Source organism: Parus major, chromosome 5, assembly GCF_001522545.3.
Source record: "Parus major isolate Abel chromosome 5, Parus_major1.1, whole genome shotgun sequence".
Taxonomy (NCBI): domain Eukaryota; kingdom Metazoa; phylum Chordata; class Aves; order Passeriformes; family Paridae; genus Parus; species Parus major.
In genome coordinates, this window is record NC_031774.1 from 18767329 (window position 1) to 18902483 (window position 135155).

Below are 135155 nucleotides of genomic sequence, written 5' to 3' on the forward strand. Positions count from 1 at the left end.
GGCAGCGGGGCCGGGCCGGCGCTGGCGCCAACGGGCCGAACCGGGCGTCGAAGTCACCGCCGGGCCGAAGGGGCCGCAGCTCCGCCGACACGTCCCGGGGCGGGCCCCCTTCTCCTCTGCGAGGTCGCCTCGGGGCGAGGGAGGCCGTGGCGGGTGCGGGCGACTCTCCGCCGCTGGGCCCGCGGCCGGGTATGGCCAAGTGAAGCGCTCGGGTCCTGCCTGGCTTTACTTGGGGTGCGGAAAGGGGATTTCATACTTCATCTGTATAGAAACTTCCTCCCCGCCACGGTCGGCATATGCCCGTCAGAATTGGCGAGTTGATGATGTTTTGTGCAGCTTTGCTGCAGGTGTGAATTATTTCTGCAACATGATCTTAGCGGGCGCTTTTCCAGACAGTGTAAGTAGCCTGGCTGCACGCTGCTGTGTCTGTTTCCGAATCACGCCTTGGCGATGAAGTGATGACATACAGTGTGTAAAACTCAGATTATCAAGATCAAATTATTTTCATTTCTTCTCTTTTTAAGAGTATTTGTTGTCATGAAGAACTTGTAAGTCTCACAGCTTCCATGGTAAAAGTTCGAGTTCGGTGTAGACGGGTAGGAAGGAGGAGAAGAGTTAGAGGACTTGCACTGTTTTGAAATTACACAACTGCAAACTTTGTGATATTCATAAGTCTTCGGAGGTTTAGGTGTCTTTGCAAAACTATTTCCACCGTTTCATTTTTGGGAGGCTTCAGATGAAGCTCAGATTTGTTTATCTGGATTGTGTTGCTTTCCTCTTTATTAATTTCCATTCTACTACTGCCAAAATTTCATCTAATTATTCACAGCAAATTATATGTTTCCCTATGCTGAATATATTTGCTTGTAATACCACTCTTAGATTAACATGGAGAGTTCCCATCTACAAGATACTAATCTTTACATCTGAAGGTTTCCCAGCCTCCCACACACACCCCATGTTCCTGCTCTGCTTTGGCTTGGGAGCAGTGACCAAGACCTGTCTCTTGTGTGGAAGTTGGTATTTCAGATTTTTGACTGTTGACTGCCATTCTTGCACAACATTCTTGCAGTTACTTAACCAGAGGCTGGCTTATTTTGGGGCAGATTCAAAGAAATTTCTGAAACTTTTTTTTTTCATGCGTTCTGTTTTTCTTTTGAAAAATAAAGTAGGGGGTCTTCAGGGATTTGATTTTTAGCTGTTGCTTCCTCTGTATATTTTGGCACCCCTGCAGCTTCCCACAGGGAGCGTAAGTTTGTCTCTGGCTGGCCTTCACAATGTTTTGAATTTTACTTCTGGTAACTGCTGATATAAAACATAAATACTTCTTTTCCTATTGAATCTTTTTTGGGTACAGATGGAAAACCTTGAAACCCTAGGGATGAATTTCAGTTAACAGAGGATGAACAGTGTCTAGTGACTCTGTCTAAACAGTTGCTCTGCTAGCAGAAGCAGTTGTTCTACTTCTGCAGAAGTAACTGTTGACTTGCATTGGCAGTGAATATTTGCAAGGCAAAGTTGATTTTTTTTTTTTGTCTTTATTCATAATATTATAGTTGTATCAAATAGTGCTTTTCATCCTGAAAGAGCCTATCTGCATGGGAAAGGTTTTACTTTGTTATGATACTCGAGTTTGATCTTACACCAGGCTGGTTCATTTCAGTTGGTAACTAACTGGTGATTGATCAGAAAGAGACTATTGATCTGAAGTTTCAGCCTCTGTTCCCTGTGCAGGAGCTTCCTGATTACCTTCCTTTCTTTTTCTAGTCCGTACCTCATTTCAAGTCTCATCAAGCTCTTGGGCAGCTCACACCATGCACACCCAGTTTCTTTCATCTCTAGTGCTCTTGCCAGTATAAGCAGGTCAGGCTCAGCTCTGATCCCCTCCTGCTGCCCTGTACATGTCATAGTGTGACCCAGTTTCCAGCACTTTACTTTGGCTCAGTGTCAGCCCAGGAGTTCCTGGATGTAGGTTAGGTCCTGCAAGGATTCCTGTTTCCAGCTCAGACTGTTACAACATTATCAGGTTAAGTTAATATAGAAGAAGGTCTGTTAGTTAGCAAACAGACATCTATGTTTATCTTCTTCTACTGCTTGTATGAAGTAATGCAAGCTGATCTACACACAGTTACAGTGAGTTTTGGAAAGGGTTGTTTCAGAGTTGCAAGTACACTATAGCTGAAAAACCAATAAAATGTAAACAGTCCCTAACAGAAAAATGAGTTCTGTAATCCTGACTGCCACTGTACTGTGTATTCAAGACAATTTTATTATTCAGAGAAACCTAAATCTACCAATATGTTTTGAACATAGATTTATGTATTTTTTTCTTCAACCTGTATATGATCCATTAAGGAGAGAAATGATGGCAGGAGTCACAACACTTAGGTAAATTACTGCTATCAGAAGTATGATTGCAAAGTGAGCAGAAAATGGACATTGTTTCTTTTGACAATTACAGACCTTTCTGCTTTAACTGAAGAAGGTTTTAAAATGTTTGTCTTCAAATGACTGGAGAATCAAAATGCAATGTACAGCTGGAATTTCTGATTATCATCCCCAGGTGTCATAGTTCAGTGTAAGGGCCTTTCTGACGTGTAAATCAAATATATAATGTAGATATTATGCCTCTTAAAATATAAGCTTGCTCTGTATTAAGGGGAGGCTTCTATGTCTTATTCTCTCCAGTCTTTTGGTCTAATATGGTTAGAATCAGGACCCATTCCACAGACAGCATAAACACAAAGTGAAGTGCCACACGTGTGCTTTCATTACATTTTGCAACTTCACCTCAAAAGCTTGCAAAAAAACCAGAACATCCCTAAAATCAAGCAGGGGTAGGAGCTGTTTAAGTCATGTTACCACATCAGTCTGCATTGTATAATATCTGCTAACTTAAAATTTCTACATGTGTTAAGGAAATATCCATTATTTCCTTACATGGAAATTCCTTCATTTGTACTGACATTTAGAGGTATTGCTAATAGTAGAATTTCCTTGCTAAAAACCTTATGTACTGCGTGGCAGGAGTAATCAGCACTGCTGATTAGTGGTCTCTAGTACTGGATAAGCAGAGAGAGAAGAAAACCACTCTCTACTTGTAGACTCATGTCTGTATTGTGTATTCAGTAGGTCTGGTCTGTATTTTTCAGGCAGTCCTCTTAAAAACTCTTAAACTGAGTCTAGTGCTTCATAACCAGTGTTTGTCTTTCTTGGTACGTAAGCCACCTGTGGGTGTGGGTAGCACATCAGTGTGGGAGACATGGAGAAGGATTCTTGCAGTTGGCAAGTCAAGAAACTTCCAGCTTGGGACAGTAATAAATACACTGGATGTTTGCTGAAGATGTGAGTCTGCCAGTGATCATAATGAGAGCAGCCAGGAGTAATCACTTTAATGTGAAGCTCCACAGCCGTACTGAGGAAAATGTGGGATTTCTCTCAGGAGCCTGTGCCCACGCACCAGTTGTCTTGAATCATTTTCTGGTTATTGGACATTTGATGTTTGAGGCTGTTGTCAGACTTTACTCTTGCAAGCACATTTTTTGTGCAAGGACTGAAATAAGCAGAGGATGATTTGGAGGGGGAGGGGGGTGTGTGTCCTTGGCTAGATTTAAACAGATTTCTCTTACTCACTGAATGTGGGGAGTTGCAGGGCCTGGGAGCTTTCAGCCATCCCATCTCACTTGGGATAATAGCTGCAAAGAGTCTGCAGTTGCCAGGTTGAGAGGGTGGAAGCATGACTGCAATGCTGCAGTCACGTTGTGATAGGAAATGGAGATTGTCATGAAGAAAATAAGTAGTAAAAATGCACCTTTCATACAAATGTGAAATAAATTGCTACAAGCAGGCAGTCAGTCTGTAGTGCCTGATACACTGAGACCAGCAAGCTCCATACCTCTTTAGAGGAAAAAGTTTCCTGATGATGCTATAATATTTTTATTGTGACAATAGGAACCTGCATCCTGCTTTCATTTGCACACTGGTGAGGAATAAAATAGCTGTCTTTGCTGCAAAACTGGTAGACTGAAACAGGTATATATTGATTTGTTAGGTAGCTGTGCTGAATTGAGCTGAGATGCAAGCATCTCTGTGTTTCAGGGCAGTGTGGGAAAGCCTAATTAAAAATTAGCTTGTCACCTGGAGAAAGAATTTGTTTTGGTTTTTGCTTGTGTTATTTATGTTTTTTAAATTTTAATTTATTTTTCCAAACTGGTACATTTTGCCAGAGTAGTGTCTGTCATGTGTCCTGTTCTGTGGTTGCTCTCTCTGGCCATGTGATCAGAAATGCAATAATGGAGTAGGCCTGAAAAATCTGTAGAGTGACATCTGCTGCGATGGCAGCAGCACTCTCCATTTCAGTATCTTATCTGTTGTGGAAGCTGATGAGTTTTATCAATTGCTTGAAACCCTTGCTGTTCAGTCCTGCCTGCTGTAGATTGGAGCTGTGGATATTCTACCTTTGACACAAGGCACTCTGTGATAACTATTTCAGCTGGCATTTTCAGGGTCTGAATTTGAAAACAGTTTCATTGTCAGCTGGCAGGTTTTGAAGATGAGGAAGGAGAAACATCTTGGGTCTCAATAGTAGGGTTTTGGCATTTTTGTCTTTTCAAGTATTAAAACATAACTCTTCTGCTTTGCCAGGATCTCTTATTGGGCTATGTCTAAGATGCAGAATGGAATATTTCAAGTGAAAGCAGTTTTAATTATGTATTTTAAGGTAGCTCTCAAGTGAAACATAGAATGACAGATTGCCCTTTGCTTGCAATGTAAATAGATAGTGGCTGGAGGTAATTGCATAGTCAGCCATTAGGATAATCAGTTTATCATACATTTACTGACTGGTATAGAATTTTTGAGGAGGAGTTCATATATATTAAGAAACCAAAAAAAAAAAATCCCCAACAACAAAGATTGAAAATTAAACAAATAGCTTAAGAAAAACAAGCAAACAGAGCACCATGGCAGAAAGCATTTGTCTAAATTAGTCTAATGCCTAATTTCTCTGATAGTGAAACTTTTGATTTATATGGTCACTGGGGTTTTGCATTTGCATGGGCTGTGTATGTGTCCAGATACTTGATTATTTGACATGTAGAATCTTGTAAGCTGCCGTAACTTGATCTGATGTTTAGTTTCTTTCATGCAGCCTCTTGTGCTAGTGAAACTGTCAGACTAAAAGGCATTTTAGGCCAACCTCACCTTGCATGCAGTGCTGTCTGTCAGGACAGAAAAATCCTTCTAGGGGAGAAGATGGTATAATAGTAGTTGGCTTGGTGTGTGTGTGAATTTTAATTTGCACATGGGAAATGCTGAGGCAATGAGATTTCTAAATGGAGCCATTCGTGTCTCCTTGTTCTTGTTCTCAGCTGCTTATGCAGATGCCCACTTACCACTTCTTGGTTGCAGAGGAACTTGTGGAATCACGTACTTTAGTTGCAGCTTACAGAAATGTGTACTCTTTGGAAGTTGGAGAGAAGCCGCAACAGCTCCTGTTAGTGTGAGAAATGTGTTGAAGGATTGGGGAATCATGTGGGTGGATAATCAAAAAGGCCCAGATGAAGAAAATTAAAATGGAAGCAATTTGGAGGGGGTGGGGTGACTGCTGATAACTTTTTCCTCTGTGTTCCTTAAGCCTTCTAGCCATGGGCTGGACACCTGTGAACTTGTCACAATTAAAACACATCAAGCAAAGCTGCTCTTTGTCTATGTGTAAATGGTTGAGTAAGTTGCTGTGTCACATGTCAGAGTAAACAGGGAGCTGAGGTAATGAATGGAAGATGATGCGGCTGTGAAAATCTGGGATCATTTAGGACTGGGAGCAAATGAATCCGAGGTCCTGATACTATGTCCTCTTAGCCAAAGGATTTCCATGTTAAAATGGTTCTGGTGTCTCTCAAGGAGCCTGTGAGATCATAAAGATTGGGAAGTGTGTAAGTTGAATATGGTTGAAGTATGCTGTTGTGTTATGAAATAGCTTGTTTCAATAGGGGAAAAAATACATTTTTTCAGGTTTTATTACTATTTTTGTTCTTTAGTAGGGATTCTGATTAGTTTTTTCCTTTTTAATTAAAGGAGAAATCCCCAAGTGCCACACCTTGCTATGCGTCTCTGGTTTGTGTTGTCATCTTTCATCTGCTTAAACAGATTCCAGATGGCTCCTAGGGAATGTAATGGGGGAGATTCCTGGTTCAGGGTTCTCTTATTGAAAATTTTAGATGCAAACCAGCTACATTACACGAGATAGCCTATGTTTGTCTATTTTGAGACTGTTTGGTTTGTTGGATGAAAAGTTCCATTTTAGGTAACATTTTCCTGTGAGGATTTATCTCCATTTTGATAAAATGTAATAATGTTACTGCAGCAAGTAGGTTGTGGTGCCATTAAAAATTAAGATATGAATTCTGGCTACTAAGTATCACTTTGTGCTCAGATGCCTTCATTCCTTGGAGTAATTTCTCTTGCTTTATGTATTTTGGATGAATTTATCACTTCAATTGTGAATGAGTCAGATGATGCTTATAGCTCCAGACAGAACACCATTGCCAGCCATATGTATCTGTGCCAACTGAAGGCTTGTATTCCTCTGGGCGAAGCTGCTCAGGGTCTTAGTGCTGCAGGATCTACTCCAGGTTGTGTTACTGATCAGCAGTATGACTTTGGGCAAGATGTAATTCTTTCCTCAATGTATTCCCTCCCCTTTTACCTGTTTAAACTTTCTTTTGGACACCAGCTCTCTTCCCATCTTTCTCTGCTGCTGTTAGTGCGACCCTAGTTTTAGTCAAGAGCTATATGCCACAAATATCAGGCACGTGTTTTTACAGCTCAAAATGGTGTTTGTTGCCTTTAAGAAGTGTTCTGCCTCCCCTGGTATGGATTTGATGTGAGGTAAATAAATTTTTCTTCATATGATAATTTTTAGTCAAGTATTCTTGGCTTTTTCTTTATTTTTGTTGTTGTTAGCGTAAAGGCACTAAGATTCCTCAAACACAGGAGTGTTAGGTGTACAAAAATGTGAAGTACAATAGAGACACACAAACTGATACACTTGTGAAAATCCATGTATCTGTCAAGTTGCATTTTCTCTCCCTTTTGTAAGGCAGGGCAAGGGTTGGCAACTTAAAGTATTGTTGTTTGTCTGGGTGCTCTGCAGGTAACCCGTGGTGCAGGCCCGTGTTGAACCTGCTAAATAGTGGCTGCTTGACAGGGAATGTGGTCATTGCTCACATGTGGCTACACAAGGTAATACTTCAGCTTGTGCTTTTGAGTTCTGAGGCTGCTGATTCAGGGCTGGTATTCTGCTACTGTCTCCCAATGCAAGAAGAAGTTACGTTAAGAACTATTAAATGTTTCTGCTGCTCTTTCTATAAGCTTAGCTAGAATTGTGCAGCTAAAGATAGCCATTATTTCTCAGACTGTGAATCCCTTTCTTGTCAGATTCAAACTCCTTTCTTTTTCTTTCTTTGCCTGCATCCTTGTTCTCTTGTTGTGAAGCTGCATGCTGATGATTAGTCTTTACATGCTTCTTTTCATAGATGATTTGTGTCACTTCCTTCCTCCTCTCAATATCCTTTTCTCTTTTTTTTTTCCTTTGTGCCTCATGACCTCACCAAATTGTACCCATTGATGCATAGAGCTAGCCCTGGATTTCTTCATCATGCCTCTGTACTTAAAGAGAAAGATGCTGTTATGTATACTTACCTGCGCCAAACCTGCAGTTAGGAATTGTCATTTTTCCCTTGCATCTACCTATTGCAAGTACTCCACTTCACTCTGCCAGCAGTGCTGTGCTTGCTTTTCTCATCCCTGTCTGCCTGAGCCATTGTTCAGCTGTGCTGTGTGCTAAGGCTCAGCTTTAGGCTATGTGGGACTTCACTGCTGCTGAGTTTGGAAGGTGGAGTTTAGTAAGAGCAGACTACTTGGGACTTGATCTCAGTTTCTGGTTCAACTTACAAGTGAATTGTGCATCTCAAGCAAATGAGCCATTTCTCAGGGATCGTTTACGAAGGACAGGTAACATTTACTTGACACAATGCAAGGTGTGATTTATAAATGGCTATATTGTTAGCGAATGCATTGTTGAACATGTGCAGTCATAGACTATTTAGAGAGTTAAATATGTGGAGTTGCCGCACCTGCCACAGGTGCTGAAACACATCAGTTCTTCATAAACACATAAATTGGTAGAGTCAGCATGGGTGACCTTCCAAGGAGACGCTGCAATCAATGAGTTTCAAGGCCAAATAAGTCCTAACTTGTTAGCAAGTTTCCTGCCAATGGCACAAGTTGTTCTTGTGGCTGGGCCCAAAAGTGTGAAGTCTTAAAAGCTGGGTGGAGCTGCATACTCCTAAATGGATTATATGGTTATCTGGAACCTGAAGTGCATAGTTTTTGTCTTGAGGAAAATGGCTGTCCACCAGAAGACTTTGGGGCTCTCATGGTGATACTGGATAGGTGATCTTGAAAATGCCAAACCTAAATCTTCCGTGCTGATCAACAGGAAGAAACGTGTCTTCTCAAGGCCTTGGCATCATGTAAAATCTGAACACCTTTGCTTATTTGGGTAACTGAAAGGGCACAGTACAGATGCTGAGATCAAGATCTGCTCAGTCTGGCAGAAGGCAGGCTGCACTTGTGGAATCCTGGAGTCTGGAAGAACTTACTGCTCAGTAACTTAAAAGACCAAGACATTAAACTAAGTAGGCATAATTCAGAATTGGCTAAAGAAGAACACCAGTGTTTGTGGTGACTGCTGTCTTTCAAACTCAGAACAGCCTTCTTTTTCCTTTCAGCAAGTTTTTGAAAGGAAAAAAGAAGTTGGAGAGTGAGGAAAACAATCCGTATGGCTGAATTTCGGAGCCTCACTGTGAATGAAATGAATGGAGTTATAGGTAGAATTGTGAAAAAAACCAACCCAAAATATTGTGGACTTCTAAATGAAAAGATCATTCATTTTACTATGTAACCAGGGTTCTAGATATTAAACTTGCCCTTTATTGAATCGAGTCCTGTTGGAATTCTGATTTACGTTCGCTAAGAAGTGTTTGGTAGCTCTTTCTTAAAAGGTCAGATCTACCTACTCGTTTTAGGCATTTTCAGTCTTGTGAATATACTGGATTTCAATATCAGCAAGTGTGAGGGTAAGAGAAAAGTGAATCCCTGTGATATTTCAACTTACGTGTTCACAATCAAACCACAAGCATTTGTCCTTTTGCAGTCAGATGATGGACTTCTCTCTGTTATCTGCAAGTAGTATTTAAATTTCAGGAACCTATTCTTTTTATCTCCTCTAAAAATGGAGCTACCACATGCAGTATACAAATCAGGAATGTACTTCTGTCCAAAGATCAAAGCAGTGTGTCTAGAACATTAACTGAGTACCTGGAAGATAAAAAGGACATTGATAGTAGAGTTCCTCAGAGTATTTATAAACAATCCAAGTTGGCAGTACTGATTGTACCCTGAAAATCTTCCATTAGGAATGTGAGCTTCTAAATTGCAAGTTTGAAGTAGTGTTGTCAGATTTTTTCCCAGTAATAATTACTCACAGCATCATGGTTTTTGTGTTTTTCATTGCAACATTTCTTTTCAAAAAAAGAGTCCAGAATAGTTTCACTGACCTTATTTCATACTTGAGTTATATGCCCATTAAGAGCACAATAGCCATCTTTCTTCAAGTTTTCATAAAATGAGAGACAAAATGTTTTGCAGTGTAATTTCCTATTTGCACTCCAATTTCAAGTGACTGAAATGCCTGCCCTTTTCAATAGCTGAGGTATTAGACATTTACTAGAATACTCCTGATTCAGAGGTCCTGGATGTAGGCTCTTTTGAGGTATCATGTAAGAGTGTGTGTCTCTTAGTTACATCGAGTCCACGTAAAAGTGGTGGGTACTTGATGACTTTGGTCTGCACAACTGTACCTTTTCATCAGGGTTTGTCATCCTTATGCAAAATTGTGCATGTTACAGAGGAAAGGCCCAGTGTCTCTTCCTGCTGCAGCTTTGATAATGTTCAGGCTTTCAAAATTAAAGGCTCTTTACTTATTAATGACTTCTACACGAGATAGATTTCAGTGTCTAATCAGATTGAATATCCTTAAAATTTCTAATGGGATCCTTGAAAATTTGCCAATGGACTATATAGGTTTTCTGATGAATTGTTTTAATTGAGCTCTGCCTTGCTATTTGGTTAACAGTCTTCAGGGTAGCCTCAGGCTGCTTACTTTCCAATTTCCTTGTGTTATCTGTAGATAAATGTCCACCTCATTGGAGCTTAATGGCCAATTAGCTGAGTCAAATAAAATCTGGAAACACAAGAAACGGTGCTGATCATTGGCAGGATATTTGTGTCCTAACTGAGGTTGAATCCAGAGCTGCTGACCTGCTGACTGCCACTGCTCCTTGTGAGTAGTCTGGTGGGGAAACTTCAGCCTGTAGAGCATGGTTTACCTAATTTCTCCCTGCAGTGTTGGTGCTTTGTTTTCTTATCAGCAGTTGCAAAATTAGGCAGATCTCTATTGTGAGCAAACTTTCCAGTTGAAGAAGCAATCAGTGTAATTTCCTTTGGGCCTGTATCAAAAAGACCTCTGTAAGGCCTTTCAGATCCTGTTAAAATTAAGCCCACATACAATCATACACTCATCAAGGTTGGAAAAGCTTTCCAAGATCAAGTCCAGCCTTTGACTGAACACCACCACCACCACATTAACTGAACTATAGCACTAAGTGTCATGTCCAGTTGCTTCTTGAATACTCCCAGGGATGGTGACTCCACCATCTCCCTGGGCATCCCATTCCTGTGCTCACCCTTTCAGTGAAAAAATTCTTCCTAATGTCCAACCTGAACCTCTCCTCTCCTACGGCTTGAGGCTGTGTCCTCTTGTCCTGTCACTGGTTGCCTGGCAGAAGAGGCCAAACCCCACCTGGCTACAATGTCCTTTCAGGCATTTGTGGAGAGTGGTAAGGTCCCCCTGAGCCTCCTTTTCTCCAGGCTGAACAACACCAACCTCCCTCAGGACCCATAACTTCACCTTGTTGAGCGTCACACAGCTGGCTTTGGCACACTGATTCAGCCTGCCCAGCAGATCAACACTCCTGCCCAACTTAGCACTGTTTGCAGACTGGCTGACAAGACACTCATTCAGGTCATTAAGAGAGGTATTAAACAGGACTGACCCCAAGACTGAGCTCTGGGGAATATCACTAGTGACTGGTCACCAGCTGGATGTCTGTCCATTCCCCAGTGGGCCTGGCTATCCAGCTAGTTTTTAACCCGGTAAAGAGTACATGATTTAGACTTCTAAAATATAAGGTGGTTATCTCCATTTTGGAAAGGAAGCATGTCTGATATGGGATGTCTCAAAGGAGCAGTGACACTGAGGAAATAGAATGGTCTTTCACCTTTGCCAGTCTGGCCCTTGAAGATGGAATAAGTTGGGTGTTTGCAAACACCAGCCTTCCAAGCTACTTTGCCACATTCCTGTAAGAAAACTGACTTGGCATAGATTGAGTTACTGTTAGTGTTGTTTGCTTTGGTTTAGAAGGACTGTGTTGGCCTGTTGTGTTGGAAAAAATGTGTTACTGAAATGCTGTAGTAAATGTTTTGGTTAGAGAACAGTTTGAGTGAGCTCAGCTGTCAAAATTAAACCCTAGGTGTAAGCCGCTGTACCAAGAGCTAGTCATTGCATGTTTCCAGGACAGAGTGATTTTTGGATACTTTGAAAGGTATTCATAATCTGTTTTCAAACAAGCTTCCCAAGCTTTCCCATTCATCACACCCCAGCATTAAATGAAGTAAAGGATAGGTACAAAAGGAAAAGAGAAATTGAACCATGCGAGGTGTTCTTGTTGAACCTGTAAGTGTAAATAAGAGAGCAATTAATTTCTGTATCTGAAACGATTTGAGTTTCTTAGGTCTAGGGGATCACTTACCTCTAGAGAGTTACTATGAGAACTGAGTCTACTTGGTAGTTGAAGCTGCAATTTCCCAAACTCCTTCCTGCTTATCTGTTACAGGGTGGTCCTACCTATTTTAATCAGAATCCCAGAACTGGGTATTAGCTGCATACCTGCATACCTCAAAGACTTTTGGTTGTAAAAATATAAAAATGCCTGTTTACTGTTGAGGAATAAATGGAGTCTGCAGATAACATCAGGCTGGATGGGAGTGTTGATCTGCTGGAGGGCAGGAAGGCTCTGCAGAGGGATCTGGGCAGGCTGGATCAATGGGACAAAGCCAGCTGTGTGAAGTTCAACAAGGGGAGTTGCTGGGTCCTGAGGCCCTTGGGTCACAACAACCCCCTTGCAAGGCTTGGGCAAAGTGGCTGGAGAGATGCCCTGTGGAAAAGGACCTGGAGGTTTTGGTTGACAGCAGCTGAACGTGAACCAGCTTGGCAGACAAGAAGGCCAATGGCATCCTGGCCTGGATCAGCAATAGTGTGGCCAGCAGGACCAGAGCAATGGTTGTCCCCTTTCCTCTGCACAGGTGAGGTCACACCTTAAATCCTGTGTTCAGTTTTGGGCCACTCATTACAAGACAGACATTGAGGTAGTGGAATGAGTCCAGAGTGGGGTAATGAAGCTGGTGAAGGCTCTGGAGCACAAGTCTTGTAAGGAACAGCTGAAGGAGCTGGGGTAGTTTAACCTGTAGAAAAGGAGACTCGTTGTGGAATCTTACTGCACGCTGAAAAAACATTGTAGTGAGGTGAGGTAGACAGGGTAACAAGCAATAGGACAAGAGGAAGCAGCCTGAAGTTGTGCCAGGGCAGGTATATATTGGGAATAAGGAAAAAATTTCTTCACTGAAAGGGTGATCAAGCATTGGAACAGATTGCACAACAAAGTGGTGAAATCACAATCTCTGGAAGTGTTCAAAAACCATGTAGATGTGGTCCTTAGAGATATGGTGTAGTAGTGAACTTGTCAGTGCTGGGTTAATGTTTGGACTTGGTGATCATTGGGGCCTTTTTTTCCTCCTTAATGATTATATGATACACACTTTAATATTAATAGTTCGCATTTTTTATGATATTTCTTAAAATCAGTTTATATATTTGGCAAACAGCTCATCAGTGTATGTCTTCAGGTACCCATCTTCTCAGCATCCAAGCAGGGTGGAAACCTAAGTTATGGATGCTGGCAGTATTCCCATGGGATAGGAGAGCATTAGCAGTCATTAACAGATAAGGAAAACTGAAGCCAAGGAAAGCAGAATAATATAATCATGTAAGACATCTGTGGCAGGGCTTAACCTGATCTCTGGACATCTCAGATTCCTCACAGAAAGCTGCCCTTCCCTGAAAGGCATCCTGTCTGCAAGGCTGGACTATGTTGCAGGTACTGACATTCATCTTCCTCCTCCTGATGTCACCAGCATTCCTGTCCGAGAGCTGACTACGAGTCAGCACAGTGCATGCATGTAACCATTCTGGTGTTTGAAGGGGCATTGTGGTGTTTCATGCCAGTTGGATGACATATGGCTGCTAATTTGTAAAGCTGCATTTGTGTCTGCCTCAGCTCTGGCAGCTGCTGTTGAGGGTGAAAGCTGTAGAAGTGTGAGCGACTTACCTTTAAGTGCATGTAGACAATAGCCTGTCTGCTTGCTAAGTCTGATGAAAATTGTGAAGGGGCAGGATAGATAATAATGTGCAGGGAATGCTCACATCCTCCTTTGTCTGTTTGGTTTTCAATGGTATAAATAGATAATGGCATCAGTTGGAAAGCTCAGGTGTGAAGTATGGTAGGAGTAGAGTGAGCTCTCTTTCCTAGATCAGTTTTGTGTGTTAGTGATAGGAAATGTTCCTGTGTGGCATTACTGACAGCCTTGAGTGGCTGGCGAGAGTGTTTTAAATCCAAGACTGAATTCTTGGCTTTCTTCTGAGTTTCTAGTTGAATATATTTGCATTGGCAAAAAAAGTTGGCTGCCTTAAAGTCATGTTAAGCACAGACTTAAAGTATCTTGAAATAGTAGGGCTTGAATACCTTTGCTTTCTCAAGGGCAAATTCTGCCACTGAACATATGCTGTAGATCACATTTTAAAGTGGTTTTTCCCTGGCTCCAATATTGCTGCCCTTTCCTTTGGGCAGCTTTTCTTCCCCACCTCTGAAGAGATAGTAGGATGTGGTTACTGAAATTATTGAATTCTGTACCTGGAGTGTTCACTGTGCCTCTCTGAAGCAGGAAATGTTACAAATCAAGGTGATTTGTGACCATGTACAAACAGAACTGAGATAACATGCTAGAGATAAGTGATCCTCGGCAAGATGTAATGTCACGGAATTGTTTGCTGTCTGCCTGGCTTTGTGCTGTCTGCAAAATGGGGATGGCACTTACCCACCTCTTAGTGGGTAGGTTTCTTTAGTTTCATAAATGGTGGTAAATGCTCAGCTCCCCAAAGTGAGTGTCATCAATAATTCATTATCACTTAATTGCTGGAGCTGATTTCCGATTGACTTGCTAAGTAAGACGCTAGGAAGTGGTAGTTGCCACTGTCAGTTTCACTTCTCTACTTTTGCCAATGTTTTATGAGGTTGTTGTGCACATGCCTTTTCCCTTCTCCTCCATGAATTCTTTGCCCTCGAGCCACAATAAAAGTGGAGTAGCTTACAAAAAGAATGGAGCAAACAGCATCAAATGAGGTAGTGGATTTCTTTTTGCATCAGCAAGGCAGCAAGTCCAGAAAGGGCTGAAACTCAGGCTGAACTTGGAGGACTCAGCACTGTTGCTGTTTGTCACTCTTGCTTCTTTTCTTTGTTCAAGTAGGCTACTCCTAGACTGCTGTCTTTTCCTCTTGCTGGTGCTCAAAGTGCTTACAGGTTTGCTGCTTTTGTCCAGTGATGTTGTCTCTAAGCTTGTGTGAGAAGGCTGTTTCAGTTACCCCTTTTTTATAGCCCTACTTTGAATCACATGTGAGTTACTTCTGATTGTTTTTCATTATAATGGGAATATAGAGGTTGGGAGTCGATGACAGTTGCATATGTTTTGCTTTTTTATATGAGGAGTCTTAAGTGAGGATTTGGAATTGTGCAGGTTCTCCTTCCAGGGTTTCCTGATAGCAAAAAGTTAATGCCTCCTGTCTCCTAGGATGGAGTAATGGCAGATTTCTTTTCTGGGTGCTAGAGAGGGGAACTTTAAAATAGATGTCCTGGAAAATATGTGGTGCTTATTTTTATTAGCACAGGGTAGTCTCTGTTCTGTGTAAGATATGAGCTAAAATACAAATGAGGAAGCAGGGCATTATTACCCTCTCTCATACATAGAAATGAGAGATGGGGAAGGACTATTCATTTATCTATACAGCTTATCCCCTAGGACACTGCAGGCATCTTTCATCTACTTTCCTAGATGAAGCTCCAAAGATAAATAGCTACAGCTGGACTTCATTCATATGTTTTCTGATCACTTTCTTAAAATTTGGGACACTGCCTTACCTTGCAGAATCTGAACTGTGCACTTGTGCAGGGATTGGCAATGCCAAATATTATCAAATGCTGTGCTACATCCTCAAAACCAGTGCACAGTCTGTTGGACCATGTCTTTCATCTGAATGTGGTTTGCCAAGGAGGCATTAAAGGGAAATACATAGTTTGTTTTTTGGGGTGAGTTTTTGGGTTTTTTGTGTTAACATACATAGCTTCCAAATTGATTCAGTTCTATCTTAAACACACATCAAGAATGATTTTGTTACTATTTTTATACATTTATGAGAATTTGCATCATGATTCTTTAATAGAACCTAGATGAGTTTGTTTCAGTGCATTAACTTTTTGCTTTTAACTGCTGTGGGTGTAAAAATGAATTGACAGTTCTCAGAGATCACAGAATATCCTAATTTGGAAGGAACCCAAGGATCATGTCCAAATATTGGCCCTGCACAGGGCACCCCCAAGAATCACACTCTGTGCCTGAGAGTGTTGTCCAAATGTTTCTTGAACTCTCTCAGGCTTGGGACTGTGACCTCTTCCCTGGAGAGCCGATTCCAGTGCCTAGACACCCTTTGTTGGTTTTGTTTTCATGTGTTTTGATGTCTTTGAACTTCATTATAGGGATTGGGCCGGAAAGAATATCAGTGTCAATCAGCTGCTTTGTGAGATTCCTTAAAGACCTATTGCATTCTTGCTTCAGTTTCCATTTACCAAGCTTCCTTTAAAAAGTGATGGTTTCAAAATAATTTCACATGATGATATTTCATTAAAACTAAAAACTTAATCTTTTCAGCCTGTTGCACTTTGCTCTGTCTGTAGTAATTTTTACCTCTCCCCAGGGAAAAAGGAGGACACAAAAGGTGCTGCTACTTTGAGTAAATGGAAGAGGTGTCAAACGGAGAGTTTTAACTTGAATGTGTTGCAGCTAGGATGTTTTGCACAGCAATATCCTGTCTTATCTTCCTGAATTTGTTCTTCCATGTATTAAAGGGAATATTTATCCTCGACCTTTCTAGGCAGCAAATTGAGAAAGGCAAGAGTCTGAGTACAAAGGCTTAAAACTTTACTTTCCACAAACAAAATAATCCTTGAATCTGCTTTTCTCAGGTGAGATTTTAAGAGCTTCAGTGGAGCAGCTGTGATATAAAGGTGCAGCAGAAGGAAGACTTAAGACTTGGGGAAGGAGTAATTAGTTTCCATTGGCTGGCACAATGAACTTTGTGCTTTTGGTTTGGGAATATGTGGGGGAAGGAAAATTTTTCTGTCTTACATTTAAAGTTTTACTGTGGTTTTGATCTTACCATACAGATTTTTTCAGGGCTAAGTAAGTGTTTGATCACAAAGCATCTCTGTCAGTGTGTGCTTCTTGTTGCCAAGATGCTTCTGAAACACAGAAAGTATGTGGACGTACTGGAAAAGTTGTGTCACCACCCTTTCCTGGCAGTTGCTGTGATTGACTGTCTGTTGTGTCTTAGTGTGATGAAGAATGTCAGCCAGGTACAGGGTTATCTGCAATACACTGAAAAAATTCATAATGGCCGCTCAGATGATGACAGTGATGAAGCTGCAAAGTTACCTTGTTGTAGCAGTCTCTGTGAGGACATCTTCCTGCTTTTCAGATAAAGCTTCCAGCCTGCTGAAGGATACTCTGTACAATTTCTGATCATATAAATGAACTTGGTGATTGGCCAAGGTGAAGGGAGCTTTTTTCCTCATCTTAAGGATGTCTATGTTTGGGATGTTGTATCATAGACATTTTTACATGACCCTCTTTTGAGTTTACACATGAATGTATATGAATGAATGGATGTTGTTTGGTGGAGGTAACGCTTCCTGGAGTTAAGTTTGTTGTGCAGTCATCAGCTGTAATGCAGTCTGTAGTTAGCATATAACTTGTAAATTTATTTCATGGAAAACCTGGAGAAAACACAGCCATAGTTCAAAGAGCTCATAGATACTATTAAGTGCTTCTGGTTGAGCCATATAATCTGCTTTGTGTATGAAACACAACAACATGATCTAGGACCCTAGATCTAGAGCTTGAACAAAGTTTCTTGGTCCTGGGTGAATTTTATCACTCCATTATATTTTCTGTGTTAATTTTCCCTGCATACTTTCAGATTGCTCACAGAATATGGGTCAGTGTACATGGTGAAAAGTAACGCTATTCTTATGTTAACCCCCTAAATCAGAAATATCCATACACAAAACTTGTAGTGAAGCAACAAGTGCATAAATATTTCCTTTCTATGATATAGACTATATTGTGATTGAATATGTGAAAATTAATTGCAAGCAGATGGGGAAAATGGGAAAGACTATAGTAATCACATTCAGCCTTTCTTGAGTGATTAAAAATGAAGTTAAATTAATTCTGTTTATTAGTTGAGCTTCATGAGCTTCATCTTTTTTTTTTTTTTTTTTTTCCAAAGGGACTAACCCTTGAAGAGAAGCCCCATTGCCTAAGTAGAAAGCAAACACAGTTGAAGTGCTTTCAGTATAACAGACACTATACAGTTAATTTTTCCTGCAGACACTCCAGTTACATGGCTGTTAACAGTTAAATTATGAATGAGGTGTTCTGAAGGAAGCCTTTCCTGGCTCTCCGCTTTCTCTTTTGTTTGGGCTGGTCACTAGGGTCACAGGAGTCTCATTCCACATGAAGCAGTATGAGATGCAGACAGGTTTTCTTCCAGACTTGAAGATAATGTGACTGAGTTGTCATTCACAAAACTCAATTCTTCTAGGTCTTGAATGAAAGGAGTTTACATTCTGTTACAATGAATGATGAGCATCCTCGTACATACTGATGAGCAAAGGCGTGTCTGGAATGACTGGGGCTGTGAGGCACTGGCTTGGGGGTCTCTGAAAACAGAACAGCCTGATGTCTTCTCTAATATATGAGGTCACAGGTTAGCCAGTGACATCACCATTCTCATCATGTTGCTTACCCTGCGTCCTAGACAGTATGGCTTATTGTCTTTTTGTGTTGTGTAATGTCTCCTGCTAACAGGATGGCACAGCTGTCCTGTTAAATTGAGCATTAGTGGTAATAACAATGAAAGCATCCTTTTTTTGGAGGCATCTTGAAGGATAGTGACTTTTTTGTGTGTAATAAAAAAAATATTAAAAGTGGTCCCAAGTTAATTGTCGTTATAAGGGCAGGATTTGTCTTCTTGGCCAAGTATTTTTTGCTTTTGTGAAAGTGATTTTTTTGCTAAAGTGCTGGTCTCCACATACTTCAGTAACTTGCCAAAAGTGAAGGGAAAATTTAGGGAAGATAATTGTGTTAAATGAAAGCCCCCCTCCTACTTGTCTTGTAGAAGGAAAGTCTTTGCTCTTTTTAATTTTTTTTTTTCCATTTGCTTTACATATTCTCTGATGCAAAGTATTTTGCAGTGAAATGTTTAACTGATTTTCCAAAGTTATAGCAGGGTCTGTTACCTCAGAGCTTTGTACCTCATGTGTGAGGCCTTCTTTTTCTGGTGCTTTTGGAGTGGCTTCAGAGGACAGGCAAAGCCTCAGTGTATGGATGGTTGGAGTTTACTGGGCTTCCCAGCAGTGAAGGTGGGAGCTGGGACTGCAACTCTCCAACAGAAGATCTGAGCAGAATGTGTCATCTTGACTTTTAAGAAAATTACTGCAGTAACTGGGAATCAAAATTAGAGAAACGAGTCTGTGAAGAATCTCAGATGCCTTTTTAAGAACTTTATTGCTCCCAAGGGTCTTCAGGTTTCCCCAGGAGAAGAGTGACTTTTGAATGTTCGGCAAGATTCCTGTTCTTTTAAATACTGGCCTGTGCTTTTAAGGAGAGGCTGTGTGACAGAGACTCTGGTGCTAAAAGACTGAAAATCTCAGTAAGTCTGGAGTAAGCCTGCTTAGGTGTTTGGTTACAAAATCCAAGCCCAAATGAGCAGAAGCAAGTCAGGACTGTGAGTGGGTTGAGACATTGTTCTGCCAAGGAAGAATCAGTTGTCATAACAGCAGTGATGCACTGCCATGCTGATTCGCGAAAATGCAAAGGCTGGAGGCTGCTTTGCTTTTGTGCTTTTGTTGCTTCTGTTGCACACTTCTGTTAAGTAGGAGAAACCTTGGCTAGTGTCTGTGTGCATTACACTGGTGGTCTCTTTTCATGGCAGTGTTTGTCAGTCTGGCACTGTGTATTACTTAACAGTGTCCTTAAAATTGCCTATTATGTACAATTTTTGTTGTCTTTTGAACTTCTTGTAGTGTGTGAGAAGGACAGGAAGGTGGAAATGTGTATGTGAGTAGTAGTGGGAGAGCCACAATTAGAGCTAGCCAGTCGCTGATTTCTTGAGGTTTTGAAAGAAAATTGAACATTGTTGTTACAGAGAAAATATGTTCAGGTTGTCCTTGTATTCCAAAGATGTCTCCTGCTGCTTGTTTTGTCTTACCAAGATTTGATAGCTGCTTGGCAGAAGTCTTGGCATTGCTTGGCAGTAGCAGTTCTCTGCTTATCAACTCAAAAAAAAATGACTGCTGAAACTCAGAAATGCACAGTTTTGAGATGCACTGTTTTCATCATTATCAAGTCAATACAGCTTGATTTTTCTTACTTCTTTCTTTCCAGAGATTTGGGGGAAAACCAGAGAAGCTTTCATAAAGCGTGGTATCATTCTTTTAATTCTCATTAATCAAATACAGTCTCCAGCAGTAAAAACTTGATGTGAGACCCACTATGCTAAATTTACACCCTGCAATTTTCAAACATTAGCTGCCACTAAATTGGCAGAGTGACTGGAACCAAATGTACCTGCTTTGCAATTATATCTGCTGGGTTGGTATTTATGGGAATAGCCAACCAGGCCGACAAAAGTCAAAATTAAAATTAACCCTTAATGGCAGCATGCTGAAACTGGTTGCTGTTCATTACTGTGTTGAGTAGTGTGCTGAAGAACCTCTGTTCTGGGCAGCCCCAGGTGCCACTGCAGTGATAATGTTTACTTTCCAAGAAGCTTAAAAGATTGGCAAATTTGTCAGCTTGGTGCACCCTAAGTTCCAGTTTGGATTTTTTGTGAAAACAAATGTATCCTTCCTTGGAATCAAGTAGTAGGCACTTTGAGAATCAAAAAATTTATTACTGAGTATGTAGAACCCATGTCTTTGGTCTGTGCTTTTGTGTTCTCTGGCTTACTGGGATATTAAGATTTTTGTTTTGTCGAAAATTTTCATGAGGTTCCTGAGATCTTGTGAGTTTCTTCTGATCCCAGTCTGTGCAGCTCAGTAGGTGATTCCCCAGCTCACAGGTTTGCTCCACAGCCCTCACAGCATTTGCCAGTTTGGTATGCTCTGTCTGGACATGTCTTCACCCCAGCTTCTACAGAATGTAGACTTTGCAGCATACATAAATATGATGGGTGCCAGAAGGAATGTGGATCTTTCAGTTTGTTTAGCCAGGAAAATGATGTATGGGGTTTTTGAGATCTCCTGAGTTTTGATTTGGCTCAGTGGAGAATACCTGATGCAAAAAATATTGAATGAAGCCTTAAAAGGCAAGAATGGTTTTCTGGTTAACCTGAAATACGTTCATTTTTGTTAGCTGAGTTTGTCCCTGGGATTGACTCATCTGAATGAAACACATCCAGGTTTGGAAGCTGCAAGAGGGCTGAAGTGAGACACCCAAAATATTTGGATTAGGGGCTGAAGTATGTAATCTTTCTTAAGTAGAGCATACTGAGAATTTTTTTTCTGAAACTTTTTGTCTCATGGGCGCTGTGAGTAGGGTTGATAGGATATTTTTTAATTTGAGACCAGGGTAGGTATCTAAGAAGCAGGTGCCACTTTTTTTTTTTTTTTTTTTTTTTTTTTTTTTTTTTTGAGAAATTTTACTGAGGATTTTAGGAAACAAAGGGAACAGAACTGTCAGGAAGCAAAAAGTGGGAAAAGGAAGAAAATTAGTGCATCACACTGACTGAATCTTGTTTTTTTTTTTGTTTTGGGGGCCTTTTTGGAGTCACTTGTCTGCAGTTGCATCCACTGTTCCCAGGGAAAGTTCATTTTTCTCACGCTCTCATGAAAAGCTTTTCTGCTTTTTGCTAAATCTTCCTCTGTCTACCTTCACTCCAGTATTCTTCACTCTTTGCTGTGCTGTTAAATACAGCAACTGTTGAAAATGCCAAAATCCAAGATTACCTGTGTTGCAGTCAACCCCCTGCTTTTACTGCTAGCTCAAAAGCAGTTTGAAGTATATGGTGTGTGGAATGGTACCTTGCTGTGGCAGTATTTGCTGGAAAGAATCGGTCACCAGTGCCTTGCAGGAAGATTGCACAGTCCCACTGTGCTCCCTATGTAAATGTCCTGTTGTGTGGAGGCACTCTTACATTCCTCTACAGGGAAGCATCATTGCTCTTGGCTGTGGCTTCTGGTACAATAAGTGAAAGACAAGGTGAAACTAAACTTCAGTGACAAGAGTGAGACCCTCACTTCAATATAATCCCTACCATTTATCTGCCTAACAGCATGTTTCCTATTCACAAAATGCAAATTACTTTTATTTTTCTGGTTTTGATTTGCTTACAGAAAGCAGCAGCAGTCTAATCCATTCAGCAAACACCGAGTAACTTTATCTTCTGGATAAATTTTTATTATTGCTGTATAAAGCACATCAAAGAGCTCAGTTTGAATGGGAGAAAATCATACTTTAAGTAAGTGGTTATAAAAGCTGCTATTTTTCAGTTGAAATGATGATTTTCTATGTCTCTGGTAGTGATGATGGGAAATTTCCAACTTCAAATAAATAACCATTACTTGTATACATCTGTCATTCCTGAGCCCCATCTTCTGCCCCCACTTAACTCTTTTTGAGGCTTACCTAGTGGAGGATATGTGACCAGCGATACAGGAAAAGAGCAAATACAGAGTCTTCTATAAAAAGAAACCTCTCAACTCTAAAGTAATGGCAAAATCTCTTCAAGTAGACCTGGGGCATGACATTTGAAGAGGCTTGTGTCCCGTGGTTAAATTAGACCAATATGTTAGCAGGGGTCTCCAAAATACTGTGAGAGTGGTGAGAGCTCCTGGACAATCTGAAGGGTGTTGCTGTTGCTGCCCCATGGCTTATCATGGTGTCATATATATATATATATATATAGTAGATGAAAATAATCTGATTATAGCTCTGAAATCAAGGCTCTGTTTTGGCTTGTTTTGTTGAAATTGTGTTTTCTAGCACGGTCCAGTTCTGCATTCTGCAGCTGGTGAGTAATGAGTTGCCTTTCTCCTTAAAGATTATGGGGTGTTCTAAGTTTGCTTTGCAGCATTGTCAACCCAGTACACATGGTCTTCATATAAGCCCTCTTTTCAGTCTCACCTATTTCTTGGATTTGCATGTATTTGAAGAGGTTATTACCTATTTCCAGATGATGCTTCTGTTTAGGAATACTATCCCATCTTCACTGTCTGTGTGCTGTCACTACCACCTACTATAGTCTTTCCCTTTTCTTAAACTATTGCCATTCCTTGATTCTGATTGTCTTCTGGTAATTCTCCTCATTTTAATTGTTGATTCAATGTATTTAGAAAAATATTCTTGTTCCTCTTCTAAATTTTTTAGGAGCCTCAGGAGAGAGGTTTTTGGTCTCCTTATTTTGTTTTCTTAGGGCAAGACTTCAGAGCAGTAGCTGAGTTCCCTTCCTAGGGTAGGGAATTCTGCAGATCTTTCTCTTGTCTAGATGAAAATCATGGTTATCTGTCATCAATCTCCTCACACTTGGAAATTAACTCAGTGTTGTTGAGCGAAGGGTTATGAGTTTTTTCATTATTGTTAAGGACAGTGTTGATGTTTTGTTTTGTTACTCTGTCCTGCATCCTCGCCTTCCTTGGGCTTGGTTCCCCTGTGGAGCCTCACAGACATCTGTCTCTTCCAGGCTTTTTTTGAGGCGTGACCTTTTCATGTAGTATCAGAGCCCACGTTCTCCCCTCATTACCAGTACCACAGCTTACCTTCCCCTCCTGATGTGCTGTCACATCCTAAACGCAAATTCTTCAGATGGGAGGGTCCCTCTGCCATCTCTATCATCAGGAAGATAATCATTAACACAACTTCGTCTTGGTTTGCTTTCTCCACCATTATTGCACAGCGAGGTTGCTTTCAGAGCCCTGCACTTCTTGTCTCTAGCACACCTTTGAAATTGTCGGTGACCAGTGCTGAGGGATACACCTGGAGCAGGTACTGGGTGTGCAGCTGCAGTGGGAGCTGTAGGTTGTGCCTGGGTGGGAGAAATGTTGGGAGCTCCACACAAGGAAGGGGCTGTGACCTGGTGCTGAACCACAGCAAAGGGCACAGGGACCTGTGGCACTGGCCAGGTGACCGGACACTGGGACACAGCAGGAGCCGAGGGCTCAGCAGGAAGACCCCAGACTATCACAGCACAGACTGAGGGTATGAAAGCACAGGGATTCCTTTGTTCAGCCTCGCTTTCCAGAGGCACCAGCTCGAGCTGGTGTTTAGGGTTACGCACCATGATTTAATTACTTAAAGGAACCAGAGATTTGGGACTGTATTATGGGAAACCAGTACAATGTGGGAAGGAAACCTTGTCTGCTAGTGAGTGTGGGGTGTGCAGAGAGTCAAGTGTGCCCATTGCGTCACTGGAGCCTCCCACAGTCCCAGCAGTGAAAGTATCTGGTAGTAGGAGTGTGACTGCCGGAGTCAGTCCTGGGTAGTCAGGCAGGAAAGTTCCTGTGACCCCAGTAAGATGTCAGTGTGGGAAACCTTCTGTGGGAAACAGTGTGGGAAACATGTTTGCTGGGGCACAGAGTGGCATGTTTGGTTCTGACAGACAGCTTTCCTTCCTGGAGAAGACATCTACCAAGAAGAAATTAATGCTCTTGAAAACTTTGCTGCTTAAAGAAGCAATCATGGCATAATTGTTAAGGACAAGCAACTTTGTGAGACTAAGTGGTGTCTACTGTAGTTGAAAATGGCAGAAATATTTGCTTTAGGTTACCTGACTTAGCCTGAGAAAAGGCTTCAGTCCTTGTGTTCTTCATCTGGAGAGGGGCATGTATATTCCTTTCTCTCTTCTGTGAAGGCATAAGCTCATGAAACTTCGTGGTGGGTTGATTGAGACAACACTGAGAACTACGGGATCTAGGGTAACCGTTTTTTTAAGGCTTGCTGCTCACCTGTGGTGAAGTTTATGCAACTGGGTAGTAAGAGGAAGACAGGAATTTATGGCCAGGGTTAGAGAAAGATGGGGCTATTTGCTGTGATTTAAATCAGCTTGAACTGTTGAGGATATGCACCTTTACCTAATCACAGCTATGTACTGAAAGCAGCATAGAAAAGTCTGACATGGTGTTTCTGCCCCTGACCAGTGATACCATTCCATACTGCCATTATTGCATGGGCTTGGACTCTATGGTTTCTGTAGTTGCAGACGTTGTCATTTTGTATGGTGGGTTTTTTCCCCCTTGCTGGCTGAAACATTCTTTTGCTTACCAGTTAATGGTATCTATTTATAGTGGCTTGTTTGCTTTTCCTGTAACACACAGCTCTTGCTTAAACTCATTCACTTGCAAAGGTTGGTTCTATGTCTGATCTGTGTGGTGAGATACAAGACTACAGAAATATTTAATACAGTTAAAATATTTTTAATTAAATATTAATATTTAATATAGTTAAAAGTGCTGAGCAGCTACTCACTGAAGAAGAGGCAAGATGATACTTTGTTATCATCCTGCTGAAGCATTCTTCCTCCCCTTCTGTATTTTTGTACTGCTGCATATTTGGGCATTGTTGTTTTTTGTATGCTGGGATGTAAAAGAGGGGGGTGTGTGTCCAGTATCAGCTACTGACTCCAAAGGACTCCAGTGGTTTTTCCACCCATAAGTTAGAGCATACTTTAACCACTGCCCTGGTGAAATGCTCCTAGAGCAACTGGCATTATGGAATTAGTGTTTTTCAGAGAAGTTAACACTTTTACAGCCTCACAGCCCTACAGCCTAATTCTGCCAGTCCTTGTGATTACTTCTCATTGGAACAGTGCTTTAAGTGATTGTCATGTGACACAACAGAACAGCTTGAAGTACCACTTTCCTGGGAGGAAATAACCTAATAGTGAATTCAGTTGTTTTCTCCAGACAGAACAACTGTGGGATTTTTCTTACATCATGTGTAAGGCCTAGATGAATTTGCACAGCTAACCATCTTCTCTGAAGGCCCTGAAATGCAGGTAATTCAATACATGCTTTTAAGCAAGAAAATGTGGTTAACAGCAGCTCTTTATAATCTCTTGCATCTGCACACCACAGAAAAAGTCCTTGCAGAAACAAGTCTCAAAGGGCAATTAAAAGCTTTTGATCTTTGAAAGGAAATGTTCTGATTCCGATTGGGAAACTTAAACTTAATTGTGGTAGGCAGGTTTCTTATTGGCATAGAATATCATGTGAGTAAATTTAAACCTAGCCGCTCCCAATTTCTAGGAAAACAATAAAATACCTGTCATGCTTTTTGCTAAATTGAAGGGGTTTTTTCATCACTTCTGTTGCTCTTCTGTTACTCCTTTAAATTTGATGCTGAATGAATCAGACTCAGTCTTGCTGCTGTCACATTTCAGGCACGATCTCAGTATTTTCTGAGCAGAATGTCAGTTTGGCCTGTTTTTGGGGAAATTTGAGTAGTGTGATGGATCACATGAGCTTATTATCTCCTTGTTTACCCCTACTCCCCATTTAATTTCTCATAGGTGCATCTGTTTGATATGAAAAGTGATGCCAAGTAATTACAAATGCATTGTTAAATGAAGGACAGGAATAATGAAATCTAAATTCTGTCCTAAGATCTGTTGCAGGTTTTCTGGATTATTGTGCATAAATCCTTTAGTACTTTGTTTTTGTGAAGACAAATGATGTTTTCCTCAGGGTGGTGTTACAGAAGAATGCCATAGAGTCATAGAACATGCTGAGTTGGAAGGGACCCATCAGGATCATCAAGTTCAACTCCTGCCCCTGCACAAGACACCCCAAGAATCCCACCCTGTGTCTAGAGAGCAGTGTCCAAACACTTCCTGAGCTTTGTCAGGCTTGGTGCTGTGACCACTTCCCTGGGGAGCCTGTTCCAATGCCCAAACACCTCTAGGTGAAAAAGCTTTTTCTAACACTCAGCTTAAACCTCACTGACACAACTTCAACTCCCTTGGGTCCTGACACTGGTCATGAGAGAGAAGATATCGGTACTTGGCTCTCCTTTTCACTTCAGGAGAAAATTGGAGACTGCAGTGAGGTCTCCCCCTCAGTCCTCTCTTCTCCAGGCTGAACAGACCAAGTGACCTCAGCTGCTCCTCACAGGGCTTTCCCCAGATCCTTCACCATCCTCATGGCCCTCCTTTGGACACTCTCTAATAGATTTATGTCATTTTTATATTCTGGCACTCAAAACTGCCCCCAGCACTGGAGGTGAGGCTGCCCCAGCTCAGAGCAGAGTGGGACAATCCCCTCCCTTGCCTGGCTGGTTATGCTGGGCCTGGTGTCCCCCAGGACAGGGTTGGCCCTCCTGGCTGTCAGAGCACTGCTGGCTCGGATCCAGCTTCCCATAGTCCAGGACCCTCAGGGCACTTTCCACAGCACGGCTCTGCAGCCTCTCATTTCCTAATCTATGCACACAACCAGGGTTGCCCTGTCCCAAGTTCAGAATCTGGCACTTGCCTGTGTTAGACTTTACATAGTTGGTGTCCTTCAAAGGTATCAGAAATAAAATGTTTTTATCTTTGCTGCTTCTTTAAGGAAGCAGTGTGGGTAGCTCTAGCTTGGATAAGAACAGCATAAGATCTCCGTTTGACCTTCTTACTGGAGAATGCTTGTCTTCCAAGGTGCACACAGTTCAGTAATCTAAAGCATTCCTTCCTCATTTGTTTCTGCTTCCTTTTTCTGTTTGAACCTGCACTAGTTTGGAGCTGTGTTCACTCTGCGCTGTTAACAGCCCATAGCCTGTTTCGTTTCCACCACGCTAAGTGTGCGGAGAGCCTGCAGACCTGGGGGATGTATTTTTGGTGTGTACTCAAGCAGCTGCACTGCTGCTGAGACAAGCAAATGTGGAAGCTTTAGTGAAATGCCCAGTCCCCCAAATATAGAATCCACCCATGAAGGGTGCAGGATTAAAGTTAAGCCTGTTCACCATGGCTCACTTCCTGCACGTGTTGTTAAAAGGAAAAAGCAAATGGTTGTTTATTAGGGAATGGTTCAGAAGATTATATTTAATTATGGTGCTTGCATGGCTAAATGCTGAATTGCAGCCACCTACTACAGGGAATGTGCCAGTTGCTTTAACTAACGCTCTTAGATATTTAGAAGAAGATACTCAGTTCTATGCATTTTGTATTATTTATGGTGGGGATGGATTATGATGGATTCATTGACCAACAAAGGCAGGTTTTGCAGTGAGGTGTTAATGGGTGAATGATGGAATAGTAGCCCGAGTTCCTCGCCACAGTAGTTTTTCTGTCTAAATTGAAAGAAGCTATCCATTTTAGTGCTCTGAGAGGGTTGGTTTTCCCGTTGTGTTTGACTTCCCTTAGTAATATTTAGTGTTTCATTTGAAGTTACCATAGATGTTTCTGATCTTTTGGCTAGGACTCTTGTTGCAGTCCGCAACCTCAGGATCTCGTCCAGGGAAGCCGCAGAGTTCTGGGGACCAGCATGGAACACCAACGAGACGGGCCCCCGTTCATGAAACCATTTATTCAGCATGGGAACAAAGTCAGGTCCAGAACAGAGAGCCCCGAACAAAGGCAGAGCTGGGGTTTTTGAGGGACAGAACTCTTAAGGGTCTCCACCCTTGAGGGTGGAGTTCAGGGTCAGGGACCATTAGAAACACAACAAGGGGGAACCCCCCAGGGACTGAAACCCAATCAGAACTCCTGGGCCGCCCTTCACAAGGGGTTTGGGGTGGGACAGTGCAACTCTTTTGCTTCCCCCGAGGCACATCGCCGCAGACTCTGATCCATTTTAAATCTTGAAAATGCCAGATACCAAATATACCGCATCTCATGGATCGCAGCTGGAAAACTGAAGGAGGGGAAGTCAGACCTGATCAATGAGCAGTTCCTTGAGTAATCACTAATTTCCTGCTGCTCCAGTGAAGAAACATTTTTGAGCACTTGTATTGCAGTGGGACTGTCAATCTGCCTTTACAAATAATCCTTATAACTTCTAATGTAGCATAAGCACTGTTATCATCAGGCAGTTTAGATGAGGATAGGGATTAAAACTGTTCAAGGGGATTTAATTTGTCAGATAATTAGTGGCAGGTGTCCTTTACTTGTGGCAGGTGGCTTAGGTGTTGTCAGAGGTTTCACTGCACAACAAGAGAGCGCTTGTCTTATTCTTTGCTCCCCAAAGTCAGTCTGAATGTGCACTGGCATGCTTTTCTTCTGTTCTGGTAAGGACCTTTGCAGCAGTGCATAGGAAAGCAGATCAAACTGAAGACGCATTTTTCCTGATTTACATAATACACTTATAAACATTGAGCTACAAACAACTTTTTGGGTAATAACAAAAGTGTTTATTTGAGAGATTGAAATTAAGCTTCACCCTCATTGATGTATTTTCCTTACTTTTTGGTGCTATTAATGAGCAATCTTTTTATACCCTACGTGCTTGAATTCAGTATGGGCACCTTCCTCTTCAAAGCTAGTGCCTTGTTTTCATTTTAACAAGGGGTGAAGTGTAATAAAGAGGTTGAGCAAGTCTTTCCCACAGTCTCTCTGGATGACTGCATGAGTGAGTCCTGACTTTCTCCCATAAGCACAAAGTGTCTTTGCCTTCTGTTTCAGTGCAGTGAGCATTAATCCAAGTCTACCTTAATGCCTGTGGTGTTACCTTGCTGACAACATACTTCTATTGCCAGTGAAGTTTGTGCATGTACATGTTAAACTGAAGTTTATAAGCAAAGCACTTTCTTCGTGCTCAGCTTTTAAGTTCCTCCTCTGAGTGCATCACCTGCATTCGTAGATCTCTGTAAAGTAGACATGGAGTGAGTCACATGCTTCATGTCAACATGAAGAATATGAAAAGAAACATCTGTCCTGAGGGGCTAAATTCACAGAAGCAACTGGACCTGAATGTAAGTATTTGGAAGTAGTTTTGTGTTCTCTGAGGAATCAAATCTTGTAATAGCCTTCCAGTCACTTGATAGTGCTTGTTTGTTGTCTTTTAAGATGACAGAGGAAGATAAAAAAATGTCTGTTCAAGTCTGCTAATATTGCTGGTGTATCTTTAGTTGTGATGTGTGTTGCTGGTGATCAAATATTGGTAGGTATTGAAGGTATGTCTTTTGGATGCCATCTTGCTGCAAATTCCAGTTACTGACTTGCTGTAGTCTCTCTTCATTTGTTTTCATTACATGTTGCAGATTTCAGTAGCGTTAAAACAGATTTCTGATGTGCTTAAATCAAACCTGATGTAGATTTACACCTGGCAAGGGTTTTAGCAGAAATTAAAAATTAGTATGGAGAATAATGTGTGGACGGTGTGACAGGAAAGTATCATCAGTAACCCTTCAGCCTCACAGCTGCAGCCTGATCAAAATAATTATCTTCACATATGAAAAACTTTAAGCAGTAATCCATTGAAAGTATCCTGTGAAGATCCCATGATCCCCACAAAAGACATGACAAAGGTTTGGCAATGAAGAGTTCATACTTTATCCTTGGTGATAGATCCTTTTTGCCATGAGGCTGATGTTACTGGCATTGTTCATGAGGGCAGTGAACACATAAGTGTCCTGTATTTCTTCCTCAAAACCTCCTTGGCCAGGCTGATTGCCTGCTCTTACTGATTATACTTTCTGATACTGAGATGTGTGATCAGTAGTGATCTGTTCCGTAATGTGCACAATTCTCTGCAGTGCTTTCAGGTAAAGGTGGTTTTTTGAAAGATATCCTTGACTTGCTTTCTTATTACAGTGTGAAGTGCTTGCTCAGTATGACTTGTCCTTTCATTTATTTTTCCCTGATTCTTTTTCGGGGAATATTAAATATTTAGATACCAACGTTTTTGGAAGTGGCTGCTAAAACAGATTGATTTTCCTTACTCAGTCCCCTTCAGAGTGAAACATGAGTCCATTTTTTTATATGCAGCCCAGATGGTATGCTGCTTAAAGTGAGCAATGTGTTGCAGTGAAAATGGACTACTTTCCCCTTCTTTCCTTCCTCCTTTACTTAACTGAACACATCCGTGTAGCTCTTATTTGGGTTGAATTCAAAATTAATCAAAGAGGCTGCAGGGTAAATATGTCAACTATGGGAATGCCAGCTGTGCCAGATTGAAGGAGTTTCTGCCCCTGCCAGCAAGCAAGTTGGCTACACAAAACCTGACATCTTTATGGACCTTGTTAGAAAAATGGACACAATGATGTGGTTTGGTCCTTTCCATGTCTGTGCTGAGTGTGTCTGTGACACTGCTTCTCCTTGTGTGTGTGGAGTCCTGCACTGGGCTGTGTGCTGAGTGGGGAGGAAGATCGCATTCCTGAGGGCTGGGAGCTAAGGACTGCGCTGAGAATTTCTTTGAGTGGTTTTTTTAAAATCCATTAGGAGAGACTTGCAAAGTGTGAGGGAAGCAGAAGGAGTAATACCATTTAAAACAGTTCCACATGTGCCATTGTTTTGACAGTTTTTTATCCACCAATGATGTCACTGTCAGACACGAAATGATTCACACAGACGCAGCTCGAAATGTGATGGAAGAAGAAGCAAGTTTATTTGTTCTTTCAGTATTTATAGGTTTTCGACAATGACCAGGGATTGGATAGTCAGGTTACCACCTTCCCAACCACACTGGCCGTGAGAGACGTCCATCAAAAGGCATATCTCTAATGGAATGTATAAACACCTATGTTTGTAGTTACTTTCCTGGGAAAGTGGCTAGAAATTATGAAAACAATATCGAAAGGCCTGATTCTCAGGGTGACACAATGTTTTTCTTTGGGCATGGAGTAATGCACAAAACAAGTTTCTAGATGCATTGGCTGTGACTCTCAAATTGCTGTCTGCAACATACAACTCTTCTAGGAGCTGATGAAGACCATGTTTTAAGAGAATATTCGTTGCTTTGAAGCTGGATTGAGTCAGAGTTCCCATGTTGCCATTCCGCAGCAAAGCTTGGGTAGGGCTGTCTGCAAGTATCTTGATCTGCTTCTATCTTTTGTTTGTTCGGTGAAAGGGTTAGCAATACATCCTTGCTTTAAAAGAATGTTGAGGATGAGGTTATTATATGACAAAGAAATCCTGTAAACAACTTACTGGGTAACAAAATTTGATACCTGTTCCTGGAATGTTGCTTCAATCTAATAGGTATGGCATTTATTCAAATGAGTTGTTAAAAGGAACAGGGACTTGATAATGCTTTTTTAGGGAAGTTTTAGGGAAGGACGAGCTGTTGCCATTGCTGATTTAAAGTCAGGGACTCAGGCATGAGTGGGTGTAGTGTTTCCCCAGGAGCTGCAGGGAGCAGTAAGGGCCCTGCCTGACTGGGCTGGAGCTGACCCTGTTCCAGTGTGCTGTAGGCTGTAACAGTATAGAGAGCAGACCTGCTGTTTCTCCATGGGAAGAACAGTGATCCAGGGAATGAAACTGAGGTTTGAATGACACTGCTAAAAGATATCTAATTGCCAGCTGCATGCCTGGGCATGCTTTTTGATGGCTGTCACTCTCTTCCTTTAAGGTGCTAGATACAGCAGGAGAGTTACAGGTGTCTCTGGAGACCTTATTTCCATCTTTTTTTTGCTGAACTACATTGTCTTTTAACAGCTCAGGGCAAATTTCCAGTAAGGCATCTGCTCTGTAATGGCAGATTCTTGAAACATCCCCAGGAAAGTCAGCCATTTGCAAGAAATAACATTTGAAAGGAAATACATTGTTTGAGACTGACATAGGTTTAAAGAGACTACCTCCCTGAAGCATTCCTCTTGTGTCTTTTGAAATAGTGATGTGAAACTTAGTTTTGCCTGTGTCATGGATGGAGCATTTTGATACGTTGTGGGGGAGAAAGGAAACAATCTACATTTGGCTGATTCAGATGTTTCTGATAAGCCTCGTGCACTAATCATGCTATAAAACTTACTATTTTGGTAGATTTGTTCTCCAAAGATGCCTGTACAAAGCAGATTCCTCCCTGGGTCTTCAGGAATGAGCTAGGCAAAAGGTCTTACCTGAAAAATCTTACACTGGCAGTTGTGATCTGCACTGTGCCCTGTGCAGCACTGAAGAATGGGGCATTCACCATGTTGTGCTCATAATAGTTTTCCTTGCCCTTGTTGTTCAGGCTTTCCTGGGAGAGGAAGGAGTTGGACTCCAAGAGTAACAGGAAGTAAGATGGCATAGGAATGGGCAGTGGAGGGAACTGACTACAGCTCTGCCATTCCCCCAGAGTTCCAAAAATAATGTGGTTATCCTCAAAATAGATAACTGATGGGTAAATAGATAAGCTTTGTGTCAACTTAGCTTGCTGTTCCTGGTTCTGAACCATGAAGGTATGCAGGTTAGCAGGGGGGACATGTTTTTGTGACTCCTCCATCCTTACCTGGGAAGCTTTGTATTTCTGGGATTTTTGCCTTCTCAAGTGCATGTTGCCTGGGACTAGTCTGGAATATGACAGGAAGACAAGGGGAACTATTTTTCTCACTCTCTTCCTTGTCTTGCAGCTTCCCCCAACTCTGTGACAGGTCATGCCATTTTGATGCTTATTAAAGCCACTGAATGTCATTATCCTTCTCTCACTTAAGTTCGCACTTCTGTGATATCTGTGTTCCAAAAGACAATGCACAAAAGTGAGAAAAATGGTAGATTGAAATGGCTGACTAGTGCTGTGTCTAATCTTTGAGGCAAATCTCTTAAGTTTCTTTCTTTCACTGTTCTCTTGATCTCAGTATCCTGATACTGTGCCCCCTCAGCCTGGCAGACTCAGTGTGCCAGCTACCTGTCTGGCCTGTGGACAGATGTGTTCCAGGGGACTGTATTCACACCAAGAAGCTCAATTCTAACTTTGAACAGCAGCACTATGTTTGAAACTTCAATTGAAAACCTAGTATGAATTAGTCAGTGTGTTACCTTGTGCATAACCCTTGGCTATTAACAACAGCCAAGCAACAAAGTATTTTGCAAGTACTAATCTGACAAAAGCATTGGAAGATAGAGCCGAGTTCATGTAGCATTGTCTGTTTTACTTCTGTTTAGACTGACCCTGTGAAGAAGAGAGATTTTTTTTTTAAACAAACATGGCTTTGACAAGCATAGAGGCTGCATGTGTGTTCTAGGAAGAAAATAACGAGGAAATCTGCAAAATCATGTGTGAGAATGGCAAACAGATAAAATGAGAATTTAAGAAAAAGAAAGTCCTACTGAGTACCAGGATAATGACAAAATAATCAGGGTCAGGGTCCATTTGTTTCATCTTCATTCAACCACTGATAAACAGCTTGCTCAGTGACAGCTTTTGCTGCCTTTGTTAAATTCTCAATGAACTTACCTCTCTTTCATTTGCCGCAGACAGCCAACTGTTGCCTGGGAATAACTTCACGAATGAATGCAACATTCCTGGAAACTTCATGTGCAGTAATGGACGCTGTATCCCAGGGGCCTGGCAGTGTGATGGGCTGCCAGACTGCTTTGATGACAGTGATGAGAAGGAATGCCGTAAGTGACCGTTTCTGTGACCTTATCATGCTTTTCATCACAGGGCTTGGCTAACTAGTGTTACTGCTGTGTTCTGTGTTAGAGAACGAACAAAGCTGCTGCCACTTTTCTCATTTAGATCTCGTTGGAAAAAACATGCAGGCTTTATTGTTTCAGGTCTTTAATGTTTTTCAATGTCCAGTTTTAATGGAGCACTTGGGGAGGTACTTGAACAGATGGATAAATTGAGGTGGACTTGACTTATGATTCTTCCATGATGCTCTGTGATTTTTAGGGATCTTGCATGTACTGGTGTAGTGCTGTAAGTTGACCTTCACTAGGTTTGATGGTGCCTTCCAATTCAAAATTTTTGACTGTATCCTGTGATTTTTGCTCTCTCTAATCAAAATGCAATTCTTAGCTCTATGAATTTTAACAATAGCCTTCTAAAAAATAGGCTAAATTGATTTGCTAATTGGTGTTCTTAGGTTTTAATTCTTCCTAAAGAACTTCCAGTTCTAGAGAGCTAAAAAGTCTGATCTGGTTCTCATCTGTGATTTCATCTTTTCCATAGCATTAAATAAGATTTAGTTAATGTTACTCAGCCATAACATGAAACTTTCTAGCCTACATGTATTAACCAGACAGCAAAATTATGCTGTAGCATAATGTGATTCGAAATCCAGTTGAGAGTGAAACAAATCAAATTTCTTGTGATTCTAGAGCAACTGAGAAATTTCTGAGAGGTTACTGGTTTTCATGTAGCAAATGTGGTCTCTCTGTTACACTTAAACTGAATTTATAAGAAGCTTACCTTTCCCAGGACATTTCCAAGACAGAATTAGCTTTGCTGATAGAACAGAAGGAAAAAAGAGTAGCTTCTTTCAAATTACCTGACTAGAAGGACATGTGTTGTTAAATGCTCTTGCTTGTTAAAACGTGATTCCTCTTCTTTAACCCCAGTAATCCATCAGTTTTAAATAATGGGGCTTTAATAACAGTGCTGTGTAAATCTCCATATATAGTTTTGCTCACTTTCTAAAGAATTAAAACTATCTGTATGAAGTGTCTAATGCTTTGCAGTCTTTTTAAGGCATCAGGCTTGTGTTGCAACATTGAAGACAGGTTAATTTTTTTTTCACACTTAAATGTTAACATTCAAGGAAAGGACTGTTACAAGGATTGATTGGTGTCGTGCATATCTGTTTAAACCCTAGCAGAAGCTCTATCAGTGGGAGCTTTGGCAAGAATAAAAATATCTAAAGTTCAACCTGTGCCTTTCAGTGCAGTGTTCTTGATGACAACTGCTGTATGACTCAGGTTCCTCATTGCTTGGCTCCTGAATAGACTGCTGGCATGACTTTTGGTGTGTGCTTCTACTTTTTAAAACAAGCTGATTGACAGTACTTCCTTACATTTATAGGATACACACCAGGAGTTTTTGTGTCTCTTAAGAATGTTGTTGTTGTCCGCCTTGCATAAGTTTTGTTTCATTTGATACAATTAGATGATGTTTATGAAGGTTTTCTTAATGAAGGCTGGACTGGGTATTTACTCAGGAATCAGTAAAAAGAAAATATGCTTTGTGACTCTGTTCAAAAACTTCCTTACCAAAATCAGTTGGGTCTGGTGAGTTACTGACAGTATTAAACATAGTAACTGACAATAAAATATAAATAGCTGTAAAATGGCAGTTCATAAAAGCTGTTCTTGTCACCACAGACTCAAATAAACTTCAGTGATGTAGGCTATGCTGCAACTATGAATTTTAAGTTGCTGCAGAACTGTCCTTCCTGGTTTTTTTTTTCAAATACTTTTATCTGGTTTGATTGGCTGACAGTTTCCTGGATGAGCATCCTTTTGATCCTATACAAATTGATGGAGATAATTACACTGTTCTTTCCTCTTGCCATACATCTATCTGCTATTGGATCACCCTCACAAATGTAAAATTAGCATACAAAAGACACTAGCAGGGAGAGCAATCGATGTGAATCCTATGCTGGCCTGCTGTTAGCAGGTCAGATAAGCCAAAACAGAATGGAGATAGTGCTCATTTGGAAACACTACAAATGTGGAAATTCAGTCTTTTACATTATAAAGTAATCAGAAGTTGGATGGGCTTATACAGACCAAATCTGGTGTTAGATTTGTTCCTAGCTCAGAGATAAGGCATTGAAAAGTGGCCCTATAGGTATAAAATTTTATTTTAAAAATAATTTTAATCTGTGTTTTGTTACTTTCCTTCCATGGGAACAGGGCTCTACTTCCTAAAGCTTACCTTGCAGTGAAAGTTCTTTGTTTTCTGCTATGGTTTTGCTTTGCAGTAGCTGAGCTGTTGATGGTGAACGCAAAGCCATAGGAGTTGCGTTAGCAGCATGAGATAGCTGAGTTCCCAGTGTGTTACTACTCACAGCTGTACTTTAAGCTATTTTGTCTGTGATTCCTCATCAAGTAACTATTTCACATTGAAAAGTGTTAAGCTTGCTTAAAAATGTCTGTGTGTGAGTAGGAGCTTGGTTACAGGGCTCATTTGCTGTGAAGATGAGTATGCTGTGTTGTGGCATGACCATGAGGAAGTAGTCATACATGTGTGTAGTTATCTGCAAAGGCTTTCTCTTCTGATTTGTCTTACAGTTGAATGTGGATGTCCGACTTTTGTCAATTCCACTGTTGTAGCATTTCATCCTGTCTGTCCCCCTTTAAACAGGAAAACTTTGAACTCTGGGTCTGGTTCTCATTTTTTGTGGCCAGCAAGTGGAAAAGTGATGGTCTGGGTGTGAGGAGGAAATAAGATGCAAAGCAGAATTACCTGCACATTGTCCATTGGTGTCTTATATCTTCCCACTCTTCCTTTTGACCCTTTTCTGTGTCCTCTTTTGCAGGACCATCTCTGTTAACTATGTCACTTTGCTTATGGCCATTCCTTCATTTCCCACACTTGCCAGAGCCCACGTACCCACATACCATCTGTCATCTTCTGTGCGTCCTCTGTGCGCTTACCTGTCACCTTAACATGTCCCATGCCAGCTGTCTTTGTGCTGTTCAGTGCACAGAACATTTCTCATACTCTAGCCTTCTCTAATGGTGATGTGATGACTGAAAAATGTTACCTGGTTTTACCTGGGGACAAGGGTTGAGGAAAGGCATGGAAGGGAAGGAGTAAGCTGAAACAGTGACTTCTCATTGTTGTACATAAGAACTACTTCTTCAAGAACAATCTCACTTTGTTTTTTTCCTCCTAGCAACTAATTGGGCTTGAAGAAGATTAATTTACCATATCAATGTGAATGTTTTGTGATACTTGCAGTTCTCTATAGTTTGAGTAAACTGCTGTCATCAGTGTATCTCCCAGTGGAGAACTGTTTTGTAGTTCATCCCCCTTTCTTCTGCTTCTCATCGGTTGAATTGCTCCTCAACCTATGTGGTCCAGTTATCTGTCACGCACATTTATTTGAAGTGTTCCTGTTACTACTGCTTTTCACCTGTGTGGATGATTTTTAAAGGAAGCTGAGGCTCTTCTTTAAAAATGCAGAATCTTTACCAAAAGGGCTTTGCTGTAAAGCTTGGAGGGATTTATTGCATAGATCCTAGATCCTCGTCTGGTTGCATACCAGCTATTACAGATACCTGGGGTTAGTGCTTGCCCTGCTCAGGTTGGGAGCAGCATGCTGTCAGCACTCAGTTATTTCTGTTATCAGATATGGAAGACAGAAAATTTTCCAAAATAGAGAGCCTGAATGGAAGGAGCCTAGAAATGTGTGCTTGCATGTTTCAAAACATTTTGAGGTAAATGGATTATCTCTAGTGCTGACTTTTATACCTACCTGCTGACCTATTCCTTTGAAGCCAAGACCTGTGTCTCACTCTTGGAAGGATTCTCATCTTGAGATTTAAGAGTGCACTAATATTCTTAGTTAAGCTCATAATTTACTCTGTCATCTCTGTTTCCTCTTTCCTTTGCTCTTTGTACATCTTTGTATTAGATTATTACAGAAAGAACATTGTGAACACAGAATGGCTTTTGTCACTAATGAGCAGCAGCTAGTGGGGAGATGGCATGTGCTGCCTTTGTCAGCTAACAAGCAGCAGATGGTGAGGATTCAGAGCATGGCACATCATCCACGCTAAGTGCCTGGCATGACAGCAGCCATAATTAGAGACATACCAAATACCCAGGAGTCTAGATTTTCCTTTGTTGCTCTTCTGAGAGATGCCAAATTTGTATGTTCAGCTATGAGCAAATAGTGGCACACAGTGAATGAGTGACTATCTGTGTTAATCCAAGGGTTAAGGAGTGTAGTCTGGGGGCTAGAAAAAAACTGTGCAAGGGTAGCCTTGGGGCAGTGTGTTCTCACATTCGAAACCTCCGTCCCACTTGCTTCTGGTTGGCACTGTTGCTCCTTCAACATGAACATAAAGGTAAAGCAGGTTTCTGAGTCAATGGTAAAAGCTGTGACTGGCTTGTATAGATGTCTGAAAAATGGGACATCGTCCATGCTTGTAAGGATGCGCTGCCTGCACACTCCTGGGCTGGCTAGCAAGAGCTGGTCTGTAGGAACATCCAGAACTGTAGTAATAAAAAGCTCATTTCATCACCAGCAATCCATCGTCATCAAGACTTGCTCTGATCGTCCTTCAGACAGAGCAAGTCTCCTCCATGGTGGAGAATGTCTTTATTAAATGAAGTGCTGCATGAAAATGGTCCATTATAATTAGGATTCCCCAGACAGGTATTGAAGCCACCTGCCAAGCATGTTTCCACTAAGGGTCAGTTTTGTCTCTACGCCTGAGATTCATGTGCTTGCAGGGAGCACAATCAGAACTGAAGGTTTTGCAATACCTGCAGTCCTGGGTTGCACTCAGCATGGTGTGTGAAGCTTTTCTGCAATTGCACAGCAGCAGGCTAACTTTCGTGGTCCTGAACACTGTGACTTGTATTTGAGCAGTCTGAGAAACCAGTTTAATCCAAGCGCCTGGTAGATCCGGTAAGAACACTTCTGTTTCTGTGTCAGGGAATGGCAGCCCTGGGCACCCCTGCTGAAGCCAGGGTCCTGGTGACAAACACCACAGGAACTGCTGCAGCTGGTAGGCTGCGTGCCACAGTGCCAGGATGAAGCTGTGAGGTAGGAGTGTGTTCTGGTTATGGTTGTGACCATGCTTCTATTGCTGGTTTTGTAACCATTACCTGTCTTTGTCAGGTAAGTAGACTAACATTTGAGATAGTCCTGTAATTACTTGTTCATTGTTGATATGTTTGCTTATTAATCTTTTATTTCATCTTCCCGTGTGTGTCTCTTAACTATGTTCTTGCTTTTAGCCTGTAGAGTTGGAACTGTGTGTTTATGTATAATAAACATGACCTATTTTGTCACATTCCATTGTGTCTGCCTTTTCTATGTTGAGTATGTTTGCATTTCCACTTAATCTATCTAAATGCACACAGAGTTTTGTATAAATGCTTTATAGTCTCAGAAGATTTTATAGATCTGGTGTCATGGGGTTGGAGATGTGGCACAGGTAAGCCTGCGTCATTCCAAGTGTTTGTATCTGCATTGCTCTAAATCTTCATTGTCTCTGCACTGGTGGGGACTTAAACTGGACTAGTTTAAGTAGTATATTGTAGTATATTGTATATTGTATATTGTAGTTTGAAAATGCAGCCCACAGTAACCATTTGTAAGTTACCCCGAGGTTTGCTGTACCTTACTTTCCTTTTTATTTCCATCTCCAATATGAAGCTTTCTCGCCAGACAAGTGTTTACTGCTCCCTCTGGTGTTCACTTGCAACAGGTGTTGGAGCTGCCCAGGCTGAGCAGCAGCGGGGCCGCGGGTTCCTAATCATCAGATACACGCGGCCGTGGAGGAGAGAGAAGGAGGCTTTTCACAGGAATGCCAAATAAAACCCACGCTCTGCAATTAGTAGCCCGGGTTTCCTAGATCACGTGAAGAATATTTTCCTGTGCTTTAAACCCTTTCATTTGGGAAACTGAAACTCTTGGAGAACAAAGGCAGATTAGCTAGCTTTTCTTCAGGTGAATTTTGACTGACTTAATTGCATTCAGTTTCTACAAAAGAGGTAGCTTTTTTAACAGCTGCATCCGAGGGCTGGAAAGTATTTAAAAAAGAAAAAAATCCTACTGAAACCAAAGTCATGTCTGAGGAAGTTGGTCTGTCGTAGGAGAAGCTCTTGAGTGCAAGAAGTCCTACACTTACTGGCATGGGAAATAAGAAGGAGGGGGATTGAGTGGGGACTTCAAAGCCATATCATATGCTTGGAATCCTCAAATGAGGACTGTCAGACTGCCTTGTCCTGCCCTCTTCGATGTAGGGTATATTTCAGGAGGCAGCTTTTAGATATTTTGCTGTTCACTGCTTTAAAAAAAAAAAAGGTAAATCATGGGTTTGCCCTCAATCAAGAGCATGCTTTGAGTCTGCTCTACAGGAAGCTCACAAGTTGATACACGATGTGTGCATGCTTTTCCCTTTGTAAGTCCCAAAATTATAATAGAGGCAAAAGCAAAACTTAGTATTAAATGGTCATTACTAACAACTCAAATCATTCTGGTGACAGTCTGACTTTTGATGTGCATCCTAACCTTGTGTTAAGGTTTGCTGTGAGAACAGTCAAAATCATGATTTCCACACTGCTAAGAATAAGTAACCAGCTTTAGTAGCCTCTTTAAAAGACAGAGAAAAAAACTCTTGTAGAGACAATGAGTTCTGCAATCTTTATAATGTATTTAATAGGTGCTTATTATGATAGTACAGTTATTACAGCTGAAGACATTTTGCTTGGATTTAACCACTCAGCAGGGTCAGTCTAATGAATGGCTTTCATGTACAGGAACAAAGGGCACAAAGTAACTCTGGCTCCCATCCTTTTAAATACTAGGCTTTCAGTTCAACAAGCAGAGCTCAGTGCACTGAAGAGTGAGATGTGGTGTTTTGTTAAAAAGAAATGTCTGCCCCATTCAGAAGGGATTGTCTAAACCAGTTGAGATCTAGAAATACAGCAGCGGGCCAGGACTTGGGCAGGACTAATCTTACCATTACAGACTTTGAATTAATATTCAGTAGCCCCAGAAAATTATTCTTAAAGCATTTATTAAGTGTAGACTAAGAGTAATTCTACAGAAGATGAGAGGCAGGGTGATATTTTGAAGAGATACTCTCAGATTCCTGGCATTAAGATCCAGCATTGCATACGTGCAACAAGTTTTTGGACTGCTCCATCATGTATAAAGGTGAAGGTGTCTCAGCTGCTGCAGTCTGTAGCTGCTAGCCAGGTGCATTTTTTAGCTTTGAGAAGTTGCCATTGCTGATAAGTTGTATTCTGTCTTGCTAGTGAACAGCTTATAGGCAGTGTGAGCTCAATAGCTGTGAAGTGGTCTTGTATCAAAGCTCACTACATTTTGGAGAAGATAAGTATTCATTCTTCAGTTGCTTATTTGCAAGTAAGCGATTTAGTGTCGAACCTAAAAAATCCTAAAAGGGTAACTCCAGCATCAAAATCACTTTTTCACATCTGAGGATTTTGTTACAACCTTATGATTGTAATACAATTCAAAAGTATTAGAGCTGAACTTGTAGTCTTTATTTCATCAAATCTGTCTTCTACTTTGGGAAGTGTGGAGTGGCTGTGATAAGGTTCAAAGTCCTTACCAGATGGTTAGGTGGCTGTGAACTTTGGTCATTGTCTATGTGCAGTTGTGGAGGTGATGACAAGCCTCTGCTGCAAATGGATGTGTCCCAAGACAGACGAATGGTTGATGCAAACAGCAGAGCTAGCTGTCAAATACTGACAGATTTGAAGTGCTCTGTGATCCCCTGTGAGCGTGAAAGGAGGGTGATACAGGCATGATGAAAAAGGTAAATTATAAATATATTAATATAAAAACAGTACGTTAAAATAACTAGTATAATTACAGCAGATTGAATACTTTGAGTAGTCCTAATATCTATATGAAAGGTGGAAGTGTGAGGCTTGTGGCATTTGTTTGAGAGTGTGATCTGGGAATTTGACTTGTAAACAGGACTAACAGTCTACTTTTGTGGTGCCCTGCTTTACACTACATCTCCATCTAGTGCATTTTCAATGCTTACAGAGGAAACAAGAGGAGTCACAGATTCTCAGTATCACAGAATGATTGGAATTGGAAGGGGTTTCTGAAGGTCTTAGTCAAACCCCCCTGCTAATGCAGGTTCACCTGCAGCCAATTGTACAGGATCATGTTCAGGTGGTTTTTAGTATCTCCAGAGGAGGAGACTCTAGAACTTCTCTGAGCAGTGCTAGCTTTGGACAGAGTACTCCCACCACAGCGTCACCAGGGCAAGGAAGAGGTGCATTGGCTTTTGTCTAGTCCTCAAATACCTCTCCTGTTCTTTATGATCTTTCAGAGATAATAGGGATTGGCTTAGCAATAGCATCTCTAACACATGTTGGTGCATCCCATTGGGGCCCATGGATCTGTGGGTGTCAAGATTGCCTTATCTCTTACCTGTTCTTCCTCAGCCAAGGGAAAGTCAGCTTTTATCCAGACTTTTTTTTCTTGCCTCCATGGTTTAGGATTCCCAAGGGCTGGCCTTAGTAAAGACTGAAACAAAAAAAAGGCATTCAGTATCTCAGTCTTCTCAGTATTCTTTGTCACCAGGGCACCCACCTCATTCTCAAATGGGTGGATCCAAATTTGTTCTGGTCTTCTTTTTGCTACTGATGTACTTGAAGAAGCCATTCTTGGTGTCCTTGACATCCATTACCCATTAATTCTAAACTGACCATAGCTTTTCTTACTGCTTTCCCTGTCTACTCTGACACTGATCCCATGTTCCTCCTGAGTTGCTTGTCCCTTTTTCCACATTCCATAATATTTCTTTTTGTTTGAGATTTACCAGAAGCTCCTTGCTCAGTCATGCAGGTCTTCTGCCCTTTTCACTTGATTTCATACTCACAGGGATGCACCTGCCCCCTTTGGTGCATCCCTATGGATAAGAAATCAAACAATCCAGAGATTGGAGGAAAACTCTACTTGACTATTAACCAGTTCTCTTTGTTCCTTCTACTTTCTAGGACTATAACTCATAAGATTCTCCTCCAGATTCCTTTGGCCTTGAGGATGCTGAAGTTAGCTCTCATGTAGTCCAGGCTGTAATTCGAGTTAATGCCCAGCTTCCTCCACTCAGGATCTTGAATTCCACCATCTCGTGGTCACTGCAGTCAAGGCTGAGCCCCAATCTTCACATGCTCAGCCAGTCCTTCCTTGTTTGTCAGTACAAGGTCCAGCAGAACACCTCTCCTCCATGGCTCCTCCACCACCTGTGTCAAAATGTTACCACCAGTACTCTGCAGGAACCTCCTGGGCTCCTGTGTGCCCTCATGAGTTGTTTTTCCATCAGAGATCAGGGTGGTGGAATTTCCCTGTGAGCACCAGAGCCTGTGACTTCGAGGCTTCTTCCAGCTGACTGGAAAATTCCTCATTGACTTCCCCTTCCTGACAGGGTGGCCTGTAGCAAACAGCCACAGCAGTGTCACCCACATTGTCCCTGAATTCTTACTGTAAGCTCTTGTCTTGTTCTTCAGCCCACCCAAGACAGAGCTCAGTACATCCCAGTTACTCTCTCACATAAAGAGCAGTTCCACCACCTCACATTGCTGGCCTGTCTTTCCCAAAAAGGATGCAGCCATCCATGGCAGCATTCCAGTCATCTGAGCTATCCCACCATGTCTGTGTAACTGCAGTGAGAATGTGCACACAGATCTCGAATTCTGCTTGGTTTCCCCCCGTGCTGTGTGTGTTGGTGTACAGCCATTTCAGAGAGGTAATTGTTCCTGCATGTTTCCCTGGAGGAAGGGATGCAGGAGGATCCACCAAAACCATAGATACCCTTGAGGTGGTTTTCCTTCTGGATCTCATCTTGGTAGTCAGATAAGGAACATTTGTTGTCGCTGTGGTTGGCCTGGCTTATTCCCCAGCTGGATGTGATGTAGTGAGCATTGCTACTTCACACCCTGAGTCCTTCAGTTTGGAGCCTGCTCACTGAGTTGGCCAGTCTTTGCCAAAGATCCCTTTGCCTCTTCTAGACAGGTGGGTCCCGTACAGGACTAAAAATACGGATTATTTTTTATATTGGCAACTTTTGGGGGGGCGGTGTGTTAATATATGGAATGAGAAAATCTAACAGCAGGGCCTGAACTTAGGAAGAGAGAAGCATTCTACTAGAATTAGCATCCTGGAAGGATCATGGCAATGAAAAGCTACTATCAAAGTAGATTTTGTGTATTACTGGAAAAAGCATTGTCATGTGCTAGGATTCCAGGCTGTCAGGTGGTGTGCAAACAGCAATAGTAGAAAACGGTACAAAACCTATCTTTAGTTGTCTCATTCTTACTTACAACCCAGTAATAATCTGTTTAAAAATCTAATGAAATGAACACCTCTTTTTCTAGATAACTAGAATATATAGCAGAAATCTAGGAATTTCTCAAAAAAGGTAGTTGTATTGTAGTAGGTGCACATATGCACATGGAAGACCTCTGGATATCTAGTCACATCTCAAAGTCACTGAGTGCTTTTTAGTCTCCTGTGTTTCTTGCTGCTTCCTGTCATATCCTGGTTGACCTGGAAAGTTTCTTGCAGGTAAGTAAAAAACATCAGAATTCTTAAGCAAAGCTGGATATTAAACAACGCGTGAAATGAGCATCAGCATTAATTGGGAAGATTCTGTAAGGCAGCTGCTGATCTTTTTGCCACTTACTCAGATGGCTCTCAAACTTGGAATATCAAACTGGAATTAGCTCTTGTTTTTACCCATGATTAAGCAACCAAATACTTAGTAGTTATAATGAGATTTGTAATTAAGTGACCATGGTGAATGTTTCCTTTGAAACTCAATTACACATGAGTAAGGCCAAGTGCAATAGCTGCTTATGTTTGATAGCTTTTTATGCAGGGAGATCAAGAGGGTTTGTGGTGCTAATTATTTAATCCTCTTGATGGGGGTCAGTAAATAGCCCAGCTGGAGAGCTTGGAATTGGGCAGGTTTAACAATTGGATGGAATCGGTGGCGAAGCTGAAAGAAAAAGAACAGGTAGGTAGTATCCCAGAATGGACTGAGGGATTGTAGCCCATCAGACACAGATGTTCCTGAGGAGCACTGCTACTGAAGTGTCTTAAGGGTGGTGTTCTGTCCTGCCTGTTTGCATCCTGAATAACTTAACAACTCTGAAATTGTGCTTATTTTGTCCTTTGGTATGATGTTATTGTTCAGGTTGTTTTACTGAGTAGTAACTTCTAAAATACTTTCCTTAGTGAGAAACTGCTTTACTGAATGTCTGAAAACCATGGTTTTTGTCTGTGTTTCCCTCTGCCATCTCTGCTTTGTGATGATTTTGAAGGACTAAAAGACTCCTAGACTATGAAAGATTACTTTAGAGCCTTATTCTGGCAAGAATTAAAGGCCACTGACTTATAGTAATTCAGCTCTGAAGTGCTTTCTTTTTTCACTCTTTTAGAAGGAAGCCATTTAGTCTTCATGGCAGCAAGATTCCCTTGGCTTTTTTTGCTTTAGCATTGTCCTTTCTCTCTTACTGCTAACTGTAGTGTAAATATTCCTCATGTAAGTTGTTGATAGTTTACTGTATTGGAGACAACCTCTGATGCTTCCTACTGGGCTAATTCCACTACTTAAAAAAACATAACATTGCTTCCTTTAAAATAAAGCACATCTTGGGCTCTTTTTCTGTGTGTTTGCATTAGCAGTTTAAGAATAGCAGCTCTCTCACCTGCCTTGTTAAACAGAGAGCAAAAGCAAGAGTGACCCAAGGATTTTTGTAGGTGCAATGAATGCTCTGCAGTTGGTTGTGCTTTGTATCATAACTCATTAAATTAAATAGTTGTTTTGTTTTGAATTGGAGAACTTCTGGCATAGTGGACTGTTGGGTGCTTTTTATAGTGGCAATATTACTCAAGTGCTAGCTTTTTTCTAGATAGGAAAAAGCAAGCAGAGGAAGCGAAACTTCACTGTGTTGTTCTGCAGGACAGCCCTGTTCCAGAGCTCCGTGAACTAACCAATGATGCATTTGCCTTCAGTGCTGAGGCAGCTGAGTGATTGCTGGTAGCAGTGGCTTTCCCATGGGAAAAGGAGCTGAAAAAAATGTGGGGTCTAAACAGCAATTAACACAAAGTAGCTGTAACTGTTTTACATGGTTAGGGTTTATATAATTTCTTGGGGTGAAAGGAGTGATACCCTGGTGCCATCCAGCTTGTGTTACATATTGTTGTCAAATCAAGCCTTCTTTTAAATTAAAGTTAAAACCTTTATCTCCTTCACATAAGGAGGAATTCCACTTTACTGGAATGCTGCATTTTGCCACTCATTAATCAAAAGAATGTGGTTTTACAGTGTTGTGTGATCCCTTGTCTAAATTAACAGCAGCAGAGGAGTTTAAGGTGGTTCATTATCAAAGTCAGGAAAAAGCTGATAGCTTTGCAATAATGCAGCATCTGCACGCAGTGGTTTCTGTCTGGAGAGTTGCTCTTGTTGCATGCAAGTAATCAAGTTTTGATTAGCTGAATAAATCATTATCTGTTGTTGAGTTGAGATGTGTAGCTCTGAAGCAGCATAAAGTTACTTTGCTTGATTGCTGCTTGGAGAGGTTCTAAAGCAATGATTTAGTTCAAAGATACTCAAGTTCTGTGCATTTTACTTCTATCTGCGTTGTCGCAAAATGTCAGCTCTTGTATCGGCTACATTTTGTCTCCTCGCTTCAAATGACAAAATAATTGAGAAACATTTTAAAACAGAAGTGTCTGTAAAGTTAAAAGAAGGAAATAGGCTTGCCTACTGTCCAATATTGTGGGGTACGTGCTGTATGCTCTCTTTGCATGTTGCATGCAGCAATTAGTGCCCAGTGCACTATAGTTAGCTGTGACATGCTTAAGCTGGCTCAACAGTAACAGTCATATGATCACAGAGTGGTTTGGGCTGGAAAGGATCTTAAGATCATCTAGTTCTGTCCTCCTGCCACGTGCAGGATACCTTTCATTAGACCAGATTGCTCAGAGCCCTGTCCAACATGGCCTTGAACACTTCCAGGGATGAGGCATCTGCATCTTCTCTGAGCAGACTGTTCCGGTGCCTCACCTCACTCACAGTATTTATTCCTTGTATCCAATCTAAATGTATTACTCCCTTTCAGCTTAAGTCCTGTCACCACATGCCCTTGTAAATAATCCCTCTCCAGCTTTCTTGTAGATCCCTTGCAGCTACAGAAGGTCAGAGTAAGGTCACCCCAGAGCCTTCTCTTCATCAGGCTGAACAACTGACTCTCTCAGCCTGGTCTCATAAGGAGAGGTGCTTCAACCCTGTGGTTCATTCTTTGGACTCCCTCTAAGAGGTCAACGTCCCTCCTGTGCTGAGAACCTGCTGGATGCATCCCAGGATACATTTCTGGATCGCAGGCGCACATTGCTGGGTCATGTCCAGTCTCATCCACCAGAATCCCCACATCCTTCTTGGAAGGGCTGCTCTAAGTCCACTCACCCTCCAGCCTGTCTTGACACCAGGGTTTTTGTTGACCCAGGTACAGCACCTTGCACTTGGTCTTGTTAAACTTAGAGTTAATACTGTTAGTTATAGAATGCATTTAATGTCTTTACTATTCCATCTATGAAAAGAAAAATCACCTGCCCATTGCAGATCAGTTGTAACCTTCTAATCAGGTTCCAAGTCACTGTAGCAATGAGTATCAAAATTGCTTCTATTCAAGAGCATTATCTATATACAGCATAAGGATTTACACAGTATATGCCAAATCTGATTTCTTTTTCTCTGCTATTGTGCATCTCTGCTGAGAAATAATAAAACGGATTACACATTTGTAAAAATAGTACAGTTTCACACTTGAGATCCTAAAGATAGCAAAATGTTTTTCTGTCACTGCTGTAGAGCTGTGCCTGCAAACTGTCATATCCTCAGTGGAGTGTACTACTGCTCCTGATGGGAAGTTAGTATTTTTTTAGAGCTTTGAAAGAAGAGGGTGGGAGGATTGGGTTCTGTGTAGCATAAGGAGCGACTTCACGCACTCACACGTACAATTGCCAAAATAGTTTTTTTAAACTTAAGCAAAGCAACCTGGAGGGAACATTTGGCAAACTTGTACTGTGGCCAGCAGCTCTATGCCATCTTCACCATTTGCTTCATGCTTGAACTTTAAGAGATGAAGAGAATGTTTTAGTGAAGAGCAATTTCTTCCCTTGGGTAATGAAGTCACAGGAGGCTCCTCAAGTTCATGGTAGTTCACTGACACCTCATTTTAAATACCATGGTGATTCCCTTTTGTGTAATGTAAATAAAGATTCACATTAATCTTCCAGTCCTGTGTTGTTTCTGCCACGGGTAGGTAACAAATGAAAAAAGGAACTGGAATGAATTGATCCTTTCTGCCATAGGCTCACAAATTGGTTGAATGGCGGATTTTTGGGGTGTTTTTTGTACTTGCTATATTGAATCCAGTCAGGATCTGTATTTGAGTAGCTTTCTTTTGCCACAGTTTTCTAAGTTACTCTGTGGTTTCTTGCTGTATTTCACCCCTTCCTGTCCAGGGTGTGGTCTCTTCGTTTTTCTTTCTTTCTGGAAACATGGGTTTAGGAGGACTTGCCTGTTCCTTTGAAAACAACCAACTTCCTCCTTTCCCTTTCCTTTAGCTGGTTGTAATACCATGGCTAAATAAGGTCAAACAATTTGCCTGTGTCCTTTTTTTCACTTATCTTCTGTCATTTCCTGATATCCCTGTAATTCTTGATTATCCTGAGCCTGTTTCAACCAAGTGTAGCAAAGAGGAGTATAGATTGCAAAGACAATGCTGTCCTTGAAAGCATATTGAGGCTGAAATCACCAAAATAGCCAAATAGATAGCTGCTGTTAGATAAACATAAAGCTTCTCACATACAGATCTGCCTGAAAACATCAAACCTGTGCAGTAGAAGACACAATGATGAGCAAAGGAGAAGAAAATCATTTTCATAACAGTCATGTAATGGGAGTTGGAATTGCAGAGGAATGCTGGGGTAGTGCAGGACGTGACTTGCATGTCCTATAGGCTGTCATGATCCTGGTATATATATCTGTTATTTGTTAGGGTGCCAAAGACCTGAAGGAAATGATAGCCCTTCATGTTTAGGGTATTTCCAGAGACCCTTCAGAATGGGAAGGTAGATTTCTGCTCTGGAAGAAATGATTGTCCTTTCCATAACAGCCTTATGAGGAGTGACCAAAAAACACTTAAAAACCTTGGGGAAACTATGCCAGGGGACAAGAAGGATGCCAAATTTAAAATAAAGCTGAAATTCCTCAGTGTTCTCCAAACTACATGACTTGGACTAAACCTTTACTGGTTTCTCATTTTTCCTGCATTTTTGTACAGCATATGAAAAATGCATTTTGTGTCTGGAGTTGGAACTTGGAAAACTAAGTTCTGTTTGGGAGCAAGACCTGTCTAGTGAGCAACTGACTGAGTGACTAGTGAATCACCTTGGTGGTTGAAATGCTCTTTTATATTCCTAGGGTCTCTAATGAAGTATAAATTTGAATTTGGATTGGTTTGTATATCGTATCTGTTGCAAATATAGAGAATTGCGTTTGGGTTTTGTTTGTTATTTTTTCCTGCCCTCCAGTTAAAACAAAATAAAATCAGTGGGCTATAGAAAACGGAAACTTAGAGATAATTTGAAGGTGTTTAGTTCCTTGGTTTTTTTTGTTCTGTGGTTACTAGTATGTGTGTTTTTATGAACAGTTATTCTAAAACAGAATTTTCTTGTTCTCTTGCTACTGTCTCTGGAGGAGAAGATAGATAGTTATATAATGTTCAGTTAAACATTTTATCCCCAGATATTTTTCTAAGTAATACTTACATTAGATAATTGTCCTGAATGGTTTCTCCCTCTTTTTTGGTGGAGTATCTGAGTGCTTTATACAGAAGGAAGAGTTCATTTTCCAGAAACTTGACTTTGTTCTTGGTTATTCCAGCATGGTTTTCTTCCAGGTGTGGCCAAACATTAAATATTACTTATGACTTTACTGTGGTAGCTCGAGGAAATGTCCCAGATGTGCTTTGTACCCTTCGTGGCCAGAGCAGCTGAGGATGTTGTGAGCTGTCCTTGTCATCTCTGAAACAGGGCTTTTGCAGCTCTCACCACCACTTCTGGCTGCACGTTCACTCTGCTCAGGAATGTGCAGCCACATGACCTCTCCTCTTCAGAGGGCCAGAGGCTCTGGTTTTGACAACTCAGTCTGAAATCTGTCAGGAAGAAAAGGCTACAAGAGTAAGAGAATGGTCCATGCTAGAAATGTTAGAAGTAAGTAATTTTGGAGCCTTAATTTGTCAATATTTTCAGAGAGGACAAAGAGCATGACTAAGTATAATCACAAAGTTGATAGTCTCTGAATTCAAACCCAAGGTGACTGAAGTAAACCTGCTTGTAAAATGGGATCCAGTAAATGTTAACAGAGGCAAAAGCACAGTTGCTTCCCCTCTTTCATTATTTTTTTCTTCTTCTTGAAACTCTTGGAACTTCTTTTTGTCCCCCCTGGAACTGTTCTGTCTCAAAATACATCTCTAAAATAAGTTGTCCAGAAGCACATGGGGAATGTTTACTGTACCGTTTCAGAAAGATGTCAGCTTTTATGGAGAGGAGAACAGCAACAAAAGCACAACATGTGAAACATTGGGCACCTCTTCACATACATGTGCTAATACCACTCTCTTCCAGCAGCATCTTCGCTGGCTTTTTAGAGCATTAATACAGACTGCTTGCTTTGATGACACTGAATCTGTTGCTGAGGTTGTTTTGCTGCCTTTGTTTAAAGAGTGGGAGTATGATGGTGCCTCACACCTTGCAGTTACTGAATTATTTAGCTGAGATCAGTCTGTCTCAGAACTCTAACACAGAAGCTGCTCTTTGAAGTTGTGTGAAGAATTGCAGGGGCTCAAATGTCTCTGCTGATGGTTTTCTATTGCCAGAGGTGTGAAGCACAGCGGCTATTCAGAGTAATTTATCATCTTTTTCAGCAAAGTAATGGCTCACTTTCTTTTCCCCAAGTGGACCTTGGATACTCTTCAGAAAAAGTGGCAGTTGAATATATGAAATTTAGTGATACATCTTATTTTTGTACTTCATCATTCTAATTGAAAACCACTAATAAAATGAAGGAAAACATGTAAGAGCAACTGCAGGAATTTGATTTTGGAGGACATTAAAGCAAGTGAGAATTACTGTAGTTGTGGTTTAAAACAATTTATATGCACTCTGTTAAGTGACAGAAGAAGACTTTGCTACAGCTGTACTTAGTAGTTAATCCTGGAAGAGAGGATTCCTTCCAAATTAATGCTATTTATCCCTATTAGATTTTTATTTTTTTTTAGTCTGTACGCTGATAGTCCCTGACCTTCTCCTGACCTTGTAAAACTGTGCAGGTTGGTGTATTGATGTGCCATAGGGCCACATTAAAAAAAATTGCCTCTTGCTGTGATACCTGATCTGTCATATTTCAAAACCTGTGAGTTGTAAGTACATCTTAGATTTTGTAGATTTGGTGTAGGGGTGGAAACATTTGCTTAAAAGGCCAGCAAGTTCTGAATCTTCTTTCCTGGTGTTCTCCCATTAGTGGCATTACCACGTTGCACCATAAACACATTCCTGCAGTTACCAGCATACTCCTGAAGACTGCCTTTGCTTTAGAGTGGACTGTCTGAGCACTTCAGTGTCCTGTGGTCCATCAAGTCATAAGATAATTGGAAAAAGTGAAGCGTCTGTCTTGTAAAACTGCTTTTTGGTTGGGAATGGTTTTGTTCTAGGCTGGTGATACCACAGGACTTAACTGGAGCTTTCCTTGGGCATCGTGGTGGAACCATCTGCGTTACTGTGGCTGAGGGCAGTGTTCTCTTACTATGAAGAGTTGCTGACTTGAGATCATAATGAGAATCTGTAATCGTGTATTAAACATATTTTGATGCTATTGTTAGTATTTAATGTTTTATGAATAGCTGTGCTGTGCAGCAGGAGATACAGTGGTCCTTTTTCACCCAGTTTTTATATAAATTATGTTGAATAAAGGCAGTGTTATTTGAGGTTGCAGCCTGAAAAATATTTTAATGAGGGTCTCTTGTGTTTCTTACTCTCACAAAGACACTAATTTGCTTGGAAGACACCTAACATCAGTGCCAACATTGCTGCATAGAGCACCCTTAACTGTACTGCTACAAGAGATCTCTAACCATTGTAAATTGTTTCCCTCACCTCTGCCCACTTCTGTCTCTTCTCGCAGCGAAAGCCAAATCCAAATGTGGTGCCACGTTCTTCCCGTGCGCCAGCGGGATCCACTGCATCATTGGCCGCTTCCGGTGCAACGGCTTCGAGGACTGTCCCGACGGCAGCGATGAGGAGAACTGCAGTAAGTGTGAACCTGCTTGCAAGTGAGGGCACTGCAGCTTACTTCAACTCATTGGTGCTACTTAGAAAGGAAACATTCAGTATCCTTCAGTTTCTGAGTCAAACATTCTCCCTGTCATTTATGACCCAGATGATCCTTGGCTTTTCATTTCATGGAAATTTGTCTGCCTTTTTTTTTTTTTTAAGGTCTACCTCAGTCTTGCTTTGTGCATAATGCCTTTATGATACTTCAAGCCCCTGAAATTAATTTTAAGCTCCGTGTTTGTTTTGAACATGTTCTCTGGACTCAAATGTAACTCAAATTGGACAAATATTAAATATAATTTGAATTGTTCCATTTTTATTTGCCTATTTCTTGTCACTGAAGAATATGATGTATTTGGTCATCAGCACATCTGGGTTTCTCTTTATACATGTTCTCAAACAACAAAAAAGCAAATAATGGCGTATTTAGTGAAACAGGTTCTTGGAAGGAGAGGAGGTTCTTGAAGCCAGACATGCCTGCCAATGCACAGCAGCAGGGAAGTTGTAGCAGAGAGATGATCTGAAGTGCTGTTTGTTTTGGGCTAAACCCTCTGTGTGTGGCAGCACAGATCCATTTGTATCTGTAAGTCTAGCAGGCATAAGTCATAGCAGTAGGGAAAAGTTATGTTGAATCCAGCAGCCCTGTTGTTGCTATCAAGAGCTGGTAAAAGCATGGGTCTCTAGGTGAAAGCTTGCAGCAATATACTTGCTCATCCTCCTGTCAGAGACATGCTGAGGTTTTGTTTTCAATGACTTTTAAAGGTCAGGAGGAGGACAACAGACAGCAGCTTTCAAAGATAACAAAAGGGCTAATCTTTAGAGTGATCTATCACTGTCTGCTTCATGGAGGACTTGTCTTTCCTGTTGGTGGTTGCTGTGCTTTCCCCACAGCATGAACCTCTCTTAAGGTGGCATCTGTTGTTGTCCTGGAGAGTCTGGTTTGGGTCCTGCCAGGACTTCGACTGTGGCAGCGAGTCAGCATTGAAGGCTAAGGAAATTACTCCGGGTTACACTTGAACAAGTGGACTAAAAATAAGTTTTGACAAAAAGCGCTTTGAATATCCTTAAGGTGGTAGACTGCTAAGTGGCTGGTCTCAGTTGAAAGTGCACCAGCTTATGGAGTTCATTAGGAATGACACAATTTCCCGTGAGCTTGTAGTGTATAGTTCCAATGGGACCTTACAGCTGATGATAACATGCTACTGATCTCCCCATTATTCTATGCCAATGAGGCACTTGGTGTTTTTTAGCATGTCTAAATGTCTAGTTACTGCTTATGAAGAGGAGTATGTAGGTTCTAAGGTGACCTCAAAAATCAATGTGGTATGCAAGTGTGCAGCAGTTTCAAACCAGAGGAGTTTTAGCATGTTTGTGCTAAACAAGCTCTTGGGGAGCTGGAGAAATTGGGAGTGTTTGTTATTTGTCCTGCAGGTTATATCCAGGGTAGACTCGAAAGTTTTATTAATTAATTAATTAATTCATTAAAAACTCTTTAGCTGTAGCTCTTTAAAAAATGGAAGCCAGTTAGTATTTGGAAACTGTAATCCCCTTTGTTATTGTGTCAAACAAGCAGTTTGAAGTAGACAGGGCATCTAAGCAGCCTTTAAGATTTTTGATTGGAAAGTTGCATTCTGTTTCAGTCATCCCATTACCAAAAACTGTTTGGAGTTCATAGAAGAGTGCCAAAAAGGATTAAAGGACAGAGACTGATTTATGAGTAGATACTAAAACCAGCTAAATCAGGCATATCTCAGCTAAGTGATGACTGTGTTGAAGGATATGGTTATATATGATGTATATGAGGGATGCAAACACTGTTCCTTAAAAAGGAGTTGAAATTCAAACAGTGAGAGGCTGAGAGATTTCAACATTGCCATTGTATCAATTCAAAATAGTAAGGAGAATGGGGAAGAGGTAAATAAACTACTGCCAGGCCAATTCTACTCAGTCAGAATTGTTGTCTTATAGTATGAAACTTCATCTAAACGGAGTCTTCTGTAATGGGAATCAACAGGCAGTGTTTATGGTAGGCCGTTCTACCCTCCATATGTCTTCAGTGTGAGCAAATGTGGAACAGTTATCATGATTGGGCTCTCATGAAAATGAACAGAAGGCTTATCACAACTGTGGGTGGGCTAAATCTCTGGTAATTGTAATGAATCTTGCATAAATTAGAAGTTTCAGCTCTCCCTGGTTAGAGAGCCAGGGCTGGTTTGATTGCCAAGTTACTCCCACTTACCCAGTGAATTGACCAGCTGTTGAGTTGTGATCTGTGGTTGATGCTTATCAGCTATTTAACAGCCTGGGCAAGAGAATTCCTAATGAGAGATCTCACTTTCTCTTTTTTGCAGCAGCAAATCCATTGCTTTGCTCTACTGCCCGATTCCACTGTAAAAATGGTCTTTGCATTGATAAAAGCTTTGTGTGCGACAGTCAAAATAACTGCCAAGACAACAGTGATGAGGAAAGCTGCGAAAGCCCTCCAGGTAGGCACAGGGGTTTTATTCTCTCCTGCAATATTATACCAACTCAACACAGAACAGACTCAGTAGAAAATAGGATTCTATTGGCTTGCTCTGTGTTGGCTAGCACTGCATATAGTGAGAGTGAAATGTGTAGAGAGTGTGCACATGCATACATTGCATTCTCAGTGCTCAGAAGAGTGGTTTCTTTTTCAAGTTTGCAAAAACAGACTTTTGCAGGAAGTGCTTGTAATGTGTGATCCATTGGTCACTGAAGTTGCTGGAAATCCATTTAGTACTTCTGTGAGATGGATTGGACATGGGGGAATTGATAGTCAGACCTGAGCTGGAAGTGAATCTGTCTGTTTACCAGATGAGTAAATATTGTGTATGCTAAAGCTTTAGATCTTCATTGCTCAGTTAACTTCTGAAAGACATATTTATGTTTAACTGCAGGACAGGTCTGCAGTGAAAGCATTTATTCCTACCCTTCCCCTGAAGACAGGGAAGAAAAATTTTATTTGAAAATTGTTGTGTGTTGAGTCTTGGGAGAATCTCAAAACACAGTGACATTTTTATTCTTTTTAACCTATCATATAAGTCTACAGGTAGTGCTTCTCAGTTTTATTTTCTTAACACCACAGTGTTTTATAAAACGTGAAGTATATATGAATGACTTGAGGTTAACAAACAGTGTGTATTGGGCATCTGCTGCTAAACATTTCAATGGCTGAGTTACTACCGTGAGACCAGAGTAGAACAAATATGGGAGACGGTGGATATTTCCAGGGGAGGATCAGCCTGTAGAAAGCAGGACAGATGAAGAGAGATAAAGCAGCATATGAAGGAAGATGTCATTAGTGAAATTGAAGGAGAATTACTTTACTATCTACCTGCACTGATGAATTAATCGTTTGTGAAAAATAAAATAATCCTGAGCTTAAGATGATGATAAATTTTTTTGACAACTCACAGAGGAAGAGGAAAAACACACAACAGCCGTACTAACAAAACAGGGTTTATAGCAGTGGTGTGTGACAGTCTCTTCTGTGTTATACCTCTGCCTAGCCTATGAGCTCTTGCCTTGGCTCCGCATATAAAGGTTGGAGGGGTCATCTTGGTAACTTTTCAGCGTGCTGAGCTACATCACAGCCTGGGAACATAGCTGTGTGTGGATCAGAGCCTTGCAGAGGGTCTGGCCTGCCCCTGCTCTCTGTCGGGAGCAGGACCAAAGGGCCAAGCGCGTGCCCAGGGCTGGACTGCTCTTCACTCCAGCTCTAAGGCAGCCTAATCAGCTTAATGTGAGTGGTAAGATTTCTTTCGCTTTCTCGCTTTGTTTTTGCTTCTGGAGCTTAAAGCAGCAGTGCTATTCTCCTAGGTTGGGATGACTGCTTCCTCTGCAGATTAATTGGTTGGATTTCCTCCAGGTTGTTTGTTGTCATGACAATCTGCTTTTGGAACTGACTGTCAGGCTCAAGAGAAGAAAAGAGCTGTATTTCATGAAGCTGTTACTTTTGTCTTCATATTTGGTCTGTCTGGAAATGTTAGATTAGTAAGAGAGTAAGCAAAGTAATTCTTTCTGATTATGTGTGTGAAAGCGGTGCAAACAAGGCAGAAAGAACTCTCTCCATTAAGACAAGAACAGCCACAGTTGCGGGCCAATTTAAAAAAAAAAAAAGAAAAAAAAAAAGTCCAAGTATGGGGCTGGGAATGAGGAGTTCCCAAAGTGCAGTACTGGTTGTGGGGAGCCTGTGTAATTTGCTTTTCCTTTGGCAGCTCAGAGCCTCCCTGAATGGCCGTTTCACCATCTATAAGTGGACAATGGTGAGAGGGTACCTGTCTTTAAAAGCTAGGATTAAAAGTGTGATGTGTTCAGCTTCCCATCTGAATATAAATGACGATTCCCTCTGGAGTTTGCAGCTGTGGGTATGTCTGTCCTGGCTTGCAAACACACCAACTACTTCGTGTTAATTGGGAATTAGATGCTACTGTGGACAGTCTTTAATTTCTCACAATTCTCCCTACAGCAGATCTAATTACTGTAATTACAATGTGTTTGTGTCAACACAGTAGCCAAGAATCCTGGTCATTAACTAGAACTCAAGTGCTCTGGGTACTTAGGGACAGAGCAAGGCAAATCTGTAGGGTGTTATAAAATGAATGTAGAGGGGTTCCTTCCGACTGGCTGTGTTATGTCAAATGAGGTAGCTTTAGTTCAGTGTAATTGAGTGTAATCTGACAATGAGATTGTCTTTGTGTGCTGTTTTTCTGTCTGTAAATGTGTTGATTTAGAAGTCACTGAGCTTCTGAACCACTGCATGATAGCGTCGTTATCACCATTTAACAGATGGGAAAGAGAGGGCATAGATCAGCTAAAGGAAATGCTCCCAAAGTGCCATCCTGGATGGTAGGACTGGAGCTTCAGCTGTGCTTGTCTGCTTCAGGGGCATGTCATTAGACTTAATCAGTGTTTGCAAACTGTTTTGAGATACTATGATAACATGGGAAATAGAAGTGTGAATTATTAATTGATACTTTGCTCTCCTTCTGCTCTCTTGGGTATACTGACAAGCTTTTTAGATTATCACCTCTTCCTGCTCTTCCATGAACTTCAAAGGCTTCCTTTATCCTGCTGTCATTACTGCAGACTCCAGTAGCATATCAGTTTGGTTTGTGTCAGATGCTCCTCCATGCATAAGGATCCTTTCAGTCAAGAAGGGTCACTCTGCAAGGATCCTTTCAGTCAAGAAGGGTCACTCTGCAGACTAGGAAAACAGGAATGTGGCCTCCTACTGAAAAACATATTGACCCATCTTTGACATGGAACACTTCAAAATGTGCCATATTCAATGAATAACAGCTTTGGTGGCATGCTGCAATTTGAGATGAACCTGAAGATATGCTTTTATAAAGACTAATTTTGGTCACAAATAAGAGCAGATTCATTTGAGAGGAGGGATGGCCCCATGATTTAGCTGTGAAAATGAGAGGAAGATCAAATTTCAGAGCACGTTCCTGCCCTCTCTTTTCCTCACCACTTGTAACTGAGTGTTGTGTATTTTACAAAGGTTTGTATGTCATGAGGAAAGTGTCAGATTAAAAAGTGCCAGTTCAGCAGCAAGTCAAAGAATTCTTCTCTAATTCCTCACAGAAGTTATCTGTAGCTCTTGTCACTGCAGTGATAAACTTCAGAGCAATTCTTTTAATCCCACCACAGCTATACTTTGGTCATCTCAGTTTTCCAGCAGTCAAGTAGCACAGCAAAGTATTTCCCTTAATCTGGAATGTGATGTATTCATCAAAGTATGTGCTTCAGTCTTGGGATTGGATGGAAGATATCATTGCTTGAATTATCCACACCAGTCAAAAATGTGAATTACTTAAGAATTATTCTTTCTAGGGCATTACTCCAGGTTTACCAACACCAGCAACAACTAGAAATTTCTGCTACTGTTCTGTGTTTAATTGATCTCAATTCAGAGGAAAGTTTCTCTCTCCCACATACTTTTCTCCTATGCTTCTATTTAGCTGACAGTGTTAATCATTTGTAGCATCTACTCTGGGTGTACTCCTCAGGCCTGTTGCTGGGGGGATTTCCTGTTCTGTGACAAGAATCCACTCAATTGGAAAGGAATTGCTCCTTCTCAGTATCTTCCAACAACTATGTAAATTTGTTCAGCTCTAGGACTGTGTTTAATTTATTCTTTTAATTGGTTTGGGGTTTTTTTAATCTAAATGAGTCCTCACAGTGCTTCTTTTCCTCCATTTTGTACTTTTCGTTAGAAGACTAATGAGCATACTGGATACTTTAATTCAAATCCATTTTTGTTTCATGGCTGTCCTTTTCTTCTTTCTAAGTTGCTAAATACCTTTACTAGTTTAAACCCTGTTGCCTAGGAAAGGGAGTTTTATTGTTGGTAATCTGTATTTACTCTGTCTGCTGCTGTAAAAAGAGGTTCTTGACTCCAGTAGTATTTCTGAAATTCTAGCTCTGCAGTTGTTTGTAAACAATACCATCATGATCAAGTTATAAACCAAATGTTTCGCAAGTGTTCAGAAGTTTATTCTTGTCCTGTGTATTTGGTAATGTCCTATGCTATCCATGTGGATACCTCCTCCTTTTATTTTTAATCTTTTAGTTGAACTTGCATTAGGATTTTTATATGCCCCAGTATTCTAAAACAATTATAGAAGCATACACAGTTTCAGAAGTCTCTTTTCTCTGAGGCATTTATAAATTGCTTGTATAAAACTTGTCAGCATAATAAAAAAATCTGACCCTGTGTCAAATTAAGAGGAAAATCATTCAAAATGTTGACTTCCTAAAATGAATTGTTATGTGATAATGTGAATCCTGTAACAATAGTTTCTGTGGATTAAGTTATAGCAAAGCTGGAAGTGGGCTGGCTGTAGATGTAATCACCAAGGCCACTGCTAATGTTTGCATGACTGAGTTGCAATGCAAAGTGGGTTTTAGAACTGACAGCTAAGTAGAACAGACGTACTCTAAATTTCAATGAAATACCACAAAACCTAGTTTATGAAACATAAATAGCTCCCAGAACATCCCACTCCGTATGGAGCTTGTAACCAGCCTTTTGCACCTGGTAAATTGAAAATCTGAAATTCCCAAATGCCGTGGTATCACTTGAACATCCCAAGGCTTTGTAATCTGATCCTGTGTGTATACAGGATTTTATTGAGTCTCTCTGACTCATTATTGTCTCAGTCTGTAAACTGAAGCTCAACTTGCAATTATTGTGCATAATCTTAGCCCAGATTCAGCCTGCAGCAGGAATTTAATACTCGGAGGCAGACTGAATAGAAGCAGAAACATAATGAAGGATACAAATAAAATGTCACTGAACGTTTTATTAAATGAAGGCTTTGCCTGACCATATTTAGCTCCCTAATATCCTTCTTTTGTAGTACTTGCTAGATGGAAATAGTTTTGTTAGCTGTGAATTTTTTCTTTCCTGTGCTCCTCCATTCCCTGAAACCATGATTCCTCTTCTTTCCCTTTTTTCTCCTCAAAAGATGACTTATTTGAGAGGGTTCTTGTCAAGAAAAAAACTGATCCATCTGCATGGGGACTAACACGTAAGGTGAGCTACAGGAGGCAGGTGTTCATGTAGTTGGTACTGACCTTTCAGGTGACTGCTGAGTTCATCTCTGTGTTAATTTTGACAGCACATGGACTCTGTGGTCTGTGCTGCCTCCCAGGGCAGGCCATCATTTCTGAAACAGATTGTTGATCACTTGATAAGAACAGATGGTAATAATCCAGGCATTGCTGTAGATGGGCCCAGACTCATTCAGAAACATGGTATTTTCTGAGTGGGATCAAGAGAGGAACTCTTGCTTCACTCTGCATGGAGATTTTGGAATCTAAGCAGTTTAAAGTAGATGTGGGGATCTCAGGGAGAGGTCCAGACAGTTGGTACAAGTGGATTTGAGTTGCTGTCACTCAGCTCCCTGAGTTTGTGAATATGACAAGGTTTTGTTGCAGAACAGGCAAATGTAGCTGTGGAATAGTCTCCTATTCTACTAGGAATAGTAGACCAGCATGTTGCTTCTACAGTCATTTTGGTAGAATAATAAAAGACGTGTTGCCAAAATGTAATTAATAAAAGGCATGCTGCCCCTGTTTGGAGAGCAGATGTTCTATTAAGAGCAACTGTAATGTGGCAATAGACAATGACTTAAGTCTTGAAATGGACAACAAACTTACTTTAAAAGGTGTTTCTAGATCTGGGACGTGTCCATTCTCTTCACCTAATCTGCTCAGATCACTTTTGATGACTTGAAGCTCAAAGTTACCAGCAGATGATAACTTGACTACTGTAAAAATCAGTTTTATGATCTAGGTCAAATATTGGCTGGGGTGTTGTGTCACTGGGAGTCACCATGTTTATCAACAGCTTTATCAGTGATAATAGGGAAGAAAAATAGGATCTGGCAACAATCATCTTGACCTGAAAGCAATTCCTTGATGATAGTAGGGACAGAGAACCACTGTGCCTCCAGCTTGTATTAATTATGTTCTGTAGACAGAAGTGCTTCAGAATGCCTTCCCTCAAGGCACAGCTTGCTCCCATCATGGAAGTGCTGGTCTCACTGGATTGCCTCATTGGACTTCTACTGTAATACCATGCTTTTTAATTTTGGTTGGTTGGTTGGTTTTTTTTGTTGCTGGAACTGAAATTGCAGTTCTCATGCTACTTATAAAAACAGGAGGTGTAGGGATACTTTTCTTTCATCAAGTGACTGATGAGAAGAGCTGGGAACTGAGCCTGAGAAAGCATGGGGTTTTCTCACCTGTCCAGATGAAATGTGAGTTCTGAATGCTTGTGTCCAGATATTCTTACCTTCACTTTGTGGCATTTATGTCTAATTAAAAGTTGCAGAAAGAGGTGATGATGTGGAGATCCAGTTTCATTGCCTGTGCTTCAAGACTTCAAAAACAGGTTATAAAATGTTACACTTGAGAAAGACAAGTGTGAAATAAAGGACATTATTTTTCTGCATTGATCTTGAGGCTCATTAAATTATATCTTGAGCTCTCGTTAGTAAAAATAAATAAATCCTCGTGAAATACATTTTCCACAAGTTTATAACATCCTGTTGGAGCTTGAGGTGCACTGTATGTATTGGCATGTCGTGCCATGCCCTGGCTGCTGAATTGCATTAACTTTTCATTTATGTCAGTGTGACTTAGTTGTGCTAAATGCTCCTCTTGCTGGACTGTAGGAGCCAGACCCAAGTCTTTTTGCTGTCACTGGAGGAAATCCAAATAAAAGGCACAGATGTTAATCTTTGACTTGCTGTGAAACAAAATCAGTTCCAGGTAAGGTGAACAAGTGCATTTTCTACACTTACTGTAGAAAATTATTATAGCACTTATATTTAAAATGAAACCTTCTGTCAGTGAAGTTTCAGTACAGGGACAACATGTTTTTTTCTTGGAAAATGGGAGTTGTTGTAGCAAGCACATGTCATGGAAGAGCTTCACCAAAGGTTTCCTGGGTTAAGTACTGAAGAGACACTCTTGCTAGCGGAGTGGGAGTTAGCTTGGCTGTGTCTTCTGTTTCACTTCTAACCCTCACTCATCAGACTGGCCTACCCCAACCTGTAATTCTACTTTGAAGCCCAGCTGGGAGATGGTCTGCATTGCTCTCCCACCGGGTCTGTCCCTATCAACCCTGCACTTTTAAACCTTGCTGTTTAGCCTGGTTATTGACATTAATCTCAGGTAAGTAATAATGCTTTAGCCTTAACCTAGCTTTGAGACCTGTGTGCATTAACCAGGTCAACAAAAAGTGTGAGGTTAATTTATGTTTCAGTGCCTTTGTTGGTCTGGCATTGTCATGTCTGTAACCAATGGCTAGAAATGATTTCCCAAGTGTAACTGTTGAGGAAGGTGGCTGCATTCAGCAGTTTGCACTGGGACTTGGGCAGAGAGCACCCCTGTCCCTTTCTTTTTGGGAGTTGGACTGGCTTTTTGTGAAGCAGTGGAATTGGCAAGAAGACCAGTTTTGTTGTATATACCTGTGTGTATGGGGAAAAGCAGATCTCAGCTATTTGAATGTCAGACTTTGGAGTAGGTTTTTTATTTGGTTTGGTTTTTTCTGCCTGCAGCTGCCAACAGTGAAGTTGGAAGATGTGACTCCTAAAATGTCAGGCTGCAACTCTGTCCTCAGCTGTACCTAGTTTTCCATGTGGTTAAAATCTGTATCTTTTCCCTACTTCAGTTATAACTGGGAATAATTTGGGTCATGTGACCTCTGTCAAAGCTTGTACGTGTGTTCTTAAACAAAGCTAAAGCCACAGGCAGAGCCAACATGGCCAGCTGTAAAAGGATCTCCATTCAGATTCTGTAGCAGTTTAGTACATAGCCAATTCTGTGACTGACCTTAAACAGTATGTTTTCAGTCAAAAATATGACAGTCCCCTAGAGTTACCAAGCTCTGCTGAGAAGCTTTACTGACATTGGCTCAGCAAGAATAAGTGCAGTGACTCCAGATCATCTAGGTGTGTCCCTTCAGCTAGAATCTGTGCTGCTGCAGTGCACTTGGTTTGTGAAGGAGAGCAGGTAGAAATGCAGAACTGTCCCCAGAAATGGAGGTGATCCCATCAGGGCAGGACCTCAACAGGTCTTGGCAGTTTGTGTCTATTACTTTGAGAAATCCTTGTTTAGGATAATTCTTGTTTTTCTCCAATTGTTTTCACTTTACTGTGCTAGCATTGCTGCAGTTTTATTCTGCCTTACAGAAAATACGATTTTATATCATCCTATAGGACAAATAAAGGTGTGGAAAACTGAGTTGTGAGGGATGCCAAATTACTGAGGTGGTATTAATGTCAAAGTTTATCTACCAGACCTTACCAATCTTCATGCCCACTCATTCTAAATGCTGCTCCCAGCCAGGTCAATGGAAGCATTAACTTTCTGCAGCTGAAGCTAAAGGCATTTGTTTCTTTATTGTAGATCACACTTAAGTTGCTATATCAGTGTGCTGTATTCACTCTGGAGAACAAATTAGTTAAGGGTGGCTTTAAACCCCAAGCAAGTTGCCAATTGGGGTTCCAGGGAAAGGTATTTCATGCTGCCTGATCTAAAACTAACAAATGAAACTTAATAAGTAAGTGGATTATCATGAAAAAGGAAGTTTCTTGCCAGGTTTTAGATTAAGCTGAGATTCATCCTCAGCCAAGCATTTCAGTACCTGTAAATGTGTGAAGGATGAGGCTGTTGAATTCTAGACTTTCCTTCTTTGCTGCTCTTGCACTAAAACTTGTGTCCCAGAGTCTGATCTGACTTCCTAGAAAAGCTGGGAACTGCAGCGGATTTTCTTCTGCCTGCTGAAAATTATGAAGTGATCAGAGACACATCACACCAGTATTTAGTCTTCGTGCTGTTCCCTGAACTTGCCAAAGGAACTCATGCTCTCATCTCACATTACCAGACTTTTGGTACTAATTTGCTGTAAAGCACTGTGTTAAAAAATCCATATTTATGAGGGATGTTAAAACAAAGTAATTATATGGTTTTCAATTACATAAACATCAACATGCAATGCAAATTAGAATCTGAATAATTAATTTTCTGTTCATTTGTAATATAGTCTATGCAAACAGTGTAAAACCTGGAGAATGAGGAGTGTGAAGGGTGTGGTGCCATAAATTGCTGTTAGCATCTCTGTTCAAGTTCAGTTCAGATGTGAAAACAGGTAAGGGCTATTCAGGGAGGTCACAACCTGCTGAGTGGGAAGCACTGGCTTCAGAACTTCTGTTGATACATACACCCTATGATTAAATAGTGTTTCCAGTAGCATGGCTGAAGGCAGGAACACTTGGGAGTGCCTGTTCACATGTCCTGAGCACAGAGGTGGCAGCAGCTGGAGCCGCCTGATGCTCTCTGCTACTGGTGTTGTAAATAACATTGCACACTTTGGGTTGTGTGCCTCATCTCTATTTTGCATGGGAAAAATAGCTAATTTTTAACTTTTCAAAGGTGTGTAAAAGATTATTAAGTCATTTGAAGAAAATATGATTAATAATTTCTGAATATTGTCAGTCACCTGCAGTGCACCAGCCAGTCACTGTGGGGTCTGGTCATTGGTGCTGAAGTATATTCTCTGAGGCTTCAAAGCAGAGACTTTCAAAGCTTCATTTATTTTAACAGCATTATTGCACTACAGTAAATGCAACAATTACTGAGCTCTTAAGTGGAAGTCATTTTGAGGATCTGGTGTTTTTGTTAAGAGGTTAGGAAATATGTTGCACTGCACTAAAACTATGGGAATTAAAAACTAACTTGTTCCATTTATATTCAAATGTTTTTTTCATAGATTGTCATTTCCCTCTGCCTTCTTCATGCTGAATTGCAAGCAAACACCAACCTTGATTTAGTGATGGCTGTCAGGAAAACACCTCTAGACTTTCTGAGGCGATTTTTCTGTGGCAAATAGTGTTTATGGTTCTCTATGGAAGACTAAGGACTTTGCTGCAGCACAAGTTCTAGACCTCACAGGTTTTCTGAACTAAAACTTGAACTGTTCCGTCAGTCAACTTTGAAGTCCATGTTGGCTGGAGCCTGGCTGACTGGTTTGTGAGGATGTGGTTTGGAGTTAGTTTGAGGGAAACATTATATGCAATTAAAATTGGAGCTCTGCGAGGTATCTTGCGCTGATACATGTAAGAAACTGTAGTTCTGGGAATACTGTATGGGACTGTTGTACAGGTCCTTACAGTAAGTGACCATCAAATTTAATTTCCTTCTTTCATACTCTAGAATTAGAAAACAGTAAGTATGTGACTTCAGGAATGCAGTACTGTGAAGGAAGTTGTATCCTTGCTTAGAAACTGCTCAACTGTGATCAGCCACAAAAAGGGGGATGAGGAGATCATATGTTCTGTTCAAAAATGAACAAATTCCAGGTTCATTTTAATTTGTTGTTTTTACTTGCTATTAAAGCCAAACTGGTCTGACCAGGTTGGAGCAGGTGTGTTGGGGATAGGTTCTTCCTCAGACAGCTGGGTGGCTATAGCAGGAACGAGAGGATGGGAGCAGATGTTTTGGTAAAAGAGAAGGCCTGGTGGCAGTGAGCAGAGCTTACTGTGCAAGTAGCAGCTGCATATCACAGGTAGAGGCTTAAGCCATGCTCCTACTTTTTCTTTTTTTAAATTACATTTTATGAATGGGTCAGTTGGCCATGGTCTTGTCAGTTGCTGTTGTGTGGGAGGCAGCTCATATAATTAAGCCTGAGGTGGTAGTAACCTGCTGTTCATATGCACACATGATCAGTTTTGTGATGAATTAGCTGCCAAGGTTTACAATCCTGAGCCCAAATTCTTGCTTTTTTCATTGAGTTCACAGCACAAGTGTGATTGAATCAGTGAGTGTTTGCAGAAGCCACTACTGGCCTCTCCCTTGTTTTCCAGACTACCTTTTGCACTTCTTGATATGTAAATCCCAGTTGATGGTTAGTTGGCAGCCATATGAGATCAGGTTCTAACCGTGACTGATAATTGCAAGAAAATATTCAGGGAGTGCCTTCCTGGCCAAGGTGGGTGTAATTCAAGACTCTGTATGTGAAGGAGCACTGGCTGGAAATGCCTGAGGAAACGTGCACATGTGGTGTTGTGAGCCACATTTTGGAGACAGATCCCAGCAGATGCCTCTGCAAGCTGTATGGCCTGTCTGAGGTGGAAACCAAGCACATGGAAAAACACTGTGCAATGAGTTAACATTTGAATAATGCATTTCCCAGCAAGGTATCAGAATGCTTTTGGTTTGTGTCTTTCTTACCTGTACATCAGCAATATGGTCAATCTTTCCAGAAAGCCTGGTGTAAATACAGAGTAGAGGAATCATACTGAACCTGTTTCTCTTGTTTCTGTGCTCTTTTCATTCATCATTTCACCCTCACCATATTCTCTACTTTATTTTGTTGGAAAAACTCTTCAAGAAATAAAGTCAAATTTATGCTGCTTCTTCCCCCCAGGTTGTTTTGTTTTATTATTTTATTTTTTTTTTAATTATTTCTTTAATTGCCTTCTTTCTTGTAAGACATCAGGAGCTTTTCCTCACTTGTTTCTGTTTGTTTGCTTTGGTTTTTTTCTGTCTTCAGATTTTGAATCTTGCTCTTTTGTCACATTTGTTCTTGGCTTTTCTGGACATGTCAGACCAGGAGAACTCTGCACTAAGCCATATCCAGACTTCACTTTACTACCTCTAGTTAAAACGTCACAAAATTTTGATGCCCTGTTCAGGTAAATCTCTCCTACACAATCATTTTTCTCTGATTTTAGTGTCACCTTGAAGGGGCAGGAGATCATCTAGGCTTAAAACATAAACAAATATAAGAAAACCCTCAAAACCCATAGGCAGGAGGAATCACACATCTCACTGAGAAGACTGGGTTATATGTTCCTTTCTGTTCCATCTCTGGACCACATCTCTCCAGTGTGATTGCCAGACAGTGGCCCTCTACAAGAACATTGCCATCTGGCAGTATTCGTAGCAGTCGTGTGTTTCTTTCAGCTGAGATTTAATGTAAGTTTAGTGGTGTCTGCAGTTCACAATCAGGTGAGAAGGAGTCAATTTTTGCTCTGGTTGTGCTAGAGCTGTTAGAGCAGGAATTTCCTTTCTGCCCTTTTTTACCATATTATTTTTTCTGCTTATATTTTATGGCCATGATTTATAGCGTATGTCACGAGTTTCTGTGATGCTGCTAGCAGTTCCCCGCCTGTGGTTTGCTAGGTGGGGGCAGTGTCCTGATGCTTTTGACATGAGGTGTGTTTGTTGGCTGCAGTACCTTCCCATTGAACACCAGAACCAAGCCCTTGCAGTGGAAGGAGGTGGTGGGGGGAGTATCTTGAAAGAAGTTAGTGCATTAAACATCTGCTAGAGGAAGTTTCCAGAAGAACTGGGTTAATAGTCCATTTCTGGAGTGTAAGCTGGGGGCAAGCCTTTGGCCAACCCCAGCCATGTGCAGCCCACAGCAGCAGATGTGGCTTTGCAGAGGTTGGGGTACAAAGCAGGAACTGTTGCCCACTCATAAAAGGGAGGAGGGGGAGGAAGCCTTTGCAGCTGGGTTGAGTGCAGACTGCTGCCAGCAGTTGTCTAGAAGCATTCCTCACTGCTGTGAGTTCTGTGAGTGATGCTTCAGCGAAAAATCTCCCCTGGCTTTTTTCAACCACAAGTCTTTGTCATGTGTAACAGGGTGGAGTTCTCTGCTGTGCTCTTCCCCAAGTTTTTCAGCTGTGGGAGACAAGGGAGGAAAAAAACTAATCAGATTTCTCCAATTTGTTCCTTTCCAGGGGCTGCAGGATTGCCTCTCCAAAACCATTACTTTACTCTTTATGGTAGTTGCCTCTGGAATTGCAATCACATCATATGCTGTCTCTTCTCCTGATAGTTAGGACAGACTTCTTTAGCTTTCTCCTTTTTCTTTCTTCTCTTTTCTGTACCCTTTTCCCTTCTACTTTTACAGTGAGAAAGCCAAGGAAAAGAAGAGGGTGCTGTGCACCTCTGCCCTTTTCACGTTGAGAAAGGAATGTGTCTCTTTTATGTGTGCTATGGCTCTGTCCCAACAAGAAAGCCAAAAATATGAAGTGGGGTTTTTTTCCAAAACATGTTTAGATGCACAAGTAAAGTCAACTTCTAGTAGGTTCTGTATTCAGGCAAATTTGAAAATATCACCCTTTTATATAATGTCAATGTGTGTTTTCTTTAAAGGAGGTAAATAATGAAGCAGGAAAGATAACTTAATGCAAGCAAGGTTTCTCCCTGTTTGAAAGAATGCTGACTGGAGCAGATATCTCAGATATTTCCACTTATTTCCTTGTTAGAGGCTTCAAAAAGGATCACCATATCTTGACAATTCGGTTTGCCCTGTCCTGTTGTACCACTCTGCTATGCTTTTTTGTTCAGTCTAAGTTTCAAGGCCTCAGGCTGTGAGGATTTAATTACTGTTTCTGGGGGATTATTGTAACGGCAGCTCTCACAGGTTTTCCTGTTCTAACTTAATAACCTTAATAACTTAATCTCTGCTCTATAGCCTATGTCATTTCAGGGCCTCTACAAGCCTGTAGTGCAGAATGACTCTTAACTTTTATCTGTCCTTTTACTTTTGCATCCAGAAAAAAACTCTCTAGATCTTTGACTTCCTGAATAGGGTGGTGAATTTATTTCAGTTGTTTTGGGTGAAAAACCGATGCTGAGATGAGTGAGGTTTGCCCTACACTTGGCTGCTTCCACTCTTGCTGTGAGCTGTACATTAAATGTGCTTCCTGCTATTAATGAGCACTTCATCCCAGCTGCAATTTTATTAAGGTCTCGTGGACCAGTTCTTGCTGAGTCTTGCTAAATAACTCTTGAAAGAAGATTCTCATTGTCCAGAGGTAGGATTGTGTAGTGCTGAGCTTGTCTTTTAGCTTGTTACTTTTCCAGTGGTTAGATCAGCTGCATTTCGGCCCATTTTGTCACTCGGAAGTTATTAAATTGCTCCCCTGTGGCTTCATCTTCAAACATCGACCTTTCTGTTGATGTTTTGTGCATGGTTCAACCTGGTCTGATCTCATTCTGTCCTCTGCATTCTATCTGTTACGAGGTATTTTTTCCTGCAAGTCAAAATGTGTTTGCATAGGTGCTTAATTTCAGAGGAGTACAGGAGGGATACAGATGTTATGACTTCATTTTTTATTATTTATTATACTGTTTGGGCTTTTTTGATCTCTGGAACTCAAAACAATGATCAAACAAGGATTCTCTTTCATTTTTCTTGGCGCTAGTTTCTCTCTCCATGGATGGAAATGACTGGGGTTGATTTTCAGAGTCAGTGACTGGTAAATCACATGAATCCATCCTCAGTCCAGCTGAATTTATTACCTATTTATGTTTTTGCTGGATCTCAATTTCTAAAGCTTACTTTTGCCCTACATAGTTTACATTTTGTGTTCCAGACTGAAAGTGTATCTTGTGAGCCTGGGGGTAAGTGCTTGGGTGTTTCCTCCTCCCTATCTAGCTCATTCCTTGGGCAAGGTCCAGTTCCAGGACCTTGTCCTCTGCCTGGCCCAGGGGATGGCCAGAGCTCATTGCAAACAGGGAGCTCTGCCTGGTGTCCAGCTGCTGTGGGTAAAGGTAGCTCTGCTGCAGCATCTGTTTTCTTAGGCACTTTCAAGCTGCATAAAAATTATTTCAGGCAGCTGAAAAGCATTTATACTAGCCAATATTGCATGAAATGTCCAGAAAACAGATCTGGTTAGGAGACTTTTCATGGGAGGGTAGAAGGAGAAGAGGAAGAAGATAACAGAAACTGTCAGGGGGAATTCAGTGAGATAGAAATGGAGATCTCTTTGGTCATAATAGTGGAGTCTGTGAGACCTACTTGACTTTTCTTCCACCTCACCAGTATCTCTTAAAACTTCCAGTTGTTGCTGTTGCTTGTTAAAAGGTGTTGTTTTCCTTCTGTCATTCCTTGCTCCATCTCACATTTATTCACTGGCTGTGCTGTACCAGCCCCTGTCTCACCACTGCTGGTGAAAATCCTTTCCATTGCCCTTCAGGCAGAGTGTCTGGAAGGGCAGGTGGATGTTCAGTGGTCTTCATTTGCTGAGACAGGGCTGCTCTGCTGAAATGAGGGAGTACTTTACCCAGTGCAAAACACAAACAGGAGCAGCTATTACTTGTGATGGTTATTCTGAGGGCACTCTCTTTTCTCTCTAACTGGGGAAAAATTCTGGTATCCCCTACACCAGCTTATTTGGCATTTTCTGGTGAATCTGAAAGGGATGTCGACTGTTGCACGGTGTCTCTTAGCGATATGAGAAGCTCTACTTTTTTCTGCTGGGTCTTGTGGGCTTGGCAGTTTGGTGTCACCCTTCCTCTAGGCAGTTTCCCACTTCTTTCCCACTTCTGGTGTGTGGTATGGCTGCTGTTTGGCTGATGTGGCTTTCGTTCTGTTGGTAAAGTAGTAGTGGGAAGGGTGCAAAAGTAGATATAAGTGGGAGACAAGGTCCTTTACCACTATGCAGTCTAAGAAAGGAGAGGGGGAGGTCTGTTCTCTGGCAGTAAAGTGTGAGTGGGAGCATTTTCAGAAGAGATTATCAACCTGTCTTTTCCCTCTTGATTTCATGCTGCACCTTAGCCATCTGTTCTGTCAGCCCTGGAGAAAGCTGCTGCTTTCTCTAGTTTTCACTTGCTTAACCAAGGTTGTGAAGGTTCATTCCTTCCAAGGACAAAACTCCTGTCTGTTGTCATTTAAGAACATTTACTATTATGAATTATGAGGCCACTTGTGTTCTGCCCAAGTGGGCTTTAAATGACGCACAGGTTTGGTTCATCGAGGTACAGCTGTCACTGCAGCAGGAGTCCTTAGCATTGGTGTAGTTCTCATTCCTATGGGAGGGAGGGAAATTCCCACTCTACAGAATCACCATCATTTCTTACAACTTACCAGTGCATCTTTAAAATGCTTCCAAATGGGCTTCCAAAGCTCAGGTTTTTCAGTCTGTCTTCTGTTAGGTACACCTAATGTCAGTTCTTCCTTGCTAACTACAAGTAGCTAAATTCATTACAAGGGCTTGCTCAGAAGAGACATGTTCAGAGAAGTCCAGGAGGCAAAGTGGTAGTCCTGGGAGCTAACACAGGAGAACTGCTTTGCTCTCTGTGAACACTTGGTGCTGTGGTAGTGGCAGTTCTGGTTTTGTTTTTTTTCCCACTTTCCAGAGGAATTGCATTGAGGGTGATGAGGCACAGATTAAGGGATGGTGTAATCTGGGTCCCATGAAAAATGCCAATAAACGGCAGATCAGGTATTTACACTTTAAATACAGGACTATATTTCAGTGAGGATCTTGTGCTTTCATCTAAGACAAAGTCTTGAATATTGTGAATCTTCTAACATGGTGGTGTGGCAGTGTTGCTGATGAAAGTGAGCATTTAACCAGATGAATTCCTGTTTCTACTATCAGTAGTAGCTTTTTGATTCCCTTTCTTCCTGTCTTGCACTGTCACAGGCATCTCAGGAAACTCATTTGCCCTAATCCTGTGTTTGACTCATGAGACCCAATGAGCTAATAGCTTGAGAATAAATTGCTTTAGCAATTGCATTCATAAATATCATGAACAGCCTCCTTAAAGTAGTGTTTGATTACTTGAGACAAAGCTTTCAAAACATTAAAACAGTTTAAAATAATCACTTGGCTAAAGCAGTAACATTCTGTGGATGTGTTTCATTTTTCACAATCCTCTATTTATTTCCCTTTTCAGAAAATGGACAAGAAGCCTGTATTAAAAAGTAATTAAATCTGCAACCCAAGCAAGACACAGAAAATTCAAAATTTAATGCTAATGCAGTTTTTCATTTTGCAGATGATTGTTGCCCACTCATATGCACACAAGTATGCACATCATTAACACTGACAAAGAGCTGACTGTTAACTTTGAGATTCTTGGTTTCCAGGAGTTTATTTCACAATCTTATTATGTAAATGTGGTTTTGTTAGCTTGTGCAGTTGCCAGGAGAATTACTGTTTGTCTATAGAACTGCATGACATGCATCTGTAAGAGCTGGGTAGGACTATCTGTTCTGTTGAAAAAGTCATGTTGCTTTGATTTATAACTAATCTTTAAAAGTTTAAAGTATCCTGACAATATAAACCAAACAAGTGTGATGGCGGTGTTTGCCAAATGAGACAGTGTCCTGCATGGCATCCCACTGAGGCTTGGGGGGGTTACTGCTGCATAATTGCTGGCTTTCTTTAGGAAAAGGGATGTGTTGTGAGGCTGTGTGTAAATGCACAGAACAAAAACTTCTGGCTGTTTGGTTAAGAAAAAGTTAGTGTTGGGTCCCTACTTTCTTCTAGTACAATATAGGAAGTGTTTGTTGGGGGAGTGATGTTTGACAAAGCTTTATTCCTGTTACATCTGGAGACCTGATGTATTTGTTCTTGATTGATGTCTGATCCAACATGAGAGGAATGAGAACATCCTACTGCTTGGAACTTTCCTGGCTGGAGGGCAGCTCTGGGAGTTCCCACATCAGGTAGTTCACCTACCAGAAAAAGTAGAATTAGAAGGCTCGTTAGAGTGTAGTTGTGGGTGGTAGTCATGTACAGGCAGGAGCTGGTAGGGACAGGTAATGTGCATGGGAGGATTTATTTACACCGAGCGAATAATGTTCTTCTGTGAAGCTACAATGTGCGGTACATGGTGCCAAAATTACTTTCTGTGAGTGCTGTCAAATGCTATTGGAAATAGCGTTCACAAATTGTCCTATCCTTCTGTGAAAACAGATTCCTTCTAGCTTTTCACAGTGGGGAAGGGGATTCAATAGGCAGATGGTTCAAGATCATACTTCAAGGCACGTTAGTTAACGTGTCTTTAACCTTAAAAGGTTGTCAGTCCGTGAATTCATACTTTGAAGCTTGCAGTGGATGAAGTTGGGATAGCTGCTCAGGATGGAAGTGAATTTCACCTGTTAAATAGAGAGTTTGGCGAAGAACTTTCCTTTGCAGGTCTGTATTATGCTGAGAACAATGCTGCTTCTTAGCACTACTAGACTTATAGTTTGATTGTTGCACAATATTTAATAAATTATATATGTAGCTAGAGGTGAGGGTCAGTTTTTTAAAATATTAAATCTTTGACTTCTATGTGGTTTTAAGCCTAGGGTGAAAGGCAGTAACTTGATGATTACTCAGTATTAACCCCTGTAATGTTTTTACAGCACAGAATGGTCTAAACACTGCCCTTCATCCTCAGAGCAGCAAGGTAAATTGGTTGCATTTTTTGTTGTCCTGCAGCCAGATAGGGATGAAGATAAGACTTCATTCTGAAGCAGTAAACCATCACAGGTTTGTCACACTGCAAGTGCTGTCTCGCTGTCAGGGGAGACTTGTGAGCTGCAGTGGGAGTGTTCAGTGGTAAAACCTGCCCCCTCCGCAGTGAGCGTGGTCTTGGCTTCCAGAGAGCAGCAGATCTCTCTGCTACTGGTGGGCTCATTTTCCATGATCTGGTTCATGCATATTCAACTCATCACTGTGGGCTTTAATGGTCACAGCTTTTTGGCTCCTTGTCCAATACAGAGATTGATTTGAAAGCTGAAGTAATTTTGTAGTACTTCCCATATTTTGCCCCAGATATTTTGCTGTGGATATTCCTGTTTCATCACATTTTTATGACTTGAAAATGGGCCACTTCAGACACTTTCCTGTGTAAAAATTGAGCTAGACCTTTCTCAAGATGAAGTTTAAAATTAGAAACTTCACACTTGAATGTCAGAGTTGTGTATAATTTCCTGTGTTGACAACTACATAGCCTGTGTCATGGATGAGTGAAATGTCTTGAGGTGTTGCTAAGTAAGTTTGTGCCTGTTTCAAGAGCTGCTGTGCTTCTGTGGCACAGATGAAGAAGCCAGCTCTTGGTTGTTGTGGCTGAGCTTTTCTGGTGTGCTAGTCACTCTGCAGGGAGTATCAGCCTTTCCTATAGTTGTACCATGCCGGGGTTATGCTAGTTGTATTTTAGTTTCTGTTTTGCTATTAATTGTATCATGTAATGCTGAGATTGTTTTGTGTTTAAAATTGTTAAAGCAGAGGCAAGATCATTTTTCTCTGGGCTACACATAGAAAGCTCTGGAATAACAGGTTTGATTTTCTATCACAATAACTTGCCATAGCCTCTGCCACTCCAGTGGGTAATGTTTTCCCTTCTGGTTCCCATTACTATAATTAAATGCATTCAGAGCATTCTGTTTCTGTCTATTAACATGTAATCATGTGATTGATTCTTGTATGCCAAGTAGATATTTTTTCCAAAGGAAATACTTATTTGCATGAGTTTTCAGATCAGCTGTGTAAATCAAGTGCTTATGAGTGGCATTTTGACGTGCAGCTTGAACACTGTATTTCCAACTTCTGTCCTCTGCACTTCTCCCTCATCTACCTCCACTGCTTTCTGCAGTTTTGTTAGCTCCCTCACTACCATGCTTAGTCAGATGTTCAAAGCACTGGTTATTTAACTTCCCAAGAGAGGATGTTACTGTATCCTGTAGATTTTTTTATTGATCAGGATTTAGTGGGAAGCTGACTTGCCTTTCTGAACAGATTGCTTGTGTCAAGGAAAGATGCTGACCAAGGATATTTTTAGACATTGTTAATGATCCAGAGAACATACTGGCAAATATTTTCTTTTTAGTCTGTTTTATTTCTTTGGCATCACATCAGGTTAACATTAAGCTTTTTGTGTTTGCATCCTTTCGTACTGTAAATTCTTTGCCTTCTTTGTTATAACTGTCTATGCAAACCATGTGACTCTGTTTCTCTGCCCTCTTTTTCTTTTATTCCCTGATCCATGGGAATAATGTTGCCCCTGACCTATAGGAAGACTTCTAAAAGTAGCCAGTAATTGTAAAAATGAAAAAACCTAAAGTGTTCATACAAACAAACACCCTGTTTTTCAACCCCAAAGAATTAAAATGTATGCCCATGGATAAGGCATTGATGATCAATACTGTCTTCCTTCAAACTGCCTTGTAGCAGAGGACAGGATCGGTACAAGACCATGATTCCAGAATCGTTAATCCTGAGAATGTGTGCTGTTCTGTCAGTCAGAGGTACAGATTTGGCCAGTATTTTTGTTGTTAACTGCAGCATTGAGTTTAGGTCAGCTGAAGAAAGACTGATGATGATGCCTATCCAGCACAATGTTTTCAGACACAGGCACTTGTTTTTAAGAAATTTCTTAACCCAAAGTAGCCCTTTGCATAATGGCCCAGGTATTTTTGATTTCAGACTGCAGATTTGTGCTGGGGATGCAGTGGTTTAGCAGAATGTTGCTGGTCTAGGAAAGGTATTGAAGCCCCATCTGTGAGCAGATACTCACTGCATGCTTCATTTACTGCCATCCTGTGCTGAACAGACTTCACCTAAAATCAGGAGCTGTCTTAATCTTCAGAAGGATGTTTTAATGTCATTTCTTTATCCTGAATCTTCCAGTCCATTATGGCTTCAGAATTTATTGTTGTTTGTACTCCAGACCAATTGCAGAATAAATGAGAACATCCCAACTGCTTGTGCTGGTGTAGCCATGGCTACATGAACAGACTTAGGAGCAGGGTATTGCTGATAAGTCTTGTGATCTTAATCTGCTGCTTTATTGATATTATAATGATTCTAATGATTCCTCTATAACAGAGCATCTTCCTAGGGAAGAAGGATTTTCTAGATGTATTTGTGGAGCTTAGCTTTTTGAATGCATCCTCCAGAGAAGGGAGTGAGCTGCTGGAGAGAGTCTGACATTTAGTCACGCATTTGACAGTGCGAGTCAGAGTGCTTACTTGCCAGATCTGTGAAGGCATTCCTTGCTCGTGATTCCTCTCACTGTGTTACTAAGAGGATCTGCATTGTTGGCAACTGGTTTTGCAAATCAAGGAGGATAGCATTTTTATTTTGAAAAATGCTTTCCTTCCATTTCTACTCTGCTTTTAGCTAGAGGAGAAATATAGGAATGATTTGTTGAAAGGCTTCCTGACACACTGTAATTATCACCAGAGATCATAAAGATGAAACAAAGCATCTTTGAGACTTGGGCCATCTAATCAAAGAATTGAGCAAACAAATTCAGTTTCTTGATCATCTATGATCCTACTATGTGACTTATGGCAAATTTCTTTCGCAATAATTTTTTTCCCAAATTTATAAGATAGCAGTAGCACTTCCTTTATCTTCAAAGGGTATAGTTAGAGATTTATATAAACTATTTGTTGATTACTTGCTTAATCATAGACTCCTACACCAGTTTGGGTTGGGATTCTAAAGATCATCTAGTTCCAAGCGCTCTGCCTGGGTCAGGGACACTTTCCACTAAATCAGTTTGCTCAGAGCCTCATCCAGCCTGGCCTTGGACAGGATGAGGCATCCATGACTTCTCTGGACAACCTCTTCCAGTGCCTCACCTCCCTCACCATAGAGAACTTCTTCCTAACACATAATCTGAATATACTCTCTGTTTAGAGCCACCCCCTTTGTCCTGTCACTATATGCCCTTGTAAAAAGACATTAAAAAGACAGTAACCATTAGTGTCTTGGCTTTTATATCTAGCAGGACAGAAACACACTGTCACCTGAAAACATTGTTCAGGAAGAAGCTGGGAATCCCTTTCTGCTTTGGACATGCCCTCGGGAAGGTTAGGAGTTAATTCATGCAGTTCCCCAGGGCACCTGCAACAAAGTGTTTTGAAGTAGGGTGATCTTGATCGGATCCTTCTGTATGTTTGCAGTTGAATTCAAATCATGTTTCTCCTACATTATTTCATTTTTAGCAATGTGGAACTCCTCTATGTGGAATTTCCCAAAAAAGCTTTTGATACTTTGTTATGCTGACTGCCAGCAGAACTGCTGTGTGACCTCTGAATGGGTGAAACAGGCATTCTTCCGTTTGTGGAAAATGCTTGCATCAATCAGCAATTTGAAGTGCAACAGAAAAAAAAAATGTAGTTCCCCTTCTGATCAATACAGTCTGATTGTAGACATTAGTCTTTGTTTTTTAATGTGATGCTTTTATGCCTTGTTAATCCTCCTGACCAGCAAGAAGAGTTTAATACTGATGATCCATTTCAGCTAGGAATTCCTATAAGGTAACACTTCAACGTTGTATAAAAAAATGATGTGGTGACAAGAGGATATTTGCAAAATAAACATTTACATTATTATCTCAAAATACTCTGGCCTCTAAATCTCTCTATCAAATGTTTTTATCCCTTTTCATATTTTTACATTTTCATTTGAAATTATTCCAGTAATTAAATAGAAGTATCAGAATATGATAAAGTCACTCTTTTGTCTGTGCAAATAAATAATGATGAATCGAAGTTTATAATTTGTCTCTTATTCTCTGTTTTGTTTTCGGTTTTTTTGTTGGGTATTTTTTGCTTTCACAGGTAATTTTTGTCTCTTGAGAAGATAAAGGGCTTGGATAGCCTTTTTGTAGTCTTGACATATAATTTTAATGACTACGCTTCTGATTTTATGTAGGTTTTTTTTTTTTTCATTAAGCTTGGGATGCATTAGAAAGATTTTAGTTTTTTGAAAGATGGTCCCTATTAATTAAATCCACTAATTATCAGGAAGAGATTAATACCTTCTCACTAAACAGTGCAATTAAAAATGTTTGCAGAGTATGCTTCCTCAAAAGGTAAGTTTATGCTCATTCAGATGTGCTCTTCTTGGAAATAGAGAAAGAGGAATTTTTGTTGCAAATTGGGTTAAGGTCAAAACATGAGAACAGAGAAGGCACTGAGGGTCATTTGGTAAAATGGCTTTTGTTCTATTACAGAGGTGGGGAAGAATTTTTGCTGTTACTAATTAACTGCAGGAAGAAACAGCTGGTGTTCTATTGAGGCTTTTTACTTGGAAAGCAATTTGTTCTTTGGCATCTTCATAATGATCATGTTGACACAGTCTATGTATATGGCAGTCTCCCTTCCCCTGAAGTTACAACATACAAGCCCTGTGGAGTTTGGAGGATGACACAAGTGCTGTGGAGAGGAGATTTATTGCTTCTTGATTTATTGACAATCCAAAACGGGGACACTCCTGTGCCCCCTCAACTCATCAAAGAACAGCTCTTGTTTGTTAATTGCTTATAATCGATATGTGAGGAGGCAGTTTTGTTATGGAATCTTTAGAAGTTGAGTCTGAAAGGATACTTCTAAGCCATTAAAATTTAAACCCACTTATCATTCTGAAGACAGTTCTGAATTTTAGATGATTCTGTACATACTAAAAAAAATTAATATAAGCCCCACATCACATAAAATATTATGTAGGTTAGGCAGTTCATTGAGGTGAATTCTGTGTTCAGTGCTGCTCATTCAGCTGCTTCTGTTAAGTTTCTGTGCATAGCTAAGTGAAACAGTCCTCAGGCTACCCAAATTTTAAATATATCATTAATTTGTTCACAAATAAATGTGGTAGAAATACAGTGTCTACCGCTTTAAATCATCAGTTCAAAGAAAAGACCAGTCAAGCTGAAAATCCAGTGAATGAGGTTAGTATGTTGTGTGAGGCAAAAACATCATTCCCTTAGAGAGTGTGAAAGCAGTGAGAAGAACAGAGGCTGGAACAGTTATTAACATTTATAGTAGTCAATGAGCAATAAAACAGTTACCTACTATTGCATTTCTTCGTGGTGGTCACACTTCCGAACAAGTATGATGTATATATCGTGTGCACAGCTCCGTAATACTGAGCTAAGCAAAAACTAGAGCAATGCAACAATCAGCTCTGAGGAGGAGATCTGATGGTGGTGATGACAGTGGCTTTTCACTTACCTAGCTGGGTGCTGAGGGATGCCATCCTGAGTTCCTCTGGGTTGTGTGATCTCAGGACTGCCGTTTTGCCTGAAAAAGAGAATAGTACTGCAAGCTTTGTACCAAAATAAATGTTTGGACTTGTATAAATTAAATTTAGATTTTTTTTTCTACATCTGTAGAGGCATGGGGGAAGGGAAGGAGAAAAAACAGTGCAAGAAAAAATTAATTTATTTAAAACTTCATGAATGCCAAATTTTGAGTAATTTTCTTTCTAAGTAGATCTACGGTGCATATCATTACCCACCCATTTCCTTTTAATGCAATTAAAAGAAACACATACCCTGTGCTTAAAGAGGAAATGTGCTAAGAGGAGGGCTCTTGGTGTTACCCCTCTTGCAGTCACTCCTCTCACGGGCCAGGAGAATTTTATAAATAGTGTAGAGAAGACCTGGTTGACTATTTTCCTTATCTTTCAAAATGAAGTATTAATTATTTAAAGATAGAAACAGCTGTTGGCCATAAATGAGGCCCAGCAACGAAGGAAAATGAAGCTGTTCAGATTTCTGTGTATGAAGACATGCCCAACAATACATTGCTACTGACAGGGTAATTTAAACTCAGCCATAGATTTATGTACACCTCAACTTAAATATTCAGCTGACAGCTCTTGGATCGCTTGGGCTCAGCAGGAGGGGAGGAGGCTGTGTCCCTACCACTGTCTGAATAGATCTCTACCAAGGATATCTGTTCTCATCCACATGTCCTACCTGAAGCTGTTGGCTAGCCTGTAGTCCACAAGACTGGTTTCTCACTCAGATGAAGGCTGTCTTACTTCAGCGGCACATTAGAAAATTTACATTTGTGTCAGTGCGAAAAATGAAATGTGTCTGTCGTTTCAAGCCTCAGCAAGTCATTGGAAGTACCATGCTAATACTGGAGCATGAAACTGTTACCAAGTACTGATCGAATTTCTGCTTGACAGCCAGTCTTGAAATATTGTTGGTGTTATTTAAAAAATAAAATAATTAAATAATGGCTTTGTAGGTGTTACTGAGAGGAATTCTGCAAGACTAGATGCCATTGGGGGAATCAATATTAAGACTGTCAAAATGTTAAGGACCTGACCTGAGTATAATGTACTCCATTTTAAATGAGTAGTAAGTCATCTGGTATTGTAGTAATTAATCTGGTGTAAATGAGATTAAAATCAATATCAGATTAGTGGCTAATGGGATGCCACTGATTGGTCTGGTTGTGATTTAAGGGACTGGGGATAAATTCCATATCCTGTTCTGCTGTGCAAACTTCTTTGTTCTTTCCTTTGTTTTCTACTGTGCTTTTTCTCTGTGCTAGAATTTGCAAGTTCTCATAATTTATAAATACTACTGAAGAGCACTCCTTAGGAGAGAGCATTTCAAAATTGCCTTGTAATCTCTGCTAGGAAAGATAAACCTGAAACCAGAACAGATGGGGAAAATTTATATTTATTAAATAGATGTTAGAAGCTCAGATCTTCCTGCTTGATACTCTTCAGTTGGTTTATATTCTTACTGTTCTTTGTTGAGCCCTAATTCTGTCTGATTTTCTCACACACTTGCTTTATTGTTCTGTGTTCCTTGCATTCAGGTTGCAGTGCAGCTGGCTGACAGATGAGGGGGAATTGCATTTGTTTTTCTTTGAACAAACTGTATTAATTATAATGCCTCCCACTGGGCTTGCAGTTTGCTTCAAGTAGCACATATCATTAGCTTTTAAAACCGACAGGATCATAAGCTTCATATTATTTTATCTTAAATGGTGTATGATTTAAATGCACGGTATAACCACGAGGCAGAACAGCAAACCTGCACTCACAACTCTGGGTACTACAGAAAAATGTGGTTTTCTTCTTGGGGAAAAAATATCTGTATTAACTAGAAGGGGTATTTAAAAATAAAAGTTATTTTTTTTAGTCAGCAGTGAAGGTTAATTGTTAAACATTTGTCCAGAGCAATCAAATGTGAACATTAATGCAGTCTTAACAGATGTGTTCTTTTTTCATATACGTGTACATATATTACTGGAGAACAGGTTCCTTCCTGGCATGTTTTCTTCCTGCCAAAAACCTTTGGCAATGAGCAGCAGACTTCATCCATGGACATGTTTTGGCTTGAATAGTGGAGGTCTGTATCTTCTGTTTCTTGCTTTTCAGCCTAGTTCAGAATATTCTTCTATACTGATGAAAGCACTTGCTTACATCTTTTTGTGATATTTTAATGATCAGGAGTTTGTTAGAGTGAAGGTGTCAAAGGAGAATTCCAGGATACCTGGTTTACTATAAAGTATCAAGAAAAATGGTAAAGAGCATGTACTGTGTGTTTTATAAGGGTGTCATTAGTTACAGGACAAAGGCAGAACCTTGGGCTATTTCCATACAATTCAATCTGAGTTAGAGTTTATTTAAAGTCACCCCCTGAAGTGTTAAAAATTCAGGGTATAGGATGGATAGGAGCTTTCCTGTGCTGGAAAAGAAGGAATTTGCATAAAGTATTTAAGATGTTTATCACATACCATGTATTGCCATGCAAACGCTTGTGCTTTGTGGCATGCATTCACCAAGTATAAGTAAATAGAACCGATGTAGTTGGTCTGTGGACTTCAGATGAAAGGAAATGTTCCTTATTTAACAAAATGTTTGCCTTGTATGATGTAATGCAGTAGATTTTTTCACTCAGTCCCTTATTTAAAAGCAGTGCAGTATAAAGGATTGTTAAATAAGGATGTACAGTTCATTAAGTGAAATGCTCTATATCCTGTTAGCAGTGAAACAACAAGCAACTAGTAAGCAAATGAATAATTACATTTAGAGTTTAAATAAAGAAACTATGCCAAAGTGTCGTGGTTTAAAACCAATAACTAAGAAAATTACTTATTTCTTGCTGTGAGATATGGATTAGAATAAGGGCAAAACAGGCATAAAACTTCAAAGGAATAAAGAAAGTTTATTGACAAACAACAAGAATAAGAACACCAGAATAAACTTCTAGAAAAACCTTTTTATCTCTTATCTATTTACTATTCTTTCGTTCACATGACAACAGAGACAAAAACTTTGGAACTTTGGTGGTTAAAACAGTCTCAATTCTTGCTACAGTCTTTTCACTTGTCTTTGTAGAGAAACAGAAGTTTCTTCTTGTTAATTTATGGAGTTTCTCACATGAAAACTATTTTTGTTATAGTTTTCCATTGTCCTGATATCAGCTGCCCAGAGCTGCTGTTATCAGAGCCCACCCCTCCCATTTTCACATCACTCTGAGATGTGTATGGGTCATGAGTCGAGGGATAGCATTTTTAAGGATGAGTATTCAAAGGTAAAAAAAAAAGTCTTCTTCATCTGTTTCTGTGAGCTTCACTAGACAACAGTTTTCTCATTGCCTTTCAAGGCTTCAAATCTCTCAGCACTTCACTATACTATAATTGCTCAAGTTTACACTTTGAATACTTTATTCCTCCCTGCATACTTATCATGAATTAAAGGAGTTTTTTCCAGGACTTCATTGTCCATCTCTATAGTTTAACAGAAAGACATTTCAGCTAAATTAAAGCATCTTCTTAATTCTCTACCTTTCTTGAAGTTTCTTTTCTTTCTTGTCACTGGTAGTTTATAAAGTCTCTTTTCATGTTGATCATTCTCCTTTTCTCTCTCTGGATAAAAAAAGTTAATCCGCAAGTCTCATCTGGGTAATGAAAGAGTTAAAATCTTGCCTAGGCTGTTGTAAGTAGTTCTGTGGCTTTGGCTGGTGTAGGAACTGAAGCTGTCTGTGATGGAGAGTTTTTCATGGCTGCTCTGGAAAGTGTGGTCACCGTCTCTGCTTGCTGCAGGCTCAGAGCCCCTCTCCTTCTTCACTCGGCAGTTTCTGGTGAATTCCATCACGGCAAAACCTGCAGCCAAGCCAGGAACCGGCCCGGCCCAGACAGGGCTCGGGACAAGCCCCCCGCAGGCCCCATCTCCCAGCCGGGAGATGCAGCAGGCCCGGCCTGGCCCCCGCCCGGCCGCATGGCCGGGCAGAGAGCGAGAGGCCGGACCTCTGCTACCTTTCACCGCCAGGAAACAAAGAGAACTCAGAGAGCTCTGGTTTTACACTTTAAGGTAGGGTTTACAAGTTGATCTCACTTTTCAATGGCCTAAACTGCTGTCAATTCTTGGAAATGACTGATAATTGGTCAGGAGGAAGAACTCCCATCAGCCATCAGCACTTCTAACTTCCCCTCTTTCCTCAGCTTTGCTTTAAAGGTAAAGCTACCCCATGACACAAAGACATAGAAAGTTTGTTGCTAATCTATCCCCCATAGGCTGATGGTAATGGTGGAGACCACAGAATGAGAAAGATGTGGTTTTGAAACATCTGTGCCACTGTATAGCAAGCAGTCCGAGAAGGGACTTGGATTAATGCAGCTGAAGTGTTCTGTATCTGTTTCCATTTGGGTGGAGCAGAGCAGTTTGGCTTTGGTTTCACACAAGTATCTGAGGGAGATGCTCTCAGCTGGAGTTCATTTACCAGAGACCGTCAAGGTGGCAGGCTCACATGCACAAACAGGATTAATTTCCACCAGAAATGTAACATTTGCATTCACTTACCTCAGAAATATCCAGGATAATCTGATTTTCCCTTTCATCCTCTATCATGGTTAGTTAAATCTTGGTTGGAGAATGGAACACCTTGCTGCCCTCATCCTAACATGATGATGAGCAAAACACCTTAAGAAAGAACCTTGAACTCTACAGCTTCAGGATATATGGGTGGAAGCACTATTTTTAAATTACATTTTATTGCTTTGTAGGATAGAATTGGAGAGTCCTCGGTAAGGGAGGGAAAGAGGAAGGATGGTGCAAAAGAGGCGTGGGAGGAGGCAGCTGTTTATTCCATTGTCCATAAGTATGTTTCATGTATTTGTATGTTGCACTGTATAGAAAAGTGTAAGCAGTCCTTTCAGAAGAGATGAGACTTGGCATGTCCTGTTTCCTGGGTGAACTCTGTAACTGTTAGGCCACAACCTAAAAGTTAGGTAGGTTAAGTAACTTGAGGGAGATGAAAGAATCACACAGCCCCAGTTGCCTTTGTTATCAGATGCTAGTGAAGAAGGAGAATAGAATAATACTGATTTTGTGTTAAATGTCATAATGCTGCTGTTCTGATACAAAATTAGCATGCATTGAAGAACATGCATAATATTTGTTCTGTACAATGAGTGTCAAGTTTGGAGTGTTTGTGTAAGATGCAGCATTAAAAAGAGGGTGTGCAGCATAGAATATGTCATTGTTTTCTCCTTGATCTCTACAGATCCTATTACTTCAAAACTGGTTCAATTATTTTCCTGGATATGATCTCTTGGTACTCATCCTTAAAGCATCATGGGTTTATTCCCGAGGGCAGAAAAACTTTTCCTTTACTGAAATTTGGCAAGTCACTTTCAAAAGAATGCAATTTTTTTGAGTCTGAAAACCTGATTTATTGCTTAATCCCCACAGAGGATGTAGAAAGTGTCATATGTTATACATTCTATGGTGTTTTTGTCTAGACAGAGTATTAGAGTAGGGTTGCAAAGATACTCAGGAACATCTGCAATTTTCAAAAGCAAGAGGACTGTATTACTAAGTACCTTCTCAGATGCCAGTTGCTTTTCACTGCATGCTTACGTTTTTTTTTTAATAAATACAAATGTCTATACTTGCTTCCTACTAAACAGCTTTGCTCTGTTTTCAACTACTCAGATCTATCACTAAGCAAGTAATTGCTTTCATTGCTTGGTTTTACCCAGAACCAGAATCTGTCTGCATCTGACATATACAGCCTTTGAGATTCTTGGTGAAAAATCTTAGTGCAGAAAAAGGATGAAGACATACCCAGATTTTCCTTCACAGAGGTCTGGAAATCAGTGGGTGGGTTTCACATTGCTGACAGCTATCCCAGAAGTCCTTGTAGGACATAACTCAGGAGAGAACAGAACTTCTTGCCATCATCGTGGTGGGTGTGTTCTTGGTCTCTTCCAAGCCCCTGGTGTGAACATGAGGAGACATGAGGAGACTCTGCTCAAGGTGACAGTCCTCACTCTCGTGACTGATGGGAAATGCATTGAACTGATACCATGTGGTCTGAAAGACTCCTCTTCTTTCCCCTTTCCTGTGCCACCCATTGTCCCCTGTGACAGCTCTGACCATTTCACTTGAAGTGACCTGATTCCTGTACTGAGGTGGTTGAGTGAAATGGTCACAACCATGAGTCAGAGGAGAAAAGTATCAATCAAATGTGAAGATGTTTGGGGACTTCTGCATCGGGTCCACTCTTACTGAGCTGACAAAGTTAATGCTGAATAGGCTGTTTCCCTAAAACAGGTTGATTTATTTCCATCAAATATTCAGTTGCCATAGACCTCAGGTATGTTTGGATTAAACTTGTTAAACCAGTACTTCTTTGTGAGCATTGTATTACTGAGAATGATATTTAAACTGTGCCATAAGGGACAAATTCGTGTCCAGCATCCTGCCAGACTGAAGATTTTCCATTATACTGAGGTCATCCTGCTAACCTTCACTGGCTTCAAGGGAAAATAAGCTCATTTTAAACCACAGCAGTAATTAAATCTGCATGCCTACTTGACTGATTTAATGTTTAATTAAAGCAGAAGTATTGTGGTGGGGTAGTTGAAATAAATGACTGTCAACATTTGTAAGGCTGACAGAATCTGATTTTTCTTCTTTTTTTCCCTTGTTCTTTTTAGGTTTTAAAAGTGCTTCTTAATAGTGTAGTGTGTAGGTATGCACTAAGAAGTCCTTAGAACATGTGAGCTAGCATGAAACTTTTGAATTGTGTTTTCTGAGATTTGAATAAGAGCATATAAGACTTCCAGCAGATAAAGGTGAAGAGTGCAAAAAAAATCCTTAATTTCACAGCAGATCATTCATTGTATTTTTGTGTATACATCTGTGTAACACTTGCTAGCCATTAGCAGAATCCAGTTTCTTTGGTTAAGAAAATTTGAGATTGGTTTACAGAGCTTTGCAATTTTATGTGGGTAGAAGTATATTACTATAGTCAGTCTACGAAAATTCACAAGTGAATTTATGTTTTGCTTCACTTTTAAACTATGCATGGTAAAGAAGTAGGGATTTTTCCTCATTGAATTGCAAATTATCTGTAAAACAGCAATCATTGCTTTCTGATGCTGTACCAGTCTAGTTTGTTCAGAACCTCCTAGCTAATAATGCACATGTGGCTCACAGGTTCACAGCTACTCACAGGCAGCTCTTAGTCTACTGAGACAGAACAAGTACTGCATTCATTTGCTTTGCTGTAAGGGATCACTTGCCATAGGTCTTTACGACACTTGCTGAACGAGCTTTCTTGGCATTCTTGGGCTCTTGGCTTTCAGTGCTTCTTCTTATTAATTACCTGTTTAATTGATCCCCAACCACCCTGATTTTTGTTGCAACAAGATATTGAGCTAACCCATAGAAATTGAATTATTTCTACAGAATTGAAAGATTCTACAGAAATTGAAAACAAAATATTAGAAGAGAAAAGCTACCCCTTGAGTCTTTGGCTTATAGAGACCATGGAGGAATAAGGAACAAGTGTTCTCCTAGCGAAGTTCTCTTGTGCTTTTGAATATCTTCTATCTGATGAGAAATATGCAAGATTTCTTGATAGATGGAAAAAAATAAACACAGCAAGATTGAAGCTTTGAAGTTAAGATTGAAAAGGTATTTGAAGTAGACTTTGTTTTGTTTAAAAAAATAATTATTTTAGTGGGCAAAGCCCCCTAATATTGCCACGGTTATAGAGCCACCATGTCTAAGGACATAGGTTTAAATGAAAATAATAGTGAAATAACAAAAATAGTGGATTGTGTTACATGGGGCTATGTGTGTGGGCCCCTGAAATGTGTCACTGTTCCTCTTGGAAGTACCAGTTGTGTGGGATCCCCATCCAGGGCTTCTGCATCTTCTGTCTGTTGTCATAGCATGGGATTTAGATACTTCTTCAGATGATAGGAAGATTTTGTATTGTACAGAGCCCTTCATTAAAAGCACTCCCAAATCAATAAATCACAATTCATGACAGAGACTACCCCAGAAAATGAAGACACTGTGTGCTTCCTGGGATAAGTCAAAATTTTTCAGGCAATTATTTTTCTAGATCAACTCAAATTTTGGCTTTCCCCCTCTTCTCCTTCCTCTTAAGGGAGGAAATGTTCATTACTTTTTCAAAATTGATTGTAGAACTGGACATCCAAAATCATTAGTCACCCTTGAAATATTAGGAACAATGCTTAAACCATAGTCAAATAAAATTCCAGGTTTGAGCTTGATCTGAGCTAACTATGGCTGATAGTAGTTTCTGTCTCAGGGGATGGCATGGTAATGCACTGCATGAGAGGCCAAGTGGCACTGGGCAGGCTGAATATTCTATGGGAAGTGTAGCACTACCAAGCATATGGTACATATGTATTAGAGCAACACTCTCTTACTTTAAATGATAAAATTTACACTACTCCTCTATATTATATTACTGAAAGCCATTAAAATAACATTTTGGTTATGGCACCATCTGAGGTAAAAGCACCATGCTTTCAAGAATGACTGGTTTGAAAAATTTTAATTTTCAATTAAGCTTGAAAGGACAAAGTGCAAAATTAACTAACTTGCAATTAATTTCAGTAGTAATTATGTAAAAAATTCCAGGCATATAGGAGATGAGAAGCATGGCATAATTAGTTGTGGAGGTTTTTACTGCTGTAATTACAGTGATAAATATGTATGAGGCTGTTTGGAGAAGGGAAGCACAGCAAGCAATTGTATTTAATTAAACTTTTAGCTGGCTTAGTTATGGAGACTGCTCTTTGTTTAATCCCTTCAAAACTGCAGTGACACTCCCAAGGCAGGGTAGTTACACCCCAGTGTGTGAAAATTGCATTTTAGGATTTATTTTTCCTAGGTAGAAGTCTCTCAGGTCATCTATCACTTTATGAATCACAGGTAACCATTATGTTCCAATTTTACAGCTCTTGAAAGTTTTGTGAAGCCCGATGAAAGCAAATTGCACCATTTATTGTTTGTGTATTTAAAATGTTCAAAGAGAAGGATGTCAAGTTGCACAGGTCAGCATGATGCAGTGGAACCATCAAGCACAAGGCAAGAGTGATGTTGGGATCAGTCAGGCCTTTAGCATACAGAGGTCTTTGTTTATGGGGTCCTTATCTACAGGAAAAAAAGTAGCTGAAAAATTAAAGCTATTTGTAAAGGGAGCAAGGAGGCATGCAGACCAGGTGTGTGTCTGTGGAGTGTTTTGCATTTTTATTCTGTATTTTTTAGATACTTGGTATGTTCCACTGAGACTAGTATCCAATATGATTTGGTCCTTTCTTTTCTTTTAATTTTCTTTCTTAATTTGTGTTTAGACAACTTTTTAATCTGAGACATAAGCATATTAAATCAGCCTCCATCTTCAATGTGTGAACAGTGTATGTAGACAGCTTGTTAAAAGTGCTGGGGAGGATAGGACTGGGTTGCTCAAGGATAATTAAGTGCACCTGAAGAGTAAAGCAATAAAGCTGCCTCCTCTTTGATAGTAAAGAAAAAGTAAATAATTCATTAAAGTCTGTGTGTGTGTGTGGAGAACAGGGTATGGCTGATGGAAGCGGAGAACTCTCAGTTTCTGATTCTGACTGACAATCTTTAGTTCTGCAACTTGAAGTGAATCGTTTTATTAATTTAAGTCTTGCTTTTTAGATAAAGAATAGGTTTACCTATCTTGTTGGATTACTTTAACATTTATGTGATTTGTCTTTAAATACTTAAAGGAGTAGTACTATAAAAAATACTACAGTTGGCCATTTGCATCTGTACTATAAAAGAGTAGTAGTAAATGGTTTTGTTTCATCCTCTTTCAAATTAGATAAACTCTTAACCTTTCTTACGAATGACTTTTAAAATTACAGCAGATGCTCGTGTGTAAATGAAAACATCTCAGCTATTAAAAATTATGGTTCCTATAAGCTTTTACTCAGCCCAGTCCCCCAGCTTCTGTTTAAATTTAGTCAGGAAGCATCATTTTACCTATTTTCTCTTCTTCCTGAGAAGTGTTTCATTAATTTTTTTTTGCATCTTTTCCCTTTTACCCTTGTTCGCCTTTAGTTCTGATCTGCCCAGTCATCTAAGAATTAGTCACTGAGCTTATTTTTTATAGCTCGTGGCTATTATAAACACTTCAGTCATATCTCCTCTTAATAATATTTTCTCAATACTAAATAAAGCATGCTTTTTTCTCTCTTGATATTTAAGCCCCGTTTCCCCCATTCATCATCTTTGTTTCTCATGCTGTACTCTCCATCAACCTAATTCTGTCTTCAAGTAAGCTGGCCAAAATAGACTGCCAGTGTTCAAACATGGTTTCATTGGGGTTTTGCAGAATCATGCCATAATACAGTTAATATCCTTTCCTTGTGATAAGCCAGTTTTCTATTAACCTTCTTTACCACTGCTATGCATTAGCTGAAGCTTCTGTCAATAAAGGTTCGTTCTCATGTGACACATTAGCTAATTCAGTGCCTTTTAAACTATGCTAAGCTGTACTAATCATTATTATTTGCCTCCAGTCTTTTCACACAGAACGAGAACTATAAGTATGCCACCAAAAATCTCTTCATTTGCCCTTGCATACAGTAATTATCTTGACATAGTGATTAATAATTATGATTCTTGCCTCTTAATACAAATTCTAAAATACATTTTTCTTTCTTGCATTGTACACATGCTTTTCATATCAAGAATTGTACAATTCACTATGACTAGTTTAGTCAGTCAGCCAGGGTCAAAGGGAAAATAATGTTTCCACAATCTCTCTGGAAACAAAAAACAAGACTACGTCTTCAACAAGAATAAAATCTGGCACTCTCACATTCATTAGGCTGCATTTTTCAGTGCTGAATAAACAACCTTTCATCAAGTGCAGCAATTTTCTTCGTTCTGTAATTAAAGATATTTTTCGCTTAATTTATTTATATGAAAACTTGCTGAAGTGAGAACAAAATTTTTATAATGCATATTTCAAAAGAAAGGTTCTGGATAAAGTCCCAGGTACCATAATATCTTGATTTACTGTCTGAAATGCTACGCTAAGTCCATCCATGGGGAAAAGGTGTCCAAGTGTCCTCTCCACTCTAAAGGAGGAGATGAGCTCCTCCTTCCTTTCCAATGCATGGTTGGCTTCTAAGGCTTATAGAATTTATTGGTTTGTCAATGAAGTATGAACTCCTACTGAACTTGGGAGAAGAATGGGATCATGTAACAAGTGATATAAAATTCTTTACAAGAGGATCTCTATCCTCATTGTGAGAAGGCATTTTTCATCTTTTTTGTTTATCTGAAGACAGGTTGGTGAAACAAACACAGGTTTGTCAGCTCACCAGGAGAAATAACCCAAATTTAGGTTTATGGGGTGTTTTGGGCTATTTGATTGGCACAGTGAAAGTGTTGTTATTCCTGACTACAGGCCACTGTATACATTCAGGGCTGTCAGAGGTCTCAAGGTACTTCCAAAGCACACCTAGACCATTGTTAGCTCGAGGGAATCTGTTCCTGTGCTGCATTCTCCTTGCCACTTTGCAAGTGACAGCTCACAACAGAGCTACATGTGTAGGCAGTAAGTTACTGTGGTGCTTTGCCTTTGGGGGTAAGTGGTTCAAATTCAACATAGATTGTAGATACCTAATTTATAGGAATTTTTATATTCTTCAGAAAAACCTCTCCTGAGGACATCCAGGAATGATTGTCCCTATGCTAAAACTATCAGAGAGTGGTCAGTGTAACTGGAAATCTAAAGGCATGGAGGCACATGGTGCTACTACTGTTTATTCACTGACATAGGTGACAGCTCTAATCAATTAGACATAAGTAATAAAGTTGTGATTTCTCACATTAGTCATTTGGGACACTTCCCTGCAGTGCTTGAAAGCCCTGCACTTGCATTGTTAGAGCAGGCATGGTTTTGATTCTCATTCATTTCAAACTTCTGCATTGAAAAATATTAAAAGCTTCCCTGCAATGTTCTCTTCAGCCTAAACAATCCCTCCTTGGTAGTTTGTGTCTGTGTGGGCATCTGATAATTCATGTTGTTCTACATCAAACTCTGATTCCCCCTTTGCATTTTTTTTTTTTTTTATAACTATGATGTCCTGAGCTGGATAAATACTTGAGCACACACCTTGCTAGAGCTGGATTCTGCTGGGGTTGTGTTTTTCACTGCTGGTGAACTTGCTGTTCCCTGCTGACACCTGACTGCATGTCATCCTAACCATTTGTGCTATTTTTAAATAATTTTTAATTTTATCTCATCTAGCAGGGCTGATTTTGCCTAACAGCAAGCTGAATAAGCATTCTCTGTCATTCAGGTAATTACTGAATAGTTTCAGGTTCAGAGCAGAGCCTTTTGGACCCTCCTGAAAAGCTTTCAATTTTCTAATGAGCCACTGGCAGCCACAGCCTTTGAATGTTTCCCTCCCACTCCCTATTTTCAGTGTCATCTTTTATGATCAAGTGAGATTTTTATCAGAGGATGAAAAGCACATGTTTATCTTCTTCCTGGTGTTAATGCCTTCCAGATGCTTTTTAGTGTCCCATTTGTGTACACTAGCTTTCAAATGCAGCTTTTTTCTTTTTCTTCTCTTTGCCTCATTTGCTTCTCTGTTCTTTCTTCCTTTCTCTGGTATTTGAGAGTCTGGGTCTTGTGATCAGGAAGGCGAAAAAGGGCTGTGCAATAGCTACTTTCACATCTAATTGCTGACTTCTCTGCTGTTGTATTTTGCTCTTCTTTTTTTCTGTTGTATGTATGTACATATAATATTTAAGGAAATATTTAGAATTTGATTTGCAGCCAGGTACAGTGTTTGTTACGACCTTCTTGAAGGTGAAACCTGAACACCGTGAAGCTACTGAGGCCACTGTTTGACAAGAGTTTCTTGAGTCTACAAAGCTTGTGACTGAAAGGAAACTTTAGTTTGTATGTCAAACAATTGCAATGCAAAGTCAGGATAACTTTTAAGGGGCAAAACATCTCATAATGTAACCTGACACAGGTGCATTGTCTGTTGGAACCAAGCACTGAGCTTCATCTTGGTTTGGACTGAGTGTCTACCCACATCACTCAGCTGTTGTAGTCTTGCTTTCCTCTCCTGTCTCCCTTTGATTCCTAGAGCTAGAGGGTAGTAGCAGGCTCTTGCTGGAGTGGATTTGCTGCTGGTTTCTTCTGTGGCAGTCACTGAAGGGGCATTGAGCAGGTATGAATGAATGGGTGATGTGAAAGGTGACCCTAAGAAGGGGATTAGGTGACCTGGAGGATATTGTCTGTCTCTGGATTTGTTTCTTTTTTCACTCCCTGCTAAACTTTTTTTACAACCTGCTCATCTTGAACAAGTGAAGCTATGCATACTGTGTATCTGGCAACATCACTTCTTCACAATTCTAGTAAAATAGGATTGACAATATTAATATGTAAAACAAGACATGGATGTTGTACTAACACTTTCAAAAATCAGAGTCATTAAAATACAGTTCTTGAATGATTAGACTAAATTTATAAACTGATTATAAACTTACTCTACAATAGATTTAAATCACATTTAAGCAGTATTTTTTGCCATGTATACCTGACTGCAGGCTCCATAAATCCTGCACTGTATTTCTTCAAACCTTATTATCCTTCTTATGCTCCAGCTGTTCATAGCACTAATCAGCACCCAGGAAAAAGTTAATGTGCACATTCTAGCTGAGCACTGTGTCTCTTCTTGCCAGCCTCCAGAATAAGCACTATAAAAATGCAATTCAGCTGTCCTGCACAGCATCCCACATTCAGCTTTCTCCAGACGTTCTGTTGAAATAACACACATTTTTTTCAGGCACGTAGATCACTCAAGATAAATTGGTAAGTTTTGCAATGGGTGTAATTTAGTTTCAGAGTTGATAGATTATAAAAACATAAGTATTTCAGCCACAAATTTTCATTTTAGTTTACTTTTTGTTTTTGTTTATTGGGTTTTTCTGCCTCCTAGATATTCACATGATTCCAAGGAATATTAGTGGAGTATGTCATGGGAACTTGGATTCTAAGTAGTTAGGGAATAGGAAAGGCAAAGTCACCCATGGTCTTTGCCAAACTTGTTTTCCTTCATGCTTTTGACTTGGAACTGTACTGAAGACCTTTCAAAATTGATCAAGGTAGGGCATGCCTTTGCACTGGCAGGGAGCTGATACAGTGTCCAGGCTCTTACCTGGCTCAGAGCTCCAATTAACCTTTGCAGAAGACAGGACGGTTCACTTGCACATAAATTTGCCAGTGTTGCCAAGGTTATTTGGTAGAAAATAGTATGTTGTAGTTAAAGAAGTGAAGATGAAGCTGATATTACAGAATCAAAGAATCACTAGGGGAAGGGACTTCCTGAATGACTCCAGAGAGGCAGATACCATGATTTCTTGGACAGGCTGTTCCAGTTCTCTGCCACCATCAGTGTAAAGGAATTCTTTCTCATGATGAAGTGGAGCTTCTTGTATTTTGGTGGATGTCCATTACTCCTTAAATATTGGAGACTGAGTACACTTGGGTCTTGCTGGTTGATTTTCACAGTTCTGTTAACTTCTCCATTAAAACATTATATTGTTTTAACTTTCAAGATTATCCTATACTACTTGTTAATGGTATGCAAGAGATTACACAGCAACCAAAGACCCCAAACCTGGACTTTCTATGCAGTTGGGGAAGAGTGTGACTGGAATAAGGTGAGACTGGAATATCTCTTGGGAGATTGGAGGAAAGAATAGGCTATGTTTTAGGATCAGTGGTTATTACCTCCAATTGAGGTACCTTCCTTGAGCTGGTACTAGAGCCTGGGAGGTGTGTAGTTGTCCTGTGTCTTGGCAAGAGCACCAGAGCATGCTTATGCTATGAAGAGAATACTGTTTTTCTTTCTTTGAAGCAGATTCTTGATTTATTTTACAAACTTGGTCTACTAAAGAGCCTTCTGGTGGGTGCAGTTAGAGATTTTCCTTCTGTAGAACAGGTTCAGTTTAGTGCTTGGGAGGGGCCAATAGTAGCACAAGCCCCTAAAGCTTTCAGTGCCCCAGACTCTTCCTGAGTGGCATCTTGGTGTCATAAAATGTTAAAAGAACTCTACAGTAACTAATTTTGGGGTAGTCTTCTTGATGGTGACCCTCCATTTACAAAGGAGAAAGAGGAGACTAACAGGACAAAGTTATTCCTTTTTATATTCCACCCCTTCTTTTTAGGCGTGTTTTTTGTACTGACTATGATTTCATCAAAGTACACCACTATCCTATCACAAGTCCAGGAGCTGCTGCATAGATCAATGCTGGAGTAATCCTGAATTACACTTGAGTAACACTTTAATTTCCTCCTTGGGCTCCATCCAGCTGCCAAGTCTGGACCTTTTGTTTCTGTGCTTTATGGCAGGTTTTGGCTTTGCAGGTTTTTACATTGCTGCCAAGTTAATTTTAGAACTTTGGTTGCTATGACTACTGCTAAGTATTTCTTAGTTCTCTACTTATTTGCTCAGTTTGCTGCTTTTCTTTGTGTGTGTGTGTGTGAAGTGTGGAGTAATTATCCTACCCTGCAGAAGATATAAAAGGATGGCATGTGAGAGGTGAGGCTCTTGATCTTCAGGCTGACTCAGCTGCTCTTTTAGAACAGCTGCAAAGACTTAAAAGCACAGCTCTTGTAGCGCGTGGTCAGGATGAGGATTCAAGTCTGGGGAGGAAGGCACTGGTAATGCACTCATTCTGGTGTGTTGAATGAGATGTGCTGGCACTGCTTCTAATTCTGCTGACTGCTACTGTCCTTAGTTTATCCATGTCTTGCTGGCTACTTGTGTAACTATGTATAGTTCCAAGTGTTACACTTAGATTTACATTCTTGGGAATAATAACCATTGTTTTGCTTAGAGCCTCTAAAGTGCATTGTACAGAGAAATTGTTTCATTGCTCAGAGCTCAAGTTGTTACACTGATACCAACAGTGATGTAAATATATATATATATATATATATACATACACTAACAAGTTCTTCATATCAAGAGGTCTTACTGCGTTTATGCAGGCAAGGTCATGACTGTCTTTCCAGTCATCTGAAAGAGTAAGTAAAGACAGAGCATGCAATGGTATTTAAGACTCCTGACTGATATTTGAAACACTTAGACTTTTCAGGAAAATGTAGTTCTTGTCAGTATGAAAGAGCTTTGGAGAATGTCCTGAGAAGGTGAGAACATCACTATCTCGTTTTCAGGTGGAGATAGCCAGGCAGAGGTGGAGAAGATTACCTGATGGGCAACATCAAGAGTTGGGAATAGATTCACCCTTTGCTCCAGTTTCTTAGATCAAGGGCTATTTTGTTTGCTGTGGTTCTGGTCTGTGGGCATTAGGGACACTTGTGATTAGCAGGGAGTTAAACACAAGATAACCCCGGTGCCATCTGAAGCCAGGACATCTCTGCAGATGCTTATTGTCTATCTTTGTGAAGCCATCACTGTTACAGGCATACCTGGAAGAAACTTCATCCTGGTGCCTTCCCAGAAGTCTTACCCATTTACCAAGCACCTGTTAAGCAAAGATGTAATCATATTGTGTTCCTCTGGCCAATTCCCATAGATAAGGGCTGTTTAGTATGTGTAACACCTCCATTAGTGAATCTCTCTTCTGTGCCTGAAACAGAAAAAGCCATAGCAGGGCAAAAACATGCTTTGAATGCAGCTGAAAACAAGTCCTTGTCTCTGGTGTCTATGGGAACTGTGAAGCTGTTCAGGAGGGAAACAATGGTAACCTAGCACGAGACTTCATGAGGTCAAGGTGCTGTGTTGTCTGAGAGAGATCATTTGTAACACTGAAAAGGGCAATAGGGAAAGAAGATAACTCAGTTAGAAAAACATTGCTAGAATAAAGAATATTCTGAGAGTTAGTTCAGCGCACAAAATCTACGTAAGATTTGTTTTAGTGGCACACAAAATCATCAAGGATGAAAAATTTAATAAGAGTTTTGGGAGACTTAGCTGGATGCCCTAAGAACTCCAAACACAGAAAGTAAATAATGTGCAGAGGCTGTGCCTGTCTGCATTTGGTTTCTGTCGTCTTTAACCTTCCAAGCTGCAGCTCTGCACTTTAACCAGTTGGAATTTAAATGTGTTGTTACAGTAGCATCTTTGTTGGAGATGGACCGTGACTCGTGCTCATTAAGGCTACAGATGTCTGCTCAGATTATGTATTTCAAAAGCTTTTTCTCCAATGAACTGTGAAAAGCCAGGCTTGAGCAGAGGATTGTGAAAGATAAAATAATAGCCTCTCATCCCTGTGTCTGGCAGACTTAATGCAATTACTCTCAGATCTTTTTTTAAACTTTGAGACAGCAAATTTGTTCACAGTCAATAAAATAGACCTCTGAGCACAACCCGCTATGTTTCCTTTATCAGTATTTTCCTAAATTATTCACAAGGCTTTTTACACTCCAAAAATCTCTAATCTGTGAATTCAGCATTTCCCAGACACTAGGGTTTAATAGGCATAAGTGGCATTGATAAACTGTTTATATGTGGCATGATGGAAAACGGATCTTCTTAAGGGGAAGAAAAGCACAAAATAATAAATCCTCCATGAATTTAAATTAAATTTGCTTGCCCACTCACTCTTTTTCATGAATTTGCACTTAGTAGGAGAGCAGACAGAACTTTTTAAACCTACCTGGATAATGCCTGCTTCTCCTGGGAGAGGATAACTGAATTAACAAGAAATTCAGTTCAATGACTTCTGTGATGTGTAAACATTTGCTGAAAGTTATTAGAGCAGAGCTAAAGAGTCATGGATTTTGTTTCCTTAAGTAGTCGTGCATGTCCAGCTGAGAGTTTTCAGGTGTTCTCTATATCTTGCTTTCTCCTTGTTACATCAAGTGCAAAATGAATAGAGCTTCATCAGGCAGTCTCAGCTCAGTACCCCTCATTCCCTTCCAAACCTCTGAATATTCACCAGGCTCTACAAAAAAACCAGAATGTTATCAAGGAGCTTAAAAAAGTTACTTATTTCAACATGATCAGGTATCTAGAAAGACGAAGCAAAGACTTGATGGCGAAGTCTCCTGTATGCAAAACTGCTTCATAGTCCTGCTAGTTTAGTTTGAGCTATGCCATAGAGCAGTTTTCTTGCCAACATGTTACTTTGGAAGATCATTAAGTGCAGTTGACCTCTCTAAGACTGTAAGCTAAGCAGTGTTGATAGGCTCAGGTAATGTCACTTTAATCTTTTGCAGGTTTTGGATTTACTTTGGATTTTTTTTTCTTGCTAGAAAAGAAATACTAGGTACAGGTTGGTCTTTTGTGGAATAAATTATATGACAGCCAAAGTGAAATGCCATTGGACTTCACTTGTGAGCATGGTTTGCTAAGACACTAAGTATTTGTCTTCTTGGCCCAGAAAACCCACCAATAAGGCAAGAATAATGTTGTTGTTGTGGTGAAAGAACACTTAGTTTCAGTTAGAACTCCATCTCAGGTACAGTCTGTTCCTGGACAGGTATAAAGGCTGTGCATGTTTAGGGAGCTGGATTCTGTGTATGGGGAGGGTGTCCCTGTGCAAATCCTCAACACTGCTTGGGCTGCAAGAAAGAACACTTGACAAATGAACCAGTTTCTTTCCTTTTCACAGGATATATCTGTACTCCTTTGTGCCACTTCATGTTAGAGGCACATGGGCTAGAATTAGCTGAACTGATGGAGATGCTAATTCCAATCCCAAATGCAACATTGCTGTGTTGGCTGGTTCAAAGGTTGCACCAGACAGCACTGTTCAAAACAGTACCCTAATGGCTCTTCTTCTGGTTCAGAGACCTCTACACATGTCTAGGCATGCTCTTAGATTGCTCAGAGAGACAGTGAACTGGATGGGAATACAAGAAACAGATCTAAACACCTGAAAAGGAATAGAGTTACTGGTAAATAAATGATGTTTCATTAGCCACAGTACTCCCAAATATCTAAAACAGCCTGTTAACTGCAAAGATATCCCAAATCTCTGCAAAATTTGTCTATGGTTGTTGTATGAAAAGGGTTGTAAAACCAGATAAGAAATGTTTTGTTTCACACTGTTCTAAAGCTGGTCATCAGATCCCATCTGCCTCTGGACAAAGCAGTTTTTCTTCAGCAGCCTAGTTGATTTGTTTGGATTTATAGAACTGGTTCTTGTAGGACTTAGGAGATGATATCCTAAACAGGTGGATAACTTTAAAAGTTGGGAGAAAAAAAGTTGATGGATAATCACTTCTCATTTATCTTCCCTTTTAGTAAGATGGAGATTATACACAGAAGAGACTGTGCTGCTGCAGAATGACCCCATGGTAACTAATCAGTCTCATCAGGTCTACGAAGGCATCCTATTTTCAGCCTTATGCCAATGCACTGTAACCAGTGAGCCAAGTTGAATGAGAGTCTTGTGGTATTTTACTGGGGTGTCATAGAAGATTTCCCTTCCTTGCACTTGCTGCAGATAGTAGTATTCATCCATGGGTCAGTCCTTGCAAATAAAGTTTTTGAAGTTTGCATAAAAATTATCTGCTTGTCATTATATTCCCTGTGCTGGCCCTTGTCTGTGATATGTGACATGAATTCATTTCTCAGCTGTTGAATTTAGGGAGTGTATTAAAGAAGCCAGAGTAATATGTGATGAGCTGTAATTAAAATTACTAATGCATGTCAATTCCTTTCCTTCCTTCTGCTTTCATTTATATTCCTCATGCAGACTTGGTTCACTTTGCTGAGTGAGCCAGAGACCAAATGTTGAGTGGAAACAGTGATTTCTGCTTTCTTTAGCACAGTTGCACAGGGAAATGAAGTTAGCAAAGATCCTCCCTGAGGTATTACCCTAAGGCATTACACTAAGTATCAGGAAAAGTCTGGCTTGCAGCTGGCCTGCTAAGCTCTGGTCTGTGGCTGTAGTGGCATCATCAGTGGAACAGCTCTATCTGACTGGTAGTTTTCATAGCTGGTAGCAGGACCAATAATCACAGAATAGTTTGGGTTGGAATGAACCATAAAAACCATCTTGTTCCAACCCCCTTCTGTGAGCAGGGACACTTTCCACTAGAGCAGGTTGCTCAGGGCCCCATCCAGCCTGGCCTTGAACATTTCCAGGGATGGGGCATCCACAGCTTCTCTGAGCAACCTGTTCCAGTGCCTCACCACCCTCACAGTGAAGAAATCATGTTTTCTTTGTTCTGATACAGTCTTTTTTTTCCTTATCTCATCTCTTCTTATGGAAGTATCTTTGTTTTTAAATGGAGATGTTTAAAGGATTAGCCATTTTATGTTGTATTATCTTACCAAATGCAGGTGATGCTGGAAAACATGGTTTGGTGTTTAACCATGGAAGTGAACTACCAAAATCAAATATTGAGAGAGATACCTAAAGCATCTTGATGAAAACAATGGGTGCTTGAGTCAAGGTCTTCCATTATGCTGGGCATAGTCATTTCATTGTCTGTTGTTACAAAAATATGTTAGTGGCTCTGTTGCACTTCTGAATGACTGAAAGGTTTTTTTTTGCTTGTTAAGGAAAATAAAGGAAAATCATATGCTAACAGTTACTATGCCAGCCCTCTGCAGTAGGAAATTTAGAATTTGGATGGATCATGCTCTTGTAATTGTGTGGATTTGGGGCTCTGTTTGTTTGGTTTGGTTTGGTTTTTACTCAGCTTCATATTTTTCTTGAGGTAGATGAATGCCAGAATAGCCTGTTTGAGGCTATAAGGAATTATAGGCTGCACAGAAAGAGAAATTCCTGCCCAAAAACATATTTCTCAATGGCTGCATGACCTTGTGAACATGAGGCTTAAATGGTGTCAGGGAAATACAAAGTTAAAAAAAAAAAAAAAGGTAAAAAAAGAGTAAGTGTTGCACCTTCTATATCTCTGATTCTGGTGAGCTTTGCCAGGTGCAGCCAAAGTATTGTGGTTATGGCTTGGAACTGGGTGTCTCACCTCTGGAAACAAAAGCTATGACTGTTAGGTAGGGGTGGGAGAGATACTCCTATGATAATGCTCATGCTTCCTACTACAGTGTGTATTCTTCCTCAGCTTGTCTCTCCCTAGTAGTTTGTGTGCTGGCACTACTGCGGGTGAGGATGGACTGAGGGATACTCTGCCAGTCTCCAATTTACATGCATGTGCTTTTAATAAGCTCATTTTTCACAGTCTGAAGGAAAAAGAAAAACTCTCTTTTGTCACACAGCATGTTAGCAGAAAACACAGCGTAGGCCAAAAGCAGTTTTGTATTGAAACCAATCTCAGGATTCCTTTTCCTTTTGTCTTGCAGAGGTAGGGAGCGGCCAAGATTACGTGACCTCCGAAAATCAGCTGCTTTACTACCCGAGTATCACCTACGCCATCATCGGCAGCTCCGTCATTTTCGTCCTCGTGGTGGCCTTCCTGGCCTTAGTGCTGCACCACCAGCGCAAGCGCAACAATCTGATGACACTGCCGGTGCATCGCCTGCAGCACCCCGTGCTGCTGTCCCGCCTGGTGGTCCTCGACCACCCGCACCACTGCAGCGTCACCTACAACGTCAACAACGGCATCCAGTACGTGGCCAGCCAGCCCTACCACAGGCCAGGGGACCTGGACTCCCCGCCCTCCTATTCAGAGGCCGTGCTGGACCAAAGGTATGTATGGGAGCTGATTCTGCGCTCAGCAAAGCTTCCCTCTGCTGATTGCAGCTCTGCTCATCTGTGCTGCTGCTCCTCACTCACTGCTGCTTTTGACAGGACCCCAGTGCTGCGCTTCTGTCACCTGCACAGGGTCAATTTTCAGTAAACCTGAGCTCCTTCCATATATGAAAAATTCATGGTCCTCAGGTCCCTTTACTGGTACAAACTCAAGTCATGTTCTCCTAGCACATGTTGGTAGTAAGATTTTGAGAATGGCAGGAGAATGTATCACTTGTCTAGTAGTGATAGACTGTGCCAGTCTGGAATCAAAATGTGAAAATTGAATTTGGAGTTTCACCAAAAAAACCCAGCTAAGTTGTAGGTCATAGCACTGAAAAAATACAGCCCTCTTCATTTATGATAAGTGCATAAAGGTGAGAGTGTTCTTCAATTCTTGTATAAAGAAGTTGTGTCATTCTTCTGCTCTGCACTGCTTTACCTTTTACCAAGAGAAGAAAAGAACAGAACTCTGGAATGGAAAAAACTCTTAATTTAAATAGCTGAAAGTGCTTTGAAATTTGGTGTGGGTGTGGCTTGTTTATGATGCTTTTGTAGTTATGTAATTATGACACTGGTTTTATTTGTAGATAATTAACCTTCGTTTTCACCTCTGTCTGTAAAGTGTTTCCAAACAAAACTTGTAAGCAGACATTCCCTCTGTATAAAAAGGTTATGGTACAAACTTCAGCAATTCCGATTGTTCACTATCACCCTGTTGGTTTTTTTTAGTACAAATTGTGGGATTTAAGAATAATAGTAAATTCCTATGCCCTACTGCAGGTCCCTTGTCTTAATGTTGCCTTTCATAATAATGATAACTTTACATTATTAAGGACAACTAAATGAGCAGGTGTCCAGATTGTAATCACTTCTCACCTGAGCTGATAAAACCATCAGCAGTTTGGGAGCTAATTGCTCCCAGGGCCTGTTATCAATCTGCTCAACACTTGCTTGCTATCAGAACCACAGAAGTTTCCCTGAATGCAGTTCTCATCTTGCCTGTGCCTACTTAACAGTTGCTCTGCATGTGATCTCATGACAGCCAAAGTGGTTTGTCAGTGTGGAGAATTCAGTTTGTTACTTATTTGTAGACTGTAAGCCATTAACTTCTGTCACTTAGTGGAGGTTTCCTTGGAGCTTTCAGTCAGTTCTATAGAGAGTTCAGTCATCATCTATAGGTGTAAATCCACCACTTAATGTTACTTGTTTTAGTGTTTTCTCTGGTGTAAATGTTAAACAGAAAAGCTTTCTACCTCTTGCACAGCTGTGTTTGAGCCAGCTTTGTTGGAAGTCTATAGCCATCTAACTCTGTGTTGATTGTTAAATAGGTTGCAATTACTGTGTTGCCCCTTGGCCAGAAACCTTGCTTCCCAGTGGTGGTGTGGATATTTTGAAATTACCTGAATAATGTGAGCAGGTCTGAGATCTCTTGATATGTGTCATAACTGAAAAGCTATACTGTTTGTTTTTTTTATCATTGGAATACTATGTACTATCCTCTGTCCCACTGTTTTCAGTAACTTCTTACTCTGTTGTGTGTTTTACAGCAGACCACCTTGGTTTGACCTTCCTCCACCACCTTATTGTTCCGAATCTGAATCCCCTAATCAGCCAGACCTTCCTCCTTACCGCTCTCGGTCAGGAAGCTTGGCCAGCACAGACACCCCCCTGGCAGAAAGTCCTGTGGGCACATCTGACAGCTGGACAAGAGATGTCCATGGCAGCATGGATGGGCTGAACAGAACTCTTCTGGAGAGGACAGTAGATCAGAGTGATCCTCTGGTCAGCCACATTGCTGAAAGAGAAGTGTAACTGCTCCAGTTGGCACAGCCAGACGGCATTTACTGTGTCTGTGTGGGTTATTCTGCTGTGGCTAATAGGTTTCAGGGGCACATGTGCCTGAATGCTGACTTGCTTTGAATTCACACTGAGTTAATATATGAAGTCAACATTTTTGGCTCATCAAAGGCAGAGCAAGAAGAGCTAAACCTAGAGTCACATCAGCTCTCCACAGTATTTCTGTGAGCAAGTTCTGGTTCAGACAAGTAAGAGAAACATCAGTGCTTTGTCAAAAGACCTGATGTGATGTATTTATTGGATTGCTTACTGTATATGAATGTATATATGTGTGTGTATAATAGTTACAGAAGTTGCACGCGAAAACTCTGCCAGAAGGACTCTTGTTTTCAGACTGCCTTCCATCCTGTCCACGTGGGAGCTGTTTCTTCTTACTGTCTGGTGCCAGCTGGTGGTCACTGAAGCACATGAGAGGCAGTCATTCTGCTTGGAGGTCTGGTCCCCAATGCCAGCCGCCTGGCAGAGCCCAAACTGCAGAAGATCTCCCACTTGACCCATCTCTGCGTGGCCTGTGAAGGAGGTTTAAGTTTGTGAGGATGCAACAACTCTAACCAAGCAAGGTTTTTTGTTCCCAGATGCCAGTATCTAGGCCAAATTTGCATGGGTTGTCTCAGAAGCACACAAAGGTTGGCTTGTCTGTCAAAGTGGAGGCTGAGTACAGAGGCACTGAAGCTTCTCAGAAACAACAGAGCAAGAACAGAGTTTCTTTTCCTGTATAACATAACATTACTCTATGTGTTCTCTCTTAAAAAAACCCCACAACTAAATAACAAAACAAACCCCAAAATTGTTCCAGCAAAATCTTCAACACCAAAACTGGTGTGAGGCAAATACCCATCACAGAAAGCTTTAATGTCAATGAGTAGTTTGTTATGTTTATAAAATACCTGAGCGCAGGTCATGCAGTGAAAGGTGTTGGGCTTGGCATCCCATCTACAGCATGTATTGTGTACATGCATGGATACAAATGTGTAATCCTGTGTGTAGATATGTACATAGTTATCACTTGGGCTTAGTTCTGCTACACCACAAGAACTCTATAAACTGTCACAGTTTTATTTTTTATAAACTCATTGCTTTTCACAGAGTTTGCATTACTCACATTCATTTGGTTGAAATTCTAACTTCTGCAGAAAACCAGAATTATTTAGGTCTGTTCTGTTCTAAGTCTTGTAATGGTCTCCTGTCAAATGGGTTTCAGTGCACCTTGTTGAATCACCATGTGAGATCACCTCCAAGGTAAAGGTATTTAGAGTGGCAAGAGGGAAGAAGCTGTGAATTTAAATGCCACTGCAGTGCCATTCTTGTGCTCAGCATTGTCTTCCTCTTGTCTGGGGGGAAATTTGCCCTGAAAATTTATTAATATTTGTCTGTCTCACATTTCCCACTCTTTCTATGTAGAAGAACAGTGTCATTAAACAGACCTTGCTGTTTAAAGGAAGTGAAGCTGACTTCCCACACCTTCTGCTTTCTTCCGCCCCATCTTTGTAAGGTAGATTCTTTTGCCCGAAGATTATATGCTCAGAACCCAAGAATTTGGAGTGTAGGTAAGGGAACAACTCAAGTTCAGTCTCAGTTCTCATGAACGCACCTGAAATTCTTGGGAGGGGGTTAGGGTATTGTTTTTTGGGTTGGCTTTTTTTTTCTTTTATTTCCAGCTCTGGAGTCTATTGCCATGATATGCAAGAGGGAGGGACCAGATAAATTTCCAAGCACAGGTCAATCCAGGACTGAGGACATGGTGGGGTGTCCTGGAGAACTCTAATGCTGATGGGCTGGGCTGACTTTGGAAGCAGATTAAGGGCAGCTTTCATTACAGGCTTAGGCAGCCTGTGGTGAAGTGCATTGGTGAAGATGCTCCTAGGTCCTTGCAAAGTACAAGAGTGGGTCAGATTTCATCCTTGCTGAGAACTCGAGCAATGTAATTGTGCTGTCCTGCACAAAGCAGGATTTAGCTTTATTACTGACTGACCAAGGTCATAGGCAGACTGTTGTCATTGCACAGAGCAGACAGCTCTTCCTTATTTTACAGGTGGATCAGACTCAGGTACGTGAATGAGTTAATAGTACAGGTGGGTGCAGGGACATCTCCTGTGATCACTGGACCCTGCTGCCCTTCTTGCCTTCCATTAAAGTTCTGTTTGGCCTCTGTAAGAGAGCTGTGTTATGCTGTATCAGAATTAACCTTAATGGTTTTCTGTTGCAGTTTTAGAAACTTTATATTGGTCTTGAAAACATACCAGTGAAGAGTTTGCAGTAGTTTCATTGTAATTAGGTATCTCTTTAAAGTCGCCTTAAGCTGTGTTATTGAAACAAAATCTTTGTGCCCAGTATTCCTCAAACAAGCCTTCCACAGGGGATTGCATTTCACCATGTGTATTCCATGACACCAGAGGGTGTGCAGCCCAAATACTGTGTGCCTATGGCATCTGAAAAACATTGCCTTGCATTGCTAAGAGGTAGGAAAAGAGTGAATATAGCCTGTTTCTTCTGTCTTCTGTGTCAGTCACTGTCATATATGTACATATATATATATATATATTAAAAAGATACTCTTTCAGGATGTATATATTAATGTAACTTTTGCATTAAGATAATCCATTTGGACTTTACAAAAAAAAAAAGGAAAAAACATTCTTAATGGTGTGATGTTTTCCCTTCTAGCTAAGGGTGTATTTATCTTTGTATAGGAATCTTCTAGTTTTTGAGAACACAACTTAAAAGGAGATGGTGCCTTTCTGTTTGAGTGTTGATTGGAAAAGCTGTTACCTGCATTTCTGGGTGTTGTTACATATCATTTTCTAGAGATCCAAAAAGAGCAACAAGTCTTGTCTTCCTCTTCATTGTTACTTGTGAGGACCACTGAACTTTGAGGACTGCAGCAGTTCAGTATCTTGTTCCAAAAAGGTGCTCTAAAACTTGGAGTGACTCATCTTACTCCAATTTTCTGGTTTGTAGAACAGGTTTGCCAGGCTGGTTTCTTTGGAAATTGCTGTAGTATCACACAGAAATTGTTTATGATGTGTCACTTCTAGTGTGTTAATACAGCATTACGCTGCATTATTCAGTGGAATCTTTTGGAAATGTGCTGATGAAATTAAATATTTCATTGAAAATCCTGCAGCTTGTATGGCTGAAGTTAAATGTTCATCCAATACCACGTGATAGGGTTTCTTCTCAGTAGCAGCTAAAATTGGAATTGATCATACTATTATTTGCAATTGTTCTTAACCTTTTAGTTTGATGTTAGTCATCCAAGAGCTTTCCTTTCTACTTAATATTAAAACAAATGGATATTATTTCAAAGATTCATTCTTACAAAAGTAAAATCCAATTCAAGTTTTCTTGAAGAGCCAAATTCTGTTTCCACATCTGTACTGAATGATAACCACTGTATTGAGTAGTTGTCGGTGCAGTTATTAATATATTTGAACAAAAGAATTTGAAGGATTGACTACTTGAGGTAAATGAAGGCATGTTGGAAAGAAGGTCATTTAAAAATAAACAAAATTCAGGAGCTTCAAGGCTGAAATCAGAGTGCTGTGTATTTAAAATGAAGCCATTAGTGATTGTGCTTGATAGTAATCTGAAGTTCCTTGTAAGGCAAATTACCGTTTACCTCTGTGGTATTGCAAATGGAAAAGTGACAGTAATGCTTTTTAAAAAAGCCTGTGAATAATTTTCTTGGCTCTTGTCTGCAGTGACATATACAAAAACACTGACTGCATTGCAAGTTTTAAATAACTCTGCATTCCTTCCTCCTCTGCTTTTAAGCCAAATAAGTTTTATTTACACCACTTCACTTTGATACAGCTAATAGGGCCCTTGTGATAGATTTAGAAACTAAGTGGAGGAAAGAGATGACTCTCACTTTAATTAATGCTGCAGCTTGTTAATCTTGTGCTCTTTACTTTTAGACATCTTAGCAAAGACAAATGGTTTTAGTAGATAAGGAAAACTATTAATGATAAAAAGGATGGAGGGACACTGATTCTGATTTTTAATGAATATTTAAAATTGTATAAATGAAGAAAAAAAATTAACGCAGTTTTTTTAATGTGGTGTTCAAATGAGAAATACTGTTTTTAACTGTTGCTTATTGGAAGCTACTTTGCATATAATGCCTGGAACTAAAATAGTAAGTCAAGGGCTTTTCTTGCAGTTCTTACTGGATCTGCAGTATTTTTTTTATTAACTCAAGGTTATATTACACCCATGGACTAAAATATGGACTGCAGGAAGAATTTCAATACTGTGCTGGATTCTGCCTGAATGTATCCCAGTACAGGACTGTGGCCTTCATTTGTCTTTTTCTTATTTGAGGGGTTTTGTCAACTTGAAATGGAGAAGTTACTTAAATGCTTTAAGGGAGGTTGTATGTTGAAAGCCAGCCTTGTCTTAAACTTTTGTAAACTGGAAATCTTCAAAAATGTATTCTGTATTCCTGAATAAAATTGGTGTTTTAATACTGTTCACAAGTGAGCATGTTCCCTGTCTCATAAAGTCACGGTTGTTCTAGTTTTATAGCCTCCTGCATGAGGCTTCTTACAACTTCTTTTGCATTCCATGTTAAGTTTTGTTAACTCTTTGTGGGTTTTAAATATATTTTTTAAACAAAGTCATATTGGAAACTCACATGTACCTATGTGTATAAAAATCTACTGATCTGTGTGTCTCCATATTTATACAAATGAAAATTGTTAATATCTCATTTTGCTGTCCTGTTTGTGCTATCAAAGACGAGGCGTCTGAACCAGTTTTGTTTTGTCTGCTTTGTTGCAAAGCTGTAGAGGCCACAGCAGAGCTTGGTGCTCTGTGCTGGCTGCTGTAAATGGATTTACCAACAGAGCTAAAGGGCTGTCAGCATTAGCTTCTACCTCCCCCTTTCTGCCTGCCACTTCCCCAGCACTCAGGCTGCCAGCAGTGTCCCTGGTTATCCGCAGGTCTGTGATCCACGTGCCGGATGCGTGAGCCGGATCCAAGTGCAGATGCTCTGTGAGGCAGCGTGTGTGGCTGCGGTCCCGAGTCAGGACTCTGCCCCCAACAGATGCCTCATGCAGGCACCACCACTATCAGGGGAACCATCCAGACCCACTTCTTGTCAAAGTCCTGTCACTCAAAGGATTACTGTAAGAAGTACTTCAATGTTATAAAGTTATTTTCCCAGACTAAGGAGAACAAATTCAAATGTTATGTCTAAATAGTTGAATCTCTATAAGTATACAGAAGTTGACATATCCCACTTCCATGATTCTTCTCCACTTGCTACCTTCACAAAGGCATGCCAGTTTTATTGTTATCCTCATTAATTAAATCACATGGCCTGACTCAGATTCTCAGATAGAAATCTTTGTTTGGTGCTGGCAAACTGCCCCCAAATAGCTGTGGATCCAGAATTCACGCCAGCAGCACAAGGGAGATGAAGCTGTTGAGGCTGCCACAAAGGGCTCTCTGCAGGAGAGGGAATGCTGGGGTCTCAGGGCTGGCTCATTCAGTCACATCACAGCAAGAGCTGTGCTTGAGAAATGTTGATAATAAATACCATACTCTCCAGCTAAGCTCCCTAATTAAGCTTTTTTTATTCTCTCTGCTTTGATTTGTTTAAAGATCCTAATTTTTACACCTTAAAAATTAAATAGGCAGCAGTGAATTCTGAGTGCAACATCTTGTCTTGCTGGTTTGCAAGCAGTCTGTTAATCAGTCAGCCTCAGTTATCTGTTGGAGAGAGAACTAAGCAGCTTTTCACTGTTTGGGGAGCTGTAGTCCAAAATGATGTGTTGTTATTAATTGAAGCAAAGACATCTTCATGTGGAAATTCACAGCTCTTCTTTGCTTTTCAAAGCAAAGTTGAGGGTATGCATATTGCATAAAGCACTTTGGAAAAGTACTGGATGGATCTCTCTAGGGAATTAACTTTTCTGTTTATCTGCCAAACATACTGTGAGTAGATAAATTGAAGCATGATTCTCTGCTCCCCAAAATCCCAGTAATATTCCTTGCAGCCTTACTGTGGGGAAGAGAAGAGGTAAAGCAGTTTTGGGGCTGATTTGATCCTTAGCATTTCTGAGGACAAAGTGTTTCAGTAGGTGCAGTTGCATTGATGCTGGATACTGTGCAGAAGACCCCCATTCACTGAGAATTGATTTGGGACCATCACTTCCTATATGCTTCCCAACAGCCACTGTACAGGTGGCTTTTCATTTTTATCCAAGTCTCTTCTTACCTAAGGTTATTTCCTCTCAGTTACCCTGAGGTAAAACCTTTCATCTCTCACTATTTGAGACCACAGCCTGTAACTCCTTCAGATTTAAACCACTGTCATTTTTCAGCACAAATGTACAATAACCTTCACCTGTGTAGGAGCAACAGCAGTAACAGCTCAGCTTCACCCAAACCTTTCTCTTCTCCAGGAGCACCCTGGCAGCATCAATTTGACGAAATGAATCTGAGTCTCTTACATTTATTTAGAACACCTGCTATTTCCTTGACAGATGGGAGTCCTGTTGTGGCACAGTGATGAAGTACGATGTGTTTGACAGAGTAGATTTTTCTTCTCATTTGTTTGTGACAGAGTTATTTCAGAAAATGCTCCAAATGCTCCCCACCCAGTGCTGCACCTAAAGCAGAGATATCTTGTAGAGGTGTGGGGTAAGGGGAGGACAGTGAGGTTGGCTGTTTAATGTATATGCATATACATAACTGCTTTGGAGATTTCTTATGTGTTCCAGCTCTTGTACCTGAATAAGAAATATTTAAGTGCTGCACAATAAGTGAATTTGCAGACTAAGGAAGTATGGTTGATAGTTGGCTGCTCTTTTGCTAATTTCTGTTTACTCAAATATGATGCATAGTCAAGAGCAAAAATTCTCCGTGCATCTGCTGCTGTATTTATTGTTCTCCCTTGGCAATCTGTGCAGAGCAGAGGACTTAGCAGAACCAATGAATTACCTGAAGTGAATTTGGAGAGTGCTTTGCTTCAGAAATAAAGGAGCTGGCTTACATATCCACTTGCAAGGTGTCATGCTAGATATGCTGGTTAAGACAAGAATTACATAAAATAAAATTGTACCTGGGCTTCTACAGGGAAAAAAAAAAAAAAAAAGCAATCCTGTGAATCTGAAAGCTGGAGCAGATCTTCATCAGCAGGGCCAATCTAGGAGCTGGCTGCAGGTCAGGGTTAGCAGTTTCTTCACTGTGACACTGAGTGGAGCTGCAAGTGCAGCACTCACAGGAAAAACCAATGGTTGTTTCAGGTTTGATAGTGTGAGTTAGTCTGTCTAGTATCTGATACCTGAAATACGTGAAAATCATTCTAGACCAATTATCAGCTTCCTTCAGGAAGTTATGTGGAAATCGTTTGGCTGCTTTGTTTACATCATGTTTCTCAAGCAGCTAACCACTCTCTCCATTTTTATCCATTGCAGGGATGGAAGGAAGATTTGCACTGTTTTTAGTAGGGACACCTGAGATAGGGAGAGACATTAAAATGAGTTTCAGGAATAACAGAACCTGCATCTTCCAAGATCCAGCTTCCTGACCACTGGATAGTGTCTTATCCATTCCATTTAACAGAAGATCCTTTGCAGATTTAAGGAGGGGGAAAAAAAGAAGAGGTAAGTCTGGACATGCAGGTAACTGCTTTAAATTCTTCTTGCAAAAAATTCTTGTAGTGATCAAAAAAAATGAACAAATGTGTATATTCATAATTCCTTATTTTCTTCTATCTTCTAGGTATTTGTTAGCCCTTCAGACTCATTGAAACAGTTACTCTGTATAGCTCTTCACACAGGAGGATTTTGCTCTAGAATAAGATTCCAGGCTGGGTCTTAACCCAGAGCAGGTATTTCTGTAGGTTTCCACAAAGGAAGGTTGTAGCTTAACGAATATGTGGGACTCCAGAAGGGAGCTGGGGGAGCGTACTGGAAATGGGCTGCTGTAAATAATGCTGGTTTAAAGATGCACACTGGAATTACAGTGTGTGGAGGGGAGGCCACAGGTACTACTGGCCCAGAAAGAACACTTTGTCAGGTGGCTGGCACCAACATTTTCTGCTTTATGGAACTGGGGAAAGGAGGGGGAGGAGGTGGGAGGGAGAAATGTCATTTTGACCCCGAGTTTATAGGTAGCCCAAAGAGATACAAGGAACTACAGAGAGAAGAGTGCGACCTGGCTGCCTTTCATGCTGGCATTTGAAAAATTAGCTCAAGATAGTGCTTTGAAGGGTAATATTATTAAAAAAAATAAAAGTCCCCACTTTCTTTTCTTGATATTGACATCAAGAATGAGATTGCTAATGTGGGCGAGAGAGTGATTCAAAATGATTTTTGGATGTTTTTTTTTCCTTCCTTTGAAAATTTAGGTGAAGTTAATTATGGAATGGCAGCAGCGTCCTAACAGAAGTGAGTGCTTTCATCTCACCTCCTGCTTTTAAAATAGCTGTGCTCTTATCTCTGCTTTGAGGAAGGGGATGTGGGGGGAGAGCACCCTGGTGCTCCCGCAGCCTGACAGTCACCAGATGAATGAAATGCCTTAGAAGACCTGAGGCCATTAAAGCCTGCCAGCAAAGATATTAAGAGCCTGCCAATGTGCTGATAGCATGTTTTGTGTTAATCTGATGAAGTAAGCAGAGGAGCTGTTCCCAGCACAGGCCAGGTGCAGGTAGGGAAGCACTTGCTGTGCTCAGCGGGATAGGCTTTGAGCTGCTCTGGGCTGTAAGGGGAAGGTGTGGTGTGACACCAAGACAGAGGACCAAATGCAAAACCCTAAGAGGATGAGGCTCTGGCTGGGAAGGAAAAGGCAGACAGGGAGTTGGGGTGCTAATAGCATTGCTGCCAGCTAGCCCAAACAGGGCAGCCCCTGCTCTTGGTTTTTTCCCTGGGGGTGTGTGTATATGCCCCAGTGCATGGTGAAATCCCAGGTCAGGTGAGAGCTGAAGGCAATACCACTGTGTTGGGGTGGGCCTCCCTTCAGCTGCTGGGTAATGAGCCTTACCACCCCATTGTAAGCAGAAGTTATACTGCTGCATGGTGCGCTGGTAGCACCAGCAGCTCCAGGGCTGTTACAGGGCATGCCTGCACAGGCACTCCCGAGGGTTTCCCATTCCTTTGAAGAAAGAGGCACTTATTTCAGTGGGTGCAGTCTGATCTGGTATTCTGCAATCACCTGTAGCCAATGGTTTCAGGATCCATGTGAGGAGAGATCTTGGATTGCTAGATATGCTTGAACTTCAGCCCTCTCACAGTGTCAGGACAATAGCTGAACCTCTGTGGCAGCCCCAGGACTAAGTCTGTCTGCAAGTCCTTAAACCACATTATGGGATCCAAGGATCTCCTTAAACAGAAGCAGCACGGATAATCTTTACCAAATGGACTGTGAGAGGTATGAAGGCAAAGGGAAGGAAATGAAGGGGAAGGGGGTATAAGAACATGAACTGTCATCTGGAAACAGGTTTGTGCTGTTGTCTTTGGCAAGTGTCTGACTTCACACCATCAAGTCATCTATGAAGGATCCCATAGGCTGTGGGGAGGCTTCCCCTCACCACTATCTGCTGTTAGGAAAATGCCAGAGGATCTGTGTGTGCCCTTATCTCTGTTTAGTCTAAGAGTTTATTAAGATACCCTAAAGAATTTTGGAATTTTTTTGCCTGTGGTTAGATCTCTTCTGTCAGCGTGGTGTTACATGTCCCTTTGGCGAAGGTCTGGTGCTCCTGTGCATGCTCAGGTCTGAAGGCTGCCTTCTGCCCTTGCTTTCTCTTCAGCTCTTGTTACTGCTTTACAGTGCCCTGCTGATGAAATGTAATTAAAGTACCTTCTGAGCTTTTACAGGACATTTTCACAGCCCAACATTCCCCTAATATCCAGTCTAAACCTCCCCAAGAAACCAACCCCCACCTGGCTACAACCTCCTTCCAGGCAGTTGTAGAGTGATAAGGTCTGCCTTGACCTCCTTTTCCCCAGGCTGAACACCCCCAGCTCTCTCAGCTGCTCCTCACGGGACTTGTGCTCCAGAGCCTTCTCCATTGCCCTTCTCTGGACACGCTCCAACACCTCAGTGTCTTTCCCGTAGTGAGGGGCCCAGAACTGGACACAGAACCTGAGGTGTGTCCTCACACACAGTGCCGAGTACAGGGGACACTCACTGCCCTGGTCCAGCTGGCTGAACTATTGCTGAAACTATTTCTATAATTTTGTCTCAGAGCTTGCCAGCATGGAGGGCTGGCTGCACTGTTGTGGCTTGACCAGCTGCTTGGGTCTCTGCTCGCCTGTCTTAGGCAGCCAGTGGGAAGAAGCAACTAAGCATGCCTCTTCTGAAGTGGCAGGTTGGGAAAGCCTCTCCCTAGCAGCACTCTGGTGAAGGCTTGGTAGCTTGAGACATGCCTGGCATCTGAGGCACCACTCATCCTAAATGCAGCCGTATTTTCATCCCGTGCAAGGGGTAGTGTACTTCTCTGTAAGCAGTACTCTGCATTCAGACAGATGAGCGGTGCATTAGTTATGATGTGTTTGTGTTTTTCAAATGTCTTGTTTTTTCCAGTGGGAAATTAATAGCTTTGGCTGTAGTCTGGTGAGTCTAGGAGTCACAACTTAAGGAAGAACCTTTCAAAGCTGGGTTCTAAACCAATAAAACATCTCAGATGGTTACTGCTGAGTTAATGACTCAGTGAATAAACAAATCACTGTGTGACCCTTCATGTTTCTACTCTGCCTGATCTTCCTTTTCCCCTTGCAGCCTGCCTGCATCACCCAAAAATCAAACACAAGGCAATATAATCAAATGCAATGCAGTAGTCTCCTTTTCCTTCTCCGGCAGGGCTTGTTTTTCATCCTGTGCTACAGAACAAGGCGGGCATGAAGACATGAAGCTGAATTTGTTGCACCCCCTCTGGTTCACCAAGAAATTACTCAGATTTTTTTCCAAGATCAATGAGTTGCCATCATGTCCCAACAAGCTTGCACTCCCTGGTAGAGACGTGAAAAATGATCCTTTGTCTCTCCTATGACACCGGCGCTGTGGGTGACAAACGCTTCCCTCTTTATGCCTGCTTATGTTTCGGCGTTGTGCATTTCTCTAGATAAGCTGTGTGGCAGCTCTCTCGTCAATCAAACATGGTGCTGGCCCATGAACTGCAGGCCTAGAGCACTCTCAGCTGGATATGACCCCACTGAAAGCAGGGTAGAAGGAGCTGGTGGTTCTGGGGGGACTGGGATTGTGTCCAGTAACATCACATTTCTTTTCTGAGAGCTGTGTGCTCAGATAAATAAGTAGACCTGTGGAGTATTAGCCTGATTATTTAGCAACCTCTCCTTGAACTGTGTAAAGCATTTAGTCTTTAGTCTGCAAGTAAAGCAGTGATTTTCAGTTAAGTTAAAAGAAAAGGGGAAAGTATCAAGAAATTGGCACCGTGCTGCTTTTCGACAAGCTTCTGGACAATGCCAAAAAGAAGCACTTTATCATTTTCTAGTTGAAGAATATTAGTTCCAAGCTTTTAATTTTGAAATGTTGAATGACCTCCTCAACACACCCCACCCCCCCAAATGAGACTGCTAATGAAACAAACAGATGGTGATTTGAATAGACTAAAAGGACATCATAAAGATGTGCTTTGAAACAGCCAGACAGAACAAATTGCACAGGAGACTGTGGAAAAGAAAGTGGTGGAAAACCGAGAGCAAACCACCACAGAATTCTTATAGTTCACCAATAGGTCCAGCATGTGAATGGAAAGCTGTCTAATTATCTTACATAATCTGATAGGAATAAACATTTTTTATGCAGAAAATGTTGGGATGATAGTTAAAGAACTGTAGTCTTGATCAAGCACTGAGGCCAGTTGCAGGCATCTGTCTGTGTCTGTGCATCTCACTGCTGTCTCCAGGGCTGTGCATGTCAGCAATGACATTTGTTTGCTTTCTATTTTAAGCAGTGCCTGGGAGAAAACCAACTTTTTTTGTTTGCCTCTCTCCCAAACTAATGTAATTTGAAATGCTGTGCCAAGGAGTCTGGAAGGCCTGAGGCAAAAGTTGAAACTGTGACCTTCTGAATATTAAACTGTATCGTGACAAGCTGAGCATCCCTCAGTTGGGGAAGGGGCTGGGGAAGATGGCCCTTGGGCTAGTTGCTTTATCACTCCCCTCTTTCTGCTGCCTCTGCCCCGTGTCTGGACTCCTTGTGCTTCATGACAGCACTGGCTGAGGCTGCTCGCTGGCCTTTCATTGGTGCTTTCTCCCTGGGAATTGCTGACTGCTTTGCAAACATGATGACTTAGGCTTTATAAGCTGCTGTGAGGAGAGGGAATGACAAAACCAAGTAATTTACTTATTTCAAGTTCAAAGTAAAAATAGGTAGTGAAATCTGTCTGAAGACTGCAGGTTGAGGAAAAACCCTAAACTGATTTTATTTCTGCTCTTCCCAAAGTCTTCTGGTGCTGAAGCAATGGAGTATCTTCCCTTTACGCCTGTATCCCCTGTCCTAGTTCATTACAGCCTGCTTTGTTGTCCCCTACCATGGCACTGGAAGAAGTTACCTAGGTGTTGAACACTTAGGGAAGTTGGAAGTCATTTGTTCAAACTAAGGTGAAGTCTCTTAGGATGGGAAGAGGGAAGGTGACACCTTCTTTTGGGCCCAGCTACCAAAGCTGGGAGAAAAGGAATGTGGTATACTTAACTGCAGAGTAACCCCTACCTCATCTGCACTGACTGCATGGAGGTGACAAATAAATCAACATCCAAGCCACACACATCTCCAAAGCTTTGATATTTCAGTGTCTGATGTTCCAATATTTTCAGTAAAAATTAACTGTGCTCTTCTGTTGACCCAAATCTCCGCAGCAGCCTCATTAACACAGAGCCAAAACTTTCTCTCTTCCAGCCTGCTGAAGTAGAAATCAGTTTTGTTTGCTTGGCTGAGGTTTTTTTGCTGTGAACAAAATGCTTCTTTGTTTCTACTGTGTCTGCAGTTGCAGCCTGAAAGGAGAAGGAAGGCAAAACAACCTTCAGTCTCTCCATAATCATCAAACAACAGTTTTGCAGTCTTTGAGCATCATCTTGCACCTTCCCTTGCTATATGGCAAGTTCTCTGGTTCCCTCTGGCTTCCTTCTGTCTGATTATTAAAATTGTAATGATCATATCTCCCGCAGCAGAAACAAGTAGGGGCTGTGGGTACCCTGATGGCCTGGCTTGTTGCTACTCCAAAACAACTGTGGCAGCTGCTCAGTCTCAGAGACAAACTTTAGTGTCACTTTGTACCTTTTACTAGATTAGTGAATAATAAATATGTAACTTAAGCAAGAGCAGATTCCTCTCATGCAGACACACATCAGTTCTGTATGCGTGCGCCCACTCCTGTCTCTCTGGAGAGAAACTGAAACATCCTTCAGTCAGTCCTGCCTCAAAATCCTTATGCAGGCTATTATACAGTCTTTTACAGAGAACAAAAGCTTTTCAGCTTCTGTGTGTAAGCTAGCAGGAAATTATGATCCTGCTTTTACCCTGGTGTACCTCATCGGCAGGGAAAGGTGAAACAGCCTGAGCACAAGGCTTGCTCAGGAGTCAGGACAGGACCCCTGGATCCTGGCTGCTCTTTCAACATCTGAATTGTGTACAATGCTTCAGCTTAAAGGCATGATGGTGGAGAGATCTTTGAAAGCATCTGAGGGATTTAGAAGTGCATTATGTATTCCAAAATGTAGCAGTTTGTGGATGTTCAGTATTCCACTAGCACAGCTCTGTGTTACTACAGGATGTGTAAAAACATACATTGCCCACAAGAGTTTTGAGGACAGAAGGTGGATTATCAAACACTGACTATAAGTAAGTGTCTAATCAAAAACCTGATCAGTACATGGTTGTTTTTCATTACTTGGAATCAGCTTTTTGCTGGTCTGGGCATCATAAGCTCAGTCCTGCTGACAGTGCCTAGAGAGCTGCTTTTAGCAAAAGAAATGTCTCAGTTTTCCTCCTGTGTTCACTGCCTGCCACGCGCTCTGATGGCCGAAGCATCCCACCAGCCATTCCCTAGTTCTAGCTCTGTGCGTTGCTATCTTTCTGCAAGGAGTAGGGAGTCATCCCAGTGGTGTTGAAAAGTGAATTTTGCTGTACTTTGGAAGACTCTTGGGCCAGCAGCCAAGGTCAAAACCTCAGACTAATGTGATTTGAGGTTGGATTTGTTATACTTTCCTAGAGATTTCTGTGCAATGCCACTGCTTCTTAATCTCATTTCAGTTTGCCTTGCTTAGGCAAACTTTTCTATGGTCTTCCTGAAGAGCCAGGGCCTGACAGGACATCTCCAGGATGGCTGGGATCTGCCCAGTTTTCAGAAGTGTTTCTTCATAGCCTCTGATGGCAAATGACTCCGGAGCTGGATTGCAGGTGAGGAGCAACATCTGCAGTGCCCAGGAGGAGAGTGGGGAACAGGGACCACAAACCTCTGTGGCCAAGATCACAGACCCATGGGGAAACAGGAGTTTGCTTATCAATGTGGTGTGTTAAAATATTATCAGTGTTATCACTAGAATGTTATCAGTTATGTTATCAGTGGTGTGTTAAAATATAGCAGCTGTTTTAACTGGCAGAGCTGGTTTCCCTCTGCAGTGGGACTGGGCTGGTGCTCGGGGTGCCTGCCAGGCCTCACCGGTCTGCGTTGCCTTGGCCAAGTGAGCTTTGAGGGCAGAGAGGGAAGGAGGGAAGACCCTACCACTGGGGCTCCCCATTGTTTCTGTCTGTGGAAATGACTCCTTTTCTTAGGGGTAATCATTGCTCAGGGGACTTCAGTGAGGCAGGAGGGCCAGGGGAAGGCAGATGGCTCTGAGCCTCCAGAAGGATGGTGAGGTGTCAAGGTCAGGACTGCTCCCCGAGGTGACCTTGAGGAATTCAGTATGTCGGTGCCTGCTCATTTCACAGGGCCCTCTCAAGCAGCCTCAGGAGCTGAGAGGAGACCTCAGTGGCTGCAAGAAGGGGAGAGAGGGTCCCTTTATCCCACCTGGGTGGGATGAGAAGCAATTGACTGAAAAATCACATCCAGGCTGGGAACTGGAAAAAATATCTTTGTGAAAAAGGCAGCAAGGCATGGGTTGGACTGCAGGAAATGTCTTGTGCCAGCTGAGGGAGAGTCCTCAGGGTCCTGCAAGTGCCTTCTGCCCAAGTCACTCTTCAGCACCCGCCTGCCACGCTCCTTGTGAGCTGTGGTATGGCTCTGACCACTGCTCAGTCATTGATCCTGTCCTGGTGTTACACTTGCTGTGGAGCCTTCACACATCAGTGCTTAGGTTGCTACCTTGCTCTCCTTTCCAGATATCCACTTATTTCATGGCTTTCAGCCAGAGGTGTGGAAAAAACCAGAGCATGGTCTCTAAAGAAACATTTCCTAGCCTTGGGCAGTTCCTAGCTTGGCCTGATGAGATGCAGGCAACAGTGTATGGGAGAAGTAATGCAGCCATAGTAAAGGGTTAACCACTGACCCTTTCAAAGCGTTGCAATAACCTGCTGATGGAGAAAGGATAGGGAAAAACCAGACGGCCTTTACACCAAAAGAGGAGAGAGAAGCAATTAACATGGTCAGATGTGGGAAATTTGACAGGAGAGATGACCAGAACCAGAATTTGCACTGATATCCTTCTCCCATCAATCTTTCTAGGGAACTTGACAGGCAAGAAAAGTCAAAGAGCAGCCAAGGGATTCTGAAATCAAAGGGCTTTGAAAGCTGGATCAGAGAATAGAGCAGTTTTTCCATCTGCTTTGAATTTATTGTTGCTAATGAGGAAGCAGGCTCTGGTCTGAGTGAACATGTTTGACCAGAGGGGTCACTTGATATATCCATCACATAGGTATCGAGGGACTCTCCCCAAGTTAACCCTTTCACTGTTGAGTACTTACAAATGAGCAATTCAGAGGAGGGAAAGACATGCTGTTTGGACTATCAGATCCTGTTTATCCATCTGACTGGTGGGAGCTCTTGCAGGCAGAGCTGAAAATCCCAGCATCACCTCATCCTGCTGATCGTGTCATAAGCAGCTGTGAATCTTCTGCTTCCTTGCTGATGTTGGCTGTGGTCAGTCTTATTTAGCTGTGAATCCAAGATCATGCCCAAACATTGCTTTGCTCAGTACCATAAAATTAATTTATATTCAAAGCTGGAAGTGGTCGTTTCAAACTCTTATTTACAACAAAGCCCCCTGTACTGCTGAGTTTGGATGCTGTCCCTATCTGCAGGAGTGGCATAAGGGGACCAATCTCCCACCCCCAGCCTCCCCACCAGGGTTCCCAAACAATGGAAACTACATTTGGGTGAAGGAGCAGATGGGAAAATAGGCTGATGGGAAAAAGGGGAGAGTTGGAATTAATTAGAGGCCTTTGGCAACCCATGAGAATTTATCTTGAAATTGGTAGCCTCATTATCTAAATACCAAACACCAACCTTCCCATTCCAAATTACTAAAAACTCTTCTGTGTTCCCTGCCCTTTCTTGCCCTAAGTGCTGATGCCATCACATCTGATTTTCTCTGACTCCTGATAATGCTGAAGGCACAACAGCCAGAGACGAAAGCCATGGGGATCTGCTTGCTGAGGTTATGATCCCCAATTATCATTCCAGGCTGCTGCCTGTCTGCAAGGCAAGAGCTGTAGAGGAGGCTCACAGAGCTGCAAATCTTCCGAGCGGGACAGAGTGTGCAAGGGGAAGTGTTGGCATGTGAGCCACATCTCTGACTCATCACTGAAGAGATTGCTCAGGGAGTCTCAGTTACAACAGGGAGCTTGGTGGCTCACACTGCAGAATTACACTCCATTTCTTCTTCTCTTGAGCACTGCAGAGCTCTGAGCCAAGCTGGCCATTGGAGCAGGCACGGGTTGCAAAGGTAAATTCAGGGGGTATGTTCAGAAAACTTGCAAAGCAGGTGACGGGATGCTTGAGTGGGTCCATTTCCTGTGAATCCTCTTCCAGCTGTTATGTTAAAAATATAGAAATCTGGCAGAAAATTAACCCCCCTGCTTTCCAATTGGTCCTCAGAGATCAGAGGGCCTGGGTGTGGCTGGGCTTAATTTCTGGTAAGTCTGGTTGCATTTAGTAAGATCCCAGATGCACAAATCCTGTGGGTCACGCTGTTAGTCTGGTCACCTTCACTATCACTGATGCACAAATAGTGCAGTTTCTTGGAGCTGCAGGTTACAGATTACTGTGAGATTGCTTGTGATAAATTCACCAGACCTGCAAAATACAAATGGAGATCACTATGTACAAGTGTTCCTGAGTATACTCTGATGCAGTCAGAGGCAAAATCTGATAAAAGAGGCTCCCTGCTTTGGGGAGGAGAGAGGAGCTAGATGATCTGTCTGTAAGGTAGGATTGTATTCTCATCCTCTGCCACTGAGGATTTCAAATGCCCATTTATACTTCTGGCAACAGTGGAGGTGAAACTGTTGTCAGAATATCCTGTTATTGCCATCATAAATGGGAGGGGGGAGGCAGGCATCTTATGTGTGGGGGATATGGAGAATTGCAAAGAGAGTGATTACACAGTCTGGGGTTTGTGCAAGGATAGAACAGCCCTGATGTGTTGGTGTGTCACTCCCCCTTCCACTAGTCCCAGAGATAAGGGCCCTCCCACCTGATGATCAATCAACAGGCCATCATGCCCACTGTCCTGCCAACATAATCCCCTCACCACATAATCCTCAGCATATCTGTTGGAAATCCTTTCGCTATGGATCTCATGGCATATCTCATCGTTTTAGGCCTCCTTCCTGCACTGCAAAACACATTTAAACCTTTAAACCACATTTCAAGCACAGGATGAGACAGATTAGTCCCATCCATTCAGAAGAGGATGCAATATGGCCTTAACTCAGCATTTCCAACCTGACCTGTCCTAGGTGAAGGGTGCTGACCTGCCCATGGCTGCAGTTTAGGTCAGTGCAGCTCTGTGTGCTCTCAGGCACTGGGAGCAGAAGGCACAGCGAGTTAGCATGGTTCAGCTGATGTGCAATGACATTAAAAGGTGATGGGCTGAGTGTGTGGCTGAACCCTGAGATTTGCATGAGCTTAAAACCATAAAATGCAATTACTCTCTGGGGATTCATTTACAACCAGTCTCAGTTTGTGATCAGGTAAGGGCATGTGACAATGTCTTTACTGTACCTTGTCATCTTTTTTCTCTTCTGGAAGACTGCCTTTCCTGAAGTATTTCTGCTTTAGTTATCTCCTTGAATGTCAGGATGTGTAGTTTTAGGGCGATCTGTCATTTGACTTCAGCAGTGTTGCACAGAGTCTCTCAACAGCACTTCTGGGCCTGCTTCAGTGGATGGTGATAATGTGGTAGATATCAAATAGAAGAGGATTTTGGAGTGGATGAAGGGTGTTGTGGCCATTGGTTAATGACATATTTAGGATTATGTTTTCAAACAAAGTGTTGGGAGTTAAAGAGACAGTGAGTTTTCAAGGGCATTTTATCTACTGGGAGTGTTTAAATCTGGAAATACACAGTATTGATAACACAGCAGGATTAAAGTTTGCTGCATCAGATTCAGCACAAATTTGGTTGTCAGCTAGCAGATAGAGCACAAAGTCCTTAAGCAGCAGTTAATTCTCTTATTTGGAGGCTTTCTGCTTGCTGACTGCTAAACTCTAAATACTGGCTGACAATTGTCTGTTTAGAGCACTGTCTGTTCTTAAATCTCCCTTCCAAACTGCTCCCTGCTGCTGTGCTGGGTCTGGCTCACTGAACAGCTGACTGAACTCAGCACTGAAATCAGCAGGACCAGGTGCATTCACTGCATACTCCAAACATGGCATGGCTTGGGAATCTGACCTTTCAGGCCAGAATTAGTAGATGTATTTTTAACATAAATTATTTTTTCAGCTGAATATAGGTATTGTTCTTCTAAGTCCAAGGCTTTGCTAAGTCCAACCAGAGTTAGGTTAGTTAGTAGTCAGGTCATGTGTGTTAAAATAGGCCCACGGTGTGGGTCAGTCTCAGCCTGCCATTTCTCATCACCAGGCTGACTGGGGAACATTTTCAGTCTGGTTGCTCACAAAGAGCAGGTCACAATTGATCCTTCCCCTCCCTGCATCACTCTCTCTCACTTTCTTTTCTTTTTTTCCCTGTAATGCACCAAATAAAAAAGGGAAGCTGTAGTTGCTGGAGCAGTATTGATGCTGTCATTGACTTCCTAACAGCACCCACCTGGATACAGAGCCCTGTGCTGCCTGCAGTCCTGTCACAGATTAATTAACACCAGACAGCCCAGCCCTGTGTCCTCACAGCACAGCTGCCCTCCAGATAGTGCTCCAAAATGGACAGGAAGGTGCTACCACAGCATGAAAAACAGCTGGAGGTAAGGAGGGAGAATCTGTGGAGCTGGCTTGGGTTTGCCTTTGTTTCCAGAAGCACAGTCAGACTGTGTGGTCATGCAAAGGCACTGCGGGGACTCTGGGGACAAGGGATCCTTTTGGTGATTCAGAGAACTCGTGGTGGAGGGCTCCTGTGGGGTGAGAGGAGGAAGAGAGTCAAAAACACTGGTTAAGGGGCTGGTTTATAATTATAAAGCATCTTCTGTGGTAGTTGACATACAATAGATCTCAAGGGGAAACTAACAGACCCATAAAGTTCTTTGTAGGTCAGCCCAAATAAAGGACAACACCTGAATATAACTAACTCATTGCAGGCATTTCTCTGTCAGGTGTGGAATGTCCAAATATCATAAATGCTATAATAAAAGTGAGTTAATAAGGCAATAAATGGCAATGATGAAGTCCCTTGTTGATTTCAGAACAATAAATCTGTATTTCTATTTCACTTAGGATAGCTGAAGGCCCCTTCACTGTTCCCTGCATCTGCTTCATCTCAGGTTTATTTGAGCAATACGTCATCACTCCACCCATGAGACATCCCTGGTATCTGCAGGCTCTGCACACCTCCTAAAGGCCTGCTGAGGCTCCACTGCCTCCCAGGGCATATGTATTCTGTACCATATCTTATAGTAAGTGCCTGGAAATCAGCATTTAAAACAAAAAAAACAAACAACAAAGCACCCTAGGCAAAAGGGACCTGAGATGTGAAAATGGAATTAATGTCAGTGAATGGATGAGACTCTTCCAGGCTTGGTTCATGCAGAAGTGCCATAATCCCTTCCCCACTCTGCATGCACATGGGCTTCATACAGTGGGGACTTCAAACACATGGAATTTACTTTCTGTGCCCATTCATCTGCCCAGTCACAGCTTCATGAAAGGAGAGCCCAGGCTAGGGATATGACGCTACTGGAGAGGTGGAGAAAGGAAGGGGGATAGGCAGGGAAATCGTCTGGATAGTGGCTGATTTACATGGAAGGTCTGAGACAAAGCAAAGGGGGTTCTTCCTAAACAAACAGATGGGCTGGTCTTTCACTGTGGCCTTTATTCATAGCTTCCTGCTGCAGCCTTTCATATGAATGAGGTAGAAGGACACATTGTTAAAGTGGGTCAGAGAGAGGTGAAGAGTTGCAATCGGCTGTAAAGCCCAGCAGGATGTGATTCCTTTGAAGAGCGTTGTGATAGTGATTTAGGTCCAGGAGTTGAACCCTGTTGTATTTTCAAAGCTGTGTGGTACTGTATTCCTGAGGAAGTTGAGAGAAATTCTGCAAAACACTCCTTTCTTTGTAGGCAGCAGAAAATCATTTCAGGCTTCGCTGTCGTAGGGAACACAATACTCCAGTATCGACGTCTTTGTCTTGGCAAAATGCTCAGTACATGTGTAGGTTCCTTTACCTACACACTGCAAGAGGCTTAATACCAGGTGGATCAGTTAATTATTCTATCACCACCAAAACAGGTGTAATGTAGCTTTTTACCTGCTAGGCAGGAGTCAGAGGCAAAGTGTTCAGAGGCACTGCAGACACAATCACTCGGCTCAGAGGTGTGTGTCTCTGGGCCTCACCCCACCTGGGCTGCCTGCTCAAGTTTTACTGTGGTCCCAGAGGTGACATCAAGGCCTCCAGGTCTGCTGGAAAAGCCAAACTCAGTCCCACTACCCAGGGCTGGACATGCTGTTGAGCCTGGAGAGCTGCAGCTGCTCCTGGGCCCTGTTTGTGTCTGCAGCCAAGGAGCTGTGAAAAGTTTGATTTCTTGTAGGGCATGCAGAGCTCTCAGCCAAACCAGGCTGTGGTCCAGAGCTGTACCAGTGCCTGCTGTTAGAACAGCCCTGTGCTAAAGGGTACTCCTTCCCCAGAGCACTGCTCATGTGAGTAAGCTGCCTCTATGTAAGAATAAATATCATTAATGACCAGAATGCTGATTTTGTATGCAGAGATTGCTCCCAAAGGTTTTTCCCCCTCTCTAGAGAAATAGTAATTAATTGAATTTCATCACCTGAAAGTCAAGTTCATTTTCAGTTACTAGAAGGCTTCATAGCTCTCTTCACCATTTCAACAAAGGACAGTCTGTGTAATTTATTTTATTTTTTAATTTTGGTGTTTTTAATTTATTATTGAATTTTTGAAATAGGATGGTGTTCTTTCACTGTCAGAGTGTAATCTGCTCTGGAATGGAGAATGACAATCTGTATGATAAAGAATGATAAAAGGAAATGGAACTGTAGAGGAAGAAGAAATTTTAACCAAAAACACCATGACAGTTGCTTCTCTTGGGGGAAATTGTACTGAGATCCCTTCTGACACTGCAGATTACATGGGCTCAGAGGGAGGGTTATCAGAAGTATATCAGAAGTATCTGAAGTTCCAAAGTATTCCACACCTCTGAAAATTGGACCATTTCTCTGAGAGCTGCCAGTGGTGACACAATCCACCCATTAGAGTGCATAGATCAGCCTTATTTATCTAGGAAAAGATAAGATCGCTGCTGTGTCAGGCAGCTGGAAATCAGATCCTGAAATAACTACATTATTTTGGTGATGCATTAACACCAGGGGACAGAATCCTTGGTGTCACTGTTGGAGTACCACTGGCAGAGTCAGCCTCCTGTATGGGGCTGTGAAGACAAAGTCTCTACCTCAGAGATTGTGCAGTCTGGAGAGGTGTTGTGCAAGCCACAAGGTGGAATGAAGGTTCACCTCTGTCAGATTTCTTGCTTAGCTCTTTTATTGTTTTGAAAGCATAGGAAAGGGTTTTTATTTTTTACTTGCCTAAGGACAAGGTGAAAATGTGGCCAGCTTTCATTTTGTTTAAAAGGTTTTTGCTTTATTGCGAACTATGTTACCACACTCACAAGGGAGTGTTGAATGTGTCTATTTCAGTGCCTTTAATATTAGCCAGAACTTCCAAGACAGCACCAAAGGGAGAAATGAGGTCACTGCAAAGCAATGGCTAGAAATTGTAAATAAGATTGCTTACAGGGCTTATGTGGTAGATGGGAGTTATAGTGATGTTTGAAGTTTACCGTCTGTGCCCAAGAAAAGCAAAACATCTCGAGACACAGATGGCCAAGTACACTTTCATGCCGTTCTTTTCAGAGTGGAAAAAAAGTGCACTAAGGACATGCTTTGTATTTCTTTGATTTCACTCTGACCTTCTGATTATTTATTTGTCATCAGACACAAAAGCCTATCAGTTGTCTATTGAGATCCAGTTCAAACTATCTATACTTTCTACTGTACTGGCTTAATAGAGCATGGAATAATACTGGCTGACAGTAGTTTGGAAAAAAAAATAACATTCAAAAGTAAGGGTCATGTCTCTGTGTAGGCATAAAAAAAAGATAAATGCAGAAACAGGCTTGGGAATGAGGCCCCAATACCTAAATGCCACCAAGTACTAAGGAACCAGAATGCTTCAGACAGTGGGTAACTTACTGATTCTGGTCATAAATCTGCAGTGAGCTTTATGTGGTTTGAGCCCTGCCACTGTGTGGAGTAGAGATACAACTTGGGGAGCCTTGCTGACCTGTACAGTGGTTTGTTTGGAAGTGAAGATGCCATTTGCCTCAAGACTTACTGATACAGAAAGTGTGTTTGAACACCCTGGACCTACAGTCACTGATACAGTTGTGAAGAAATCAGCATTTCCAGTCTCAGTGTAAAGCATTGGTACGCTGCAGTCATCTCATCCATTTCTTATCGCTTCTTTTCAGCACAGTGCAGAATGCCAAAGCAAACCTGATTTTTTTTTTGTTTTTTGTTTTTGTTTTTTGTTTTTTTCTTTTTTTTGCTAGGAAACTAAAGTCCAGATTTTCAGTTTAGAGTTCTTCCTGCATCTTATTTGCAAGGCTGAGTTATAGCCCTCTAAATTACAAACAAAAGCACTGGCCAGCTCTAGCTAACAGCTCTGATGGATGCTATTATATTTCTTCTGCTAGTTGGCACTCAACCCTCACTATCTCATCAGCATAAAGGGATGCTGTCAACTTGACAAATTGTGTCTTCCTTAAAGGGGGGGAGAAAACGCCGTACCTACTATTGTTCCAAAGCTGCCTGTACAAGAACGGTGACTAGGAGAGAGTAAGGATGAAAGCAGGGTGCTATTTCACTGCCTCTGTTCTGTGTGTTTACTTTGCATATTTGACAGCACTGTGTGGTGTGTCAGTGTTGCTAGTGTGCATTAGCACTTCCCCTCCCAGACTGGCAAGAGGATGTCTCCTGGGAGCAGGGGGTGCAGGAAGGTCAGCGAGGGGAGGGAATGCTTTCATCCCAGGCCTTGTATTAACAGCAGCAGCAAAAGTGAGTGGAAAAGCAACAAGAGAATTTGTATATACATTGCTCGGGATGCCATTGTGCTTCGTGCACTGGTTTAAATTGTTTTCTGACATGCTTGGGAAAGAAGGAACTCTCCCTCCACCCATCTTCCTTCTCCAGATGTGATTTTTACAGTGCTCACAACTATTTAAAGACAAATCTATGCAAGACTCACACTGTCTGAGAGAGGCCAGTTTGGAAACATTCAAAGTTGTCTGCATCCCTTTAAATGCAACACTGTTCATACCCTTTTAAGTGCCTAAGCTCTCCCTGGAGGATTATGCATCCAACCTGGCAAAAAGGAGAGTTCCTCCTTGGTGTTTAAAATGACTGGCACAGTCCAGAGAACCATCTGGTACTTCCATCCCTGCCAGCTTCCCCTAAAATGTGCTCAGCTGCCTCAACCCGCAACTCTGGGAGCAGCTGGGAGACCTTTTGCTGAGCAGTGAATAATATCCCCGTTCTGGTTTGGAGTCTGGCAGTCATTGATTCGCTCCCAGATTCGGAGGAGGACAGCCCGGACTGCTGTGTCCTGCCGAGAAACTCAGGAGGGAAGAGAAACGGGAGACCGAGCTCGCCATCTCCTGGGGAAAAAGAAGTCGCGTTTTCAGGAATGTTTCTTTTGTTGTGGCATCCTTTGATTCTCTCTCCTTTCATTCACGCGTGCCCAGCCTGTGGACGGGAGATGGTCACAGGTGCTGTTCCGAGCCGAGCCCAGCCAGGCCAGGCAGTACCAGTTTAGAAGGCTGGAAATACTCAGCGAAGTGGTTATGTTAAATTCTCTCAGTGACATTTAGGCTTGAGTGTTTTAGTAAACTAGGAGGACTGTAAATATAGGCTCATTTTCTTGTTCTCTGTTTTAGCCTGGTTATTTGGAAAAGTTTATTTCCCAGAGGGTGGCTGAGCACTGGAACAGACTCCCCAGGGAAGTGGCCACAGCACCAGCCTGACAGAGTTGAAGGAATGTTTGGACAATGCTGTCAAGCACATAGTGGGATTGTTGGAGCTGTCCTGTGCAGGGTCAGAAGTTGGACTCCATGACCCATATGGGTCACTTCCAACTTAGGATACTCTGTGATTCATCCTTTCCTAAAGGCCAATGATGCAGAAAGCTTAGGAAGCTTGTGAGCTTGCAGTGACCCTGCTGTGGTCCCTCTTCTTCCTGTGCTAGTCAGTAACATACACCAGGGAATTGTCACAGCTGGGTGTACTGTGTCAGTAATTCACGTATTTCATAGGTACAGCAGCAGCAGCATTGTCAGTGCCAAGACCCATAGGCACTAAGAAGTCCAGAAAAGAGGTTTATAAAGCATCAAGCAACACATACAAGGGCTGTTTGGCCACTGATTCTTACACTGAGGCTTCTATTGGACACCTTTGATTTTTTGAGTGTAACTGGAAAATTTAAGACCTTTAGCACATTGTCATCAGCCTTGCTATAAGCGTGTCCCTGCTGTAGTTTGTGAGGTTTAATTCACTGGTGATGGTAGTGCAGCTGCCTTCAAACAGGGGCCAGATGAATGTGAATCGTGAGAGCAGATGGAAACACTGGGCAGGACGAGCATGTATCGATGGTGGGTAAGGCAAGGTCCTGCATTGTAATGACACAGGGCTGTGTTGGTGCAGTGAAACTGGAGACTAAATCACATAATGTTAACCAAGTTATACCTTGGAGAAGTCAGTTAATAAGGCAGGCCCAAGTGTCACAAGCATTATTAATCTCTGATATTAATGAAGAGCAAAAAATCAGCAACTACCTGCACAACATTTGTGCAGACAGGGGGAAAAATACATAACAGTTTGTGTAATTACTGTGTCATGCACTGAAATTTCTGACTAAGGGGTCAAAATGTTATAAAAAGAGTCTGGGGAGGTGGGATTCCTCAACTTCAAGTGCTGCTGTGACTCTACATCCTAATGAGATGACTCTTTTAAGGGTATATAAAAAAGAGTGGTAAATGTATTAAACTGCTACTTCTGTAGGGGTTATAATGACTCAGAATAACCATAGTTATAAAGCAGCTGAGGAAATTACACCACTAGGTATGTTGCTCCTAGTGCCAAAAACTGAGATTAAGGTGGACTATTTTGGTTTTTGAGAGATGTTCATTTAACAAGAGACCTATCCCAGATTGGTCTCTTGATCCCAAAATGCCTTTTTCAGTCCTGATCTGGGCAGGCGGTCCCATCTATATTGTTAAAGAAACTTCATTATATCCAGTGAAAATTAGAGAGCAAAAAACCCAGAAACTAACATTTTTAACTTGGGTCAAAACAATTCCACAGATTACTAGTAACAAAATAACTTGTTTGAAGTGAAACAGTAAGACCTCAGTTATAAACAAAGCAAAAACTTCGTATACATGGTAGTTTTGGAAGAGCTTGAGTATATAAATTTCATATATTAAGCTCAAAACTTAAATACAGAGTAATTATTATACCTTACCAAGCCATCATGAGTCTTAGGAAGTATTCTACTGTTTTAAACTACTGTTTAATGATCAGTAATTGAAGTAGAAGCTAGGAATCTTAAAGACATTTTCTTGCTAAGCTTTTCTTACTCTCAATCACATCTTCACAATTTTTAGTCTGAACAACCTAAAGTGCACATTTTCTTGCAATACAAGAAAGCATTGTTTGTATTGTTTTGAATAATACAAAAGTAGGCTTTAATGTTTTTAATGCTTTTCAACACTCTGACACGGTCAGATTCAACAGTGTCCGATTGTGAAATTACAATTTGAATTTAACTTGCACATTGTATTTTACAAATACATTTATCACTGTTTTGTTTACTGTAACTGAATTAGCACCATTACCAAGTGCACATGTAGAAAATGAATTTTGTATTTCTCAAATAGTGGAATGAGGATGGAACTTTTAAGCTCCACTTCACAATGAAGGCTTGTGGTTTCCTGGCAGGAGTTCATTCAGGTGATTCACATACTATGACAGTTCATTCTTCAGTAATGTCCTTGGACAATCCTCCAGAAACACTTGTGGTGATGACCCCATTCAAGGGAGATGCAAACTGTTAAGTGAAGAATGGCCACTGCAATTAGGAAAGGCACAGAATATAGAGCTTACAAGGCTTAGTCATCAAAAGTGGAAAGAGATTTTACTGCTAGTTTAATAGGAGGGGAAAAATGGAAAGGCAAGAAAGAAGTAAGCAAAAGAGGACAGTGTTGGCACAGTAACAAACTGGTAACAGAGAATGAATACATCATCTCTTAGGCTAGCCCTACCAAATAGCAGCAGTAGGTGGAGGGAGGATGAAAATCTAACTCATTTTAAGAGAGCAATAATTTTGTGAAAAAGATCACATATGACTGCCTGCAGTAGAAGGCAATTTATTCTCTTTCTTCATAAAAAGGACTTTAATGTGAAGTTCTCCTGCTGTCTGGGTAATGACAGTCCTAGTCAGCTTCCCTTGTTTTATGTACCTTTTTCTGAGCAGTCTCAGCTCTTCTGGCTAAGGAGATAAGAGTCCACAATACATTACCCAATAATTTAGGCAAAGATTTGAAGGCAAGCTCTCACAGCAACCTAAATATTGGGCTAAAAAATACCAGTGTCTTCTTGCAGAATGACTTGAGATCTACCCCTGAAAAGTCACCATTTGTTTGGCATGTCTCTGGTCCAGTGGGCACACTCCTTTTTATTAAGGCTCCACAAGCAACTTTTAGCTACCTGCAGAAAGCTCCACTCTGCCACCGGAAAAGCCCTTTCAGTTTTAAGTCTTTCTTTTCTTTACAACTATTCTATAATTGTGTAATTGTTTTACATGAGAACAACTATCAGTTCTTCATTGTATTGGACCCTACATTTTGACTATAACTTCAGTATTTACCTCAAGGATTTCCTCTGTGTTTTGACTTCCTCAGCTCTTTTACAGTACCTCATCCTGCATTATTCACCTCCTCAGTGATTCTCACCTTCTAAAACACCACTATATCAACTATTTGTTATTTTTCCTTAAGGCTAGGCTGCAAAGGCAATGAAACTTCCTCATGCTGAAGTACTCTGAGAGATGTTTTTCACAGCTTGAATCTTACAGAACATACTCTTAAATATCCATCTCCTCCATTTGAGATGTCCCTATTAAACATGAAATGTACTAAGCATTACACTCTTTGCTCAAGACATTAACAAGAGCCTTGCCACACAGTTGGTCTTGGTGCATGAGCTGCATTTCATCATTACCTTCTAAAGGCACAGCCTTCACTTGCACTTATACTCTGGCCTGCACTTTGGGGGGTGCACATAAAATTAACAAAGTTCTTGTAGTTTATGCACACCTCTTGAATGACTTCATGTTTCCAAACACAACAAACAATGTTTTGTGTCCTGAAGGAGAGCCCAGTGCTGTAGGAAAGACTGGATTTTGCCATAAACACATTTGGATACAGACTTCTATAGAAGCTCATCAGAAAGAAGAATCTGAATTTTGTTGATTTTCTGCATTTAACTCCTCCAAACTCTCAATGCACATATATTTATAAACTTCTAGGTCAGGGTCATCACCTCTAATATTGAACAGAGGTGGTGCCCATGGAAAAAGGTGTCCTGAAACTGTATTACAATGAAGAGAAGGAAGTTTAAAACATGAATCAATTTGAATAGGAAACAAAAGATCCTTCTTCAGCAACAAACATGAACATCCATTAAACCAGCCTAGAAACTTGGCACCATCACAAAGAGGCTGGTAACCCAGGACAACATCTCTTCTAGACTGAAAAGGATTCACAAAATCAATTAGCAGTTCATTCTTTAATTAAATGAAGATTTACAGAAACACTTTGGAAAAGCATAGGCACGTATTGCCACAGAGGGGTTTCATACAGCACAGAAAATAACCTTTAGTTCTTTATTCTCCCAGTCTGGCTTTTGTGCAGCAAAGGCAAAGCTAGAGTCCAATAAGCCCCAAACATGAATTACCTGAACCCCTTCTCTTCTTTTCAAACAGAATGAGGAAATTAGTTCCTGCTAAAGATGTTCAGAAGAGTCATTTTGCAAATGGTGCTGTGAAGCTGATCAGAAGGGAATGTGTTGTGGCATAATTGCCCTATTTCAACGCATTATCCTGTAATAACAATCTGCAGCATGGCTGTGCTTCATTGAGAGGGGGAGAGTGCTACATCCAGCAGGCACCTCAGTACATGCACATTCCAGAGAGAAGCACCATCCTTTTCTAATTCTGGAAGGCACCCCATTACCCAGCTTGTACCTTTCAGATTCTCATTTCAGGAGAGACAGAACTTGCTTCATTGGCTGCAGCTATTTGCTGTTTCCAGTTATGACCCTTGTGATTAAGCCAGGCTCTGAGCTCTCAAATCCTCTTCTGTAACGGTGAACAGCTTTTGTTCAACAGCATAATAGGAAACCACTTTTTGGCATCCAACCAAATGAATATCTGAGTGTTAGCTTTTCAAAAGCTATCTCACTAATTCGAGAAAGAAACCTCTTTAGTTTTGTTTTGCTGAAATAGGCAATATGTTACTCTAGGCTGCAACTTCTGACAGCTGTAGGTAGAGAATACTTCCCTTCCCTGCTGCTGGAATCCATGCCCTTGAGCATTCATTTGTTTGCAACGGCAGAAAGCTGGTCCCGAATCCTTCCCAGACCTTCCAACATGGTGTCCAGCGTTTCTTTGCTCAGTTCCATGGTCAGTGCAGAAACAACAGGATTATTTCCACATAAGGCAGCATCTTCCTGAATCTTAAAACAGGAATGAAGATGTTAGTCATATGAAAAATTATATGTTTTTCCAGAGCCACTACAAATGTCATCATTTAAGACACAGATTAAACAAAATGGTTTGAATTTGGAATCCAGCTCCATCCTGAAGAACCATGGCATATTTTCTAAGCTGTCTGCCTCACTAGTGAAGTACATTCACATTGACAGAGTGCAAGTGAGCATCTACTGCCATGAGTATTGGTATATTTTGAAGATTTATGTGGCTGGAAGCCACTTCTGTATCAAAAGCATCTCAGCAGATACCACAAAGGATACTTAACCCCATCTCACACAAAGAAATTAGATTTTAATTCCTCCTCTGAATCCCACTCATCTGATTTTTATTGGCTGGGGGTGGGGGGGGGGAAGAATCCAAAACTCTGCAGAACATAAGCAGTAAGTTAGGTGTACTCCCCAAATAACAGATGTGGCCAGTGAAGGAAGTTATTAGTAATCTCAAGTAATTTCCCAACTAATGAAGTCAGCTAAACATGCTGGCAGAGTGCTTAGAATTAAAGAATGATGGCTTTATCTTCTTTTTTTCTGTAGAAAACAATGGTGACTAAGAACAAACATGGTGACTTCTCACATCCTCATGCACACAAGACTTCATGCAAGAGAGCTTTATCAGAGACATCATTCCCATGCTCTGTGGCATTCCAGGTATCATCTCTGAGAAAGTCAAAAGGCCCACCAGGCACGAGGCAAGCACCAGAACCGGTTTGCCCGGCAAGTCAGGTGTTGGACTTCATTATTTCTGTCCTTCACAGCCACTGCCATTACCTTTAGCTGCAGCAGGCAGGTAGGGACTGCCATTCTTACGATGCTGTCTGATGATGTCTTGATGTCCACCCTCCAGTCCATGTCCACCAGCCGGGGCAGGGAGACTGGGGGGGTTAAGAAATAGCTCTGTTAGGCTCAGCAGCACACGATGATACCAGACCCTGGAACCTGTGACTACCACCATGCACAGGCCTCTCCTGCATGAGTGTACAAGTTTAGTTGCAGAGTGTACAAGTTTAGTTGCCACTACGTGGTTTCCCAACATTTTACTCTGAAATAAGCCAGTCTCTGAAGGCCTCCTCATAACACTGGAAGGGCAAAAAGGGTTCTTCCATCATTACACGCAATGACAGCTCAGTGCAAGAAGCAGAGGTAAATTCCCAAAGCAGCTGGGAGAAGGAGAGCAGTAAGATATCTTCTCCACATCTTTATGCCCTGCCTTGCTGCCTGCTACACGCAACTAGTGTTTCATCATGAGCTGCTCTGGCACCTGCATGCTTATTGCTCTGCTCTGAAACTGGTAAGAAAGCACTCAGGAAAGCTTGTAAAATCCAGCAGTATAAAACATGTTATTTCAAACTCCCCAGCCTGGGAACCAAAGCATCCTGCAGCACAGCAAGCATACTGGCAAACTGCAATCTTCACATTCCTTACAAATATTTCAAATATCATCCTAATTACATACAGTCTAGCAGAAACCATTTAACAGGTGCAGTACTGACATCAACAGCTCAGAGCTGGAGACCTCTTGAGCCCACACAAGGAAAGAAAGACAGGTCTAACTTGGCTGCTAAGGAAAGAGCTGTCTCAGTAGGCAATTGCAGCCTGTCTGGATTCTGCCTATTGTAAGATGCTTAGTGTCCTCCTCAGGGCTTGATTGCCAGCCTTCCTACTGACTACAGACTCTCAAGCTGCTTCCTCTCTGTGCTTTATTGTCTAACTGATTTTTTTTTTCTGTCTGGGGAAAGGCTCTCTCTCCCTGCTCCTGCTGCTTCCTTGCACAGAGCTCCAGGGGGCAGTGCACAACTGGCTGCCTTGCTTCTGCTTTTGGAACAAATTCCAGTTCACAGTCTGTTAGGGCCAGTGCTTGGCAGCATTTGCAACAACACAAAATACATCTGTTTAGCCCTGTATGTTAATTTGCAAAGATTGATTCCTGGTGGCTTGGGAGGGGCAGGAAACCATTCACTTTTTTACATTAACACAGATCAATCTGTTGGAATGTCTGGCTTGCACCACTGCCCTGGTCTCTGTGTAATGCATGTCTGATATTTCATGGACACAATAATAAAATAATCCATTATTTCCTAGCAGACAATGTCATTCCCGAGATTACTACTTACTCTGACTGGCTTGTGCTTCATTTCTCCAAGCAGAGCTGTGAAAAAGTGGAGAAAACAGTATCAACAGTGCTTTGAGTAAAAAAAAAAAAAAAGAAGTAAGCATTTAGCATGGCTTATCCCCAGCTGAAGGGTCACCAGCAGGCAAACTGGGCTCTTCTGGAAGGGCAGCTCATTTAAAGCACGTACCTTTCTCCCTGGTTTTATCAAAGCAATGGGCTCCAAACACTGACATGTAAAAGCAGAACTGCCCTCCCCTGCCACCACCTCACATATGCTGTCACATACAGTGCCTCTGCACCCGAGCCACGGTGACAAGTGGATGGATATCTGAATACTACTTTGATTTTCTAGTGCTGAAATCTAGCACTCTAAGTTTTATCATTACCAGTAGCATTTTTTCACCACACAGCTGTTAAGATAAAAGGAGCTTTGCATATTGGGAATGTAGCCCACATCCATTTCAAAAGTCATGGGAAAATTCTATGGGCCCATGGCTGTGTTTCATTGGCCACTCAGGTGACACGTTCTGTTCAACTCTGGTCATCCCAGCCTGTGTGATTATGCCCAAGGCACACAAAATTGACAGAAACGAGACCATATCCATATATCCATAATCCATATATCCAACCACATACCCAGACCTTAACTCTCCAGCTGAAAGCAAATGGCAGCCGGATAGCACTTACATATTCTCCAAGATTATCTTAGTCAAGAGGTTTTTCAGATTTTGGTGGAAGTTTTCTGGGAAGAGACAGAGGATGTCTTCTGCCCTGGTCAAGCCGCGGAACACCACGTGCCTGGTGAGGTTGTGCAAAGCAGACACCAGCTGTCAGGAGGCAGGAGAAGGGGCCGGCTTGAAAAGCGTTACATACAGCACAGGAGGGCCCCTCTTAGCCAGGAGACACAGCTTATGCAGCGAGACCCACACCACCAGAGCCCTGGGCATCCAAGTACGGCCCGACAGCCTCAGCAGGATGGGGCTGAGCTCCTCAGCGCCCTCCGGTTCGCAGCCTCAGCCCGTTCCCTACTGCCGCGGGCGAGGCTCGCTGTTAGCGCGCACGTCCCGCTTCAGCAGCGGCCGCGGAGCCCCGCACCTTCCCGAGGGCCCGGGCCACCCCCGTACAGCCCCGCTCCCTCCCTCCCTCCCTCCCTCCGCCGGGGCCCGCGGCTGCCCGGCCCGGCCCTACCTG

At 41.3% G+C, this 135155-nt stretch overlaps 2 protein-coding genes across 2 annotated transcripts in view; one reads left to right on the plus strand and one right to left on the minus strand.

Moving 5' to 3' along the window:
- The first annotated feature begins 33823 nt into the window (after positions 1 to 33823).
- Positions 33824 to 107155, plus strand: LDLRAD3 (low density lipoprotein receptor class A domain containing 3). Its single transcript, XM_033515296.1, has 5 exons — positions 33824 to 34075; positions 52379 to 52504; positions 54879 to 55013; positions 100199 to 100544; positions 102137 to 107155. The coding sequence occupies exons 1-5, from the start codon at positions 33988 to 33990 to the stop codon at positions 102399 to 102401; spliced, it is 960 nt and encodes a 319-aa protein (XP_033371187.1). The 5' UTR covers positions 33824 to 33987; the 3' UTR covers positions 102402 to 107155.
- A 21618-nt stretch (positions 107156 to 128773) lies between these two features.
- COMMD9 (COMM domain containing 9) overlaps positions 128774 to 135155 on the minus strand; it is a 6679-nt gene continuing 297 nt past the window's right edge. The window contains exons 2-5 of the mRNA XM_033515182.1: positions 134652 to 134793; positions 133966 to 134000; positions 132623 to 132726; positions 128774 to 131818 (exon numbers count right to left, since the gene is read on the minus strand). Of these exons, the coding sequence (XP_033371073.1) occupies positions 131678 to 131818; positions 132623 to 132726; positions 133966 to 134000; positions 134652 to 134793 (422 nt within the window). The 3' untranslated portion in view covers positions 128774 to 131677. The remainder of the gene's footprint in view (positions 131819 to 132622; positions 132727 to 133965; positions 134001 to 134651; positions 134794 to 135155) is intronic.

Bases quoted from the DNA above. Each gene is read 5' to 3' on its own strand.
- LDLRAD3 (XM_033515296.1), top strand. From the start codon at position 33,988: ATGTGCAGTAATGGACGCTGTATCCCAGGGGCCTGGCAGTGTGATGGG. The intron at 34,076-52,378 runs GTAAGTGACCGT...CTCTTCTCGCAG, and splicing joins CAGTGATGAGAAGGAATGCC to CGAAAGCCAAATCCAAATGT. The intron at 55,014-100,198 runs GTAGGCACAGGG...TTTGTCTTGCAG, and splicing joins AAGCTGCGAAAGCCCTCCAG to AGGTAGGGAGCGGCCAAGAT.